Source organism: Pongo abelii, chromosome 12 (genome assembly GCF_028885655.2).
Source record: "Pongo abelii isolate AG06213 chromosome 12, NHGRI_mPonAbe1-v2.0_pri, whole genome shotgun sequence".
NCBI classification, from domain to species: Eukaryota; Metazoa; Chordata; class Mammalia; order Primates; family Hominidae; genus Pongo; species Pongo abelii.
The window spans coordinates 122,799,023-122,902,642 of NC_071997.2; the positions used below are offsets into that span (position 1 = coordinate 122,799,023).

At 51.8% G+C, this 103,620-nt stretch overlaps 2 protein-coding genes, 1 long non-coding RNA gene and 1 other non-coding gene across 10 annotated transcripts; 3 read left to right on the plus strand and 1 right to left on the minus strand.

Annotated features, from left to right (window-relative positions):
• Positions 1 to 16,194: 16,194 nt before the first annotated feature.
• On the plus strand, positions 16,195 to 16,311 carry LOC112132190 (small nucleolar RNA SNORA26). Its single transcript, XR_002913997.1, has one exon. It is a non-coding gene; the product is annotated as a small nucleolar RNA SNORA26 (small nucleolar RNA).
• A 9,812-nt stretch (positions 16,312 to 26,123) lies between these two features.
• On the plus strand, positions 26,124 to 49,135 carry CYS1 (cystin 1). Its single transcript, XM_024242658.3, has 3 exons — positions 26,124 to 26,628; positions 40,365 to 40,417; positions 47,360 to 49,135. Exons 1-3 carry the CDS (start codon positions 26,311 to 26,313, stop codon positions 47,463 to 47,465), a joined length of 477 nt encoding a protein of 158 aa, XP_024098426.1. The 5' UTR covers positions 26,124 to 26,310; the 3' UTR covers positions 47,466 to 49,135.
• A 2,353-nt stretch (positions 49,136 to 51,488) lies between these two features.
• KLF11 (KLF transcription factor 11) lies at positions 51,489 to 75,792 on the minus strand. 3 transcript variants are annotated; one of them, XM_009237545.3, is made up of 4 exons: positions 75,666 to 75,792; positions 59,899 to 60,168; positions 57,713 to 58,658; positions 51,489 to 54,091 (listed from the first exon to the last, which is right to left on the minus strand). In XM_009237545.3, exons 2-4 carry the CDS (start codon positions 60,157 to 60,159, stop codon positions 53,811 to 53,813), a joined length of 1,488 nt encoding a protein of 495 aa, XP_009235820.1. In that variant the 5' UTR covers positions 60,160 to 60,168; positions 75,666 to 75,792; the 3' UTR covers positions 51,489 to 53,810. The 3 variants fall into 3 exon arrangements, with proteins under 3 accessions (XP_009235820.1, XP_002812344.1, XP_002812345.1); XM_002812298.4 differs by lacking the exon at positions 75,666 to 75,792 and adding an exon at positions 62,548 to 62,779; XM_002812299.6 differs by lacking the exon at positions 75,666 to 75,792 and adding an exon at positions 61,854 to 62,085.
• On the plus strand, positions 62,767 to 67,228 carry LOC112132055 (uncharacterized). 5 transcript variants are annotated; one of them, XR_008522212.2, is made up of 5 exons: positions 62,770 to 63,004; positions 63,252 to 63,296; positions 63,479 to 63,622; positions 64,620 to 64,719; positions 65,304 to 67,228. It is a non-coding gene; the product is annotated as an uncharacterized LOC112132055 (long non-coding RNA). The 5 variants fall into 5 exon arrangements; XR_002913893.3 differs by having other exon boundaries at positions 62,767 to 63,004; positions 63,252 to 63,622; XR_008522211.1 differs by lacking the exon at positions 63,252 to 63,296 and having other exon boundaries at positions 62,773 to 63,004.
• Positions 75,793 to 103,620: the final 27,828 nt, after the last annotated feature.

A 103,620-nucleotide genomic window follows, 5' to 3' on the forward strand; every position in this document is an offset into this window, starting at 1 on the left:
AGAGAATCTCCCAAAGTCACACAATAGAAGAACAGGCAGGGGAGCCTCATGGAGTCTAGTATAAAGTTGCCTGGGCTGCCCCTTTGAAGGAACACCTACCCTAGCATTGCATGAGACCCCCAACTGGCACTACAGGGAACACAAAGATCACAGGGGAGGGTGGGCACAGTGGCTTACGCCAGTATCCCAGCACTTTGGGAGACTGAGGTGAGTGGATCACTTGAGGTCAGGAATTCAAGACCAGCCTGACTGACATGGTGAAACCCCATCTCTACTAAAAATACCGAAAAAATTAGTCGAGTGTGGTGGCACATGCTTGTAGTCTCAGCTACTCGGGAGGCTGAGGCAGAAGAATCGCATGAACCTGGGAGGTGGAGGTTGCAGTGAGCCGAGATCACACCATTGCACTCCAGCCTGGGCGACAGAGCAAGACTGTCTCAAAAACAAACAAATTAGCTGGGCGTGGTGGCACACACCTGTAATCTCAGCTACTCGGGTGGCTGAGTCATGAGAATCACTTGAACTTGGGGGGCATAGGTTGCAGTAAGCCGAGATGGTGCCACTGCACTCCAGCCTGGGTGACAGAGCGAGACTTTCTCTCTAAAAAAAAAAGATAACAGGAGGGAACACCTACCTCATCTTCTGGGCCTTTTAATTGCTCTGAATCATCATAAGACAAGAGAAAGGAGATCACTTTTATTCAAATTTTGTGATTTTTATCATTAACTTTTTAAAAATCATTTTTAAAAATGGTAGTAAAATACATATAGCATAAAACTTACCATTTTAGCTCTTTTTAAGTGTGAAGCTCAGTGACATTAAGTATATTCTCATTGTTGTGCAACTATTGCCACCATCTATTCACAGAACTTTTTTATGTTCCCAAACTGAAACTCTGGACCCATTAAATAATAATTCCTCAGGCCAGGCACGGTGGCTGACGCCTGTAATCCCAGCACTTTGGGAGACCAAGGTGGGCAGATTGCTTGAGTCCAGGAGTTGGAGACCAGTGTGGGCAACATGGCAAAAACCTGTCTCTACTAGAAATATAAAAAATTAGCCTGGTGTGGTGGCATGTGCCTGTAGTCCCAGCTACCAGGGAGGTTGAGGTGGTAGGCTCCCCTGAGCCTGGGAGGATCAAGGCTGCAGTGAGTCGTGATCACACCACTGCACTCCAGCCTGGGCTACAGAGATCACCCTGTCTCAAACAAAAAACAAACAAAACAAAACCTCCTCATTCCCCCTCCGTATAGCCCCTGACAACACCATTCTACTTTCTATCTCTATGATTTTGACCACTCTAAGTACCACATATGAATAGAATCATATATTGTTTGTTCTTTTAGTGACTGTCTTATTTCACTTAGCATAACATTCTCAAGGTTAATTTACGTTGTAAGATGGGTCATAATGTCCCTTTTTTAAGGCTGAATAATATTCCATCGTGTGGATAGACCACATTTTGTTTATCCAGTCATCTGTGGATGTTTGGGTTGTTTCCACCATTTGGTTATTATGAAGAATGCTGCTATGAACAAGGGCAAGTGTATATGTACCTGTAAAGAAAAAGACAGGAAGATGGGGGAAAATTTGGAGCTTCCTAGGGACTTGTTAAATTGTTGTGACCAAAATGTTGATAGTGATATGGACAATGAAGCCCAGGCCGAGGTGGTCTCAGGTGGAGATGTGGAACTTACTGGGAATTGGAATAAAGGTCATTCTTGCTATGCTTTAGCAAAAAGACTGGTGGCATTGTGCCCCTGCTCTAGGGATCTGTGGAAATTCAAACTTGAGAATGATGATTTAGGGTATGTGGTGGAAGAAATCTCTAAGCTGCAAAGTGTTCAAGATGTGGTCTGGCTGCTTCTAACAGTGTATGGTTATATGCATGAGGTGTGAGCAAACTGATGATCTGAGGGCTGGGTGTGGTGGCTCATCCCTGTAATCTCAGCACTTTGGGAGGTTAAGGTAGGTGGATTACCTGAAGTCAGGAGTTCAAGACTGGCCTGGTCAACAATGGGAAACCCCATCTCTACTAAAAATACAAAAAAAAATTAGCCGGGCATGGTGATCCACACCTGTAATTCCAGCTACTCCGGATGCAGGAGAATTGCTTGAACCTGGGAGGTGGAGGTTACAGCGAGCCCAAGATCACGCCACTGCACTCCAGCCTGGGCAACAGAGCAAGACTCCGTCTCAAAAAGCAATACAAAACAACAACAACAATTAAAAAAGCAGAGATTATCTGAAACTGGAACTTATATTTAGAAAGGAAGCAGAGTGGCTGGGCGCAGTGGCTCATGCCTATAATTCCAGCACTTTGGGAGGCCGAGGCGGGAGGATCACCAGAGGTCAGGAGTTCGAGACCAGCCTGGCCAACATGGTGAAGCCCCATCTCTACTAAAAATACAAAAATTACTCAGGTGTGGTGGTGGGCGCCTGTAATTCCATATACTTGGGAGGCTGAGGCAGGAGAATCACTTGAAACTTGAATCCAGAAGGCAGAGGTTGCAATGAGCCAAGATCACACCATTGCACTCTAGCCTAGGCAACAAGAGTGAGAGTCCATCTAATAAAAAAAAAAAAAAAAAAAAAGGCAGAGCATAAAAGTTTAGAAAATTTGCAACCTGACCATGTGGTAGAAAAGAAAGCCCATTTTCTGGGGAGGAATTCAAGCTGGCTGCAGAAATTTGCATAAGTAAAGAGGAGTCAAATGTTAACAGCCAAGACAATGGGGAAAATGCCTTGAAGGCAGGCCCTCTCATCACAGGCCCAGAGGCCTAGGAGAGAAGAACGGTTTCATGGGCAGGGCCATGCTGCCCTGCACAACCTCAGTATACTGCTCCCTGCATCCCAGCTACTCCAGCTCAGCCATGGCTAAAAGTGCCCCAGATTAATCTCAGGCAGCTGATCCAAAGGGTGCAAGACATAAGCCTCAGTGGCTTCCATGTGATGTTAAGCCTGCAGGTGCACAGAGGGCAATAGTTGAGGCTTGGCAGCCTCCACTTAGATTTCAGAGGATGTATGGAAACGCCTGGATGTCCAAGCAGAAGTTTGCTGCAGGGGCAGAGCCCTCATAGGGAACCTCGACTAGGGCAGTGTGGAGGGGAAATGTGAGGTTGAAGCCCCCACACAGAGTCCCCACTGGGGCACTGTCTAGTGGAGCTGAGAAAAGGGGCCACCGTCCTCCATACCCCAGAATGGCAGATCCACCAGCAGCTTGCACCATGCACCTGGAAAAGCCACAGCACTCAATGCCAGCCTGTGAAAGCAGCCAAGGGGCATGCATCCTGCAGAGACACAGATGCCCAAGGCCTTGGGAGCCCACCCATTGCATCAGTGTGGCCTAGATGTGAGATACAGAGACAAAGGAGATTATTTTGGAGCTTTAAAATTTAATGACTGCCCTGCTGGGGTTTGGACTTGCATGGGGCATGTAGCCCCTTTGTTTTGGCTAATTTTTCCCTCTTGAAATGGGTGTATTTACCCAACGCCTATACCCCCATTGTATCTTGGAAGTAACTAACTTGCTTTTGATTTTACAAGCTCATAGGAGGAAGGGACTTACTTTGTCTCAGATGAGACTTTGGACTATGGACTTTTGAGTTAATGCTGAATAAGTTAAGATTTGGGAGACTGCTGAGAAGAGAGGATTGTATTTTGCAATGTGAGAAGGATATGAGATTTGGAAAGGGCCAAGGGTGGAATGATGTGGTTTGGATTTGTGTCCCCACCCAAATCTCATGTCAAATTGTAATCCCCAGTGTTGGAGGAGGGGCCTGGTGGGAGGTTATTGGGTCATGGGGGTGGATTTCCCCCTTGCTGTTCTCATGATAGTGAGTGAGTTCTCATGAGATCTGGTTAAAAGAATGTAGCACCTCCCCCTTCTCCCTCTTCCTCCTGCTGCAGCCAGGTAGGATGTGCCAGCTTCTCCTCCACCTTCTGCCATGATTGTAAGTTTCCTGAGGCCTCCCTAGCCATCCTTCCTGTACAGCCCATGGAACTTTGAGCCAATTAAACCTCTATTCTTTATAAATTACCCAGACTCAGATAGTTCTTTATAGCAATATAAGAACAGACTCATACATAAACATAACTCTATGTTTAATTTTTTCAGGAACTTCCACTTCCAACTTCAGCAGCTGGATTATAGGCATGCACCACCATGCCCAGCTAATTTTGTATCTCACATTGAGATAAGCCTCTCGGGCCTGCCTTTCAGGCTCCACCAGGGAAGAACGGCAACACCTCCTGGTGTCATCTTGGGGCTTTGGCAGTGGTGGGTAAAGAGGGAGCCCTGGGCTGGGCGTGGTGGCTCATGCCTGTAATCCCAGCACTTTGGGAAGCTGAGATGGACGGATCACCTGAGGTCAGAAGTTCAAGACCAGCCTGGTCAACATGGCAAAACGCTGTCTCTACTAAAAATACAAAAATTAGCTGGACATAGTGGTGAGCATCTGTAATCCCAGCTACCATGGAGGCTGAGGCTGGAGAATCACTTGAACACAGGAGGCGGAGGTTGCAGTGAGCTGAGATCGCACCATTGCACTCCAGCCTGGGAGACAAGAGTAAAACTCCATCTCAAAAAAGAGGGAGCCCTGGAAAACCCCAGCAGAGCTCAGTCATTGCACCAGCTAGCATTCCCTGAGGATTCGATGTGCAGGCACTGTGCTGTTGCCCACTGCAGGTTCACTCATGCAAGCCTCACGACACACTACTGAAGTATCAATAGCTCATTTTATAGACGGGGGGTAAAGCTTAGTGAGGCCAGGGAGCTTCCAGTTACACATTCCGAGTGCACAGAGGGGGAGTCAGCTGAGGTCTGTCTGACTCCAAAGGCACTAAAATTAAGGTCCCTCTGTCACCATGTCCCACCTCAACAAATCTCTAATCTTTTGTCTAACTTTTTCAGCCTTTTTCACGAGGCAGGGCTAAGTGATATGCAGCAGGGAACAGGATCATTTTTGTTCTAAACTCTACATTGTCAACCTGTTAAAATACCTCTAAAAAAGTTAATGCTGGACGTGGAAATTAAAAAAAATAGTTATTAAAACAAAACAAAGCAGAAAATAAGTATAGGTGAGGATGTGGAGGAATTGGAGCCCTTGTGCACTGCTGGTAGGAATGTAAAATGGTGCAGCTTTATTTTATTTTATTTTATTTTATTTTATTTTATTTTATTTTATTTTATTATTATTTTTTTTTTTAGAGACAGGGCCTTGTTTTGTTACCCAGGCTGGAGTGCAGAGGCTATTCACAGGCGCCATGCACCACTTGGCACATGGGCAACCCTGAGATTCCTTTGTTCCTTTAGCACTGCCCCTGCTATGCCTGAGAGCTTCTTCATTTCTGGAGGCAACAGGATGTTCCAGACTCATCCTTATTTGCTACCCCAAGACATGGAATCAGCTACCCTCCCCAAACTTACTTCCTCTTAGGGGAAACTATATGAAAGGGCAGAACTCTCACTGGTCCTCATGAGAGCCAGTAGGGGGCAAATGTGCTGCTGTTACCAAGCCTTTTTTGTTGTTTTTGGTGTTTTGAGATGGAGTCTCCTTCTGTCGTCTAGGCTGGAGTGCAGTGGCGTGATCTTCGCTCACTACAACTTCCACCTCCCGGGTTCAAGCGATTCTCCTGCCTCAGCCTCCCCAGTAGCTGGGATTACAGGTGCCAGCCACCAGCCACCACACCCGGCTCTTTTTTTTTTTTTTTTTTTTTTTTTCAGTAGAGACGGGGGTTTCACTATGTTGGCCAGGCTGGTCTCAAACTCCTGACCTCAAGTAATCCGCCTTCCTCGGCCTCTCAAAGTGTTGGGATTACAGGCGTGAGCCACCACTCCCGGCCTCTCCGAGCCATTTTTAACAGTGATCAAAGCTGGAAATGACATGTTTTCCTAAGGCAGTGAGTTCCCACTGCGTTTTCCAGTTTTGCATATTGAGGATTTTGTCTTATTTATTTTTGAGACAGGGTTTTGCTCTGTTGCCCAAGCTGGAGTGCAGTGGTGCTATCACAGCTCACTGCAGCCTCGACCTCCTGGGCTCAAGTGATCCTCCTGCCTCAGCCTCCTGAGTAGCTGGGACCACAGGTGCATGCCACCATGAACAGCTTATTTATTTTATTTTTTGTGCAGACAAGGTCTCCCTGTGTTGGCCAGGCTGGTCTCAAACTCCTGGGTTCAAGCGATCCTCACACCTTGGCTTCCCAAAGTGCTGGGATTGCAGGCGTGAGCCACTGCACCTGGCTTGCTATGGGTCTCTCATGGATGTGCCATCTCCTCTCGACCAAGAGATCCTTGGGTCTTACTGGTCTGTGTGTCCTCAGGCCCTCGCCTAGGTGACTGAATTAATCATTCTATGGTCTATGATTACATCATCACAACAACAGCAAGCAAGTGCCCTGTCTCCTGTCTCCTTTCTCGGGAGCTCAGGAAGGACTGCTGACCTTGGCCATTAGTGCAGCTATCTCTTCCCTCGACCCTTTGTCCAAAGAATTCCAGATACAGTGTCATTGACTGGATGCCTCAGATTAGATCATTAACTCCTTAGCAAAGACCAATAACAGTGGCCCTGGCTTCAGTCCTTGGGCTACAGTCAGAGTTTAAGAAGCAAAACCACAAACATACCCAATACATTTGTTCGCTTTCAGGCCCCTTGTTTGGTTGCTTGGTTGCTTTGCCTGCACTTCATGAGTGGCTTGTTTTGAGCTTTTTGTTACCAGAAACAATGGATCTGTCCTTCTCTGATTGCACCACTGTTGCTTTTAGTGGTGACTCAACACCCTGAGATCTCAGCTGCATGTCAGAGACAGCACCGCTGACAGTGAGCCAGAGAAGTCTGTCCTACTTTCAGGGACCTGATCAAGACCCATGAATAGGCCAGGCATGGTAGCTCACGCCTGTAACACTAGCACTTTGGGAGGCTGAGGCAGGCAGATCACCTGAGGTCGGGGCTTTGAGACTAGCCTGGGCAACATGGTGAAACCCCATCTCAACTAAAAATACAAAAATTAACTGGGTGTGGGGGCAGGCACCTGTAATCCCAGCTTCTTGGGAGGCTAAGGTAGAGGTAGGAGAATCACTTGAATCCGGGAGGCAGAGGTTGCAGTGAGCCAAGATCGTGCCATTGCACTCTAGCCTTGGCGACAGAGCAAGACTCTATCTAATAAAAAAATTTTTAAAAAGACCCACGAGACCAGGCGTGGTGGCTCACACCTGTAATCCCAGCACTTTGGGAGGCCGAGGCGGGTGGATCACAAGGTCAGGAGTTCGAGACCAGCCTGGCCAAGATGTTGAAACCTTGTCTCTACTAAAAATAAAAAAATTAGCCAGGCGCAGTGGCAGACACCTGTAGTCCCAGCTACTCGGGAGGCTGAGGCAGGAGAATTCCTTGAACCTGGGAGGTGGAGGTTGCAGTGAGCCGAGATCGTGCCACTGCACTCTAGCCTGGGCGACAGAGAGAGACTCCACCTCAAAAAAAAAAACAAAAAAAAAAACCACGAATAGATTTAGTCTCAGCAAACTTTTGGAGAATCACTCTTTGGAATGCCTTGCATTTGGTCAAGGCCGATTTTCTGACGCACCAAGGAATGCTGCCATACTGATTACAGGTTCAGGGTCCCCAGAAGGCCGTGGGACTCTCTTCCTCCCCCTTTGAACACTCATCCCTCAGATGCTCCTTGACAAAGAGCTCTGGGAAGTGTTAACTACTCACCTCATCTCCCTCCTGGAGCTCTCATTCGCAGAGTGAAGGTCCTGAGAATTCTTGCAGGAAACAAACCTGTGTAACTTCACTGGACTTAGGATACAATTGGAGCAGGCAGCCTGTCCCTTGGCCCTTCTTCTGGGCTCCCAGGCCCACCACCTGGACTTCACCCTCTGGATCTTCCTCTGCAGCTGAGGGTAGAAAAGGCCAAGGAACGCTGCTTTCCCTCCCCAGCCTCCTCCACCAAGACACCCCCCCCCAACTCTTGCGGGCTTTTTAGGGAGGAGAGGGAAACCATTCACGCCATTTTCCCAGTACCATAGATGTTATTAAGAGGGAAGAAATGCATTTGAACCAAAGCAGCAGGTGTGGGGTGGGGGTGGGGGTGTGTGTGTGTGTGTGTGTGTGCGCGCGCGCGCGCACCCTTTATTCTACCAAAAGCCCCATCTCCCACTCAGACCCTCAATGAGTCTATTTTGTGTGTGTGTGTGTGTGTGTGCGCCCTTTATTCTACCAAAAGCCCCATCTCCCACTCAGACCCTCAATGAGTCTATTTTTCCTTTTCCTGAGCACACACTGCGCCAACATTTGCGAAGGAGTATCTTGCCCTTGAAATTGTTAAGGATGATTATCTTTAAACAATTGCAGAGCGCAATCCTCGCACATTAACAGGTGATCCACAAGTGGAATGGAACAACATGCTGTGTTTGGGGCCAGACATAAAGATCTTATTAATCTCCGTATTTCCTCCAGCACTGGGCCCTGCACATGGCAGGACCACATAAATAATAAATTTTGTTAAGAGCCAGTGATGGTGCAGGGTAGCGGGTAGGGTCATCAGTCTCCCAAGCGCTCCCCTCCTCAAATACATGGAGGACGCTAATCCAATAGTGCGCTTTCCCTCTTAGCATCTGTCAAGCCCCTTAGCCACTCTCACCCCCTCCACTGAGGGGCAGATGACTAGGCTGCCCTCAGTCCTCCCGTGTGGAAGTTCCAGGAGCCCCACCCAGCCGAAACCCTGGAGTTAGCCTGGAAATGTGTGCCGCTTGCAGCCGCTGGGGAAGCCCCAGCCTCGCGGTGGCTCAGGGCCTTTTCCTCCAGGCAGAAGCAGTGAAAAGCTCTGGCTCCCATGCTGGGAGGAGCTGGGAGAAACTGACCTGAAACACGACCTGAAGGAACAGAGGCCGGGTTGGGGCTTGTTTGGAGGCGAGGGCAGGATGCAGTTCATTATATAGAAGACACTGGGACATTTTTATTGCAGAAGAGACATTTTATTGCAGAAGATATATTTTTATTCCACATTGCACACAGGTATTGACACAGTCAGCTGAGCATCAAATGGGGCTGGGTGTGGTGGCTCACACCTGTAATCCCAGCACTTTGGGAAGCTGAGGGAGGCAGATCACTTGAGGTCAGGAGTTGGAGACCAACCTGGCCAACATAGTGAAACCCTGTCTCTACTAAAAATAGAAAAATTAGCTGGGTGTGGTGGCATGTGCCTGTAATCCTAGCTACTCAGGAGGCTGAGGAGGGAGAATCACTTGAACCCAGGAAGCAGAGTTTGCAGTGAGCCGAGATTGCACCACTACGCTCTAGGTGGGTGACAGAGCGAGAGTCTGTCTCAAAAAAAAAAAAAAAAAAAGGATGGATTTGGAGGACAGGCTGACCCCTGTGAAGCCCCTCTCTCCTCACTGGCTGCTGGGGCCTGGGCCAGCTCCACACTCCTCTGGGAGCCGCTGCGCTGGGAGGCCTTCATCTGCTACCCTGCGCAGTCCTCCCACCGGTCCTCTGTCCTGTGATCCAGGGGAGCTGCTTCCCCTTCCCCAGGCTTCTGCTTGCCCACCTGGAAGGATGGCGTTTAGACTGCGCCGGCTCTGTCCTTTGAGCTCTGATTTCCAATCCTATTCATATGTCCAGAGCCAAAGGTAAAATAAGGCTGTGATTAAAGCAGCCCCACCCATCACCAGAACAGGGTGGCCGGGGCTAGGGCCTCAAAAACGGTCATTGAGTTGACACCAGCCTTCAGCTGGTGATACATTTTCCACTCAGTTACCAAACTTCTCTCATGAACTCCAGGGAACAGTTTCTTTCCACTGACTTTCTGGGAAAATGTATTTCGAATTTTAAGTAGCTGTCTTTTGCAAAAGTGTTTATAGCTCACTGTTTGAGCCTCGTTATCTTCTACACGCTGTACTGATTGCTCAACATGCATAATCACTTTTAATTGTATTCACTTCTCCCAACAACACAGCAAGGTGGGCATTTATTATTCATCACACTTGAAGGCGCGGTGAGATGAAGTAGTTTATCCACAGCACACAGACAGGAGACTCCCCCTGAATCCAGAGTGCCTCCATTTCCCAAGCGCCGCTGCTCCCTAGAGCTGGCACTTGGCAACAGACCCCACTCCTGCTCCAGACAGACAATGTGCATGTGGCTAGAAATATTCCTGCCCTAGAAGAGCAAAAACCTATGAGGAGCAGTTCTGAGGACCATTTGCCCAGGCTTGTCCCGGAGAAGAGAGAGGCTCTCATACATCCTCCTCTCACACTATTCAGCAAGGTAACAAATAGTTATTGAGGTTCAGACACTGTAAATGCAACCAATAAGTATAATAATTGATAAACATAATCAATAAGTACATTGAATTGTACCTTAGAAGGTAAAGGGCTATGGAAAGAAAATAGAGCAAAATAAAGGGATCTGGACTGGCCGGGCGCAGTGGCACACACCTGTAATCTCAGCACTTTGGGAGGCCGAGGCGGGTGGATCACCTGAGGTCAGGAGTTCAAGACCAGCCTGGCCAACATGGGGAGACCCCGTCTCTACTAAAAATACAAAAAATTAGCGAGGCAGGAAACAACCCTCTTGAGATGCCTGTTCCCCCTGACAGCACGAATGGTGAAGGAAAGGGTTTGGCTCCCGCAAACCCATTCAGGATCAAAGTATCAGCTCCACAGTTTGCTACTGAGATGGAAGAATGCTGCCATTTGGAAGGAGAGACCCCACCTCACCCCAGCTCATCGGGACAACTGTCCCAGCCATCCAGCTGGGCTCTGGGCCTTTTGTTTTGTCCTCTCCATTCCATTTCCTGTGTTGGGCAGCTGAAACTCACTCTATAAACTCCCCACAGCCCTCAGAATGAAAACCAACCTGCTCAGCAGCGGTCAAGCTTCTTCTAATCTGGACCCACCCACCTCCCCTCCCATCCCGCACGCCTTCCCATCCTGACTAGTTCGCTGGGCTGCTGATGCTCTTCTCTCTCGGCTCCATGACTGCACCGCCCTTCTCCATTGTCTCTGCCTGGTGAACGCCTAATTATCTTTTTTTTCTTTTTTTTTTTTTTTTCCTTTGAGACAGAGTCTCACTCTGTTGCCCAGGCTGGAGTGCGGTGGCACGATCTCAGCTTATTTCAACCTCCACTTTCCAGATTCAAGCCATTCTCCTGTCTCAGCTTCCTGAGTAGCTGGGATTATAGGCATGTGCCACCATGCCCAGCTAATTTTTGTATTTTTAGTAGAGATGGTTTCTACTAAAAATAGTTTCACCATGTTGGCCAGGCTGGTCTCAAACTCCTGACCTCAAGTGATCCACCCACCTTGTCCTCCCAAAGTGCTGGAATTACAGGCGTGAGCCAGTGTGCCCAGCAACCTCTATCTTTTAAGCAGCAGTTCAAAAGCTGCCTCTGCTGGGAAGTCTGCCCTGATGCCCCCAGGCAGAGGTACTTGCCCCATGACTTTGTGTGCAAGCTCTATCCGATTTATCCCGCTGGACTGCAGTTATTTGTTCACCCTTTTATCTCCCCAGTCAGGGTACACGCTTTTTGACAGCAGGGTCGGTCTATGTCAAGCTCATCTCCCCACAGTGCTTAGCACAATGCCTGAGACTAGCAGGGCCACAAGTGTTTGCAGAATTACAGCCGAGATGTTCACTAGACTTCAGGTTCCATCTCCGTATGCTAAAGGCACCCCCATACCCACGCTCAGCACGGGGCCTCACATGCAGCTAGTGCGCAGTCAATGCATGTGAACTAGCTGACAGGCTAATCAGGGGAAGATCAGATCAAGGAAAGTACCTTACTTAAGCTCTCCTCTCCCCAGCCGGTGTTCTGAAACATGCAGCTAGAGGTGAGAGACGGGCCTGCTGCGAGCTGAGCTTTGTAGCCAAGACCCGAGTGGTGTTACTTGGACTGCTGGAGTCCAGAAGAGCAGGATGGCCCAGTTACCATGGCAACCCGAGCTTGCTCTAAGGGCAGCTGGTGTTCAGATCTCATTTGGACTTAGAGATGCAATGGAGAGCCTAATGTAATGATGGTTCAGATGCCACAGAAATCCAAATAATCCCCTCACGCATTTGGCCACTAGAGGCAGGCACGTGGGTTCCAGCTTATACGAACTGGAAGACGGACCATGATCATTTTAGGAGTGGAAGATGCTGACCCGGCTCCGGTCTGGGAGAGAGTTCCCTCAAGGACAGGTATACATGCTTTACAGATGCCACTGAAGCCATTTGTGCAACTGTCTGCTGGCTTGCTGGTGATGGTGGGCACGGCCGGGAGCCAGGATCCTGGCCTCAAGTTAAGGAAGGTGTCAGGAGAGCATGGTCCCTGGAGGGAGACCCCGAGCCTCCCCCATGGATTAGCCGTGTGACTGTGGGCAAGTATCTTGGGCTCCCCAAGACTCCATGCCCTGTCCATCAAGTGGACATTCACAGAGTCTACCCCATTATGCTGCTGAGGGAACTTCAGAGCCTCACAGGGTGCCCAGCACACCACAGCCCTCAACAAAGGATTGCTCTGGAGCACGTGCTGAGTGGCTTTGGAGGAGTCACTACCTTCTTCAGGGCTCTGTTCCCAGAGTATTAGCCAGGGTTCCTTCCACTGCAGACTCCAAAACTCCATGTGTTTGCTGTGTGCTCATCCAGAACCCGAGTGGTGCCACACAGGCCATATGCCTAATGCCATCGTGGGGGCAGGAGGAGCCTCTCTTCACTTTTGGATTTCACTTTCTTCAAAATGCAGGATGCTTTTTAGAAATCAGATTGCTCAGCCTCACACCTGTAATCCCAGCACTTTGGGAGGCCAAGGTGCGTGGATCACCTGAGGTCAGGAGTTCAAGACCAGCCTGGCCAACACGGTGAAACCTCGTCTCTACAAAAATACAAAAGTTATCCAGGCATGATGGCGGGTGCCCGTAATCCCAGCTACTCGGAGGCTGAATAGGGAGAATGGCTTGAACCCGGGAGGTGGAGGTTGCCATTGCACTCCAGCCTGGGCAACACAGCAAGACTCTGTCTCAAAAAAAAAAAAAAGACCAGGTGCAGTGGCTCACACCTGTAGTCCCACCACTTTGGGAGGCCGAGGTGGGTGGATCACCTGAGGTCAGAAGTTCAAGACCAGGCTGACCAACATGGCGAAACCTCTGTCTCTACTAAAAATACAAAATTAGCCGGGCGTGGTGGCGAGGACCTGTAATCGCAGCTACTTGGGAGGCTGAGGCAGGAGAATTGCTTGAACCTGGGAGACGGAGGTTGTGGTGAGCCAAGATTGCACCACTGCACTCCAGCATGGGCAACAAGAGTGAAACTCCGTTTCCAAAAAAAAGAAAAAAATTAGATTGCTCTTTTCCTCACTCTAGCAGTGAACTTAGTTCACATGGGAATTAGCACCATCTCTTGCTGTTCTGTCCTTGCCTGGCACACTGACTTCCTTGAAGGTCCTGTGTCCTTAATACCTTAGTAATCCTACCTCAGTACCTTCCCTTCTCATTTCCTTAGTAGTCCTACCTCAGCACCTTCCCTTTTCATTTCCGTAGTAGTCCTACCTCAGCACCTTCCCTTTTCACTTCCTTAGTAGTCCTACTGTGTCCAGAATTGGTGGGTTCTTGATCTCACTGACTTCAAGAATGAAACCGCGGACCCTCGTGGTGAGTGTTAACAGTTCTTAAAGGCGGCGTGTCCGGAGTTTTTCCTTCTGATGTTCGGAGTTTCTTCCTTCTGGTGGGTTCGCGGGCTCGCTGGCTCGCTGGCTCAGGAGTGAAGCTGCAAACCTTCGGGGTGTTACAGCTCTTAAGGTGGCGCCTCTGGAGTTATACGTTCACTCCCAGTGGGTTCGTGGTCTCGCCGGCTTCAGGAGTGAATCTGCAGACCTTCACAGTTGAGTGTTACAGCTCATAAAGGCAGTGTGAACCCAAAGAGCGAGCAGCTACAAAATTTAATTGCAAAGAGCAAAAAAACAAAGCTTTCACAGCCTAGAAGGAGTATGCCACCAGGTTGCCACTGCTAGGTGGGGCAGCCTGCTTTTATTCTCTTATCTGGCCCCACCCACATCCTGCTGATTGGTCCATTTTACAGAGAGCCGATTGGTCTATTTTACAGAGAGCTGATTGGTCCATTTTGACAGGGTGCTGATTGGTGCATTTACAATCCCTGAGCTAGATGCAAAAGTTCTCCAGGACCCCACTAGATTAGCTAGATACAGAGTGTTGATTGGTGTATTTACAAACCCTGAGCTAGACACAGAGTGCTGATTGGTGCATTTACAAACCTTGAGCTAGATACAGAGTGCCCACTGGTGCATTCACAATCCCTTAGCTAGACATAAAGATTCTCCAAGTCCCCACCAGATTAGCTAGACACAGAGCACTGATTGCTGCATTTACAAACCTTGAGCTAGACACAGAGTGCTGATTGGTGCATTTACAAATCTTGAGCTAGATACAGAGTGCTGATTGGTGCATCTACAAACCCTGAGCTAGACACAGGGTGCTGATTGGTGTGTTTACAAACCTTAAGCTAGATACAGAGTGCTGATTGGTGTATTTACAATCCTCTAGCTAGACCTAAAGGTTCTCCAAGTCCCCACTAGACTCAGGAGCCCAGCTGGCTTCACCCAGTGGATCTCGCACCAGGGCGGCAGGTGGAGCTGCCTGCCAGTTCTGCGCGGTGCACTCGCACTCCTCAGCCCTTGGGCGGTCGATGGGACCGGGCACTGTGGAGCAGGGGGTGATGCTCATCTGGGAGGCTCAGTTCACGCAGGAGCCCACGGCAGGTGGGGGAGACTCAGGCATGTCGGGCTGCAGGTCCCGAGCCCTGCCCCGCGGCGAGGCAGCTAGGCGAGAAATCGAGCACAGAGCCGGTAGGCCGGCACTGCTGGGGGACCCGGTGCACCCTCCACACCTGCTGGCCCGGGTGCTAAGCCCCTTACTGCCCGGGGCCAACAGGCCGGCCGGCCGCTCCGAGGGCGGGGCCCGCCAAGCCCACGCCCATCCGGAACTCTAGCTGACCCGGAACTCTAGCTGGCCTGCAAGCGCCATGCACAGCCCCGGTTCCTGCCCGTGCCTCTCCCTCCACACTTCCCCGCAGGCTGAGGGAGCCGGCTTCGGCCTCGACCATCCCAGGAAGGGGCTCCCACAGTGCAGCAGCTGGCCTAAGGGCTCCTCAATCGTGGCCAGAATGAGCGCGGAGGCCAAGGAGGCACCGAGAGTGAGCGAGGGCTGCAAGGGCTGCAAGGGCTGCAAGGGCTGCCAGCACGCTGTCACCTCTCACTACCTCAGTACCGTCCCTTCTTATTTTTCTTCTGCTTGGAAACACTTCTACTTCTTTCTTTTTTTGAGACAGGGTCTCACGCTCTTGCCCAGACTGGAGTGCAGTGGTGTGATCACAGTTCACTGCAGCCTCCACCCTCTGGGCTCAAGGGATCCTCCCACCTCAGCCTCCTGAGTAGCTGGGACTACAGGTGTGTACCACCATGCCTGGCTAATTTTTTTTTAGTTTTTTGTAAAGATAAAGTCTTACTAAGTTGCTTAAGCTGGTCTTGAACTCCTGGGCTCAAGCAGTCAGCCTGCTTTGGCCTCCCGAAGTGCTGGGATTCCAGGCGTGAGCCACTGTGCCCGGCCCTTCCTTTGTATTTTGTACCTGTTATTACATGTTTCTCCAGTTACTTTAACTATTTAACATATCTGTCTCTTCCACTGGCCCCTGAGCATCTTGAGGGTAGGGATTATGGATTATTCATGTCTATATCCCTAAATGTATCACATGGTAGGTGCTCTACAAACATTTGTAGAGTTGAATCAAATGGAACATGTGAGGTGTACACTTGTGCAAACAGATTGAGCTTCTTTTCTGATAATTTCATTTTGGTGTAAGTTTGCTTTCAGTTTAAGTAGTCAAAACATTTGGATAGCTATTCTTTTTTTTTTTGGATAAGTATTCTTGAGTGGACTAAAAATAGCTTTTAATTGATTTCTGGTGCCAATGCTGCAAAACTGGAAATCTAAAAGATTTTATCCTTTTATTAGAGTCCGAAGAAGAAAAAGAACAAGGGAGGGGAAATGCTTTTAACATTTTATCTGCCTCCTTTCCTGTGCCTTTTTTTTTTTTTTTTTTTTTTTTTTGAGATGGAGTCTTTGTCACCCAGGCTGGAGTGCAATGACGTGATCTCGGATCACTGCAACCTCCGCCTCCCAGGTTCAAGCGATTCTCCTGCCTTCCTGTGCCTAAGGTTAACACAGCGCCTTAAGAGGCTAACACAGAAGGGCAAAGTAAGTCTCCATAAAACCCAGAGAAGACTCTCTGAACCCCTCTCTGGATCCTGTCTGGAGTCACAGCTGGAAAACAAAAACACACTTATCTGTTAGGAATAAAGAAATTTAGAAGAAGCAGAAAAGGAAAAATGATTTTTCAGATCTAGTTTTTCGTTCTTCCAAAAGGAGGAATTTAAACATGAGGGAGACTAATTTATTTCCCCTTTTTACTTTGGGTTTCATAACTCAACAATCTTCCCTGAGGCCCCAGGTGAGAACAGTGAGTTAGCTATGAAGGCAGAAATAAGTAACTAAAGCTCTTAGGTGGTTAATATTAACTGCCTTTTCTTTCGTGAATAAACCATATCACCTGGGATTAATGGGTGAAACGCAGAGAACTATTAACTAAACCAGGGATTGGCAAACTTTTTCTGTAAGGGCCAGATGGTGACTATTTCTTAGCCATAGTGATGCAAAATCAGGCAGAGAAACATGCAAACAAACGGGCGTGTAGCTGTGTTGCAATAAAACTTTATTTACAGCAACAGTTGGAAGTCAAATTTGGCTTGGTGGCTACAGATTGCTGACCCCTGAATGCAACACTCCATTTTCAGGTCTAAGTATTCCCATTCTCTTAAACACACCATCTTAGCTCAGGATGCTCTAACAGAATACCACAGACTGGATGGCTGAAAGAATAAACGTTTCTTTCTCACAGTTCTGGTGGCTGGGAAGTCCAAGATCAAGGCGCCAATAGATCCAGTGTCCTGCGAGGGCTGTCTTCCTGGTTTGCAGACAGCCTTCTTCTTGCTGTGTCCTCACATGATACAGAGAGAAGAAAGGGGCAAGCTCTCAGGTCTCTTCTTATATGGACACTAATCCCAGTCACGAGAGCTCCACCTCATGACCTAATTACTTCCCAAGGACCCCACCTCCTAATGCCAACACACTGGGAGTTAGGATTTCAACCTGTGAATTTTGGAGGAACACAAACCTTTGGTCCGTAACACACAGCATGCTTATATAAAAGGAAGAGATGTCCACCAAAATTGTAAGGTCCATATGGCATAGGGACCAAATTATTATTATTTTTTGTTTGTTTGTTTTGAGATAGAGTCTCACTGTGTTGCCCAGGCTGGAGTGCAGTGGTGCAATCTTGGCTCACTGCAATCTCTGCCTCCTGGGTTCAAGCGATTCTCATGCCTCACCCTCCAGAGTAGCTGGGATTACGGGCGTGAGCCACCACGCCCAGCTAACTTTTGTATTTTAGTAGAGATGGGGTTTCGTTATGTTGGCCAGGCTGGTCTCAAACTCCTGGCCTCAAGTGATCTGCCTGCCTCAGCCTCCCAAAGTGCTTGGATTATAGGTGCAAGCCACAGCTCCCAGCCGTGACCAAATTATGAGTGAAAAAAACACACCTCTCAGGACTGGAAAGATGTCAGATGAGGCCGGGAGCACTAGCTCATGCCTGTAATCCCAGCACTTTGGGAGGCCGAGGCGGGCAGGTCACCTGATGTCAGGAGTTCGAGATCAGCCTGGCCAACATGGCAAAACCCCGTCTCTACTAAAAATACAAAATTAGTCAGGCATGGTGGTGCACACCTGCATTCCCAGCTACTCGAGAGGCTGAGGCAGGAGAATCGCTTGAACCCAGGGGGCAGAGGTTGCAGTGAGCCAAGATCACGCCATTGTACTCCAGCCTGGACAACAAGAGGGAAACTCCGTCTCAAAAAAAAAAAAAAATGTCAGATGTGTGTGTCTGGATGGCAGAAAGGATGACTCACCTCCCCCTGGGTAGACATCCCCTCTCTTTATTCCTGGTGCCTTCGATGGTCTATCTGGCTTTCACTGACACCCTGTTTTACCAGCACCCACTGACTTTGAGCTCTGAGGGGCCATGAAGGGAATGGGCTGAGATGTGGGGATTCGCTTTACAGTTGGGAAGGCCACAAAGCTACACAGAAGCATGGGCCAGCTCCGTGACAGAGAAAGCCCAAGACAACCAACTAGAAATGTCCAATTTTAAAAATATGTAGGAATGACAATTTGCTTATTACCCAGAGAGATTTTATTAAAGTAACTTTTACCAAAAAAAGCATAATCACAACGATTAAAATCTTAGTTTCTAAGAATATATTTAAGACTAAGTCCACTATCAAACTTACTCATGTTTAAAACCCCCGAAGAGATACAGAAGGTTGATCTTTGACAAGTGCAAACCTAGACCAGGTACAGGAAACAGGGTCTTAGGACTGTAATCCCAGCACTCTGGGAGGCCAAGGCAAGAAGATCACTTGGGGCTAGGAGTTCAAGATCAGCCTGGGCAACATAGTGAGACCCCCTATCCCTACAAAAAAAGAATAAAAATAGCTGGGTGTGGTGCCACGCACCCATAGTCCCAGCTATTCAGGAGGCTAAGGCAGGAGGATCACTTGAGTCCAGGAGTTCAAAGCTGCAATGAGCTGTGATTGTACCACTGCACTCCAGCCTGCGCAACAGAGTGAGCTTCTGTTTCTTTAAAAGAAGAAGAAAACTGCAAAGCTGACTCCATTACTCTGCAGGGGAGCTGTGCAGTTCATAGAATCAAGTGCACGTTTTCTTACTTTGGAGTCTCAGTGAGGACAGCTAGGCTGTGCCACAGCAAGAAACGGCCCCCAGCAGAAATGGCTTCTGACAGCAAAGATTGGCTGTCAGCCAGGCTACACGTCCATCACCAGCCAGCCAGGGGATCTGCTCCACGACTCCCCTTCCAGGACCCTGGTTGATGGAGCTGCCACCATATCGAGCGGTACCAGTTGCTGCAGCCAAGAGAAGGAGAATTTGGATGGGATCTTTCACTAGGATTGAATGCTCCAGGCCAGAAGTGACACCTGATTACACGGGGAGCGGGGGAGTGCCTTCCTGCTGTGTATCCAGGAGGAGATGTTTGGAGAACAGCATTCAGGGCTATCAGGCATGGCATTTTGGATCTCTCCTATTTCTCCAGCCTCATTTCCCACGACTTGAACAGTTTATAAGAATGTGATTAGGAATGTGTGTGTGTGTTTAGGGGAGAGGGAGAAATTTCCTGGCAAGAGAGAGGTTGGTTTACAATGAGATCATTACCCAAATCACTGAGCTGCTCAAACTTCTGGGTTCATAGTGTCAGAGGGACTAGTAGGGCCTTAGCTAGCCCATATTGTACCTTCCTCTAGGGGGATACAGCCCTGCTCCATGAGGACAGCTTGGTGAATGCAACATGGCTGGCTTGCAGCCTCTATTTGCTTCTTGGTCAGGCACTCTTGTTTAGTGAACAACCTGTACAACCCTACATGTAGGGTGACCAACTAATCTGGTTGACCACCATGACCTGGGAATATTCTCAGTTCTGGGGAAACAGAAATAGGTGGTCACTGTATTAGTCTGTTCTCACATTGCTATAAAGAACTACCTGACTTTGGGAGGTGAAGGAAGGCAGATCATGAGGTCAAGAGATCGAGACCACCCTGGCTAACATGGTGAAACCCCATCTCTACTAAAAATACAAAAAAATTAGCCAGGCATGGTGGTGGGTGCCTGTAGTCCCAGCTACTCGGGAGGCTGAGGCAGGAGAATGGCGTGAATCTGGGGGGCGGAGCTTGCAGTGAGCTGAGATCGCACCACTGCACTCCAGCCCGGGGGACAGAGCGAGACGCCATCTCAAAAAGAAAAAAAAAAAAAAAGAACTACCAGAGACTGGGTAATTTATAAAGAAAAGAGGTTTAATTGGCTCACGGTCCTGCAGGCTGTACAGGAAGCATGGCTGCAGTGGCCTCAGGAAACTTAGAACCATGGCAGAAGGTAAAGCGGAAGCCAGCACATCCTACATGGCTAGAGCAGGAAGCAGTAGGCAGGGGGACACACTTTTAAACAACCAGATCTCACGAGAACTCACTCACTATCACGAGAACACCAAGGGGATGTCCACCTCCATGATCCAATCACCTCCCACCAGGTCTCTCCTCCAACACTGGGGGGAATACACTTCAACAGAGATTTGGGCAGGGACACAAATCCAAACCGTATCAGTCACCTCACCTACATGGTGGCCCTGGGTAACGGTAATAGTTCCATATATTCAGAGCTTGGCTGGTCTATTCTGCTAGATTTGTCATTTATTTGGGTACAGATAGCATAATGAAAGAACCATGGGGTCTGGAGAGACAGTGGCTTGAGTCCCAGCTCTGGCTGTCACTGGCTTCAAGACCTTAGGCCAGCTCCCCACTCTTCGGAGCCTCAGTTTTGCCATCTGTAAAATAGAGGCAGAAAATATCTATCTTACAAGATTGCTGTGAGGCACATTTAACGAGCCACAGTCGGTAAAGGGTCAGGGCAGGGCCTCTCGAAGTGTCAGCTGTCCCCGTTGGGTGGAGGTTGACTGCGCGGTGAAGGAAAGTTGCACTCCAGAGGACAGGCGATCGTGCAGCCAGGGGGACTTGTACAAATGTGCACAGGCATTAATCAGTAATCGCCATGAGCAGGCTGGGACTTCAACTCCACTTACCAAGTTAAACAGCTACAAATTAAAGAGCTAAAAGACGCTTTTAATATTTAACCTGGGCCTTGACTACAGCACTCTAGTCCTTTGAGCTGATTAATTGACTGGTTGGTTCCCAGCTCTCTGATGAGAAGAAAGAACTTAAGCATCTTCCCAGGTGTCTGGGACCATGGGATGCATATGTGCAGAGATGGCCACCCCCACAGGGCCGCTTCCACATTAGAGAAGTTGATATTCACAGTGGGGGGTTTGAGCTTTAAAGTTGGACGTTTTGTGTTTGTTGCACACTCTTTTTAGCCAACAGCATTTAAAGGTTAACCTCTGTAATAAATATTACATGTTAATGGCCAAATTTACACAGACTCAATTCTCTTTCCCAGCACTGCCCTCCCTCTCCCCTCACACCTTGTCCTCAGGATGATAAATGACCCCAACAAAGCCTAGGGTCCGAGTATGTTTTGAGTGGCCTCCAAATCTCACGCTCAAAACTGTGGGTTCATGGACAGGGGAGTCAGCCCACGGATCACTTTGTGTAGCAGATTTGCAAGGAGAAGGAAGCTTACGTTCACTGAGGCCAGCGGCTGTGGACACTGTACTGGACCTTTCTCAGCTGCTGTGTGCACAGCCCCTGGAAACAGGACAGTCCTGCCACACAAACATCATCCTACTCAGTGGGCCAGGGATGGGCACCTGAACCTCGAGTAGCTCCAGTTCAAGGCGGCCAGCTTCCTGTCTGCTCAGCTAATCAAAGCCTGTCCACCCCACCCCACCCCACAAACCCACCACCCCCCGCCTCCCGGTCTAAATTCCTAGTTGGAGTAAAAATCCAATGGGAAAAGAGTCTTACACACACGGCAGCAGAGTGAAACCACATCAGCTACCTGGTCATTTTTTTTTTTCTTAAATATAAGCAGGAGTCAGTGGGGGATGATGCCCTTGTCCCATGTAAAGATCTTAATCGCTCCTTAGGTCCGATGCCCACTTCTCACTCCCACCTCCTTTTATACCCGCTGACCGTGTCCCGGAGTCTCATCTGTCAGTCCGTTGACCCCGTTTCCTCTCCAGCGTCTGTCGTCATGGCATAGACTGCAATTGCTCAGCCTGTGTCATCTGGCAGCTCTCTACTGTCAGCTTTCCATCTTTCAGAAATGCATTGAAACCTCTCCTTTGTGATTTTCCCTCCTTCTTACAACTCCTCCTCTATCCCTTTTTCTTTTATCTTAATTCCAGCAAAGTCGCAAGTACCAAGAGAAGACAACTCTGCACCCAATCTGCTGTTTTGAGCCAGAAGCCATGAGATGCCTCTAAACGAGAACTGCTCTAGTCATGGAAAGTATGCATCATAAATTCCAGTGGAAAAGGTGGAAACCTTTTGTTTAGATGGGGTACAAGTCATTGTCATTTTACTGTCAGAATTTTTTACAGTGTTATAGAACGGGCCAAATCAGCCATGACCTGGACCTGCCAACCCTGAGGACCTCACATATCTTATTTCTGAGTAAATATTGAAAGGAGTTCTGTAACTCATTAATTGTCCTTAATGACTAATGGTGATTCGCCCTTATATTTTGTTTTCCCCTCTTGATGCCGAAACCATGAAACCAAATGCAAAAGCTTGGACACTTTGGTAAAAGACAATAGCAATTATGTGGGCTGCTGCTGTCCAAACATATCAGCATTAGTTAATAGCACTGTGGCTCTCTCAAGTTACCGATTAAGCATTAAAAATAGAAACATGGCTTGCTTATATTTCAAATGCCGTCTCATTTATCACCCAAATGCAAATACTATCTGTCTGCATATTCATAAGAACCAGCAACTGCACAACACATCTTTCTTACGTAACGGCTTGGGAGTGCCATGAACGGTGGGAAACTGCAGGATACCTGAGCAGGGAGAGTAGATCTGCGAGTCCTGAAGCAGGGGCCCTGGAGTGGGGTTTTGAAAGGTGGGTTGGTTTGGCAGGCCATTGTAATGACTGGTCCACAAGTCGTGGTGGGAGGAACTGGCTTCATCTGCAGATAGATGCCTGGCTACTCCTGAAGCCAAGGAAAACATCATTCAGGCGCCCGAGTCCTTCCGAAAAGTATCACCAACTGCAGTCCTCTTCCAATGTTTAATTTGTTTAAGGAAAGGAAGTTCTATTTTCCCAGAGTTAAGCCGATAGTTCTCAAACTGGGCTTTACCTCCCACCCACCATCACCAGCACCCACGAGCACTATCACCGCATAAAAGAGTCCTTCAGCTGCAGGTTCGGCTGCCAGATATTTTCTTAAGAAGGATTACACCCCATTTCAGTTCTCCAATATTCCTGAGACATTGCTAACTCTTTCGGACAAAAATTCTTATTTATTTCTAGAGACGATCTTAGGGGCATTAGTCATGTGGAAAGCTTTTAGGTTGTTTGCTTATTATGGGAAGCTTCTAATAAAATCAATCTGGGTTTTCAGCATATTTGATGGAAGCCAGGTCTACAAATGTAGCAGATTTTAAAATGTTCTCTCAAAGTGGAAAGAATGCTGGCTCTGGCATTCCTCCCGCTGAAGCGGAGCTAATGACAAGTTTTGGGAAACAGTGTTGGAATCAAGAGTGGCCAGAAAAATTGGTTGCCCTGGGAGGTGAACGCAGGGAGCTGTGGATGTATTTAAACGTGAGTCACATGACTAGCTTCTATTTAGGCAGAAGCAAAACATGTTTTCCTTTAAATGATTAAACTGAGTGAACTCAAGAAAAATCTTGTTTGCCTCTAAATGTTGTTGTTCTTTGGGGTTTAAAGAGTTTCAAGATGAGATTTGTTTTCTTAAAAACATATCAATAGCTTCCAAACGAGACACATCTGTGGACTTAGCGCACCCAAATGACATCTGTGTTTGGCCCCACGTCCTACACCTGGATGGTTAAGACGGCACATCAAAAAAAAAAGGGGGGAGAGGCCAGGCACGGTAGCTTACGCCTGTAATCCCAGCACTTAGGGAGGCCAAGGCAGGTGGATTACCTAAGGTCAGGAGTTCAAAACCAGCCTGGCGAACATGGTGAAACCCTGTCTCTACTAAAAATACAAAAATTAGCTGGACGTGGTGACGCACACCTGTAATCCCAGCTTCTCAGGAGCCTGAAGCAGAAGAATCACTTGAACCCGGGAGGCAGAGGTTGCAGTGAGCAGAGATCGGGTCACTGCACTCCAGCCTGTGCAACAGAGCGAGACTCCGTCTCAAAAAAAAGGCGGGAGGGATCATAAATACTTTCTTTTTTAAATTTGTTTTTTCTTTTCTTTTCTTTTCGCTTTTTCTTTGTTTTTTTTTTTGTTGTTGTTGTTTGTTTTGGGTTTTTTTGTTTGTTTGTTTTGAGACGCAGTCTCTTTGGTTGCCAGGCTGGAGTACAGTGGTGCGATCTCGGCTCACTGCAACCTCCGCCTACCAGGTTCAAGTGACTCTCCTGCCTCAGGCTCCCGAGCAGCTAGGACTACAGGTGCCCTTCACCATGCCCGGCTAATTTTTGTATTTGTAGTAGAGACAGGGTTTCATCATATTGGCCAGGCTGGTCTCCAACTCCTGACCTGAAGTGATCCGCTCGTATCAACCTCCCAAAGTGCTGGGATTACAGCTTCATTTTTTTTCTCTTCTTTTTCTTTTCTCTCTCTCTCTTTCCTCTCTTCTCTCTCTCTTTTTCTTTTCTTTTTTTTTTGAGACAGAGTCCAGCTCTGTTGCCCAGGCTGGAGTGCAGTGGCGTGATCTCGGCTCACTGCAGCCTCCACCTCCTGGGTTCAAGTGAGCATGCCCGGCTAATTTTTGTATTTTTAGTAGAGACAGTTTCACCATGTTGGCCAGGCTGGTCTCAAACGCCTCACCTAAAGTGATCTGCTTGCCTCAACCTCTCAAAGTGTTGGGATTACAGGCATGAGCCACCACGTCCAGCTAGATTATAAATACTTTCTTGTTCTTTTTTTTTTTTTTTGGAGACGAGCCTCACTCTGTCACCCAGGCTGGAGTGCAGAGTGGCACGATCTCGGCTCACTGCAACCTCCACCTCCCGGGTTCACGCCATTCTCCTGCCTCCCGAGTAGCTGGGACTACAGGCACCCGCCACCACGCCCGGCTAATTTTTTGTATTTTTAGTAGAGACGGTGTTTCACCATGTTAGCCAGGATGGTCTCGACCTCTTGACGTAGTGATCCACCTGCCTTCGCCTCCCAAAGTGCTGGGATTACGGGTGTGAGCCACCGCGCCCGGCCTCTTGTTCTCTCTTAATAATAAAAATAAATGGATGTGAATTTGAGTCCCATTTTTATTCCATTTTCTTAGGCATATGTTTTTTAATGTCTACTCCTGAAGTGATAAAATAGTAAAATTTCAAGTCTGTGGTTGGGAAAGTTTAGCCGAAATTCCATTTTCACAATTATTCTGGAATCCAATCAATCAGGATAAAAGTTAATGTCAAGTCAAGATAGGTGAGTTAATCCCAGGACTTTTGAATTGCCCTGTCTTGGAAAGGCTGAAATTTAAAGTTGCGGGAGGTTGGCAAGGGAAGGAAGTAATCACATCTAAGTAAAACACAGGACCAACCAACAGGAAGGCTCGCTGGGTTTGAATTCGGCAGCTTTGGAGCGTTTTCTACTCTGGGTTGTGGTTAGTTCACTTAAAAAGAAAAGCGGTTAAGGAAAATAAAATCCAAGACCAAAAGCTAGATTTATGACCATCACCTAGGTTTTTCCTCTTCCTTCTTTCCTGGGGCGGGGGCGGGGGCGGGGTGGGGGTTGCTTTGCCTTTCTCCCTCATTTTTAAAGTTTTTCTTTCCCAAAAGTAGTGACTATTTGGGGGTTTTGATGAGGCTCAACCTTCACACATCCAGTCTCCGCTGGGGCAAAAGAGGGAAGGAGAAGGCCGGAGGAGGCTATTGGTGCCTGGAGGATCGCCCCTTCCCTCCCGGGGCGTCTTGGGCCTGGCGGACACTGAAAGGTCGGGGCGCACTGACGGCCGGACCTCGCGAACGCAGCGCGCGCAGCCCTCAGGGTCTTCCCCCGCCCGCCCGCCCCGCGCATCGCTAGGGGGCTGAGGCGCTGGGAAGTCTCCCCACGCTCCCGCCGCCTCCCACCGGCCCGGCTAGCGTCGTCTGGGGAGCGTTTCCATAAATGAACAAACCCAGCCGGGGCCCCCGCGTGTTCAGCAAGTCCAGGCGGCCGGGACGGGGCTGACCCGACGGCGGAAAGCGAGGGGGCCCGTGGGCGGGAGTGGGGGGACTGTAGGGGGGTACCCGGGAGGGGAGGCCGCGCCCGCACCCGGTGCCCCTCGCCGGGGTCTCGGGCCCGCCCCTCCCTAGGGCCGGTGTGCGCCCCCTCGGGACGCCCATGTAGCCCCTATCTCGCCCGCCTGTCCCCAGGCTCCAGCTCGCACCCCCGCCCTCGGGCCGCGACCCCCGCCCGGGCGCCGTAGCCCCGGGCCGCGGCCGCTTCCCGGGCCTCGCCCCGCGCCTCCCTCTGCAGCCCGCCCCGGCCGCACCCCCGAGTGTCCCCGCCCCCGGCCGCGCCCCTCACGGGGGCCCGCTCGGCGGTCCCGGAGGCGGCGGGCGCGCCATGGGCAGCGGCAGCAGCCGGAGCGGCCGGACTCTGAGGCGGCGGCGCAGCCCCAAGAGCCTCCCCGCGGTGCCCGGAGCGGCAGCCCTGGAGGGCGGGACCGGGCGGCGGGTGCCGGTGGCGACGGCTGAGGCCCCGGGGACAGCCGCGGAGGAGGCGCCCGGCCGCGACCCCAGCCCCGTGGCGCCCCCCGACGGCAGGGACGAGACGCTGCGCCTGCTAGACGAGCTGCTGGCCGAGTCGGCGGCCTGGGGTCCCCCGGAGCCCGCCCCGCGCCGCCCAGCCCGGCCCCGACCCACCGCGGTCGCTGGGAGCGCGGTGAGTGTGGGAGCCGCAGGGCCTCGGGGGACGGCGGGGACCCCACTCACCGGCCGCGCGTCCCCCCCCCCCCCCCGGGCGCCGGTCGCGCTGCGCCACCTTCCAGCCTCCGACCTGCGTGCTCCCCGCTGCCCTGGCCTTCCCGCCCCTGGGCCCCCGGGTTTCCTCCCTCTCTGCCCCGTCTCCGGGTCTGTGTCCAGGCCTGGGGGCGATCGCGCTGGGAGCGGCCGAGGAAGGACACCCCTAGGTGGAGCGCGCCGGGCTCCCGGCTCCCCTCGGGCCCGCGCCCCCGCCTGGCCTTCCCGGGCCGCCCTGGAGCGGGGCGCCGGGGGTGGTGGCACAGCCGCCAGACGGTGGCTCAGAAGCGCCCTGCTGCGCCCACGGGTCGGGATCCTTGCTTTGCTGGGCAGGCAATTCTCATGTTACTGCTATTTTTAAGATGCTGCGGAATCTCTTTTGCGCTTCCTATTCTCTGTCCCTGAATACTCATAATAACAGTCCTGCTTTTCTAAAAAAACAATAAAACGAGCACTCTGGTTTGGCAACCGTCTTCGCTCCAGCAGAGCTGAATGAACAAGATCTTTAACATCCGCTCCCGGGCTCGGGGAGGATGCCTCTGGCCCTGGTTCCCTGCTACTCTCCCTTACGGTCTTTAAAAAGGAAAAGCGAGCTGCAGTGAGTAGGGCTGAATTATATAACAAGATTCCTTTAATACCACATCAGCCTGCAGTTATATAACACTGACTGGACAAATAGCTGAGAAATTTGGGAGGAATTCACACATAGCAAGGAGGCAGTTAATTTTAGTGTTCATTTTCAAGTGCTTTGGAAACTCGGAGGTGAAAATGAGAGGCAAATAGCAAGAGTGAATGTTGTGCCCTCTGATTTGCTGATTTTATTCATCATGGTGACTGCTCGCTCTTTAAGTCATTTTCCAGCTATCCTTTGAGCACCGGTCCCGCTGTGAGTGCTAGGGATGAGGCCACACGGCATAGCCCTTGCCCTAAAGAAGTCTGCAGCTCGATGGGGGAAAGTAGAAAGCAGGGCGATGAGAGATCCGTATCAAAAGGCCACAGGAGAAAGCGGCTAATCCCAAGGGTGGCAGGTAGACATTCCCGAAGAGATGAATTTGGAAGTTGTCCTGAATCTGGAAGGGTCTGTGGACGTGATCCAGGCAGCAAGTTCTGTGCAGAGAGAACCTCATGCCTAATGTCACTGGTGGCTGGGGCAGCTGGTGCCCAGGGCATGGGTCAGAGAGGTCTTAAGAGAGTATGCCAGGCTGCAGTGCGCCATGCCAAGGGTATTCCACGTTAGTGAGTTTGGATTACTATGAAAGCTCTGGGTATCTGAAAGGTAAGGATTGTGACAATTTGTATTTTAGGAAGGTCACACCGATAACTGTGGGGAGGATGAACTGGACAGAGTCAGACTAGGAATAACATGACCACCTGTGTGAGTGGGTGGGGGAGTCTGCAGTGGTCCAGGTGGCCGAGTCCTGAACCGAGGCAGTGGCGGTGAGAGGCTTGCAGAGGAGATGGTTTCAGGAATTGAGGAGGTCAGCCAGCTGCAGTTGCCCTTTGGGTGTGAATTGCGTGTATCTTTTTTGTTTCTTTTTTTTTTTTGAAATGGAGTTTCACTCTGTTGCCCAGGCTAGAGTCCAGTGGTGTGATCCCGGCTCACGGCAACCTGTGCCTCCCAGGTTCAAGCAATTCTCTTGCCTCAGCCTCCTGAGTATCTGGGATTACAGGTGCCCACCACCACGCCCAATTTTTGTATTTTTAGAAGAGACGGGGTTTTGCCATGATGGCCAGGCTGGTTTCAAACTCCTGACCGCAGGTGACCCGCCCACCTTGGTCTCCGAAAGTGCTGAGATTATAGGCGTGAGCCACCTCACCCAGCCAACTGTATGTATTTTCTGCACCATAAATGTTTCTTGAATAAATGAATGAATCCTAGAATCACAGATTATTCGAGGTGTAAAGGAGCTCTTGGGTCCAATTCATTATTTTCAGATAATGCCTACATACTACAGATGTGCGCCACCATGCCCAGCTAATTTTTATATTTTTAGCAGAAACGGGGTTTTGTCATGTTGGCCAGGCTGGTCTTGAACTCCTGACCTCAGGTGATTCACCCGCCTTGGCCTCCCAAAGTGCTGGGATTACAGGTGTGAGCCACTGCACCCGGCCAATAACACTACTTTTAGTTTCTTTAGGAAGAAAGGAGGAAAGGAAACCTTTTATAGCTTCATAACTATCTAGCATTTTGGAGGAGAGACATATTCTTCATAAGAGAACATCAAACTTGAGTGAAAGTTATTCTTTTAAACACTCACATTTAAAAATTTTAACCACTGTTGACTGGGAATGTCTTAGAGACTGTCTGTTTATCCCTGAATCATCATTCTGAATATTATATTTTGTTTTTGTTTTTGTTTTTGTTTTGTGAGACAGAGTCTCACTGGAGTGAAGAAAGGGGCAGTGAGGTGGCAGGCACAGAAGCTGGGGTTGTGCTGGGGGAGGGGAGCTTCTGCAGTCATCCAAGTGAGATGTGGGGTCGTTTGGACCAGGTTGGCGGGCGGTGGTGAGGGGCGGTTGGCTTATGGACTCACTAGTGGGGTGACTGGGATGTGTGAGGAAGAAAGGAATCAAAGGTGAACCAGGAGTTCTTGGCTGGAGCAGCTGGAGGGATGCAGCTGCCATGAACAGACACAGAAAATGTGGAAGGGGCAGGTTTGGGGTGTCATTAACCAGGAAGTTGGTTTTCAGTATGTTAAATTTGAGATGCCTGTCAGACATCCAAACAGAACGTCAAGTGAGTAGATCTTTGTAAGAGTTTGGCATTCAGGCGAGAGGTCAGGTTTGGAGTTCGTTTAGGAACCATTAGAACATGGGAAGATTTAAACCCATGAGATTAGATGAAATCACCAGTGACGATGCTGCCAGCGTGTGCTTAGGAAGCATGGATGGGCACCGGGCTCTGTGCTGGGAGCTTCATGTATGTGAACTAACGTGGGACGAGGCCAGGGGTTGAGCACGCTGTTCAAAGGTGGAGGAGATAGGGGCATCCTAAAGAACAGCCAGGAAAAGGGAGAAAACCAAGAGAACATCTGGAAGCCAAGGGAGGAAGGTGCCTAGGAAGGAGGGCGTGCTCAGCTGCGGAAGTGCTGCTTGGTGGGATATATGCGGGAAGCCTGAGAGCTGGTGGTCGAATTGAGCCACTCGGAGGTCTCAAGGTCCTTGATGAGAGATGGGTCAGAGGGTGGTGGGAGGCGCCTTGGGCTGGAGTTCATGGAGAATAGGACACGAGGAATGCGGTGCAGTCAGCTCTTGTAGGAAGGCTCTTTTTACAGCGCAGCGGTAGTGGATGGCGGTAGGGATGGTGCTGCTGGACATGGAATTCACCAGAAAATCTTAGTCCCAGAATGGGCTGGATAATAGGAGGTTTTGAGCATTAGATGCCCTTGTAAAATTTGAAGGAACCCTTGGAGAATAAATTTTGGTTTAATCAAGTAGACATAGATTCAGTATTTTAATTTTAATTTAATTTAATTTAATTTTTGAAATGGAGTCTTGCTCTGTCACCCAGGCTGGAGTGCAGTGGCACAATCTCAGCTCACTGCAACCTCTGCCTCCCGGGTTCAAGCAAGTCTCCTGTCTCAGCATCCGGAGTAGCTGGGACTACAGGAGCATGCCACCACGCCCGGCTAATTTTTTTGGTATTTTTAGTAGAGACGGGGTTTCACTATATTGGTCAGGCTGTTCTCGAACTCCTGACCTCAGGTGGTCCCCCTGCCTTGGCCTCCCAAAGTGCTGGGATTACAAGCGTGAGTCACTGTGCCTGGCCAGATTCAGTATTTTTACTAGCAGGTAGTAATTCAGACTGTTTTCCTCCCTCTGCCTATAAATCTGGGTCACTCAAGGTCAAGGGAAGTACGTTATCTGAGAATTTTTCTGTTTTGCAAGAAAGTCTCAGGCAATAGTGTCCTCTCCTTAGGCTGAGGGACTCTGTCATCCACCATTTTTGGAAAGGTTCCATTTGCTGTAGCCATGGAGCATCCGGATAATTCTTTCTTGCCTGTTACCCCAGCCAGGACTTTCCAGTAATCCTGGCATGCAGCTGCTATGGAGCTCACAGTGTAAAGAGAGCAGTCACAGTGAGTGCCTGGCGGGACAGCAGCTCCACAGAAGGACGTCAAGGTGACGGGTAACTTAATGGACTTGCAACAAAACAAAGTCACTGTCCTGAAGACGGTGACTCTCTGCCTGCATCCAAGTCTGTAGCAAAGAACACAGATTTAAATGGCAATGAGTGATATTTCGATTGATCCAGGGGACAAGAAGAAAGGATGGTGCGGACCCCCAAAAAGCTCATAACCGTGTTGGGAAGGGGTGTGTAAATGAGTGTTTGCAAGTTCCCGTGGAAGCATGTTGTAAAGGCATGCTCCAGTGCGTCTGCACACGCGGAGGCGTGGGAATCCCACCCGAGGCAGAAGACTTCCAGTGGATCTGGTGTCTGAGTTGGTTCTAAAGGATCACTAATGTGTTCCAGCAGTTGACAAAGGGTGGAGGTTTCCATAAAGATTAAACAATGTGTAGAAAACTCCAGAGGTCCAGAAGCGATTTTTTTTTTTTTTTTGAGATGGAGTCTCACTCTGTCTTGCCCAGGCTGGAGTGCAGTGGCGCAGTCTCAGCTCACTGCGGCCTCCGCCTCCTGGGTTCAAGCAATTCTCCTGTCTCAGCCTCCTGAGTAACTGGGACTACAGGCGTGTGCCATCACGCCCGGGTAATTTTTGTATTTTTAGTAGAGACAGGGTTTCGCCATGTTGGCCAGGCTGGTCTTGAACTTCTGACCTCAAGTGATCCACCCGCCTCAGCCTCCCAAAGTGCTGGGATTACAGGCATGAGCGACCGCACCCGGCCCAGAAGCGCTTTTGAACAGCCTGGAGTTTATGTGCCATTCAGCCAGGCGATGTCAGAGAGCAGAAACCAATGAGACGGGTTTGGGTCACATTTTCACAGGATTCCAGGCTAAGAGGTTGAACTGTCCTGTAGGCAGTGGGGAGCTAGGTGAAGTTTTCTGTGTTTCATTATTTTTAAATGTTTATTTTAAAAATTAGAAGAGGTAATACACAGGCACACGAGTGGACATTGAAAACGTGCATTGCAAAGAAAATTTCCCTTCCTCCCAACTCTTTCCCCAGCTCCCCTCTCCAGAGATAAGCAGCTTCTCAGTTTCTTGTGTGTCTTCCCAGCCTGTGCAATGGAAGGATCCACAGTGGCTGGGGAGGTTGTATTGCGGGAGACTGCATGGGGGCAGGAGCCCAGGTAAGGGAGGAATCCAGGTAAGAGGTGGAGGAGGAGGTGAGGTGAGCCACTGAGTGTGACAAGCAAGGGAGAGCAAGTTTCTAGAAAGACTCCAAGATTCCCTGCTTGTGTAGTTGAGAAGATCAGAATGTCATTAATGAGATGGGCCTAGTTTTATACAAGTTGAGTTTTGAGTCCTAGGTGGACAATTTCCGTGGGCTGTCCAAAATTCCTGTCAACTGCAAAAAGTGGTTGGAGCTGGAGCTGTCATTTCGCGGACATCAGCATTTGGAGAGTGGCTGATGCCATACCAGAGCACAGTTGCTGAAGGAGAGGGTGTGGATGGGTGGGGGAGGATGCCAAGCCTGGAACATGACCGTCAAAAACTGAGGGAAGAATTGTCCTCTCTGGAGTTCTATAAAAAGAGTAGGACTAAAAGATGTTAGAAGCCCAGTGCCTCGACCCGGGGGAGGAGCAGGCAGCCTCAGAGGCTGTCTCCCTTCATAGTCCCTGGCTGCTGGCTGCTGGCTGCTGTAGGTGATTAGAAGCCTGGCTGCATCACGGTCAGGGGTACAGCCTCACGTTTCCTGCCCTGCTGAGAGGCCGTGGTGGCTGCTGCTGAGTACTGGGCACGGCAGGGTGTAGAAATGCCGTGGAAAGGACGATGCCGGCTCATGCACTCTTTGAGAGATGCTGACCAAGAGCTCTTAGCCTTGGAGCTTTGAGTCCCATAGGGCTGGGGCAGACCCTAACTAGACTCTGGGGAGGAGGGTCAGAGCAGTGATTTGTGCACAACAGAGGCCCTTCTGCCCCTAAATGTCGTGAGCCCATTACCCAGCAGGGGAAGCAGCCCCCTGCCCAAGGCCACCATTCCGATTCCCACCAAGCTCTGTTTCTTGATAGTAAACGGCCAGACCGCTGTCATTTCTTTATATTGCTGAAATCCGAGATGACTTGAGCTTAAGGGATCTCACAGATGGTTTAGTCCCACCTTCTTATTTACATCGGAGGACTTTGGGGCCCAGCAAGGAGTGGGAGGGTGCCTGTTTGGAGGTCAGGCCAACCGCAATCCACACCCTGCTAGCACGGACAAGTCTCTCAGACCCTGAGTCCAGTGACAGCCTCTCTGGGTCTCCCTTGCCTTTTTCCCTGTGGCTTTGGAAACACCTCCTTCAAGGCAAGGCCTTCCCAGTGGAGACGGGCCCAGGACTGGCAGCCCACAGCCAGGGGGTTTCCCAGAGCCCCTTGTCACGTCCTTGTCATGTTAGCCATGCAAGACAGGTGTCATCGCAGAGCCCACCTGCACCGCTGACCCCCAGAGCCCACCTGCACCACTCCCACACAGCCAGCCTGCACCGCCCCCCCATGCAGAGCCCACCTGCACTGCTCGCACACATCTGCACCGCTCCCACACATCTGCACTGCTCCCCCGCGCAGACCCCACCTGCGCCATCCCCCCCTACGCAGAGCCCACCCGCACCACTCTCCCACTCACAGCCTGCCTGCACCGCTCCCCCACCTCTCCCCGACCGCTCCTCCACCGCTCCCCCACCGCTCCCCCACCGCTCCCCCACCGCTCTCCCACCGCTCCTCCACCTGCACTGCTCAGCTTCTGCTGCCTGCAAAGCCCTGCAGTGGAGCCTCCCTAGGGCACTGGGATCTTGGCCTCTGTGTGGGGAGAACAGTGCCCTCTGGTGGTGAGCAACGGAACGAGACTAGCAAAATAGTGAAAGCTGGGTCAGGTCCAGGAGAGCCGTTGTAGGAGTTTCTCTACTGTACATTTTCAAGTTTCCTTAAAAAAACAGAAAAGCCAAACAAACCAAACCTGGGCTTCAAAGAAGGATAATTCTTAAAGAGGAAGGGGGAAGTGTATCCATACGATGGAATAAAAGGAATGGAATTGTTCTGTCAATTACACATGTAACTGGTATGTGTACATACATACATAGTCAGCTGCTAAAAATTAAGAGTTAATGGAAGAACTCTTTCAGGAGAAGAAATACACTGCATATTTTATTTTTGGTAAATATGCAGTGGATTTTCTAAAAAGTAACCTTTGGGCCAGGTGCGGTGGCTTATGCCTGTAATCCCAGCACTTTGGGAGACGAGGCAGGCGGATCACCTGAGGTCAGGAGTTCAAGACGAACCTGGCCAACATGGTGAAACCCCAGCTCTACTAAAAATACAAAAATTCGCCAGGTGTGGTGGCGGATGCCTGTAATCCCAGCTACTCGGGAGGCTGAGGCAGGAGAATCACTTGAACCCAGGAGCAGAGGTTGCAGTGAGCTGAGATCGCACCATTGCACTCCAGCCTGGGCGACAAGAGCGAAACTCCGTCTCAAAAAAAAAAGTAACCTTTGAAACTTTAATTTTCACAAAATCTTTGGTTTTAAGAGTCAAAAACTTTAAGAGATGATCTTATTCGGTTCATTCTCATATGTTTTCTGCTTCTTGTTTAGCTGTGGTTTGGTCTTTCCAAAGCCCCCCTAGAATCTCAAGGGATGACACACACCCCTCACATGCACACAAACGTACACATACAAACAGGTGCACACACACACTGGTCCTGAACTCAGCCCAGTTCCCAGGGCCCCAGCCCAGGCTCCGCCAGCTCCCCACATCCACGTGTCTCAGTGATCTGCAGGTGGAGGCAGCCCCCTAGAGGAGCCCCTGTCCGCAGGAGGCTGGAGCCACCACCTGGGGCTGCTGTGTCTTTGCTTTTCATACCAGCTCCCCCTCACTGCTTCAGCAAGCTTCTGTGTTCTGGGAGTCTCATGCTTTTTCCATCTGAGAAAGTAAGTTCAAGGCTTAAACAAATTGGCCAGATAAAGGGCCACACAATAAAATCTCAGGCACAGAGAAAAACACAGGTGAAAACAACAGAAACAGCAAGGCCGAGCCATCAGGGAAATTGCTTCCTCCTGCATCCGCTCTGGGGGGCCGTTCACGCACTGGATGGCATTCCATCCTTAAGGCTGCCCTGAGGCTGCAGTGTCTTCTTGTTAGCGAGCAGTGCAAAGTCAGGTCCCTACGCCAGGCATTCCAAGCCCCCTGCTGCAAGGGTCCCGCTGCCCTTTCAGAAGGGCAGCAGCAGGCAGCTCAGTGTCCACCCTGACAGGCCCTGGGCTTGGCTGGATGTCCTGCCTTAGCTTTAAGAGGTTCTCAGAGCCGGGCACGGCGGCTCAGGCCTGTAATCCCAGCACTTTGGGAGGCCGAGGCAGGTGGATGGCCTGAGGTCAGGAGTTCGAGACTAGCCTGGCCAACATAGTGAAACCCCGTATCTACTAAAAATACAAAAAATTAGCTGGGCGTGGTGGTGGGCACCTGTAATCCCAGCTACTTGGGAGGCTGAGGCAGGAGAATCACTTGAACCCGGGAGGCAGAAGTTGCAGTGAGCCGAATCACGCCACTGCACTCCAGCCTGGATGATAGAGCGAGACTCCGTCTCAAAACAAAACAAACAAACAAACAAAAAAGGTTCTCAGGCTGGGCGTGGTGGCTCACCATGCCTGTAATCCCAGCACTTTTTAGGAGGCTGAGGTTGGGGGATCGCTTGAGCTCAGGAGTACAAGACCAGCCTGGGCAACATAGGGAGACTTGGTCTCTACAAGAAGTACAAGAATTAGCCTTGTGTGGTGGCATGTGCCTGTGGTTCCAGTTACTCAGGAGGCTGAGATGGGAGGATTGCTTGAGCCCAGGAGTTGAGGCTGCAGCGAGCTATGATCAGGCCACTGCACTCCAGCCTGGGCAACAGAACAAGACCCTGTCTCGAATAAATAAATAAATAGGCCAGGCGCAGTGGCTCACACCTGTAATCCCAACACTTTGGGAGGCTGAAGCGAGTGGATCACTTGAGGTCAGGAGTTCAAGACCGGCCTGGCCAACATGGCAAAACCCCACCTCTACTAAAAATACAAAAATTAGCCAGGCGTGGTGGCACACGCCTGTAATCCCAGGTACTCTGGAGGCTGAGACGAGATTGTGCCACTGCACTCGAGCCTGGATGACAGAGCAAGACTCCATCTCAAAAAAAGTAAAAAATAAAAATAAAACAGGTTCTCCATCTCAGCACGGGGACTGCGGCGATAAAGGTCAAGGCAAAGCCACACCCATCAGAGGGTACTGGGCGGGGCTGGGAGAGGAGGGAACCCTGGGGAGCTCCTTGGCATTGAACCAAGTACACCAAGGTCTGGAAGGTGAAGAGATGGGAGCGTGAAGACACTGTTGCCGCGATCCCTTCTCACCCTTGTCCTCCCCCTCCTCACCTGCTGAGCATTCATAGTGACCCTAGAAATAGAAGTGCGTGACTTCAGGGTGTGTGTTTGGCCTTGATTTTGAATTCTAATGGGAGCATGAGCTGTTGGATCACCCAGCCTCTGTCTGGCTTCAGTGACAGGCATCTCACTGCCTCCTGGGGCAGCCTCTCCCTCACAGGCAGCTCTGACTTAGTCCTCTGTGTTGAACACAACCCACCTCCCTTTAGTGTGGACACACTGAGCCCCTGGGACAGGCAGAAGAAGTGTGGCCTATTTACACATGAGCTCTTCAGATATTTGGAGCAGCTACTCTGATCGCTCAATTTATGTCATGGGAACTGGACATTGACAGGTTGCTTTCTGGCCTTATTACACATTATCCGGAAGTTTCCACTGCCTTACATTCCTGGGTTAATTCCATTAGGCTCATGAAACCTCTATCTTCTGTGACTTAAAAAACATTTTTTTTTTAAATATTTTTTTCGGCCAGGCACAGTGGCTCACACCTGTTATCCCAGCACTTCGGGAGGCTGAGGCGGGTGGATCATGAGGTCAAGAGATCGAGTCCATCCTGGCCAACGTGGTGAAACCCTGTCTCTACTAAAAATACAACAATTTGCTGGGCGTGGTGGCACGCGCCTGTAGTCCCAGCTACTCAGGAGGCTGAGGCAGGAGAATTGCTTGAACTCTGGAGGCTGAGGTTGCAGTCAGCTGGTGACAGAGCAAGACTCCATCTCAAAAAACAAAAACAACAACAACAAAATAAAAATAAAAATTTTTTTTCTCCAGAAAGGGTAATAGGAGATTAAGTCTTTGTATGTCTGAAAATATCTTCATTTTCTTAATACCTGATTAATAGTTTATTTGGAATTAAAATTCCGAGTTCAAAACAGCTTTCCCTTATACCTTTGCAGCCATTATAACAGTGGCTTCCAGTGTCACTGATGAGCAGGTGAGGCCACCTGACTCTTGGTTTCTTGTAGGTGGCCTGTCTCCGCCTGCTCATCCCTTCCTGGAAACTTTAATTTTTTTAAATTTAATTTTTTTTTTTTGAGACAGAGCCTCGCTCTGTCACCCAGGCTGGAGTGCAGTGGTGCAGTCTCAGCTCACTGCAACCTCTGCTTCCTGGGTTCAAGCAATTCTCCTGCCTCAGCCTCCCCAGTCGCTGGGATTAGAGGTGCCCACCACCACGCCCTGCTAATTTTTGTGTTTTTAGTGGAGACGGGGTTTCACCACATTGGCCAGGCTGGTCTAGAACTCCTGACCTCAGGTGATCCACCCGCCTCGGCCTCCCAAAGGGCTGGGATTACAGGTGTGAGCCACCACGCCTAGCTGGTTCATCTTGATTATTCTTTCATGCGCTCTCCCCCTTTAAATGTTTGTGAGTCCTTTTATGACCATTTATATTTATGAACCAAAAACTGGTTGACTAGCACATGCAGCTGGAGTGGGTTTCTTTGTAGTCGTGTATACCTATTTATCCAAAAGTTTTTTCCTTTGAACAGAAAGATCTTGCAAGCTCTAGGAAGTTGTAAGCTCAACCCAGGCACCTCTTATGTTTGCAGCCTAAATTCTCATCACCTGGGTGGTCCAAAATACTTCAAAGTATAGATTTAACTTAAAGTGGTTTCAGACCAGGGATGCCTGCTATGTGCCTGGCAAAAGCAAATGCATCCCCTCTCTGGAGGAAGCCCTCTTAGGCCTCAAAGAATACCCAGAAGGAATTTTTCAAGGATGACAAGCTGCCAATGACAAAAAATAACCAACTCCCCAAAGAACCAAGTGAAGACTTAGAAGAAACAATAAACAAAAATATACCAATGAAGATGTCAGTTACTAAGATCACCAGACACAGATTGTAATCAACTACGTTTATTATGTTTAAAGAAAACACCTGCAAAGGACAAGAACTATAGAAAGTGACCTAGAAGATTTGAAAAAGAACCAAATAGGACATCTGGAAATGGAAAATATAATAAGCAAAATGAAAGATATCAATGGTATAGGTTTAACAGATTAGACAGAGATGAAGAGAGGATCGGTGAGTTGGAGAGAGGGAGATAGAAATGACCCAGAACACAACATAGAGAGACAAGGACCTGATAAAAGATAGCCAGAGAAGAAACTACAGCAAATGTCATATTCAGTCATGATGTGATGGAAACTTTTTCTTTCAATAAAGGATTAAGATGGAGATGACTGTCATCATCACTTCCTTTGACTGTACTACTGGAGGTCCCAGCCAGTGCAGAAAGGTTAGGGAAAAAATGTATAAGGACCAGAAAGGGAAAAATCAAACGGTCATTTTTCCTAGATCATGTGAATGGGAAATAAGAAAATCCAAAGGAATCCATAAATTACTAGAACTAATAAGAGAATTCAGTAAGACTGCTAAGCACAAGATAAATTCATACATCTCTGACCAGGCCCAGTGGCTCACGCCTGTAATCCCTACACTTTGGGAGGCTGAGATGGGAGGATTGTTTGAGTCCAGGAGTTTAAGACCAGCCAGGGAAACATAGTGAGACCCCATCTCTAAAAAAAATGAAAAAGTAGCTCTTCATGGTGGCATGAGCCTGTAGTCCCAGCTACACGAGAGGCTGACATGGGAGGGTTGCTTGAGCCTGGGAGGTGGAGGCTGCAGTGAACTATGATCAGGCCACTGCACTCCAGTCTCGGCGATAGAGCTAGACCCTGTCTCAAAAAAAAAAAAAAAAAAGAAAAGAAAAGAATTTTTTTAACATGTATATATCTCAGTCATTTCTGAAGCATCAAGCAAGTAGAAAATTTTATTTTAAAAAGATAACATTTTTAGCTGGGCACGGTGGCTCACGCCTGTAATCCCAGCACTTTGGGATGCCGAGGTGGGCAGATCACCTGAGAGGTAAGGAGTTCAAGACCAGCCTGGCCAACCTGGGAAAACCCCATCTCTACTAAAAATACAAAAATTAGCTAGGCGTGGTGGCAGGCACCTGTAATCCCAGCTACTCGGGAGGCTGAGGCAGGAGAATGATGTGAACCTGGGAGGCAGAGGTTGCAGTGAGCTGAGATCGCACCATTGCACTCCAGCCTGGGCAACAAGAGCAAAACTCTGTCTCAAAAATAAGTAAATAAAATAAAAAGAGATATCCATGGTATCTCTATAGGGAAAATGATAATTTCTTAGAAGACACTAAAGGAGTCCTAAATGAATAGATATTCCCTATTAATAAATTTGAATACTCCTTATTGTAAAGCTATAAGTCTCCCTAAAATGATCTATAGTTTAATACAACCCTAGAAAAATCCCCAAGGTTTTTTTCCCCCAAATATGACAAGCTGATTATAATACATGTATAGATGGTCCCTGATTTTGATGATTCAACATAGGATTTTTCCACTTTGCAATGTTTTCTTCGGGCCGTAACCCCATTGTAAGCCAAGGAGCACCTGTACATGGAAGTGCCAACAGCCAAGAATCACCAAGACCCTCCTGGAAAAAGAAAGAAGCTGGGAAGACATGCTTTAGTGGACAGCCAGTCTTGCCTGATGCCAGGAACGAGACAGGGTGGTTCTGGCACTGCACGGGTAGGCGAGTGGACTGTCGGACCACAGAACCCACAGCAGCCACATGCTGTGTAGACACGGCCTTGCCTTATGAAGAGAAAGCACTTCAGTGGCGGAGGGAAAGGGTTCTGGGCAATGTTTAGAGTGGGGTCGGGGTCGCGTGGTTCCTGGAGGTGACACACGGGGTGTCCTCTTGCTAGGTGGCAGTGGGTCCCAAGACCCCTGGGGGTGACACACGGGGTGTCCTCGTGCTAGGTGGCAGTGGGTCCCAAGATCCCTGGAGGTGGCACACAGAGTGTGTCCTTGCTAGGTGGCAGTGGGTCACATGACCCCTGGGGGTGAGAGACAACCCTCACATGGGTGGCCGTCTGGGAGGCAGCGAGTCTGGCCCTGTCTCTGCCACTTGCTCTGTGCGTGAGCTTTCCAAGTCGCTCTCTTTTTGCAGCCTCCGTTTTCTTGCCTATGCAATGAGTGGATGGAACTTGACAGCTCGAGAGCCTTTCCGCTCCGAGGCTTATGGATCCTGGGTTGAAAGTGGTGGCCATCGTCTGTCCACACAAAGCCAAAGCCTTAGGCAGACTGCACTGTTGACGATCTTTGAATGTCTCTTCATTTCATCTTTCTCAAGGTGTGCGCAGAGCAGAGCACAGAGGGCCACCCGGGGAGCGGCAGTGTCTCTGAGTAAGTACCGGGGAGGCACATCTCTCCTAGAAGCCACGGGTTCTTTTTGTTGACTCCAGCCAGCCTCAGAGCCCTCCTGTCCCCCACTTTCCTCCAGGTCCTCATGAGGTTTCCAGAGGCAGCTCCCTCTAAATACAAAGCCCTAGCCCTCAAGGGAAAGTCCTGCCAAGGAGATTGCAGAAGGCTCACCATCTCACCGCAGCTTTGCTCTTCCTCCTAAAAGAGGCCATGACCTGGATCAGACCAGGGCATACCCAAGCCATTTCCTATTTGCACCGTAACTCATTCAAAAATATTCAGGTGCCATGCTGTGCGCTGTGGCCAGATCTAGGAACAAGACACAGCCCTTAAGGAACTCGCAGCCCAGGGCCAGCAGCAGGCCCACCTGCAGCTCCACGGCATGTTACCAGGGAACCACGCTGAACACCCTTGAAGGTAGCAGGCGAGGAGCCTGGTCTCATTTCCTCCTTTAAAATCCCCCAACCCCAGAACCCAGGCCTTGTCTGTCTGCTCCAGGGATGACTTTCCACCCCAGGCCGGTCACCCCCTTGGCTTGCTGACCTCCAGCTAATGTGGTAACGGGTCACTGGGAGTGGGTGATTGTCAGGTAAGATTGTGGGAGTGAAAAAGGTTGGAAATGTTAGCCATTGTCCTTAATTACAAATGATTTCAGGACAGGAACCCTGCTGGACTCGCTTATTTAACAGACACTGGGAGGTCTTACCCTGAGCCCCACAGCAGTGCTGAGGGCTGCAGTGCAGGGGCTGGGTCTGAGGCCCTGCCCAGGAGGGGCATGGTCTCAGAAATGCAGGCAGTGAGCTCCAGGGGAGGTCAGAACTGGTGTTTAAGATGGCTGGAAGGGGCCGGGCCCAGTGGCTCACACCTATAATCCCAGCAATTTGGGAGGCCTAGGCAGGCAGATCACTTGAGGTCAAGAGTTCAAGAGCAGCCTGGCCAACACGGTGAAGCCCTGTCTGTACTAAAAAAATACCAAAAAAAAAAAGTAGCCGGTCGTGGTGGTGTGCACCTGTAATCCCAGCTACTCCGAGGGCTAAGGCAGGAGAATTGCTTGAACCCGGGAGGTGGAGGTTGCAGTTAGCCAAGATCGTGCCACTTCATTCCAGCCTGGGTGACAGAGGGAGACTCTGTCTCAGAAAAAAAAAATAAAAAAAAATATAAAAATAATATGGCTTGAAGGACGTACAGGAGTTCGCCGAGGAGAGAGGAAGGAAAGAGCCTCCTGGGATACTGTGTGGACAGGTGTGGGTAGTAGGAGGGAACGGGGGAGGGAGGATTAAAGTGTTGGGAGGGCCTTGAATGCTGAGCGGAAACAGCTGGCCATTGCTTCCCAGTAGAATGCTGTGGCTGGCTCTGGGCAATGTTAGAAGCTGCTGCAGAGGGGGAGGTAGGGAGGAGTGAGGATGCCCACGCAGGTCTGCCCCTGCACTGTAAGCAGGAACTTTAGAGTTTCCATTGGCCCAAGGAATTTAGGATTAAATCCTACCATGAACTAATTAGCTATTATTTCTTCTGACTTTTACACATGCACATTCCGGGACACCCCTGACATTTCTGTTATTACCACTCAGCAGCAGTACTTCACTCATTCAGTATACTTTATTTATTTATTTATTTATTTTTATTTTGTTTTTTATTTTTTTGAGGTAGAGTTTTGCTCTTGTCATCCAGGCTGGAGTGCACTGGTACGATCTCGGCTCACCGCAGTCTCCACAACCCGGGTTCAAGCGATTCTCCTGCCTCAGCCTCCCAAGTAGCTGGGATTACAGGCACGAGCCACCCCGCCCGGCTAATTTTTGTATTTGTTGTAGAGACAGGGTTTCGCCAAGTTGGCCAGGCTGGTCTCAAACTCCTGGCCTCAGGTGATCCACCCCACCTTGGCCTCCCAAAGTGCTGGGATTATGGGCGTGAGCCACTGCACCCAGGCTTTTCATTCAGTACACTTTAATGGGAGCCTCCCTGAGTGCTGTGCTGGGCGTACGAGTGCCCAGGGCTCTGTCAGCCCCTCCAGCACCGTGCTACCACCAGGAAGGAAGCCCCAGGTCCCAGCAGTCCTGCCCCAGGGTCAGGGCTGGCAGCATCTGCCCCGTACCCACTGTGCTACGCGCTGCCCACGGCACACACCCGGCTCCTGTGGCAGCCGTGGACCCTGCAGGCCAGTCTCAGCCCCGCTGCGTGCAGCTCTTGGGTACCAGTGCCTCACCCTATGGCTGCATCAGTGTCCCGCCCTTCAATCTCCTCCCTCCAGTGTCACCCTCGCCCTCCCAGGCAGGGTCCTTTCAACGGTGTTTCAGGGTGGAGGTGCTAATGTCTGCAGCTGACTCTGGGATGCATCAGATGAAGAAGTAAATAAGTATGTGATAAAGTAAATATAGCAAAGTTGAACTTAATTGTTGAATCTACAAATTTTAACTTTTCAGTATGTTTGAAATTTTTCATAACAAAATATCGAAGAAGAAACCCTTCAAAGCACAGTTTAAACATCTCCCCCTCATACTCTGTCCCCTTCCTGGTCAAACTAGTGTCCCTCGTCCCGCATGGTGCAACTTCCCAGCCCCTCCACATGTGGCCTCTCCTGTAGTAGGTCCACGTGATGTGGTCCTGCCCTGTCCCCTCTCTTCTCTCCAGACTTCATCACAGAAGGAATCAGATTCGCCTCTGGTCCGTCATAGCTCCAGGCACATGGTAGCATTTCATAGATGCTTGTTAACAGGATTGTTTTATGTCAGCCTGGGGCATGTGGGCCTTGACCCCAGTCCTGACCATCCTGACAATGCCAGGTCCTTCCCCTGGGAGGGCCCTGCGGAAACAGCAGAGGGGAGCAGCCGTGCTGGAGGAAGTCGCTGCTTCCCTGAGCTTTTGGCTGGGCCATCCTGACCTGAAGTCTGTAAGGAAGGGCTAGTGGAAGCCCAGGGGCCCATGGAGGGGAACGTAGGGGTTCTAGAAACTTCTGTCTGCAGCTGCTGCTGAAATTCACTTATTGTTCATTCTGCAAATGCTTGTTGAGTACCCACTGTAAGCCAGGCCTTGGGCCAGACACATTACGGTATTGGTGAGAGAGGTTACTCCTTCCCATTTTCCTAGTGAGTAAACTGAGATCCAAGGTAGGATTTCCCCACGTTGGGGAGGCAGCAGATTCTAGAAAATTCTAGACCTAGCCAGGCACGGTGGCTCACACCTGTAATCCCAGCACTTTGGGAGGCGGAGGTGGGCGCATCACCTGAGGTCAGGAGTTCAACAGCAGCCTGGCCAACATGGTGAAACCCCGTCTCTACTAAAAATATATAAAAATTAGTCGGGAGTGGTGGCACGTGCCTGTATTCCCAGGTACTTGGGAGGCTGAGATAGGAGAATCCCTTGAACCTGTGATGGGGAGGTTGCAGCGAGCCGAGATCGTGGCGCGCACCACTGCACTCCAGCCTGGGTGACAGAGCAAAATTCCATCTCAAAAAAAAAAAAAAAAAAGAAAAAGAAAATTCTAGACCCAATAGAATAACACAAATGTTCTTGCCTCATTTAACATGTGGGTTTCTGAGGCCCGATTACAATGGATTTGTTCTCTCTGGAGAAGCGTATTGGTTTCTTTTCTTGGAGTGATTCTCCTTGGAAAGGTCTTTTTCTTTTTAAGAAATTTGTGACTTTCAGCCTGGGTAACATAGGGAGACCTCATCTCCACAAAAATACCAAAATTAGCCAGGCGTGGTGGCACATGCCTGGGGTCCCAGCTGCTCAGGAGACCGGGGTGGGAGGATGGCTTGAGCCTGAGAAGTGGAGGCTATGGTGAGCCGTGATCCCACCACTGCATTTCAGCCTTGGTGACAAAGCAAGATCCTGCCTAAAAAAAAAGCATGGCTTTAGGAATCCCTGCTGATGGAAAACCTGACAGTGAATGAGGACTTAAATGAAGATTCATTTCTTGACTCCCTCAAGAGTGGGGAGACTTCCCAAGAATCCCTTTAGGATCAGTTTTTCCCTTTTATCTGTGTGCCCCCACCCAAGCAGGGGGAAGAAAGAGCTTATGGCCCCACCTGGCTCTCTAAGCCCCACCAGTTGCCTCACGGTGTTGGTGGAGTGTTGCCAGGCAGACAGGGCAGGGGTGGCTGTGGAGCCCAGTGGAGCCTGACCTCTCACAGACCCAGGACTGCCTACCGTCCTACCCACCCCAGCCCCAGGGCTGCCCGTCAGCTTCCCATGCGCCAGTCCCTGCTCTCCTTTCTCCCCAAGATTCCACCTACAGGGTATGTCGGATGCTGAGTGAGACAGGATGAGTGAGGAGAATGGCTGTGTGACCCTGGACGGCCATCTCCCCCAGGGCTCAGCTTCACATCCACAGGCAAGCGGGCAGCTGCCTGATGAGCCCAGAAGGGCTTTTATTCCTGTGGGGGTCCCCAGGTCCAGAAGTGCTGCTTGGGATTCCTGCTGGCCAGGAGACCCTGTTGCCCTTGAGGGTGTCTGGGCGTCCCATGCCCATTTCTCTTCTTCCCAACAATCCTCAGGGGAGGTGAGTCCAGGAGGATGGTGGGGAACAGGAAGGGCAGTGGCCAGGTCTCTCCTCTGTACTGGGTGCTTTGCTGGGCCCTTACTCTGTTTTTTTTGTTTGTTTGTTTTGTTTGTTTTTTCTTTTTTGAGATAGGGTCTTGCTCTGTCGCCCAGGCTGGAGTGCAGTGGCGCAATTTCAGCTCATTGCAAACTCCACTTCCCAGGCTCAAGTGATCCTCCAGCCTCAGCCTCCTAAGTAGCTGGGACTACAGGCGCGTGCCACCATGTCTGGCTAATTTTTGTACTGTTTGTAGACACGGGGTTTCACCATGTTGGTCAGGCTGGTCTCGAACTCCTGAGCGCAAAGCAATCCACCTGCCTCGGCCTCCCAAAGTGCTGGGGATTATAGGCATGAGCCACTGCGCCGGGCCAGGCATGAGCCACTGCGAAACTAACAGCATCGCAGCGACTTCTGTTGAGTGCTTCCTTAGTGCCCAGCTCTGTGGTAGACACACCGCAGATGGCGCCTGGTCCAGCCCTCAGGTTGGCCTCGTGGAGTAGCTGCTGGGTTTTATCCACAGGGGCGTGAGGCCTGGTACATGCCTTGCCCACAGCCACACAACGACTGCATGGCAGAGCCAGGTGAGATCTGCCTGGCTCCAGAACGTCTGCGTTTCCACTGTGTCTCAGGGCTGCAAGGAACACGTATTGCCTTCAGTGCTTTCACGGACAGGCAGTGTGCCAGGAACCCTGCAGACGTCAACAGTGACCACGCAGCTGTTTCTGCGCACTGGCCACGGGCGGTGCTAATAAGTACGGTCCCTGGAGCCAGCTTGTCAATAGGGGCATGACGTCTCCGGGACATGGGAGGAGTGTGTGCCCTGGACGCCTGGAGGCCCTCTGCTAGATGCTGATCCTTCCTGGGGGATGAAGTCAAGTGGCTGTGCCAGGGGCCCAGCTCTTGCCCTGAGTTCCCAGAGAGCCAGACGGGGACCCGGAGGCTGTGCTCTGAGCATTAGTGGGAGTGCAACTGCAGTAGTCAGAGGGACATTTAAGTCCATCCAGCCCAGTCCCCCAAGCTCGTGGAGGGGGAACCAGGCCAGGAAATGGGGGGCGGCTCGCCCCAATGTCTGGCAAGTGGCAGAGCAGTTGGCAGTGTTCCCATTGCCCAGAGTCCCTGGCTGGCCACTGGGAGGGCAGCGTCCAACACCTGGCCGTGGGCAGCTGGCCTGCCTCTCCTGGACCCTGTCAGCTGCAGACCTGCATATCCCCTTCCGAGGCAGCATCTCCAGGAGGCAGCACCTAGCCTGACTGAGGCTTCACGCCCTGCCCTGGGCTCCTGGGACTCCCTCCTGCAAAGGTCCGCACATTTCAACACAACCGTGGCAGGTCCGGGGGCAGTCAGCACCACCCAGGTGTCCACACAAAGTCCAGAAGGTCTGGGAGAGCAGGATGAGCCAGCAGGGTCCAGGCTGGCGCAGCCGCTTTCTGGAACCCAGGCAGCAGGAGCCCAGGCAGCAGGAGCAGGAGCTCTGGTCTTGGTCCCTCTCAGCTGGGCTGCCAGGTGGGCTGAGGGACTGGCGGGATCCTGAACATGTGGTTCCCCAAAATGAGCAGCTCCTGTGAGACCCCAGAGGGTACAAGTACGGACCGATGTCGGCAAGCAGCCAACATGACAGTAATTCCCTTTTATTTTTTATTTATTTTTTTGAGACAGAGTCTTACTTTGTCACTCAGGCTGGAGTGCAGAGGCTCATTCTCGGCTCACTGCAACCTCCACTTCCTGGGTTCAAGCCATTCTGCCTCAGCCTCCTGAGTAGCTGGGATTATAGGCACCCATCACCCCACCCGGATAATTTTTGTATCTTTAGTAAAGATGAGATTTCACCACGTCGGCCAGGCTGGTCTCGAATTCCTGACCTCAAGTGATCTGCCCACCTCGGCCTCCCAAAGTGCTAGGATTACAGGCATGAGCCACTGCGCCCGGCCTTGATTCCCACTGGTTAAGGCTGTGGTGTGCTCGATTCCACATCACATGCTGCCCGTGCATTATCTTATGCCTCAGAACGACTCATGAATAAAGTTGTGTGCTTGAGAAAAAACACGGAGGCTCGGAGACGCACTGGCCTTGCCTGAGGCGCACGGGTGAGCCGCAGAGCTGGGATTCAAGCTCGGTCTTCCCAGCCCAGAGCCCGTCCTCCCTCAAACAGGGCAGGTGCTGGCTTCCACTCTGCGAGGGCTCAGCGTTGTGGGAGATGAAGCGGACGCAGTAGAAGCCTGCTGGTGGATGTGTGCTGGGCGAGAGAGCCACAGGGTGTCCCAGGGCAAAGGCTTCAGTTTGGGTTTCAGGATGGGCCCACTAGGAGTCATTGTGGTGGCCCGGGGAAATGAGTGTGAAGGCACCGTCCTGCCTCCTGACAGCCCTGTCCCATTTCTGACCCACAGAGCCCCAGGCAGCAGTCGCAAGAAGCCCGAGAGGCCGGCAGTCATCTCCTACGACCACTCGGAAGAGGGGCTGATGGCGAGCATCGAGCGGGAGTACTGCCTCTGAGGACAGCATGCCCCGCCCCCGCCAGGCCTCGGAGGCACCTGCTGGCTGGGGCACCCCCTGCTCGCCCAGAGCTCTAGCAGGAGCTGAACCACCTCCAAAACGCAGTCATTCCCGGATATTCAACGCTGACCTTTCAAATCCACTTTCAGACCGTGCTGACCTGGGCCAGCCACTGGCGGTCATGGTTGCTGGTGGGGGCGATTAGCTGTGTAGACCCACAGGTGCGTGGGCCTGGGCCCCCGGCGCCTCCTCCCCAACGCAGGGAGCCTGCCCAGTTCTTCTGGAGCCTGAAATGCGTGCCCCTCTTGGTTGCCCGCTCTCCACAGTGGGGTGGGCTCACGAGGACTAGGTGACACAAGCGAGCCCCTCCTGGCATCCGCGCCACAACACTTCTGGAAGGTTCCGCTGTGGAAGGTACACCCGCGCTGCTCCCTCAGTCTGAGGCCCATCTCTCCAGGGGTGGCCAGGTCAGCTTAGCGCTTCTCAACTTTAACTCCCTAATGAGCAGCCTGGGGGTGCTGTTGACATGCAGGGCCTGAGGTTATGTACGTCTAACCAGCTCCCAGCCCAGGCCCAAGCTCCGAAGCCCCGACTGCACTTTGAGGAGCGAGAACCCCAGCTCTGATCTGCCTTGCAGTGGGAGGTAGAGCTCGTCACTGCCTCTCTGGGTCTCAGTTTCCCTCTCTGAAAAATCAGCTCTGGCAGCTCTTGGAGGCCCTCCCCAGCTCTGACAATCTGGAACTGCTACCACTGCTCTTCCCCTGCCCCAGGCACAGCACTGCCTTCCCTGTGGGGAGCCAGCGCCCAGGTCCAACCTGGAGAGGGTCTGCCTGACACTGGCTTTCCAGTTCTCCCTCTCACAGGCAGCCTGGCCAGTGCCTGCGGGGTTTTTAAATTCTCTTCCCGCCTGGATGGAAGGTGGGAAACCACAGCAGTCAGGCAGGAAGAGCCTTGGAATGTTCCTGGTTGACAGATGGGAAAACTGACCTGCCCAGGATGCCCTGGGAACAGGGGGCGGAGCTCCAGCTAGAGGGGACTCCTGTGTGGGCGGGCAGATCTGGAGCCTGGGCCCAGGTGTGTGTGGCCTGCTGGGGGACAGCTCCGGGAGAGAACTGTGGGGAGAACAGTGGTCTAGGGAGGCGGGAGGCAGGCAGCAGGCTCCTCCCAGCAGCCTGGAGGGCATCAGGACAGAGGGGAAAGGAGGAGACAGAAGGGAAAGGAGACAGAGGGGGAAGGAGGAAACAGCGCGGCTTCTGCTGAAGCCAGTACAAGCTTGGTTATCTGGCTTGACCCGCCAACACGGAGGCCTCCCCAGCGTTTTCTTTTTCCGGAGAAGAGCTCCAGCTTGCACGTCCTTAGAACACGGCAGAGCAGGAGCATCTCAGGAACCAATGGCCAGCTCCTTGGTGCTGTCCCCAGACCCACAGGCCTGCTGCGGCCATCCGCAAACGGGCATTTCCTTGAACTTTTGAGAGTGCCTTTGACCAGCTGTTCGCAGCTGGGAAACTCCAACTTTTGAAGTCGGAGCTTGGAGCAGCCCCCGCAAGGGCATGGCTCAAACCCTCCCCAGAGCTGGGAACCATTGCTCATGCAAGCCCAACCGTTTCTTTTGATGTAAAGATGGAAGTCGTTACTATATTTTAATAATGCAAATACATCTTTTAAAATAAGTTAACATTTTATTTCTTACCACCAGATGGATCAGGCTTTGAATTTAATCATGTAAATGTTTGTAATTTTATGTCATTTTGTTAAAATGGGACGCTTTCAATTGGTTTCCAAGCAAAAGATGATACCTCTGCATTTTCTGGTGGAAAAGGCATAATATCCTTAATGAGATCAAAGTGTTAGGGGAAAAAAATTCCAAAAGTAGTTACAAGCTATATCAATGTCAAAGTAAATGTACTTCATCAAAGCTAAGAAGTCACAGGAATTTTTCTCAGGTCTTTTAAAAAATTTTTCCTGAATTCAGGAAAAGTGTTTTCTGAATAGCAGCTAGCCAGATAAAGCAGTGTGTGTGTACTGCAGCTGTAGGTGAACTTAAAAATAATAACAAAAAGAACAAATAAAGCAGTGTGTAGCAGCCGCTGAGCCGGCCCTGTCTGTCCTGTGAGACGGAGGGGCTGTGCCTGCAAGTGGAGGGGTGGGCGCTGCTGCAGCCTGCAGCCTGGCCCGAGTCTGTCCCAGTTCCTCCTGTGTGCCTGGCACCTCCTCAGGCATCTTCCTGGCTGCCCCCTGTTGCAGCTGAGCCTCAGCGTCCTGCTCAGAACTGCGTGTGGAATTTGCTCACTGCCAGGATAGGACTGTGCCTGGAATGGAGGCAGAAAGAAACACACCTCAAAGGCAAAAACGACGCATGTTGTTGTCTGGAAAAATCTTAAGTGACCACAAACGTGTCTCCCGGTTTTTTTGTTTTCTTGAGACAGAGTCTCACTCTATTGCCCAGGCTGGAGTACAGTGGCGCGATCTCGGCTCACTGCACCCTCCGCCTCCCAGGTTCAAGCAATTCTCCTGTCTCAGCCTCCCGAGTAGCTGGGATTACAGGCATGCACCACCACACCTGGCTAATTTTTTTGTATTTTTAGTGGAGACGGGGGTTTCACCATATTGGCCAGGCTGGTCTCGAACTCATAACCTTGTGATCCGCCCGCCTCTGCCTCCCAAAGTGCTGGGAATACAGGAGTGAGCCACGGCGCCCAGCCGTGTGTCTCTGGTTTCTGTAGTATGAGAGTTCCTCGAAGATGCTACAAAGCCGCAGGAACTGAGAAAACACTGTCCACCCCTGGATCTGAGAAATGCTGGGTGTTTTCTTAGGGAAGGAGCAGAGTCCTGCTGTTGCCCTCCTCCTGACATGTGTATTCCCAAGTCTCTCCTCGCGAGCCCGTGGGCTCCTAGCCTCACCCAGGCAGGGACCTCCTCCCTCGGCTGCTGTTGGCTCAGGCTCCCTGCGCCTCCCTGAGACAGCCCTTTCTAAGACACTTTCCTCTGCTGTTCCAAAGACCTAGGGCCAGTTGTCCCCAGTCACACACGTTGCCTGGACACCTGCTGCTGACATCGATTGGTGGATCCGTGAGAGCATTCTCTGTTCCCAGGAGTGGGGCACGCTCGTGCACGTGTGAGCGCATGGGAGAGCATAAGGCTGTCAAAGAAGTGTAGCCAAGCGCCTCACAGAAGAGAGAATCCGTGTGTTTTTTGTTTTTTTTTTTTCCTTTTTCCTTTCTGGCAATGAGGCAGGAGAAAAGTCTTGTCAGTTGCCACGAGAGGGATAATCACAATTGCGGCTCTAATACTCCACTCTAGAAGGAGGCTCCGTAATCAGGCCTTTTGTGTGGTGAGGGTCTGGACCCCCTGGGGACAAATCAGACTTTCTGAGGTGGGCAGGGGCTGTGTTTTCTGAGGATATATGGCAGCGTTTAGTTTCAAGAGTTAGGAAGGAAAAGAAGGAAGAAGAGTGAAGCCTGTGGCTCCATGATGTACTTTGTAATCCTGGGCCGGGGGTTGAAGGAAATAATGGAAGAGACTTCCAAGCACTTCCTCCAGAGTAGCTGGAAAACCACTTTCAATTCTGCCTCTTTGCAGCCACCCCCTGGCACAGGAAGGGCACGAGCACTGACGGCCACAGGGTCACCCGGCACACGACTGGGTCTGTCTGGACCAGACCCACTGCCAGAGTGGCCACTTCACATTGGCTTTTTGAGACACGGTCTTGCTCTGTTGCCCAGGCTAGGGTGCAGTGGTGTGATCGTAGCTCACAGCCGCCTCGAATTCCTGGGCTCAAGGGATCATCCTGCCTCAACTCCCCAAAGTGCTGGGATTACAGGTGTGAGCCACCATACCCGGCTCGCTTCACATTTTTTTCAGAAAGAACCCTCCAAAGAACCTAAAGAAACAGAATAAAACTCCAGAAAACAAAGAGGAGAGTTTAGTTTGAGCCAATACACAATGAATTTTATAGACTCTTCCAAAAAGTCTCTAGGTATACTTAGGCCGCCAGGCACAGTTAAATGACACAGGACACACATCCAGTTTAAAATCAAGTTTTATATGATTCAGAGAAAAGTTACATTATACATACTCATTTAAATAATATCAAAGTCTGTTACATAAAACATAATTATGAAACATTTTAAGTCTTATCATTCAAACTACTTAAAAGGCTCAAAGTCACAAAAGATCAAGCAAAACTGCCCAGGCAATAAAGTGCACGAGGGGAGCCCACCTCTCCAGCGGCCATCAGCACCCAGAGCCGCCAGCTGAGGGCTCCATGCCGAATCCATACACAAGGTTTGTGGTTCTCAGAAGAGTTTTCAGACAGGAACTGTTTCCAACTTAAAATCTTTCAACAGACAAATGGAGGTGGAAGGGGAATGGTTTACACAAAGTATTTCCAAATGTAATCAAGAAATGGAAGTGTAAATTAAAACCATTTCCAACATGTATCTCTTCTTTAGAAATATCACTACTTGGAGAATGTTGTGACAAGCAACCAAATACTCAAAAGACCTTACCCACCAGAATACTGGCAGGACTAACATTACTCTGCATGTCATAATTAAGAAAAATATCCAAATTTGATGCCATTTATAGTGTGTACAGTCAAAAATGTGTATGCTGATTTTGATGAGCGGGAGAAAGGACTGGGTGGTGAGGAAACATGAACTATGCACAACATGAGACAACAACTGTGCTGTCTCACGACGACAGGGCACTCACCTATGGAGTGTCCACACTGAAAACCTCCGAAACACACACACATTTGTGTCAAGTAACAGCTGATACTAAGGGGCAAGTTAATGGGTATCAAGTCACACACAATGAATGACCAGGTGGAGATTTTATCAGACTACAAAGAACAAAACACAAAACCTAATTTTATTCAATATTCCACCTTACCATCATTTAAATAAAGGTAAATGCCGGTAATTAACACAGACAAAATTTAAATACATACTGCACAATAAAAAAAATTCCCAGGCTACCAAATTAGTGCAACATTCTGTATGTTCCTACATTTATTCCATTGCCTGAACTTCCAATGTTTAACAAAAACCAGTGTCAGTGGCTTCTTGAACACAGGCGGCCACTCTCGTTTATCTATGTGCTCATACAGTTGAAAAATATTGTCCATCTATTTTCTAGGCAGACTGTAAAACACACCATACCAAGTAATTTTCTGTTTGGTCAAAACAATTTCCTTCAAACAAAACCAACAGAAAGGCAGCTGGGTAGTATTACTGCCATTTAGCGTAACTTGCATCTCCTCGCGTTTCTAGTATTTGGCAAACAAAGGAAGCAGAATCTTGGCACTGCCTGCCTTCACATGCATCTCACCCCAGCTAAGCTGTGCTCTGGTGGAGTTTCATCCAACCAATACAGACATTTCCTTTTTTTCTGAGAAGTTACTCTACCCACAATATAGTACGGATAAGGCCACAGCAAAAGGAGTCAGAACTGACAACTGACAAAGCGGCTGGATTTGAGTGTTTATCTTTTTTGGTGTTTTAGGTACAAACAAGAACTGAATGGCTTGCTTTCAGCAGAGCCATGGCCAAGACTATTACAGACTAGATCCTGCAGCAAGTACTGGTCCCTGGGATCTGCCCAGTGGCTCATGTTCCTCTCTGCGGTACATCCTTCATGACACACCATGGACACAGCTCACTAGTTCCAGTCAACCAAAATTCTAGTTCTTGGGTGACGGGAATGATTGCCTAGAATTTCCTTGAAAACGTTATGAAGAAGCTGACTGCAAAATTTATTTTTCCCTTTTAAGAGGTCCTTATTCAACCAGGTCCGATTTCAAAAAGATCTAAAAGGCCAGATAACTTGTGATTTTTGTGGTGGAATAACATGTCGAGTTTACTAAAAGAAGGGCCATTAGAAAAAACTTTGTTATTAAACACTGAAAAGAAGGCTGCAAAATGATCTAGCTAGAAATTGGTGATCTGAGCACCAACAATATAAATATTTTTATAAAAACCAGTATAAAAATTAGTACCCTGTCTTATTTCTACAAAACATCAATAGAAAGGTTGTAAAAATCCAGATTTTGTAAACTTTATTGCCGAAATATTTGTTTGAATGCTGGTGATTCAGATTATCAAATTTTCTACCATTTCTTTAAAAAAACCCAAACAAAAAAACTTCTGAAACTACAAAAGATACTGAACAGGGTCCCAAGTGGAAAAGAAAAGTTAACATACTTTCATCAAAACCAGCTCCCCGATCTTCCCCTAGCCCCCAAGACCGTTTTTTTTGGGTGAGGCAGTGGGAGAGGAATCCATCAGTTCCATTCCTTAAAAGAGGCTTTTTAAAAACCCCATGAGGGATGTCCTAGTGGACCTTTCAGGCAGAGGCTGGCATGCTCACCAGTGGGCTCCCCGGGCTCTCTGCAGAGGCGATTCTGTTCAGCTTGCCAACCTCTGCCTGCCAGCCTGGGATCTTTTTGGTCGTCATGTGGCGCCGGGCATGCTTTGTCAGGTGGTCACTGCGCATGAAACGTCGGTCACACACCGGGCACACAAACTTCTTCTCCCCTGTGTGAGTTCTGCGGTGGCGAGACAGCTCATCGGAACGAGCAAACTTTTTATCACAGCCATCCCAGCTGCAGGTGAAAGGCTTCTCCCCTGTGAGGTGAGAAAATACACATTAAAGAGAAAAGAAATGCTAAGCACCTTATTCAAGGGGTTAATTCATGTCGTTTTAAAATCGTGTTCATCAAACTCAGAAGAAAGTGATATCTTATTATTCTGGATTTGGATGATTTGGGTCAAGAAATCCTCCAAAAGGCATTTATTCCTCCCACACTTAAGATGCAATATGTTAGTACCCAAAGATTTCAAGCTAATCTTTCAAAATATATTTAAAAATAAATCAGGTGAAGTATAAGTACAGGGGCTCAAACCTATAATCACAGCACTTTCGGAGGCTGGGGAGGATCAGTTGAGCACAGGAGGAGTTCCAGACTAGCCTGGGCAACAAAGTACAAAACCCAATCTTTACCAAAAAACAAAAATAAATTAATTAAAAATGTAGCATCCGGCCAGGTGCAGTGGCTCACGCCTGTAATCCCAGCACTCTGGGAGGCCGAGGCGGGCGGATCACAAGGTCAGAAGACCGAGACCATCCTGGCTAACACGGTGAAACCCCGTCTCTACTAAAAATACAAAAAAATTAGCCGGGTGTGGTGGTGGGCACCTGTAGTCCCAGCTACTTGGGAGGCTGAGGCAGGAGAATGGCGTGAACCCGGGAGGCAGAGCTTGCAGCGAGCCGAGATTGCGCCACTGCACTCCAGCCTGGGCGACACAGGGAGACTGTCTCAAAAAAATAAAAATAAAAAATGTAGCATGCAGCTGGGCACGGTGGCTCACACCTGTAATCCCAGCGTTTTGGGAAGCCAAGGTGGGCGGACCACCTGAGGTCAGAAGTTCGAGACCAGCCTGACCAACATGGCAAAACCCCGTCTCTACTAAAAATACAAAAATTAGCTGGGTGTGGTGATGGGTGCCTGTAATCTCAATTATTCTGGAGGCTAAGGCCAGGAGAATCGCTTGAACCTGGGAGGCGGAGGTTGCAATGAGCGGAGGTCACACCATTGCACTCCAGCCTGGGCGAGAGTAAGACTCCGCCTAAACAAGAAAAAAAAAGTAGCACCAGCTGGGCGCGGTGGCTCACACCTGTAATCTCAGCACTTTGGGAGGCTGAGGCAGGCGGATCATGAGGTCAGGAGATGGAGACCATCCTGACTAACATAGTGAAACCCCGCCTCTACTAAAAATACCAAAAAAATTAGCCAGGCATGGTGGCTGGCGCCTGTAATCCCAGCTACTCGGGAGGCTGAGGCAGGAGAGGAGAATGGCGTGAACCCGGGAGGCAGAGCTTGCAGTGAGCCGAGATCGCGCCACTGCACTCCAGCCTGGGCAACAGAGCAAGACTCCATCTCAAAAAAAAAAAAGGTAGCATCCATTCACTCTACCTTACTCCAATTTAAATATTTTTCAGGTTGGTAAATATATATAAAAAGCAATCTTATCCAAGGTAAACTTGCCCAGTCTCTACTTCTCATGAAAACTCGAAGTTTACAAAATGGTACAAGGAGATTCTTCAGAACTCTTACAGTTATTTATTTTTATTTTTATTTTTTGAGACGGAGTCTCACTCTGTCATCAGGCTGGAGTGCAGTGGCGTAATCTCGGCTCACTGCAACCTCCGTCTCCCAGGCTCAAGCGATTCTCCTGCCTCAGCCTCCCAAGTAGCTGGGACTACAGGAGCATGCCACCAAGCCCAACTAATTTTTGTATTTTTAGTAGAGATGGGGTTTCACCATGTTGGCCAGGATGGTCTGAATTTCTTGACCTCGTGATCTGCCTGCCTTGGCCTCCGAAAGTGCTGGGAATACAGGTGTGAGCCAGAGTGCCTGGCCAATTTTTTTTTTTTTTTTGAGATACAGTCTCGCTCTGTCGCCCAGGTTGGAGTGTAATGGCGCAATCTCCATTCACTGCAACCTCCATCTCCCAGGTTCAAGTGATTCTCCTGCTGCAGCCTCCGAAGCAGCTAGGATTATAGGCATGCGCCAGCAGGCCCAGCTAATTTTTGTATTTTTAGTAGAGACAGGGTTTCACCATGTTGGCCAGGCTGGTCTCAAACTCCTGACCTCGTGATCCACCCACCTCGGCCTCCCAAAATGCTGGGATGACAGGCGTGAGCCCCTGTGCAAGGCCTGTTATTGAATTGGAAGTACTTTAGGGAACACGGAAGCAACTTGTTTCAATCACTGCAGGTCATTCTGTCAGTATTTCCACAAGGTAAACTGAATAAACAGTAAAACCTCATTCAGTCACCTCCAGAATGTGGAAGCTGTGCTCTGGTGTAATGCAAAGTTCCCCTGGAGAGTCCCAGTGAAATGCAGAGCTCACCAAGTCAACAAGCCCATTAAAAGAGGCAGGCAGGTCAGTTCCCCTCAGAAACACCGTTCCCTGACACAGCCCCACGTCCATCTGCCATGCAAACAACCAACCCTCATTTACTGACTAGTGTCAGGCCCTTGTATCAAGTACCAGGAATATATCCAGGTGAGATAAATATATAACTAACTAAAAAACAAAGGGAGAATATGGTAAGACCTACAATAAACCACTAGGGTCAAAGAAGGAAGGAAGATAAAGAAACAATCTAATAACTAATCCTAGGAAGGCCCTCGGAGGGTTTCAGTAAGTAGAGATGGGCAGAGGGCCAAGGGGGAAGGGTGGAAATACGGAACCAGACACAGAACATTGGGGAGGCTGTTTCTGAATGGGCAGAGGCGAGTACTTCACGGGCCAAGTTTGGCCTTATCCTCAAGGCAAGCAGCCACTCAGTAGAATGGAGTAGTAGAGTTCCTCTTATAATATCTGAACACCAGACTGTACTTTATTCTACATGCGGAGGCTACCATGATCAGAGCAACAGAACACAAACTCACAGAACACCTGAGAAATGGTGCCCTCACCTACTGAAGCGATTGTCTATCCAGCAACACTCAGACCACTGCTGGGCAGCAGGGCAGCCACAGGTCCCATGGAGCTATTTAAACTTCAAGTATTAAAAAACGTAAAATTCAGTTCCTCAGGCACACTAGCCACACACTTGAGGTGTGAGCAGCCAGTGGCTACCCTAATGGACAGACAGCAAACATTTCCACTGTCGCAGAAAATTATGTTGGACAGAGCTGGTTAGACAAAAGACAGATCATTAGGTCAGCACAGTTTCTTGTGTGACTTACTTTAAATTAAAAACTACTCTCAGAAATAAGAAAACTATACTCTTTTAAAAAATATTTTAGAATTTGAACTTTTCTATAGTTTGGCCAGACCTTTTGCCACATAAACGTAAGTCACACTGGTAAGATACATTTACTAAATGTGAATGAATGCATGTTTTGTTCAAAAAAAAAAAAAAGCATGAAACGTCTACTGCAATGTGAACAGAAGGGGGCACTGTGAGTCACTCTAAAAGCTATCAAAAGACAATCACAGAACTATACTATATTTTATCTTCCAGGGCCAGCGCTCTGTATGCAAACTGCTGATGGCTGTGCTAACAACCCCCCCCTTACAAGGTTGTGCGGGCTTTTCAGAACCAAAGAAAAAGCCACACTTCCACCTTCACCAGGGGTTCTCATGATCCCCTCCCAGCCAAAGGCGGCTCAAGGTGTGCTTCCTAACCACAGGGTCTGGTGTGCCTGATGCCCTACCTGCCCCGGCGCTTACCTGTGTGAGTGCGAAGATGGGCCTTAAGGTGGGAACTTTTGAAGTAGGTCTTCCGGCAACCTGGGAAGCTGCAAACATAGTTCCTCCTTCGGGAAAAGTCTACCTGAGGGACACAGTTTTGGCTAGAGGCGATGAACACTGGAGCAGGGGCAAGGGGCAACAACTTGGTATTCCCAGCAGCCATGACATTGGCTGCACAGGGGGCAGGCGGAGGGAGGGCTCCCTGGGGCAGGACCAACATCACAGCTCCCTGAGGCACAGGAGGTCCCACGAACACAGGTTGAGGTGCTGGAGCAGCCTGAGCTAGGATGGGTCTCACAGTCCCCACAGACAACTGGGGAGGGGGCTTCAAAAAAGCTGGTAACATGCTACTTTGTCCAGTCACAGGGATCATCTGGCAAAGGACAGGGGGAGCAGGGACAGAGACAGAAATCAGAGAGGTGGTTTTCCTGGGCAGGTCATTTTCATAATTCTTTGGTGAGCAAGTCTGAACTGCAACAGGCCACCCTGCCTGCTGGCCTTTGTCAGTGAGCAGCAGGCCACTAGACTTGTGCAAGCAGGGCTGACAGGACACCAAGTTAGTGTTGAGTAAACTGTCTGTGAGGTGTGTGTCCTGCAAAGTTCCAAAGTGTCCCAGAAGCTGCTCTTCTCCTTCTTGGCTGTCAGAAAGCTGGCAATCTGGAGTCTGGGTGGTGGGAAAGCAGGCAGCAGGGCTCTCCCCAGTGTGTCGGATCACGCTGGTCCCCTTGGCCCTGCAGGGAGAGCTGGGCACTGGCTCCAAACTCAGCAAGCCCCTCTCCGTGCCCCTGCTCAGAGCTCTGGCCACTACGGCAGAGGACTGGAGGACATCCGTGGCTGTGCATGCTTTGGAATCTGTTACTTGGGGAGAAACAGGTGTCCTTGTTGATGGCTCCACGAGATCAGGGCTCTGAGGAGGAGTTATGCACTTGAAAAAAAAAAAGTACCATGTGAAAAGGTTGCTTTAAAATTTAAAAGGGATTTAATTCATCACAATGCTCCCAATACCTTTACACAGAATCATCTAGACACTCAGCTAACCCTGTTTTCAACATCCCAGTGGGTTTCAAGGCTGCATGGGGCACTTTGCTTTCTCAGCTTATTCCCACAGTGTTTACCTCTCCCAAACCTACACAAGAGCCCAATGCAGGGAACTCTGAGAGGAGCTCCTGGTCACCAGGCCCACCACTTCTGCAACCCTCCCGACAACCCACAGGCCCTTCCCATTCCTCTCCAAATCTACTTTCTACACTCTTCTTTCAGAGCAAGCTTCCAGCCCAGGACAATCACAATTTCCACTTCTGTTAGCAACCTACAGTTCTCAACTTCTCCAAGCTGAGATGCAATTTTTCCAAGTACTTTCACAGATGTAGCAAATTAAAAAACCAAAAAACAGGAGTGACTTACTGCACCCAACTCACAGAACTCACATTAAGGAGTCGGCTGCCACAGGAGGGCAGAGATGCCACCCAACGAAGGCAATCTGATGTCAAAGTACATGCTTTCTCCAGCTACTACCGATATATCCTGATACTAGGCTGGGTCACCAGGAGAACCTAAGCTCCACCCCGAGATTCCCCTGGGGAAGTAAATTTCACTTTCTCACATTAATCTGTAGGTTTCATCCCACGGACATTAACCATGTAGCTAGCAAGGTATCATCCATCCACAGAAAGAGCACATTTTTCAGATATGAAGGAAGAATTTCTTTTTTTGTTCTTTTATTTTTTTTTGAGATGGGGGTCTTGCTCTGTCGCCCAGGCTGGAGTGCAGTGGCGCGATCTCAGCTTACCGCAACCTCCACCTCCCAGGTTCAAGAGATTCTCCTACCTCAGACTCCTGAATAGCTGGGACTACAGGCGCCCGCCACCACACCCAGATAAATTTTGTATTTTAATAGAGACGAGGTTTCACCATGTTGGTCAGGCTGGTCTCGAACTCCTGACCTCGTGATCCGCCTGCCTGGCCCTCCCAAAGTGCTGGGATTACAGGCTTGAGCCACCATGCCCAGCTGAAGGAAGAGTTTCTACTCCTTCAGACCCACACAGAGAGGGTATGCAACTTATTTGCCAGCGTCCCAGGGAATCTTCTCACAAGTTCTTCAAACCACTGAGTTCAGCTACCCTAGTCATTTCACAAAAATGCTCCTCCCTCCCACCTCCTCTTACCAGAGTCGATAAAGAATGGAAGTCTTTTGGTAGTTCAGGTGTGGCTGCATCCATATGCACAGTGGTGGTGACATCCCCAGAGTCAGAGACAGGCGTGAGGGGTCGCATCCGCAACAGGTCACCTTTCTGGGATCTCTGACCCCAGGAGCTCATACAAACAAGAGCCTCGACAGCTTCCATGTCTGTTTGCTCCAAGATGCTGCAAGTAGACCTTTCGCTGTCATGCCGCTTCCTCTCCAGGATGGACTCACATATGTCCATGATGTCAACCTAAAGGCGACACAACACAACGGCTTCTCAGTGCAGGGGAAATACAGAGGCCACCCATGATGGGCATGTGGATATGCATACCAGAAGCCTACAGTAAGCATGTAATGCACATGCAATACTCTATAGCAACAAACACCGAGCTGTAGTAAAAGACATTCAAGGAATGCTCATGACAATTCGGCTTTTAAGCCAACATTTCAAAGACAGAACTAAGCTGGCAAGCGTTGCCACCAAAAATCCTGACTCTTAAAAAAGGCTACTAAGTTCACATTTTTCTTGGGTAAATGATTAATAAAATTAACTCCTGAGGTTCAAGCCAAACAGTGGCTGGGGTAAAGCAGCTGCCCAACACTGAGGCCATCAAGTCGGTCTGCCAGTGGCCGTGGTGCCCAGATGGCTCTCTGGGGCGGCAAAGCCGCCAAAGCAGTGTCCCTACAGATGCTCTCAGGGAGTCTGGGGCCTTTCCCCTAGGCCTCCAGCACTCCAAGCAGGTAGGGCCCATGGCAATTCCATCAGTTCCCTCCACAGATTCGGGAGTGGAAGTCATCTGTTACTGTCCCAAGGCTAGCAGGTGGTGACAGGAAGCCAACCTGCCGCAATCCTGGAAAGGATCTCTTGGCAGTTTTTTTTTTTTGAGATGGGAGTCTCAGTTGCCCAGGCTGGTGTGCAGTGGCACAATCTCGGCTCACTGCAGTGCCCACCACCACACTTGGGTAATTTTTGTATTTTTAGTAGAAAGAGAGTTTTGCTATGTTGGTCAAGCTGGTCTCGAACTCCTGACCTCCCGAGTTCAAGCAATTCTCCTGCCTCAGCCTCCAGAGTAGCTGGGAGGCATCCGCCACCACGCCCAGAAAATTTTGTATTTTTAGTAGAGACGAGGTTTCACCATGTTGGCCAGGCTAGTCTCCAACCCCTGACCTCAGGCGATCCACCCGCCTTGACCTCCCAAAGTGCTGGGATTACAGGCGCCCGGCCTTGTTTTTTTGAGACAGCGTCTTGCTCTGTTGCCCAGGCTGGAGTGCAGTGGCACCATCTCGGCTCACCACAACCTCTGCCTCTCAGGTTCAAGCGACTCTCCTGCCTCAGCCTCCCCAGTAGCTGGGATTACAGGCGCCCACCACCATGCTCAGCTGATTTTTGTATTTTTAGTAAAGAGCGGTTTTCGCCATGTTTGTCAAGCTGGTCTCGAACCCCCGACCTCAGGTGATCCGCCCACCTCGGTCTCCCAAAGTGCTGGGATTACAGACGTGAGCCACCGCACCCGACCCTCACCATCTCTTTAATCTGGAGGGGAGGAGGAGGGAACAGGCTGGAAAGAGCTGATCTCTTCCAAAAGAAAACTAATCCGGGGGTGAGAGAGTGATATTACTCTGAGAAGAGTAATATACCTCCCTCCCAGGGAGGTTACAGTGGGCTGAGATCGCGGGCCCACTGCACTCCGGCCTGGGCGATAGAGTGAGACTCCGTATTAAAAAAAAACAAAAACGGAAAAGAAACTTTAAATGTACGAAGATACACGTTTCCTCTCAATCTGCCATGCACCAAAGCATCAAAGCTTTCCGTCTGCCCCGGTTCCCCGAGATCAAACAAGACGAGGCCACCTCAAATCCCCCGCCTCTGTCTCGCAGGCTGCGCCACGAAACCCCCCTGTGAAGTCACAGAACCGGACGCCGAGGCCCGCTCACCACACGGGCGGGAAGGGGCTCGCCCAGCCCATAGTGCCCGCAAACCACGAGGCCCGCGCTCGGCCTACGTCCACGGCTACCTCCCCGAAGCCCCCGGGTCGCGACGCTTAGGGCCCCCAACGCTCGCGTGCCGCGTTCCCGCCTCCAGGCGTTGCCCCGCCCCCAGGGCCGGGCGGCGCTCCCGACTCCCGTCGTTGCCCCGGCCCCCAAACCTTGCCCCGCCCCCAGGGCCGAGCGGCACTACCGCCAGCCGCTCTTACCCCGCCCCACGGCCACGTGCCCCGCCCCCAGAACCGTGCCGCGTTCCCGCCAGCAGCTCTTGCCCCGCCCCCACGGCCGCGTGCCGCGTTCCCGCCAGCCGCTCCCCCGCCCAACGGCCGTCCAGCTCAAAGGACCGGGGTGACGTCATGGCTGGAAATAGCCGCAAGGCCAGCGGGGCGGGGCCGCCCCGGAAGCCCAAGACAAAGCTGCGCGGGGCACACGCCCCCTCCTCGCCCCCGCCGACCCGGGCGCGCCCCGCGCGGCCACCGCCCCGCCCGACTCCGGAGCCCGCCCAGGCCCCTACCGGCGCGGCCGCAGCGAAGCGCCGCACGCCCCATCTCCCGCATTCACAGGCGCGCAAGCCCCACACCGCGTCCCCCGCCTCGCCCCTGGCTCAGACGAGTAGTGCCGCCGCGGCAGCCCCACCACTCACTGCGCGCGCGTCGTCTGGGCCCGCGAAGTCCGGCGTGTGCATCGTGCCGGCCGGCCGGGAGCAACAAAGCGGCCACGGGGCGTGAGCTCGGGCGCAGCAGCGGCCGCACGTGGGCTGCGGGCGGCGGCGGCGGCTACCTGGAGCTCCTGCGGCCGGCACGCGCCTCGCCCGCCCGCGCGGCACTGCCCCGGCGCGGCCCTCGCGGCGCGGGAGGGGCGGGGTTGCCGCGGAGGGAGCGGCCGGCGGGGCGGGGCGCAGAGGCGAACCAAAATACACCGCGCCCCTAACGGGGCGGGGCCGGCCGCCACCCGCCAATTCGTGCCCGGCCCGTACCCGGCCGGCCAATGAGCGCCGCGGGGGGCCGCGTGATCGGAGCCTGGCCGAGGCGTGATCGGGCTGGGCGGGACGCGGCACGTGTTTTGGTCGGAGCGAGGGGCGGGGCCTGAGGCCCTGGAAAGTAAGGGAAAGGTCGCAGAGGCGCCGGGGGCGCGCGGGGCGGAGGGGGCGGCGCGGGGGCGGTGGCGGCGGCTGGGGAAATCCCAGGGCCGGAGCCGGACTCGGTGCGGGGAGAGGGGACCGCGCTTATAGGAAGCTCCTGCAGCCCCACCGGCTGAATCCATCGGTAGCGGAGACCCACCTAGAGGCCTCAACCCGGCTTTTGTTTGCTTGTTTTTAACTTCTGTCAGTCTCCCTTCGTCTCTTAGGAATGCGTCCTTGACCGGAGAGGTCGGAAAGCTGGCCAGTTCTAGGTGACATTCCTGCATCCGGTCATTTTTGCAGACACCGGGAGTCAGAGCTTCTCGGCCTGAGTGTCCGCTGACGCCCCTCCTCTGGCGTCTCTGGGCCTCTTCCGCTCTGTTACGGGGTCAGGGGAAGCCGAAACGGGCAGTCACCCAGAAGGCGCCCGCTGAAACCCGCCCATTCTTCCCAGGCCCCGAGAAAACGCCGCCCCCTCCGGGAAGTCCTCGAGCCTGCAGGAGACATCTGGCCCGCTGTCCAGGGCACTTTTTTTTTTCTCCCTATATTTCGGTTGCTCGCGTCTCTTGGTGTGGTTTGCCCACGTCTGCAGCGCCAGGTTCGTGGAGAGCAGGAACCATGCTGTTTGTTTGCGTCGCCGCAGCCTTCAGCTCAGCGAGGAGCCACCCCTCCGTCCGTCCACTGCGCGCGCCTTTGCTGAGCTGTGATGCGGGTTGGCGCTCAGTGCAAAGGGCAGAGGCCGCAGTGAGGAATCCTCCTTTTTTAAAAGCTCACATCCAGGGAGCGGGAGCAGAGAGAGAATCCCGGCACCCCGGGGCTTTGCTCTGAGCGAGAGAAGCCTGGTCTCAGGGGAACAGGCCGGGCCCCACCACTCACATGAGCAGGACTCTGGTCCCCACTTGCTCCTTCGGGGCCCACTCGGGTTGGGCAGAGGAGTTGACCAGGCTGAGGAGAGGGTGTTTGCTGAAATAGTAAGAGGGTTTAAGACGAATGAACCGTGATAAACTGCTTGCATGAAGACCCCGGAGGCTCTGAGAGGGGCGCAGGGTGTTCTGTGTATAGAAAGTTAAGTCTTAGATACACACTGGAATATTCTCTTGCCTGGACTCCTGCATTCGCCTTATAACTGGTCTCCCTGTGTCCACTCCAGCTCCCAGAGCCCTTTCCCACTCAGCACCCCCAGGGGTCTTTAACCCTTTGAGTGGCTCCCACTGTACTCAGTGTAATGCTTCTCCTCCCCACTGTGGCTTGTGAGGGACCCAGCAGGGACCCAGCCCCTCCCTCTCCAGCCCCATGCCTCTCCTCACGCCCCCGAGTGACAGCCTGGGCCTCCTCTTGGACACCTGTCCCACCAGCCCCTCTGCCGGCTCCAGGTCCTTGCACTTGCTGTTCCCTAGAATGCTTTTCCCCCAGATGCCGCCTTTACTGTCACCCGCAGTCCGCCTAGACAGGCCTCCTCTAGGGGACACACCCTCGGGGCCGACCTCCAGTCCCCTTCTGGCGGGCATTCTCGTTTTCTTCCTCCACAACACTTTTCTTGAACTGTCCCTTTTCCATTACTTCAGTTATTTTTTTATTATCTGTCTCCCCACCAGAAGGACTCTCCCAAGGCCAGGGAGCCTGGCTGTCTGATTAGTCCACGTAGGTGAATGAGCGAATCGAAGGTATCTACCAGCCTCCCTGCTTGAACATCCGGTGAGCACCTCTAATTGTGTCCTTAAAAAAACTCAACTCAGGGCCGGGCGCGGTGGCTCACGCCTGTAATCCCAGCACTTTGGGAGGCCGAGGCGGGCGGATCACTGAGGTCAGGGGTTCAAGACCAGCCTGGCCAACATGATGAAACCCCGTCTCTTCTAAAAATACAAAAATTAGCCTGGCACGGTGGCAGGTGCCTGTAATCCCAGCTACTCAGGAGGCTAAGGCAGGAGAATCGCTTGAACCCAGGAGGCAGAGATTGCAGTGAGCCGAGATCGCACCACTGCACTCCAGCCTGGGCATCAGAGACTCAGTCTCAAAAAACAAACAAAAAACTGAAGTCGGATTCCAGCCAAATCTGGATTTCTCACCTCCGTGAAGGGTACAGCTGGAGACCCTGTTCCTTGATCTAGAAACCTGAGCGTCACCTTTACCTCCTCCCTTTCCCACAGTTGCTTTCTTCTGCCCATTACGCCATGCCCTTCTTCCTTCTCAGTTCCTCTCAAACTCTTAATGTCACCCACGCCAGCCCTTGTCCTGGCCACCACCTGCTTGCCTGAATTGTTGCCACTGCCTCCCAACAGGTTTCCGTCTCTCCAGCCAGACGCCCTACAATCTGCCCTCACCTCACTGCCAGAATGATCTTCTGGAAGCAGAGATGGAGCTGAACCTGTATTCAAGCCGTCAGTTGGAATCCAAACAGTTATAGGACTGACTTCAGGCTCCATGGCCAGGAACCCATGAGTCTTTGTAGCTAGGCTCCAGCCAGCACTTCCTGCATCATTTCTGACCAGTTTCCCAAACTGCTTTCCCAGCTGTCTTCCTGCCCCCACTGACCCAATACAGAACCCTGTACTCTCAAGGTCACGCCACTCTCTTCTGTTTCTAGACAGCATTCCTTCTGCGTGGAACATGCCAACCCTTGTCTGCTTTGACTTTGTAAAACTGCATGAGACGGCCGGGCGCGGTGGCTCACACCTGTAATCCCAGCACTTTGGGAGGCCGAGGCAGACAGATCACCTGAGGTCAGGAGTTTGAGGCCAGCCTGGCCAGCATGGTGAAACCCTGTCTCTACTAAAAATACAAAAAATTAGCCAGGTGTGGTGGCGGGCGCCTGTAATCCTAGCTATTCGGGAGGCTGAGGTAGGAGAATCGCCTGAACCCAGGAAGCAGAGGTTGCAGTGAGCTGAGGTCATGCCATTGCACTCCAACCTGGGCTACAAGAGTGAAACTCCGTCTCAAAAAGAAAAAGAAAAGAAAATGACTGCATATGACTCCCCAGCGAAGCCCTCCCTGATTGGCGTCTGCTGAGGCCAATGCCTCAGCAGAAGGCAGCATGCCTGGGCTTTGGAGTCGGACCTGGATACAAATCCTTGTTTTGCCGGTATGACCTTGCCAAGTCTTCTTTCCTGCAGGGCAGAAGGCGGCAGCAGCTCTCCCTGAACTGGCAGTCTGGCTTCTCTTGCCCCAGGGTCTGTTTCTGCTCCTTGGACGGCAGGCACATGTGGGAACTGTACCCTCTTCAGCCATGAGCCCCTGTTCTGCCCACATCTAGCCCATCTTCCAGATGGACAGACAGGCTGTGGTCGTTGCCAAACCCCTGATTCTGGCCCTGTCCGCAGTCAGAGGGATGGCAATTTGTAAGCTACAGACTATTGCGAATCATTCACTTGGAGACTTCGCCAAGACCACTGGCACCAGGCTCCGTAGACCCTCGGGAAGAGCATGGTCTGGCAGGCAGACTGGATGTGGCCACAGATAACATCCCCTAAGGGGAGAGCGTGAGCCTGTAGGCCAGGATGCCACCACTTTCTCCTTTGTCCTTCCAGAGAGAGCCTGTGGCTATGCACGCTTGCTGCTACAGAGGGTAGTGCTCTATACCTCCTGGGCTCACTTACTGACTTCAGTCTTAGGGCTTATTGCAACTGGTACATAACGATCAACCTCATACTTTGTAATGGTTAAGTAATATTCCATCATATGGATGTGTCATTTATTTACCATTCTGGTTAAATAACCAAGATGTTTAGTTTCCAGTTTTTCCAGGAACATCGTGCCCCTCCATCATTTGCCCACCTGGAAGGATAACTACAGGATAAGCAGCTCTTAGAACTGGAATTGCTGAGTTAACTGCTCTGTGCATTTCCTTGCTTTTTCTTGCTTTTCTTTTCTTTCTTCTTCTTTTATTTATTTATTTTTTTGGGTAAATTTTTATTGAAGTATAGCATAGCGTAGATATAGGAAAGTGGAAAAACTTAAATGTACAATTCAATGAATTTTCACTAGGCAAACACACTGTGTCACCAGCACCCAGATTTAGAAACAGAATATTACCAGAATCCCAAAAGCCCCTGGGCTGCCTTGCAGTCACTATTTACCCTTTCCCTGATCCCCTGCATAGGATAATACTTACCATGGCCTCTGACACCGTCGGTTGGTTTTGGATGTATTGACACTATTTTTGTGTGTGACACTTTTATAATACAAAGAAAATCATACAGTATGTTCAGTTTGGGGTCTGGCTTCTTTTACTCAATGTGTTGTTGTGGGCAGTTGGAGTTTGTTTATTCTCATTCTTCTGTTCTCTTTCTCTTTGGTTGAGCTTACTGGGCTGGAAGCAGTACAAGGACCAGAACATGCTGTGAGCTGACCAGCCGCTGGGCTGGCTGTCTGGTTGACAAATGACCTAACAAATGGTTGACAAAATGAATGGATGAATGAATCACAGATCCACTAATCCACTGACCTGTTCAATGCCTGACTCGAAATTGAGTGTCCATTCCTCCCAACACCCCAGGGCCCCCGTCTCCCTTTGCTAGGAGCACTCACGATGGTGAGCAGAGAGGTCTGTAGGGGTAGCTGAGGCACAGATCATCCAGGTCAACCTGCGTATTTTACTGATGGGGAAACTCAGGCCTAGCAACTTCACACAAAGCCACTTTGCTCAGGGGAGAAATCATCATGACACTGTGTCTGATGTGGTTGAGGTACGAAGGAGGACCAGGTCAGAAGACGTTTATTAAATACCAAAAGTAGGCCAAGTATCGTGCTAGGGGCTAGCTCTTCATGCCTTTGGATCCCCTGATTTCAGCCCCATCTATAGATGAAGCCACTGAGGGACGAGAGGTAAAGCCACTTGCCTGTCATTGCTGGCCAGTGAGCGGAGGGCCCAGGATCCATCCCTCCAGCTCGGGTGCAGTGCTGCTTTCTCCCAACTGCCTGCCCCTGGAAAAGGGGCTGCTAAGAGCACGTGCTGAGTCCTTATAAGCTGGCCCAGAGTCAGGGGCTGTGGGCAGCTCCCACCAGGCACAAAAGGGGGTGCTCAGTCCCATCACTCCAGGGAGGGTGAGGAAGCTGGTGTGCTTTGTTCCTGCTGTGGCTGCCATACCCCTCCCCGCACTGGACACACCTCCTGCTGCGTGGCTCTGGCTGCCTCAGTGGCTGCACTCGGCCTTCTTTCTGTGTCTCCAGGCTGGGCTATGACCTCACTGTGTGATAAGTCTTCAAACCTCCCAAGAGGGAGGACCAGCTTGGCTTAGGCTTTTAGGCTCAGAGTAGAGGGGCCACATGGCCCAAGGAAACTTTTCCCAAAGGAATTTTTGCCAAAGGAAAGCCCCAGAATGGGGCTATGGGTGTAGTGGGCCCTGAAAGCTTCTTTGAGGACATGGGCACTTGGCAGGGGCCTTGCAGAGGCTGGGCTAGTACAGCCTATGGTGGGGAACGGGACCCCTTGGTGCTCAGGGCTGTGGGACTGTGGAGGAACAGGAACCACCCTCGGCCCTTCCCATCCCTACTGTTCAGCAGGAAACTGACTCAAACAATGGTACATCCTATATACCAAGAGCCGTGCTGGCACAGGCGTTGGGGGAAGAGGTGGGACCCAACTACTCGTGTCTGAGGAACTGGTGGGAGGGCTGGTCTGGGACAGTGCCCAAAGAAGACATCATTTGAGCTGGGAGTTAAGGACAGATAGGAGGTAGCCACCCAGGAAACAGAGGTGCCCTTTTGGTACTAGCTTCATACCTCGTCCACCTTTGCATTCTCCAGCTCTTAGCACAAGACCCTCCTATGCGGTGGGTGCCCAGTGAATTGAAATAAGCCTAGGAAGAAACTTAGGCCATTGTCCAGGCCAGTGGTTTTCCAGCATGAGCCCAGAAGGCGTGTTAAAACACAGATTGCTGGGCCTCCCCGCTGGCCGGTGACTGAGCAGGTCTCCGTGGGGTCTGTGAATCTGCACGTCTTTTTTTTTTTTTTGAGACGGAGTCTTGCTCTGTTACCCAAGCTGGAATGCAATGGCATCATCTCAGTTCACTGCAACCTCAACCTCCTGGACTCAAGCAATTTTCTCGCCTCAGCCTCCCGAGTAGCTGAGATTACAAATGCCCACCACCATGCCTGGCTAATTTTTGTATTTTTAGTAGAGATGGGATTTCGCCATGTTGGCCAGGCTGGTCTCAAACTCCTGACCTCAGGTGATCTGCTGGCCTCGGCTTCCCTAAGTGCTGAGATTACAGGCGTGAGCCACTGTGCCCGGCCAAATATGCATGTCTAATAAGTTCCCAGATGTTGTTGACACCACTGGTCCAGGAATCGCGACAGTGAGAACCACTGATTTAGTCCAATCTCTGCATCTTACAGAAAGGGAAATGGAGACACAGAGAACAGAAGCAGCCTGTCCCAGTTACTCAAAGTGTGGACAGAGGAATGACTAGACGCCCTGCCTCCAGACTCACGCTGAGTCCCGCCCCGAACTACACTGCAGTGCCACCCTGCCACCTCTTGGACAGAGTGCCCCAGGAGCAGCCCCAGAGGAAAGCCTCAGGAGCCCAGCATGTCGCTGGGCAACAGCACAAACCGCCGAGTGGCCTGGGAGGGCAGCCTTCCAGGGGTCCTCGTGGCTACCCAGCCCATCTGCTCAGCCAACTGCTTGCATCTGGGTGTGTTGCCAGCCTGACTTCCCCAGTGACCCAGCGTAGTGCTGGCACCAGCACAGACAGGGCAGCAGGGCCAGCCAGGCCAGGAGCTCAAGGCACTGGCAGAGTGACCAGTGGAGAAACATCTCACAGGGTGACTTGGTGTGGATCCCTGCGGGGCCTGAGCAGGAATCTGTTGGGATGCTGCTGTCATTCCTGTCCCCTGGGCAGAGCCAGGGGGCACTTACCCAGGTCTCTGCTCAGGCTGATGACTGGTACTGTGTGCCACTCAGCGTTGGGGGTGGGGAGGCCCAAGCCGGCTAGCTTCCTGACTCAGCACAAAAACGAATTTTAACCACTTGAAGGAAATGCCCCGTCTGAGGCAGGCCAGCCTCTGGCTCAGAGCTGAACACATTGGAACCAGGAGTCACCAGCCTCCCCCAGACAGGCCAGGCCCTCTGCCAGGGGCTTTCCTGGCACCAGGGCACTCATCACCACTGGCTCCTCCTGCTGGCCTGTTCCGTAGCCACAGCAGCTCCCCCTCTGCCCAGGAGCCGCCACCCAGGCTGCAGTCAGTGCCCCTCCCAGGAGTCCTCATGTGGGCATCTCTTCTATTGCTTGGTCAGTTTATACTTGTCTCTGCCCTAAACTGGGGGCTCCAAATCCAAAGACCATGGAAACCTTTACTGAGTAGGCCCAGTGCAGGCTGAGGCTGATCCTCACCGAGAAACTGGCAAAGCACTTAACCAGGGTGGGCTTATAAAGAGGCCTCATGCCCAGGTTGGTCTGCAGCCCCTCCCTGGACACCTTCCTGGCTCAGTGTCACTCATAGATCCATGCTGGGTCTCCTTGGGTCACTCTGGGCCACTCTGCATGGCATGGGGAGCTGAGAGAAGCACAGTCTGCCTGTCTGCAATCATCTGGCACTCACAGTTTGGACGGAATCGTCATTCCTTTCACTAACCCTAGCTGCCCTCTCCCCAGTTTACCACTGCTGTATGGGAACTTGAAAAAGTGGGTAAAATTAGCCAAGCGTGGTAGTGTGCACTTGTAATCCTAGCTACTTGGGAGGCTGAGGTGGGAGAATCACTTGAACCCAGGAGGTGGAGGCTGCAGTGAGCCGAGATCATGCCACCGCACTCCAGCCTGGACAACAGAGTGAGACTCCATCTTTAAAAAAAAAAAAAAAAAGAAAAGAAAAAGTGGGAGCCGTCACTCTACTACAAGAAGGACCCCTCTTACTGTTTGATGGTGTTGGGCCTTGGCAGGAGGGGGCGAGACCCTAGACTGAACTCACTGAACTCCCTGACTATAGGCTCAACTCCCAGAGGCAGTGATGGACAACCACCTGGGAGTTTGCTGTTTTGCTTTTTTATGCCCATTCACGTGTGGGCTGCTCTTCAGTAAGCAAGTTCCTGTTGAAGCTGGATATGCTGCCAGCCACTGGGCTGGGCACTGGGGAGAGAGGGGTGTAACAGTTCCTGTGTGACCTTGGGCCAGTAGCTTAACCTCTCTGAGCCTGTTTTCTCATCTGTAAAATGGGGATGGAAACTATAAGCACAGGATGTCATGGGAGTAAAATGAGATCATGCTCAGAAAAATACTTGACAAACGTGCCTGCCAATGACTACTTAATAAATGACTTTTTAAAAACTGTCCCTTGGTAAGGAAGCTCACAAGGAAAGTAATGATTATGGTATAGTTCACGAAATGCAAGGAGAAAGCACAGGGATGGAGCTCTCCCTTAGCACATGCCCCAGGGGAGGGGCTCACCTAGCTTAGAGGGAGGGGACAGGAGATAACGAAAATGCATTGTAAATAAGCAAATGGAAGCAAAGGTACAGTTCTGTACAGAAGAATTGCAAATAATATATGGAGAGAACTCCCCTCCAGGAAATGGAGCTTAATTTTCCTCCCCTTGAGTGTGGGCTGGACTTAGTGACACATTTCTAACAAATAAAGTATGGAAAGGGAGATAGCAGCTTTGCAGTGAGAAACCTTGCAGTCATCATTTCAATCAAGAAACAAAGGTTAATGTCACCAGTGATAAATTGTGTTGAAATTACCTACTCCTGATATGACGTGATGGGAAGGGCCCTTCATCGCCATTGTTATTCTTTCCAAAAATGCAGAACTCCAGTTTAATCATGAAAAAAACATCTGACAAACCCAAATGGAGGAACACCCACAAAATGCCTCGTCACTGCTTTTCAAAAGGGTCGAGGTCGTGAAAACCGAGAAAGAACTGAGAAACCATTTCACATCGGAGGAGGCACGATGGCTAAATGCACCCTGGTCGCCCTGGACTGGATCTGGAAATAGTAAAAGTGCATTAGTGGAAAACTGGTGAAATCCAACGAAAGTCTGCAGTTGGTGATAGTATTGAATCAATGTTAATTTCATAGTTTTGACAAATGTACCATGGTTACGAGAGATGTTAACATTAGGGGGAACTGGGTGGAGGGTACATGGTACTGTGTACTATTTTTGCAATTTTTGTTTGTTTGTTTTTGAGACAGAGTTTTGCTTTTGTTGCCCAGGCTGGAGTGCAATGGCGCGATCTTGGCTCACCACAACCTCCACCTCCCGGGTTCAAGCGATTCTCCTGCCTCAGCCTCCCGAGTAGCTGGGATTACAGGCATGTGCCACCACGCCCAGCTAATTTTGTATTTTTAGTAGAGACGGGGTTTCACCCTGTTGGTCAGGCTGGTCTTGAACTTCCAACCTCAGGTGATCCGCCCACCTCAGCCTCCCAAAGTGCTGGGATTACAGGCATGAGCCGCCGAGTCCCGCCTGTTTGTTTTTTGAGACGCGGTCTCACTCTGTCGCCCAGACTAGAGTGCAATGGTGCAGTATCAGCTCACTGCAGCCTCCACCTCCTGGGTTCAAGCAATTCTCCTTGAGAATCAGTGCCACCCGACTGGAACACATCACCTGGCAGCCCATTCTAGTACAGAGCAACAGCCCCCATGTCCAGGAAGTCCCTCTTTACTTCTTGCCAAAGTTGCCTGTGTTATCTGCCCCAAGCCATGCCACAGAAGTCCTCAAGCTAGGGCTCAGGCCCGGCTTGCTATCTCCCTTTCAGCACATAGATCAGCTCATTGAGCATGTGGCGCCTGCCAGGGAGTCGTGCTGAAGCTCATGCCCCCACACCAAGGGTCTGTGAGATGGCAGCCCCAGAGACTGGCCCAGGGTCCGGGGAGAGGGCCTCTAAGCCCCTTCTTCCTCAGGAAGTGCCCCTCACCTTGTCCTGCCCACAGGCAGCAGCAGTGTTGGCCCTGATGAGCGCTGGCATTGGGAAGGGGCAGCAGGAAACAGCTCCTCTGTGCAGCCTCCCTAGGGGCTGCCCCACAGCCCCACTCCCCGCCTGTGTGCTGCACACTGGCCACCTTGTTTGCTCTGGGAGCTCCTTTACCAGGGGCTTCCTGAGGCCTCCGGCCCTGCTGGTACCTGGAGGCCCCAGCCTCTTGGCTCAGGAGGAGGCCTGGGGCTGGGCGTGGTGACTTGCGCTTGTAATCCCAGCACTTTGGGAGGCCAAGGCTGAAGGATCACTTGAGCCCAGGAGTTCAAGAGCAGCCTGGACAATATAGCAAGACCCTGTCTCTACGAAAAATTTAAAAATCATACAATTTTTTAAAAAAGTAAAAAGGAGGAGGCCTGAGGGGCTACAGTGGCTGCAGAGTAGCATGACCACTGGGGCTGCGGAAGCATTTGCCCTGCGGGAGAAAGCGCTTTCGAGGGGGAAGGTGGGGTGTCTCTGACCCGGGCAGTGAACATGGGGCACCAGAGGGCAGCTTGACCCTGCTCCCAGGTGGAATCTCTGAACCCTTGTTTCATCTGCTCTCAGAGCCTGGCCTCCCCTGTCTAAGGCTGCCTGGGTTAGGAGCCTGGCACACACTGGGCTGCTATGCCAGTCTTTTACACACACATTTACCAGGCACTTTCTCTTTCGCCATCCCCTCATGATCAGCCGGCAGGGATCATTATCTGTAGGTGAGTGCAGGCTTAAGAGAGGCTGAGCGGCTTGGCCAGTCCCACAGGCAATGGTGGCTGAGGCCTCCCCAGGACCCAGGTATTCTGAGAGAGCCTCACACTGTGGGGCTGGGGGCCAGCATCTGTCCCAGCCATGCTATCCACGCACATGCAGGGGGTGGGAAGAGCTCTGGGGCTGCACACATCTGGGCTGCCAGTGTGTCTTCACCACTGTCTGGCTCTGCACCCCAGGATTTTGGGGTCGGCACATGGCGTAGGGGGTAGAAGGGTGCATCCTGAAGGGTGGACCTCTAATGCACCTGGCCAGACACAAAAAGGCAGCTGGGGGTGAGTCTGTGAGGAGTGGGCAGCAGGACCAGCACAGTGTGGAGAGGGCGGAGAGAGTGGGGAGGGCAGTGTGGGGCCAAGGGCAGGAGGTTCTGGGCGCATGTCAGGCTGCTCCTGTCTCACTGAGTATAAACAGCTCCTTAAAAGTGAGCTCCAAAACCCAGCTTACTGGGCCATTGATGGCAGGCTAACCTTCGGGGCGTGCCCAGTGTGTCCCAGAGGGGCCCAGGATGGGAGAGCCCTGTGGCCAGTCTGCAGCTGGTGCCTGCACAAACCTAGGCCCTGTGCTCCCTCTGGCACCTGGGTGAGGCCCCCTCAGGTGGAACAACTGCTAACTGCTCGTTAAAATACAAGAGTGGTGGGTCTGGGCATGGTGGCTCATGGCTGTAATCCCAGCACTTTGGGAGGCCAAGGCAGGCCAGATCACTTGAGATCAGGAGTTTGAGACCAGCCTGGCCAACATGGTGAAACCCCGTCTCTACCAAAAATACAAAAATTAGCTTGGCATGGTGGCGGGCACCTGTAATCCTAGCCGAGGCAGGAGAATTGCTTGAACCTGGGAGGTGGAGGTTTCAGTGAGCCGAGATCGTGCCACTGCACTCCACCCTGGATGATAGAGCGAGACTCCGTCTCAAAAAACAAAAACAAAAACAAGAGCTGGGGCGAGGGGCAGCAAGGCGATAAACATCACTTGGAAATTTGGGGCTTAAAAAACTGTGTAAAGGATCAATCTGCTTGTGAAGGCTAACAAAGCTTGGGGCTTGATTAACAAAATGCTCCTAATTTATCATTCTTAGTATTAGGACCAGGAGCAATATTAAGAATATTCACATAATGTGAACACACAGTTAATCATGTTAGCCACTATTTATCAAACACGGTGTGCCAGACACTGTTGCATACACACATACCCAGTCTCTCATTTAATTTTCACACAGACTTGTAGGTATCCTCAGCCTATTTTACAGAGGGAGTTGAGTGTGGGGGGGGGGTGGGGCTAAAGGGCTTGCCCAAGTCTCGCTCACACAGCTGGCCCAGATGAAGCCCTCTCTGCCCGCTGCCCCTGCCGCCCCTGCCCCAAGCCTTGCCCTCCCAGTGAGTGTGTGGCCTGCATCGTCATGTGTTTGTGGACTGTGGTGGGGGGAGGAGGGAATCCCCTATTTAGACGTTTTTTTTTTTTTTTGAGACAGAGTCTCACTCTGTCACCCAGGCTGGAGTACAATGGCACCATCTCAGCTTACTGCAACCTCTGCCTCTCATATTCAAGCGATTCTCCTGCCTCAGCCTCCTGAGCAGCTGGGATTACAGGTGCGTGCCACCATGCCTGGGTAATTTTTGTATTTTTAGTAGAGATGGGGTTTCACCATGTTGGCCGGCTTGTCTCAAACTCCTGACCTCTGGTGATCCACACAACTTGGCCTCCCAAAGTGCTGGGATTACAGGCGTGAGCCACTGCGCCTGGCGTCCCTATTTAGATCTTTAACTAATGCTTTTGTGACTGGCAGAGTGGAAAGATTTGTTTAATATTTTTATGTGGTGCTTTACATAAATTGTAGTATTATTATTGCAAAAGCAGCTCATCCTTATTACAGAAAGCAGAAATACAGAAAAGTACATAAAAAGAAAGTCCATTTTTCTCCTCTCCTTTGCCCTGTCCGTCTCCACCTCCCCCTTTTCCCTCCTTCCCCTTCTTCTTTCCATCCACCTGCTCACCTCTTTAATCCTGTGAAGAAGCAAGTGAGTCCTCCCCTCTTTCCTTCTGCCTTAGTCCAGTCGGCTGTCTCAAAACACCATAAACTGGGTGCTTCTCAACAACCGACGTTGATTTCTCACAGTTCCGGAGGCTGGAAATCCAAGATCAGGCGCCAGCATGTTTGGATTCAGGCAGGGGCTGTCTTCCGGCTTGCAGATGGCTGCCTCCTCATCACGTGCTCACGTGACAGCGGGGAGGCACCGGCCCTCTGGCCTCTGGTAAGGGCACTGATTCCATCATGAGGGCTCTCCCCGCATAACCTAATTACCTCCCAAAGGCCCCACCTCCTAATACCATAACGCTGGGATGAGGGTTTCAACATATGCATCTAGGGGGACACGGAAACTCAGTCTCTCGCATCCTCCTACCTCTTAAGGCAGGCGATCAGGGCTGGGCTTTCTTGGGTGTGGAAAGTACACACACATGCACACACACTCTCTCTGGTTTGGGTTTGGAATGTTTTCTGCTCACGAGTGTATTCCGTGGCAAACCTATTCCACTGCGCCTGGCTTTTTGCATCCTGGGAGTCAACACCCAGCCCACACTTGAAGCCCTAGCCCATTGGCTTTATGAGCTCTCCAGGAGCCACGCAACATTGTGAAGCCTCAGTTTCTTTAACTATAAAATGGGAGTAATAATTACAAGGCTAGGAGAAATGGAAAAAAAAAAAGATAAAATGGGAATAATAATAATAAAACACTCCAGGCTGAGTTGTTTCAAGAATTAGAGATTATGCTCCACAAACGTGGCACTTAAAGTCAGTCAACAATCCCCACCCAGAGCAGGGGAGTTTTTGGCTTGACGGGGCCAAAAGCAGAAACAGCTTGTGTGTGTGTGTGTGTGTGTGGCGGGGGTGGGGGTTGTTTTATGCCTATAGGAGAACGGGACAGCTGGGGTACTTCATTCTTGGGGGACTGCCTCTGTCACCCCAGCATGGGGGGACCCTGGAAAGCTTGGCAGGGACAGGGGCTGGGGTCTCCGGGGGCAGGTGAGGCACCGCAGGAACCCTGGGGTGGGCAGCCTCTGCCAGGACAGCAAACTGTCCACCGTCCTACAACAAGGCCTTGGGGCTGCTTGTGGACACACGCGGTTTCCTGCTCAGCGGTGTCACAGCAGGGGCTACAGACCTTTCAAGTTCCCCACACTCCGGCTTCCTGGCTCCAGCTTACAAAGCTCCAGCGGCGGGGCAGGAAGGGAGGGGATGAGGGTGTCTCAGTCCCTGTGTTTTCCTCTGGGTGGAGACAGGTGGAAAGGGACTGCCAGGCGCCCCTTGTTTCACGGGGGCTCACGGAGGGCTTTGTCTAGTATCCAGGGAGCAAGAAGCTCCCGCCCTGGGGAAAACCCCTCCCTGGCCCTCAGGGTGGGCCGGGCCACCACTTCCCCTGCAGAGGGACACACCCAGGCCGATTGTCTCGGCAGCCAGTGTGTGTGTGGGGGCAGGCCCCAGCCTTGGTTCCCTCTCTGGAATGACAGGATGTTGTCAGTATGCTGGCAAGGGGGTGGCAAGCAGAGATAAAACAGCCCATGTGGGTGTCAACGCACCTCCCTGGGTTCCAGCAAATGGCAGCTGGGTTCCAGGTGCCCAGGTGGTCCAGACCAGGGGGCTGGGGAGCATCTGTTCCCAAGACTGCCCTGCGTATGTTCCACGCTCGCTCCTCATTCAGAGGACAGGAAAGGGTGAAATGACCCCTACCCCCTACGCTTTTCATGATTTCATTTCAACAGACCCTCACTGAGGGCCCAGGCCGAGCTGGTCCTGGGAGATGCTGAGGTTTTGCTGCCACCCCCAGTATACCTTCCGAGGGTGGGCAGTCATGTGACCAGGCAATGGGGCCAGGCCAGAGGAACTGCATGGCGAGGGGAGCCTGAGGCAGACGGACACCTCCTCTAGCCCCTAGGGCCGGAACCCTGCCTCCTGGCCACATTTGAGCTGAGCATTAAAGAGGAAGGGGAAAGGGAGGGGAGAAGGGGTGTGTTTGCACATGTGTTGGAGGGGAGGAGGGAACAGAGATCCAGAGGAAAAATGCATGGATCAGGAGGGCCTGGAGCATGAGGGGCCTGGGGGGAGATGACCTCTCCCACCCCAGCCCTACACAGACAGCGAGTAGGGCAAAGGCCCATTCCTATGGCCTTGCTAAAGAGCTTGCATTTTATTCAGAGAACCAAGAGGAGGCACTCGTGGGCTTTAGCTAGAGAACCGAGGCAATCCCTTTGCATTTTAGGACACTACTTCTGAAGTGGACCGTGGCGAGGGGCTGAGCAGGCGCCACACTGGGGCTGGGGGCCAGTTTGGGGCTATGGCAGCTATTCCACAAGGAAAAATGGAGGTACACTGGTTTTCTATGCTGTGTAACAAATTGTCATAAACTCAGTGGCTTAAAACAACACCCATTTCTGATCTCACAGCTTCTGTGGGGCAGGAGCCTGTGCCTGGCCTAGAGCCTGCTGCTGGAAGCCTCATAGCCGGCTGTGGATCCATTCGCTGCCTGTGTTCTCATCTGGAAGCTCCCCTGGGAGGAATCTGTCCTTTCCCTGTGGCTGTGGGCTGGAGGCCACCCCTAGGTCTGCCACATTTCCCTCTCCGTGGGCAGTGCAACCTCAGCTCACTTCTTCCAGGCTACAGGAGACACGCTCCAGCTAAGCAGTGTGGCCACCGAGTGACATCCCTGTGGCATATCTTGTTGGCTAGAAGCAAGGCACAAGTCCCACCCACCCATGCTCAAGTGGAGGGGCTTACACAGGGTCCAAGATCATGAGATTATCTTGGAATTCTGCCTACGACAGGGGCCTCCTCCTGTTTATTTGTGTACACAGCCCTTCATATCCACGGAGACCTGAGAAGACGTTATACACAGACCCACACACAAGGCTGGCTCTCTTGGCTGGGAAGGGTCTGGAGCTCTCCTCCCTTCCCCATGGGTCCTCGGGGTTTGGAGGCTGCAGGGAAGTTGCACGGAGCTCTTCCGCTCACGTATCTGTTTCTATCCACGAATTCATCTGAGGGCTGAAAGGCCTCATGGGAAAAATGGAACTGAGCTCTGACCACTCCTGTCTCCCACCAGTGGCCCAAGTGGGTCAGTCCTAATTCTGCATTCCTCAGGACACAGTGTGGCTGAAGGGTGGGTATGGGATATAGCCAGACCCACAGGGACTCTCCCAGGACTGCTGCTAGGGCTGCCAGGAGTCACAGCCTCTTCCTTCCCAGGCTGCAAGATGTCCCTGGGCCTGCCAGGGCTGTAGGTCTAGCAGACGTGGTGAGCGTCTCTCAGCAGCAGGAGAGATTGAAGCCAAAACCACGGGAGAAGCACAGACAGAGACCTAAGGGCTCGCCTGAGCCCCTGGATACGGCCAGGTCTGGAATCCGCAGCGGACCCCCTCACTGGGCTTCCCCAAAGGCAGCATCAGGCAGGTGACAATGAGGGTGGCTCATGGGCCCATGGGGGGGTTAGAGGAACCCCTGCTTACCAGGCCCCTGGTTTAATAAAACATGACTATAGTGACTCCATCTTGAAATGAGTAGCCAGGCACTCACAAGAATATTCAAGGTCTAAAAATAGCCACATTCTAAGCCGACCACCAATTAAAACAACAAAATATCATCTCCCACCACGCCTGCAGACTGCCCACATGTCTGGAGAATACAGTTCTCTTTACTTCGAGATAACATCGATGAGCAAGCTTAGGTTGAAGGATTAATGGTCATCAACAACACCAATAGCCCCGCCTTTAGTGAGCACATCTGCACATTTCAAGTTTCATTACCAGTCCTTAGAGTTTCTTTTTCTTCTTCTTTTTTTTTTTTTTTTGAGACAGAATTTCGCTCTTGTCGCCCAGGCTGGAGTACAGTGGTACAATCTTGGCTCACCGCAACCTCCACCTCAGGGGTTCAAGCGGTTCTCCCGCCTCAGCCTCACGAGTAGCTGGGATTACAGGCACATGCCACAATGCCCGGCTAATTTTTTTTTTTTTTTTTTTTTTGTATTTTTAGTAGAGAGGGGGTTTCACCATGTTGGTCAGGCTGGTCTGGAACTCCTGACCTCAGGTTATCCGCCCGCCTCGGCCTCCCAAAGTGTTGGGATTACAGGTGTGAGCCACCACGCCCAGCCTCCTTAGAGTTTCTTATAAGCAGTGACACTAACACAGGACAGTGCATTCCTCCTCCTTCTTCCCGAGGATGCCCCACTCTGTTAACAGAGTCGTTTCCAGTAAACTCGCTTCTTTCACTGTGCTCTGTGATTTGCCTTGAATTCTTTCCTATACAAGATCCAAGAATCCTCTCTTGGGGTCTGTATCGGGAACCTCTTTTCCGGCAACAGGAGCACCCCCCTGGGAAACAATAAGCACATCTTGGGAAAGGCTATGGTTCCCACTGGGAAAGGGAGTGGAGGCTGGCACCATCCTTTCAGCTATCATGCTTAGAAAACCAGCTTTACGAAGATATAACTTATGCTCAAGAGGCTACATTCAATTAGAGTGAACAATTCGATGAGTGTTGACAGCTATCCACACCTGTGACACTGCCACCATATTCATGGCCCAGAACATTTTCCTTTTTCTTTTTTTTTTTTTTTCGAGACGGGATCTGGCTCTGTCGCCCAGGCTGGAGTGCAGTGGCGCAATCTCGGCTCACTGCAAGCTCCGCCTCCCAGGTTCACGCCATTCTCCTGCCTTAGCCTCCCGGGTAGCTGGGACTACAGGCGCCTGCCACCATGCCTGGCTAATTTTGTTTTTGTATTTTTAGTAGAGACGGGGTTTCACCATGTTAGCCAGGATGGATTCGATCTCCCGACCTTGTGATCCACCCGCTCGGCCTCCCAAAGTGCTGGGATTACAGGCGTGAGCCACCGCGCCCAACGTGGCCCAGAACATTTTCATCCTGTTTCTTGTGCCCCTTTGCAGTGAATTCTCCCCTGGAATTACTGGCAACCACAAATCTGCTCTTTTGTCATTGTAGAAGGTCATAGAAATGGAATTATACAATTTGTACTCTTCTGTGTCTGTTTATTTTTTTTGGGGGGGCAGCGTTGCTCAGCATCATGTTTTTGAGATGAATCCATGTTGATGGATGTACCAGTAATTCTGTCTTTCTTGTTTTATGTTTATGTTGTTTTGCTGAATAGTACTGCAGGGATGTACCACAATTGTTTTTTTGTTTTTTGGGTTTTTTTTGAATCGGGGTCTTGCTCTGTTGCCCAGGCTTGATTGCAGTGGCAGACAGCGTCCAGGCTCAAGTGATCCTCCCACCTCAGCCTCTCAAGTAGCTGGGACTACAGGTGCACGCCACCATGCCCGGCTAATTTTTGTGTGTGCATAGAGATGGGGTCTCACTATGTTTTCAGGGCTGGTCTCAAACTCCTGGGCTCAAGCAATCCTCCTGCCTCGGCCTCCCAATGTGCTGGGGTTACAGGCATCACCCACTGCGCCCAGTGCATTCACTCTAGTGCTGTTTTGTTAAACCAGGGGCCTGGTAAGCAGGGTCTCCACTAACACTCCCATGGACCCATGAGCCACCCTCATTGTCACCTGCCTGATGCTGCCTTTGTTTATCCATTCATCTGTTTGTGCACACTTGGGTTGCTTCCAGTTTTTTATGTTTAGGAATAAAGCTGCCATGAAGATTCATGTTCAAGTCTTTGTGTGGACATGTGCTTTCATTTCTCTTGGGTAAAACATAGGTGCGGAATTGCTGGGCTATTCTTAATTTTAGAAGAAGCCACCACACTGTTGTTTCAGAGCAGCTGCACCATCTTGCACTCCCGATGGCGGCGTGCAAGAACCTCGGCTGCCCCACTCCTCTCCAGCACGTGACGTTGCTGCACCAGGGTGTCATTTTCACTGTCCTAGGGGGGCTGAAGTGGCTTATGATTGCGGGTTTCATTTGTATTTCCCTGACGACTAATGAAGTGGAACGCTTTTCGCATGCTGATTTGGCCTTCTGTATACAATATCTTCCTCTGTGAAGTGTCTGATGGATTCTTTCGCCAATTTGTTTTTGTTGGGTTGTTCATCAGGATCATGTTTTTAACGGCAAATGTCAAAGCCAGCCCATATGTGTTCCCATGACACACCTGTCATGTTTATGCGTGCACTCAAGCGCACGTGTGTGCACACACATACCAATTCTTTTTTTTTGTTTATTATTTTTTTTGAAGACAGAGTCTTGCTCTGTCACCCAATCTAGAGTGCAGTGGCTCATTCTCAGCTCACTGCAACCTCCGCCTCCCGGGTTCAAGGGATTCTCCTGCCTCAGCCTCTGAATACTGAGATTACAGGCATGCACCATCACATCCGACTAATTTTTTATTTGTAGTAGAGACAGGGTTTCACCACATTGGCCAGACTGTTCTCGAACTCCTGACCTCAAGTGATCTGCCCACCTCGGCCTCCCAAAGTGCTAGGATTATAGCTGTGAGCCACCGCGTCTAGCCCAATTCTCTTTAATAATGTAAGGTTGGAGGACAACAGGACGCTGACTTTCATTTCACCTGTGTTTGAACTGTCCCATGAAAGCTCCGTGCCTGGGTGGCATTTACAGTGCTTTCACCTGCCTCATCCCATTAATCTAAACATCAGTGCTGTGAAGGGTGAGATGGCAAATGAGGAAACTGAGGCCCAAGGGGAAGAAGTGACTTGCTAAAGGCCACACAGCTTGAGAGGCAGATTGGACTTGAACCCAGGTTTGCCCGACTCTGAATCCAATGCCATTTGTTCACTGCCCAACAGCAGCCTGGGATCAGAACTACAATAAAATAAATGTTTAAGAATAGAGCAACAGCAGCAGAATCCCCACACTGTGACTACACTGAGTGCCTGGCTCTGAGGTCCTCGCCCAGACCCTGTCTTGATACCCAGGGACAGAGCCAGGCCCGGAAGAGTCCTCTCTTTCACGGTGGGGGACCCTGGAACCAGGCAACCAAGGTCACAAAGTCTGTAGAAGCCTGAGTGTCTAAGCCTTAGAACCCCAATCCCAATGAGAACTTTGCTGGGGTCTCACCATCAGGGCTCTTGAAATTCAAAGCCACATCCTCTCAGCATCCGCCGAGATGTCAGGGCGGAAAGAGGTACCCCTTGCTGCCACTTCACCCCTATGTCCCGTCTACTGCCCCCAAACCAGCCAGTTGGTGTCCCCATAACTCTGCTTCAGGACCGCTCCAGCCCTCACGAGCCCTCTGCCCTTCCTCCCGGGCCACAGCCCACAAGCCCCAAAAGCTGGTTTTGGGGGCACACGCTCTCCCAGCTCCCAGCATCTCCCCTCTCCTCCCCAAGTCTCAAGCCTCCCTGCCCCAACTCAGGATGGAGGTCCTGGACCCACAGCCAGGGAGAACCAGGTGGGGCAGCCTGCACAGGAGGTCCAGGCACTTTCCGACTCTGGGTTCCAGAAGCCAAGGCCTCCCTCAAGGAAACAGAAAGGACTGGGGGCACAGGTCATATGTTTGTGAAGATAAGGGTTCCCGCAGCACACCCCATAGGAACCATGGCGCTGGCCTTTACACCCCCGAGGTCCTACTTCACCCCTGGAGCCACGGCCGAGGGCAGGGCGCTGAGGGGCTGTGCCTGGGGACTTGTGCTGCTGAGACCTCCACTGGTGACACAGGGGCTCAGCAGCCCTGGTGGAGCAAGCAGGGTTGCTTGCTCCCAGCAGAGAAAGGAACCTGCAGGATAGAGGTGTGGTGTGTGTGCGTGTGTGTGGTGTGTGTCTATGTGTGTGTGTGCACGTTTACACGTGGATATGCATGTACGTGTGTTGTATAGCCAATTCCTTGCAATAAATCTCTCTCTCTTTGAGACACATAAGAGATATTACATATACATGGAGGGGATGAGACAGAAAAAGGAACGGACGGAGGGAGAGATTTATTGTTAAAAATTGGCTCAGACAAGGTGGGGGCTGGCTGAGCAAGGTGGAAATCCACAGGGCAGGCGGCACCTGGGCCTCTCGGGCAGTAGGCGATGCTATAGTCCACAGGTAAAATCTCTTTGTCCTCAGGGAAACCCCAGCTCTGCTCGTAAGGCATTTCACTGGTTGCACAAGGCTTCCCACCCCCACCCCCACCACGATTGCGAGTAACGGGCTTTCACTCAGGTCAGCTGCCTGCAGATGTGACACACCACACAACACCTCCACAGCAACCCCTACATGACCATTTGGTTGACCCAATAAACTAACTATCATGCCTAGGGGCTGAGAGCTGCTGAAGTCCTGGCAGGGAGGGGTGAGGACCGGTGCTGCTGTCCTGGTGACCGGCGTTTCCAGGAGCCACCAGCCTCACCCACCATTTCCCGAGTTGGTCCTTCATCCCCTTGGCTTCCCGGGGCGGCCGAGGTGGGGTCCGGGGCTGCTGAGGTAGGCTCCAGGGCTGCTGAGCAGGGCTACCTGGTCCCCAGGGCTTCACCTGGAAGGCCTGCCCCTAAGGCCCAGGACTGAGGCATCCTCAGGGCCTGTTCCACCGCCTCTGATGGAGCCTGGGGCTGAGCTGATGGGTGCTCAGACTCCCTCTACCTGACACCGCTCTTGTGCAGTGGCCGTCAGGGCTACCTGGACACAGCCTGGCTGCTGCCTCCACAGACCGCTCATGCCCAGACATGAGAGAGAGCCGCCTGCAGCTCTTCAGCCGCGAGCTCTGCCTCCACCACTTCAAGGGAAGGGAATAGGCCCAGGGAATAGCATGTGGGCTTGGCGCATGACTTGAAGTCCTTTCCACCCTACCAGATGCCCTGAAGATAAGAGCCAGCCCAGAACTCTGTGTCTCTGTGACAAAATGCTTCTGATAACCTAATCTGAGCTGCTGATCTCAAATCTCTGCAGGGTTGTCACGTGTCAGGAGAGGAGAACCCAGATGTGCTGGATCCAGCTTGCCCGCTCCTGGACGGATGGTGCACATTTCTTCTCAATCTCGTGTTCAGCCATGTCATGTTGGTAGCTTGAAATCAGCCATGATGAGAATATTTACACCACAGATGTTGACAAACACTTCACATGAGCTCCCCTCAATCCCCTGCAGAGAGCTGCTTGTTAAACATTTACCAGCACACCACAGGAGAAGACCCGGAGGATAAAGCTGGGATGGGGAGGAGGGAGGTTCAGGTATCTTTTTTTTTTTGAGACAGAGTCTTGCTCTGTCCCCAGGCTGGAGTGCAGTGGCACGATCTCGGCTCACTACAAGCTCTGCCTCCTGGGTTCACACCATTCTCCTGCCTCAGCCTCACAAGTAGCTGGGACTACAGGCATCCGCCACCACGCCCAGCTAATTTTCTGTATTTTTAGTAGAGACGGGGTTTCACCATGTTAGCCAGGATGGTCTTGATCTCCTGACCTCGTGATCCGCCTGCCTCGGCCTCCCAAAGTGCTGGGATTACAGGTGTGAACCACCACACCCAGCCATGTTCAGGTATCCATTACTAAGTAACAGCCCACCTCAAAACTTAGTGGCTTAGCCGGGTGCAGTGGCTCACACCTATAATCCCAGAACTTTGGGAAGCTGATGCGGGCGGATGGCCTGAGGTCAGGAGTTTGAGACTAGCCTGGCCAACATGGTGAAACCCCATCTCTACCAAAAATACAAAAATTACCCAGGCGTGTGGTGGTGGGTGCCTGTAATCCCAGCTGCCTGGGAGTCTGAGGCAGAAGAATGGTTTGAACCCAGGAGGCCGAGGTTGCAGTGAGCCGAGATCGCACCACTGCACTCCAGCCTGGGTGACAGAGCGAGACTCCGTCTCGACAAAAAAAAAAAACTTAGTGGCTTAAGATGACGGTGATTGATTCCTCCTCACGAGTGTGCGTGTCACTGGGGTGGTTCTTCTGCTTCATGTGGTACAGAGGAAGGTCACTCTTGCAGCTATGTGCATGGCTTTTCCCTCCAGTAGGATGGCCTGACCTCCCCACAGCGTGGCAGCTTCCCAGAGACCAGGATGCTGCCAGGCCTCCCCCACATTCTATCCGCCAAATGGGTCTCAAGGCCTGTCCAGATCTGGTGTGGGAGGGAACTACAGAAGATCATCAATAGTGGGAGATTCACTGGGGCCCATCAAAGCAGCAGTCTTCCAGCTGGGTGGGGTGGCTCATCCCTGGAATCCCAGGATTTAAGGAGGCCAAGGTTGGAGGACCACTTGAGGCCAGGAGTTTGAGACCAGCCTGGGCAACATAGCGATGACAGCCTGTCTCTACCAAAAAATTAAAAAATTAGCCAAGCATGGTGGTGCATGCCTGCAGTCCCAGCTACTCGGGAGGTGGGAGGATTGCTTGAGCCCAGGAGGTTGGGGCTGTAGTGAGCTATGATTGCACCGCTGCACTCCAGCTTGAGTGACAGAGTGAGAACCTGTCCCCCAACGCCCCCGCGCCCCCCAAAAATAGGCCTCACAGTGTGGCCTGGTGAACTTGGCCTCCTTGAATGTGTCCTATATAAAGGTGTATGTTGAGCTCCCCCCTGGGGCAAGGCACAAGCCCCTCGCCCACCCACGTGGTCTAACTGGATGGTAACAGCAGCCTCGAGAGGCCGTCCTGCCAGTCCCAGTTTCCAGGTGGAGCAGCTGAGGAAAGCCCGAGACGCTTGCCCCATGTCTCCCGGCTTCTCAGCGGCCACCTGTTGTCCTGGGAGGCTGAGAATTCCTGTTCTAAGTGCCCCTTTGCTGGGAGAGACAGCCATCTTGAGGTCCTCCCTGTATTATGAGAAGAGGAAACTCTCACTGAAGAAAGGGAAGGCAAATCCTTCCTCCCCCAAGTCCACATCGTTTTCCTTCCTCTTAGGAGGACTGGCCTCCAGCTCTTATCTCCCACTCCCCACGTGCACAGAGTCGCAGGGTGAGGGCTGAGCTGTGACGCCAGTGAAGCCAAGATGTCAACCTAGGGTTGAGGACCCTGGCTGGGTGGGTCCTGCTGGGAGCTGAGGCTGCAAGACCCTGGCTTGGCCGTACCCCGAGAAGCAGGCACTGCACTGACATGGACGAACTGTGCCGTGTGGAACCCACTTGCCCCACCTAGATCTCAGCTTCCCTGCCGCCAAGCGAGAAAACAGAACTGACAGGTCTCTGACGGCCATCTCATCTGCATGCCAGGTGTTCTAGAAAGAGTCCAGAGACCCATGTGTCCATCCACACTTGTCCACATCTTGGTTCCTGGAGTGTCTGTCAGGGATGTTCCCCCTGACCCTGGATATTCCTTCTCCTCTGTGAAAGTACAGTCATGCATGGTGCAAGTATGGGCATGTGTGATGCAAGGGACGCCGCTGGGCAGCTGCCTGTGCAGGCACCGGGGACAGGAAGGTGGATAGGGCATAATTTGTGGGGAAAAAGGCATGTAAACATGTATTACAACATAAGAGAGTACGTGTAGTGGGAGTGTAAATTTGTACGACCTTCTAGAAAAGTCATTTGGCAATACAGATCAGGAACTTCCCAGATGTTCCCAATTATCTTTGGAAACAATTATCCCATTTCTGGGAATCTAACTTAAGAGAGTCACCAGAACAAGGGAGAACAAGATGCTTATTGCAGGATTAGTTAGAACTTGAAAATAACCTAAATGCCCAACAACATAGAATCAGTTAATTGGGTTATGTCACAGACAGTTAATATTTCACAGCTGTTAAAAATAGCTGCCACAAAGAATTTTCAGAAAATGCTTTTTGAAATAACATTAACTGAAAAATGCAAAACAGAATTGAGGAGATGGAACTCCACTTGGGAAAAAATAAGATAATTCAGAGAGAAGGAATTTACCAGAATACCAACAGCGATCACATTTGGGTAATAAATGACTTTAGAGGTGATTTTAAAATTATTTTCTTTGTTTCTCAATCATCTTTAAAAGCCCAGTGCAAAAGAAATTTGCTGGCCAGGCGCAGTGGCTCATGCCTGTAATCCCAGCACTTTGGGAGGTTGAGGTGGGCAGATCATCTGAGGTCAGGAGTTTGAGACCAGCCTGGCCAACATGGTAAAACCCTGTCTCTACCAAAAATACAAAAATTAGTCAGGTGTGATGGCACATGCCTTTAGTCCCAACTACTTGGGAGGCTAAGGCAGGAGAATTGCTTGAACCTGGGAGGTGGAGGTTGCAGTGAGCCAAGATCACACCACTGCACTCCAGCCTGAGTGACAGAGTGAGACTGTCTCAAAAAAATTTTTCCTTCATGAAGTCTTTTACAGTTCCTCTAGGCAGAAGTGATCTGTCACTCTTTGATGCCTGGGACATTTGTTCCTCTCTTGTGGCATCTACCCTCTGTGCTGTGCTCATATGTCTGTGTCTTCACCCAGCTGAACCCCTTTGTGATATGGCTGTGCATATGTCTGGGTCCTAGTGTTTAATTCCAGGCCTGCCCACATTGTGCATCTATTGGCCATCTAGTTGTGCACTTGGGTTCTGGCTGACTCCTATACCCGTGGTTCTCTTTTGCTTTTGAAGACTCCTTTTAATGTATACCATCTATCAGTGGAAAATACTCAATGACAAAAGACACCTTGTCCTTGTCCCATGAATTCAACAGGGCTTCTTTTTTTGAGGAGAGTCAGTCTGTCACCCAGGCTGGAGGGCAGTGGCACAATCTCAGCTCACTGCAACCTCCGCCTCCCTGGTTCAAGCGATTCTCGTGCCTCAGCCTCCCGAGTACCTGGGATTATAGGCACACACCACCATGCCCGGGTAATTTTTGTATTTTTAGTAGAGATGGGGTTTTACCATGTTGGCCAGGCTGTTCTTGAACTCCTAACATCAGGTGATCCATCCACCTTGGTCTCCCAAAGTGCTGGGATTACAAGGGTGAGCCACCATGCCCGGCTTCAACAGGGTTTCTTATGGGCTAGTTTTTCTCCAGTTATGACTCAAATTTTCTTGCTTTATTACATGTCTAATAATTTTTGATTGGATGCTGGACATTATGATACGACATTGTTGGGAATCTGAATTTTGTTGTTTTCTTTCAAAGATTAGTGAATTTTGTTTTGGCAACTAGTTAAATTATTGGTAGATGTTTTGCTCCTCAAGGCTTGTTTGTGGGCTTGTTAGGACAGATCTAGAGCAGCCGTTACCCCAGGGTTAGTGTAGTACACCTAAGGCATGTGCTTTTCAAAAGGACGGAGATCAGGGCAGTGGTTACCAGGGGCTGGAGTGGAGGGAGGAAAGGATGACCAAAGGGCACAGGGAACATTGGGCAGTAGAAATGTTTTCTATCTTGATTGCGGTGGTGATTACGTGACTGTATGCATGTGTCATAGAGTTGTACAACTAAAAATGGAGAATTTCACTGTATGTAAATGATACCTGAATAAACCTAACTTTTTTAAAAAGGGTGGTTTTTCTGAGGTCTCGGCTGAATGCCTGGCATATTCGGTGTGGTCTCTTCACTCTGGCTGCCCAGAACTCCAAGGTCTCTGTGCCCATGCATCCTCTGCCACCCCCTTCTGCTCCCAGCTCCCAGCAGCTCTCCTCTGCCAGACTTTGCCGTCTCATCCTGTGCGTGTGCAGTTTAGTATTCACTCAAAGACTCAAGAGAGCTCCTCTGCAAATGTCTGAAGCTCCTTCCCTGCTCAACCCTCTCCTCTCTGGAACCCCACAAGTTCCAGTCCCCTCGGTGGTCCTGAACTCCAGTCTGTGCCTGCTCCAGCCCAAGCCATCACACTCTCTGAGCTCTACTTCCCTGTGCTGTGTTCAGAAAATGCCCCAACCACCTCCGGGCAGAGAGCCAGGGTGAAGCTGGAACTCCCTCATGTGTGTCCTTCTCTAGGGTCACAGTCCTGCCATGGCACCTATGCTTAAAAACGGTTGCTTCATATAATTTGTCTAGTTTTCTAGTTGTTTATGGGGGAAAGGTAAGTCTGCTTTCTGTCACCGTCTTATGGCTGGACCCAGCAGTCCCAGCAGAGCTGTGGGAATTTAAAGTTGGTTTCACTCCTTCCACCTCATCTACATAAGCTCTATGCTCAGGCAGCTCGAGCGATCCCCAGAGTATCCATCCCATGCTCGGAGTGCCTGCTCTGGACTCTGTGCGCCCCTGACTCCTAGAACATTGACACCCACTCTCCCTCCTCCTACTCACCCTGCAGCTTCCACTTGGACTCCCAGGAAGTCTTCACTGGCCCTTATGCTGGGCCCAGGAGGGTCTGTGTGTGCCCGTAGCTCCCAGGCATCCCCGTAACCACTTATCCGTTGTGTCTCCCCAGAGCCCAAGGACTCTGAGTGTGGGGCGGAGACGCTGCCCCTGCTACATCCTACTCGTTCGCCTTGGGCCTGGAGCACTTCCACGAACACGTGTTGAACACAGAAAGAAATAAAGTAGCACCTGTGCACACACGTACACCCATATACACGCCTGTCCACTTGACCCGCCCATACACACGCCTGCCCACCTGACTCGCCCACATGCACACCTGACCACCTGACTCTCCCACACACACGCCTGTCCACCCAACTCGCCCATACGCACGCCTGCCCACCTGACTCGCCCATACACAACCCATACGCACGCCTGTCCACCTGACTCGTTCATACGCACGCCTGCCCACCTGATCCGCCCATACGCAATCCTGTCCACCTGACTGGCCCATACACAACCCATATGCACGCCTGCCCACCTGACTGACCCATACGCACGCCTGCCCACCTAACTCACCCATAAGCACGCCTGCCCACCTGACTCACCCACAACGCACGCCTGTCCACCTGACCCGCCCACACGCACGCCTGCCCACCTGACCCGCCCACACGCACGCCTGTCCACCTGACCCGCCCACACGCACGCCTATCCACCTGACCCGCCCATATGCACGTCTGCCCACCTGACTCGCCCATATGCACACCCATACGCACGCCGGTCCACCTGACTCACCCATACGCACGCCTGTCCACTTGACCCGCCCACACGCACGCCTGCCCACCTGACCCGCGCATACGCACGCATGTCCACCTGACCCGCCCATATGCACATCTGCCCACCTGACTCGCCCATACGCACACCCATATGCACGCCGGTCCACCTGACCCGCGCATAAGCACGCCTGCCCACCTGACCCGCGCATACGCACGCCTGTCCACCTGACCCGCACGTACGCACGCATATCCACCTGACCCGCCCACACGCACGCCTGTCCACCTGACCCGCCTGTACGCACGCATATCCACCTGACCCGCGCGTACGCACGCATGTCCACCTGACCCGCCCATATGCACGTCTGCCCACCTGACTCTCCCATACGCACACCCATACGCACGCCAGTCCACCTGACTCGCCCATACGCACGCCTGTCCACCAGACCCGCGCACACTGTTCACCTGACCCGCACATACGCACGCATGTCCACCTGACCTGCCCACACGCACGCCTGTCCACCTGACCCGCCTGTACGCACGCATATCCACCTGACCCGCGCGTACGCACGCATGTCCACCTGACCCGCCCATATGCACGTGTGCCCACCTGACTCTCCCATACGCACACCCATACGCACGCCTGTCCACCTCACCCGCGCACACTGTCCACCTGACCCGCGCATACGCACGCATGTCCACCTGACCTGCCCACACGCACGCCTGCCCACCTGACCAGCCCACACGCACGCCTGCCCACCTGACCTGCCCACACACATGCCTGCCCACCTGACTCACCCATATGCACGTCTGCCCACCTGACTCACCCATACGCACACCCATACGCACGCAGGTCCACCTGACCCGCGCATACGCACGCCTGCCCACCTGACCTGCGCGTACGCATGCCTGTCCACCTGACCCGCGCACACTGTCCACCTGACCCACGCATACGCACGCATGTCCACCTGACCTGCCCACACGCACGCCTGTCCACCTGACCCGTGCATATGCACGTCTGCCCACCTGACTCGCCCATACGCACGCCGGTCCACCTGACTCGCCCATATGCACGCCTGCCCACCTGACTCGCCCATACGCACACCCATATGCACGCCTGCCCACCTGACTCGCCCATACGCACGCCTGCCCACCTGACCTGACCATACGAACGCCTGCCACCTGACCCGCCCGTACAAATGCCTGCCCACCTGACCTGCCCGTACGCACGCCTGCCCACCTGACTCGCCCACACGCACGCCTGCCCACCTGACTCGCCACACGCACGCCTGCCCTCCTGACTCATGCAGTTTGAGACGGTGCCCCGCATGCACATAGATTCCCAGGTACTTGGCAGAGCTTCACAGCCTGGTGTACTCAGGCCTCTAGCTGGGACCCCTGTCTCAGATGCAGCCCTGTGAGGAGGGCACCATATCTCCTGGTCCTTTGTGCCCTCAGACTCCTTCCCTGTCCCTCCCCTCATCTCCCACCAGCTTCCAGGGAGCCAAGGTGAGCCCTCTGCATGTGATCGCTGTGTACACGGCCTTATCTCCCCAAGTCAAGGCCCTGGCATGGTCACAAGTGCAGAGATGCGCTGTGTGTTTGTTGCCTGGGTCTTCCAGGAAATCAGGCCTTTCCAGAAAACCCTGTGGCTCTGAGCCTACCGCCCAGGGCCCTGCTGTGGGGAGGAGATGTCTCCACAGGCGGGGCCAGGACAGGTCAGAGGGGCCACAGGCTCAGGGGGCCTGAAAACCACAGTGCCTTCCCTTAGACAAGAAGGCTTATTCTGGTAAAGCCACTTCCCTTTCACCCTCCACATCCAATCAGTCACCAAGCTGGACCAATTCCTCCTCTTTCCACACTCTTGCTGAGCCCATGCTTGCCCTGTGTCCTGGCCATCATTTCTTCTGTGCCCGGAGTTCTGCCTCCTGCCTCACTGTCTCTCCTGTCCATTGTCCAGCCGTAGCCAAATCAGCTCTCCACAGCCAACTGCTCTGGAACTCTCCTGCTCAAACCCCTCTCTGCTCCCCCCTTCCCTCTGGACCAATTCCAAACACAATTCCGGCAGCAGAGTGAGGAATGCAGAGTCCCAGGCCTGGACGTGGACCCCGGCCCTGCTGTTTCTTGCTGGAGATGATGCGGGTGTTCCAGGGAGTGACAGGGAGGGGACTGCATCAGCTGAGAGAGGTCGGAGGAAGAGAGTCCAGCCTGAGGAGCTGCACAGGTGCCCACCCCCTTTCCCGTGACAGGAGACCCTTGAAGAGGGAAGAGGCAAACAGTTTCATCGTATTCCTCTCCCGAGCTCTCCAGCCCGGGCTGGAGCCCTCACATCACAGCTGTGCCACTCTGAGGCAGGCCAGGCTCCCACCCCACCTGCCCCAGCCCCAGAACGCCCTCCTCCACGCGCTCCTCCCAGCTCCGGCCCAGCCTTTGCCGCCACGTCACCACTTCTGTGAAGGTCCCCAAGACTACCTTGGGATTCCCTGCCCAGTTCCTGCCATTCCAGGTGCTGTACTGCCACCGTCCCCCTTTTCCAGGTGCTGTACTGCCACTGTCCCCCTTCAGAGAGACCCGGGGCAGCCTAGGGACTTGTGTCACTCATGGGTGCCTTCACCGTGCCCTTCTTGTCTCCAGGAAGCCCTTGTCCTGCAGTCTCACCTCTCCTAGTACAGCAGGCTGTGTCCTGGGTAGTTCCTGGGCCGAGACCTCAGCTGTGTTCCCGTTTTTCCAGCCTTCCTATGGATTTTTAGAGCTGCCTTTCTGCCCTAGTTAGCTGGAGAGTTTTCTGTTGCTTGTGACCAAGAGCGCTGACTGACATCAGTGTGAATTAGCTGAATCCCCAGCACCCAGTGCAAGGCCCAGAACCAGGTGAGAGCCCAGGAAGCTGAGCTCCTTCCTCGTCCTCTTTTCCTTTGGAAGGTATCCCTCTTTCTCCAAGCTGACAGGCCCCACCTGATGGCAAATTGCCCTGGGGAAGAAACAGAACAGCAAAAAATGTCCCGTGACACAGGGATTCTTGAGAAGCCTCGGGCCCACCCTTCCACATGGCCTCCCTTTGCAAAGTTAGCAGTCAAGCTACCAGCACCAGCCAAGGGAACCCACCCCCCAACACACACACACACACACATGCATGCAATTATACACACACACACGCAATTATACACACACGCATGCAATTATACACACACATGCAATTATACACACACACAATTATACACACACGCAATTATACACACATGCAATTATACACACATGCAATTATACACACACATGCAATTATACACACACGCAATTATACACACGCATGCAATTATACACACACACATGCAATTATACACACACGCAATTATACACACACGCAATTATACACACACACGCAATTATACACACACGCAATTATACACACACAATTATACACACACGCAATTATACACACACGCAATTATACACACACATGCAATTATACACACACATGCAATTATACACACACATGCAATTATACACACACGAAATTATACACACACATGCAATTATACATGCACACACATGCAGTTATACACACACGCATGAGTTATACACATGCAATTATACACACACATGCAATTATACACACACGCATGCAATTATACACACACAATTATACACACATGCAATTATACACACGCATGCAATTATACACACATGCAATTATACACACATGCAATTTTACACACACAATTATACACACACATGCAATTATACACACACATGCAATTATACACGCACACACATGCAATTATACACACATGCAATTATACACACATGCATGCAATTATACACACACGCAACTATACACACGCATGCAATTATACAAACATGCAATTATACACACACACGCAATTATACACACATATGCAATTATACACACACATGCATGCAATTATACACACACACATACGCATGCATGCAATTATACACACATGCTTGTGTGCAGAGGGGCACACACACACACATGCACCTTTCACTGCCGCTCCTTGCCCGCATAAGTCCTTGGCTGTCACATGAGACTCTGCCCCTCCCAGGGCAGCCCCCATCAGCACACAACAGCAGGGGTGCTGTGGGGCTGCTTTGCTGGGGCTCCGCCAATGATGGGCCACTTTCAGTTGGGTTCCCTGACTACACTGAGCCCGATCTCTCTCCTCGTCTTTCCTCAGTTCCCCTTTACTCCTCGGGGTCCAACCCCTCCCCTCTTTCTCATGAAACCCTTCAGGCACGACATCCATAAGAGATACCCTGTGCACGGGCCCCCCTCTGCAGCCACCTGGCCCTGTCTGCACCGGCAAGGTGAAGCAGAGGTGGCTGTGCCCTGGGAACAGACAGCAGCGGACTGTGCTTTAGGATGCTCTCAGGCTGGAGGGTTCTCTGTGGTGTCTGGCGAGGGAAAATGCCCACAGCTGATCTGCATTTGGGTTTGTGCAATGTTTCCTTATGACTGGGTTCAGGGTTTGCATCTTTGGCAGGAAATCTCCCAAACAATGCTGTGTTCTTCTCACTGGAGCTCATGGTGCCTAATACGATTGATTTCTCCTGTTACCAACAAGGTTCACTGTGGTCTTTTGATCAGGTGCTGTCTGCCAGGCGTCTCCATGTAAAGTTACTCATTTTTATTTTATAATTACTAAGTGTTTTGAGGGGAGATACATTGAAATTATGTAAATATCCATTTCTCATTAACATTTCAATGTATTTATGTATTAGTTTGTATCCGTGTGGAGGGGTGATATTCTGTTTTGTTCAGTGAGTTATGTGTTATAATCATTTATTTACGTAGATGCTCGAAACTCTCCTAGGTTTGGCTGGTGGAAACCCTTATGGTCTGAACATCTGTACCCTCCCCACATTCTGGTGTCCAAATCCTCATTCCCCAGGGTGATGGCATTAGGAGGCTGGGCCTTCGGGAGGTGATTAGGTCATGGGGGCAGAAAGCTAGCTCCTTTATTTCCATCACAGGAGGACACCGTGATAAGTCAGCCATTTGCAACCCTGAAGAGAGCCCACACCAGAGCCAGCCATGCTGGCCCCGATCTCAGAATCCCCAGCCTCCAGACTGCGCGAGATATGTTCCTATTGTGCAGAGGCCAGCAAGTTATGGAATTTTGTCATAGAGGCCCGCACAGACTAAGACAGATCCCCTTCGCCCTGGCTCTTGTGGCCTTTTGACATGTCCCATCATTCTTCCAGCAAGTCCTTGCTTTCTGGCTCAACAAGATACTCCAGGCCCACCTACTCCTTTCCCTGCCCTGTCCCTGGAGTCAGCCATTTTTCCAAGGAGGTTTGGTTTCTTTTAGTGAAGAATGACACTTAGAAGCCAAGATTTGGGCACCAGGGTGATTGTTCTTATTAGAGTGTCTCCCTGCACCTGAGACAGCAGCCACACACACTCACAACAGTAACATGGGTGCACACATGTGCATACACACACGCATGCCCACTGTTTTATTTTTGAGACAGTGTCTTGCTCTGTCGCCCAGGCTGGAGTGCAGTGATGCAATCACAACTCACTGCAAACTCAAACTCCTTGGCTCAAGCGATCCTCCCACCTCAGCCTACTGAGTAGCTGAGACTACAGACATACACCACCATGCCCAGCTAATTTTTAAAAAATCTTTAGTAGAGAAGAGGACTCACTGTGTTGCCCAGGCTGGTCTCGAACTCCTGGCCTCAAGTGATCCTCCCATCTTGGCCTCCCAAAAAGCTGGGATTTCAGGCATGAGTCACTGTGTGCAGCCAATGTTATTTCTGGATAGAAGCTGGAGGCCTGTGCTTCGCGCTCAGAAGTGCTGCCATAGCAACCCTCGTTCAGCTGCACGGGGCACCCATGCACTCTGCATGGTCTGTGCGCCATTTCCATCTCCACGCTAGCCCATGAGTCAGTTTCATCATGGCTCCCATTTTCAAACTGCAGAAATGGAAGCTCAGAAGGGGTGCAGCGAGTCACCTGTCACACAGCCTAAGTGCAGCAGGCAGACAGGCCACCTCCCTGCCTCTTTCTGCAGGCTTGGGATACCTCTGGAAATATGTTTAGATTCCCTTTCTTACTTGTCCCAGGCCCTTGAGCTCTGGGGGTCTCCTCACACAGGTGTGGTGGTCCTTGCGAGTTTTAGATAAGAAAGGATCCTCTTGGGGACTGCAGTGACCTCTTGCAACCTGTGTGCCCATGGGGGATCTCCCGGGGGATCGCTACGGGAAAGTAGCGAGAGCCCATTCCAGGACCTGGGCAGGTGCAGGTGGACCCGCTGCTTGCTGGGAGGCCGAGGAGCCTCAGCCTGGGAAGGGCACAGACCCAAGGGACCTGGCGGCAGACGGGAGGCTCTTTGGGGTGGCCTGATGGATGCCACTTCCCAAGTTTGCTTACTGAGTCCTGCCCCAGACCTGAAGAACAAGAATCGCCAGAAGGGAGGGGAGAGTGGGAAGAAGCCGAGAGCCGACTTTGGTGCCATTTACCGGGCAATCAACATGCAATCGGGGGATCCCCTGCCCAAGGTCTACAAAGCACCAGGCTGGAGACAGGGAGGGTCTCAGAACGCAGAAGCCAGGCAGAGGCGGGTGGTGTCTGGAGGCTTCCATGGCAGGCAGTGGTTTCTGCCCAGGACCCTGCTTTCCTCCCCTAACGCCAGGGAAGGGTCAAGATGACCTCCCCACATTCGTGCCCCACACCCTCAAGCAGGTGTGAGAAGTGTGGAGCCATCAGCTCCCCCTACACCTCCCACCCTCAGCTCTGTGCCCCTGGGTCCGCAAGTCCTGATCCAGACCAAGGGCTGGGGGTCACCAGGGCCTCATGTATCTGGCCCTGCTTTCAGGAAGCCTTCCCCCTCTGGGCCTCAGTTTCTCCATCTGGCCCATGTGGTGCAGTGCGACCGGCCCCTGCTCTGAAGGCGGGCAGCCCTGTGCCCCTGCTGTGGGTCTCTGGGAAGATTGCTCGGGCCTCAAGCTTCCTCAGGGCAGACACGAGGGGCCCACCTGTCACTGTTGTGTTGGGGACAGGTGTGCAGGAGGGGATGTCTGGGAGGCCGTGCCACGCTGCAGGGAGCAGAGAAGTGGCTGAGGTGGTGGTTGTGGGCAGTAATCAGGGGGCAGAGGTCAGAGTCTCTTGTGGGAGGGGTGTGGCCCACGGACACCATCCTGTTGGCCACCAGAGTAAGTGGGTCACTGAACCTCAGCCCTCATGATGAATGACATTCAGGGAAAGCTGGGAGCACTGGCATGGTGTGGGGCTGGGGCTTCTGAGGCCTGCAGGCCTCGGGCACACCGAAGGCTCTGGTCCCACACCTGGCCCTGCTCAGGGGCGCAAGGCCCCGTGCCTGCCCTCCAGTGTGGCCCTTTAAACCCAGAGCAAGGAGAGGGAATGGGGTGGGAGCCTGCCAGCGACATGTGACTCATGTAAACTTCAGGGGCCTGGAATCATCTGGAGGCCAGAGCTGGAAGTAGGGGAAAGGTCGCAGCATCGCACCAGCTGTGCGGCTGTGGCCAAGGCCAGTGGGAGAAAGGTGGCTGGTGGCCAGCTGGGCCAGACACCCATAGGCCAGCCCTGGCCTGGCCGCCAGCCACCTGGGCCGGCTACACAGACCTGCGGACAGGCCTGGCCGGCTTCTGGTCTCCATGGCAGGTGCAGGCCAGCGTGGGGAGGGAGGGCCGTGGAAAGAGGAGGCCCCATGGTGGTGCCTCCCTCTTCCTGCTTGGAAAGGCTCCTCCAGGTCCCAGCCCTTGCTGTCTCAACAGGAGGGCATTCTGGGGCCATGCCAGGGTGCAATGGCTGGGGGGGAGGAGTTGGCTCGACAGGGGTCTGGTGGCTGTGGGGCCTCCCCATGGGGGCCCTGCTAACCATCCAGCCCTCCTCACCCATGGGCAGGGGCTCATAGAGGAGAGAGGCAGAGGCAGGAAGGAGAGCAGCGGACTGTGCTCGTCCCTCAGCTAGGCCTGTCCCCTCTAGGCTGCGGCTGGGACCGCACAGCCCCCACCGAGCGCAGGTGCCGGGCGCTCCGCCAGGCTTCTAGGTTGTTTCCAGATTGCTGCTGAGTTTGTTTCAACAGCAGATGCGGAAGCCCGGCTCCTGCCACCGCATCCCAGTGCCCTTCCAAAGCCGCCTGCTGCGGACAGAAGCAGTTTCATACACAGAGGATTCCAGAACAACCAGAGGCGAGCCCTGGACAGGGAGAGCAGGAGGGGCTGTGGGCGTGGGCTTGGCTGGCAGTCCGTAGGTGTTCACCAGGGCAAGGGTGAGGGGGGCACTCTTGCCGGGGAGCTGTGCAGGCAGAGGTGGGCAAGGGCAGAGCTGTGTCCACAGGGACCCACTGGGAGCTGCCGTCTCACACAGAGACAGGGTCCTGCCAACTCTGGATACAGGCAGACTGGAACTGAGGAAGCCAGGAGAAGCAGACAGAGACAGCCGTTTTCAGGTAGAGAGAGATCCAGGTCATCTTTTCATGAAAAAACCCAGCTTCATTGAGATATAATTCATATACAATGAACTGCACCTACTTAAAGTATACCATTTGGTAGGTTTTCACGTCTACACTCCTGAAACTCCTCACATCAGATACTGAACATCTCCATCATCACCCTCAAAGGGTTCTTCGAGCCCCATTTTTTACTCCCTCTCTCCCGCCCCGCCCCCATCCCAGGCAGCCTCCCATCTTTCTGTCGCCATAGATCAGTTTGCATTTTCTGGAGTTGTAGATGAATGGGTCACGTGGAATGTGTTCTTTTGGTCCGGCTTCTTGAGTTCCGCAGTTATTTTGAGATTCGTGTCTCTGTGTGGTCGTGGTTTGTTCCTCTCTTGCTGAGTGGTATCCATTGTATTCTTCAGCTCCTGAGGGAGGCTTGAAAACCAAAAGCCACAATCACATCAACACCCAGCAGCCTGGAAGCCCCGGGAGTGGCAGATCGGGGTTGGAGCTCCTTCGAAGGCTTAATCCCGAGAACTGTTGTTTTTTCGCCGTCTGGTGGTTTCCTGGAGAACCCTACTTGCAAGCCCACCCTCATTTGACCTGCCTGGGAGCTCCTCCAGTAAGAAAAGCCTTTTTCTCAAGGGGATTTGTCAAAAATGATGTGGAAGACATTGCCTAATTTCATGGCTGAGGAGGCACATGGCCGTTGGAGCAGACACTGGGCTCACCAAAAGGCTTAGGAGGAAAAACGGCGGTGAAAAGTGCAGAGGTGCGTTCAGAGGCTCCAATGTGTTCCCGGGCTCCTAAGAGGCCATACATGTTCCCAGGCACCCGGGAGGCTGTGCCCATTCCTGGGCTGCGGAAGTGCTCAGGAAGGACCTGGGGCAGCTGAGATCTCACCTCTGGGTGACCTTGAGGCTCTGAGCAGCAGGAAGTGCAGGCTAGGGCAGAGAGGCCACTGGTCTGGCTGAGTGTTGAAGGTACCCCCATCACCCCACAGAGCCCTTGGCAAGGACTGGGAAGCTTTGGCGTCGAAGGCCATCTCTGTCTAGTCATTAACCACCCACCGCACTGCCAAGTGGAGTTTGTAGGGTCCACACACAACACAGAAAGCAGACTCCAGAATTAGTCCAGAGAAGTCACTAACCAAACAAAACTGCAGCCACAAAACCTGGGTAAAGGGAGAATCTGATTTCCACAGTAGCCACATTATGTTACCTAAAATGTCCAGTTATTAACAAAAACTTACCAGACATGCAAATAAACAAAAAATTATGGCCCATGTACAGGGGAGAAATCAACAGAAACTTCCTGAAATATCCCAGACTGGATTTATTAGACAGAGACGTTAAATCTGTTGTTTAAAATATGCTAAATAAACTAAAGGAAAGAATGTCTAAAGAATTAAAATATGAGGACGATGATCTCACTGCATAGCACCTCTGCTTCTGCAGGCCAGAGCCACCCCACCCTCCAAAAGTTGCCTGTAAACAGCTACCAGATTAGAAATCGGGCTGAGGAGGCACTAGGAGCCTCCTCACGTCCAAGGGAACTGGAATGAAAGTAGCAGTCAGCCTGGCCTCCGAGGAGGCGGTGGCTTCAGGCAGAGGGGCAGTCCTCGGGCACTGTTGAGCTGGGCACACTCTGCTTTGAGGATGGATCCAAAAGAACAAAAATGACAAAAAGCCGGGCGCAGTGGCTCACATTTGTAATCCCAGCCACTCAGAAGGCCGAGGCAGGAGGATTGCTTGAGGCTGAGTTTGAGAACAGCCTGAACAACGTAGTGAGAACCTGTCTCTCCAAAATAATAATAATAAGAAGAAGAAGAAGAAGAAGCTAGGCTTGACCCTGTAGTCCTAGCTACTTGGGAGGTAGAGGCGGGAGATCTCCTGAGCTCAGGAGTTCATCAAGGCTGCTGTGAGCTATGGCCACGCCACTGTACTCCAGCCTGGGTGACAGAGCGAAAAAAAAAAAGTGCGGGGAGTTGGGTATTGGGTATGGGATGGAAACTGGAAAGGGCACAGCCTTTGTACACCGTGCAGGGCTCTGGGGACAGTCGAGAGATTGCCACTCTGTCTGCTGCTGTGACGAGTCACTGCCCACAGCCCTGGGGATGATGATCCTGCCTGGTCAGCCCTGCCCTGTCTGCCTGAAGGTGCCGGAGCAGCCTGAGGGCGGGGTTCTCCTCTTCTTTGGTCTCTCCCTCAGGGGATGCTTCCAGAGGGGCTACTGGTCTCAGGAGCAGCCTGGCAGCCTGGCAGCCTCACCCTCAGCCTGCATGGCCCGCAGGACATTTGCTTTCTCTTATCAAGACCAGCCCTGTGAACAGAGCCAAGTGCTTCGTGTGGGCGCCTGGCAACTGAGCCACCCTGCTGGCTGCCACGCTCTCCCTGTGCTCCGTCTGCAGTGACAGGGGAGGGACTCCACCAACCCACACAGGCCCGACGGTGAGAGGTGACAACCTGCTAACAGCCCTCGCTCGCTCGGCGCCCACTCTGGCCGCTCGAGCAGCCCTTCAGCCCGCCGCTGAGCTATGAGGGCCCCTCTCTGGGGCTGGCCGAGGCCGGAGCCGGCTCCCTCTGCTCGCGGGGAAGTGTGAAAAGAGAGGCGCGGGCGGGATCCAGGGGTGCGCGCAGCGCTCGTGGGCCGGCGAGGGTTCCGGGTGGACGCGGGCCCCGGCACTCGGCGTGGCCAGCCGGCGCCTGTTGGGCTTGATTGGAGGCTGGGTCCAGTGCGTGGACTGCCGTTCCCTCTTCACGCGGTCGTTGGCCACGATGGCGGGTCTCTGTCTTTCTCGCTTCCCCTCTTTTCCTCTTGGTTGTCGGGGACGAGCTCCCTCTGGGCTGCCGGAGTGCCTGGGCTAGGTGCCGCAAAGTCCCCGGCGAGTGCCAGTGAGAGGTGAAGCGGGCTGGGCTGCTGGGACCGGTGGGGACTTGGAGAACTTTTCTGTCTAGCTAAAGGATTGTAAACACACCAATCAGCGCTCTGTGTCTAGCTAAAGGTTTGTAAATGCACCAATCAGCACTCTGTCAAAACGGACCAATCAGCTCTCTGTAAAATGGACGGATCAGCTCTCCGTAAAATGGACCAATCAGCTCTCCGTAAAATGGACCAATCAGCTCTCTGTAAAATGGACCAATCAGCAAGATGCGGGTGGAGCCAAATAAGGGAATAAAAGCAGGCCATCAGCAGCCCACAGGGGCAACCCGCTGGGGTCCTCTTCCCCACTGGGGTCCTCTTCCACACTGGGGCAGCTTTGTTCTTTTGCTCTTTGCAATAAGTCTTGCTGCTGCTCACTCTTTGGGTCTGCATTGCCTTTATGAACTGTAACACTGACCATGGAGGTCTGCAGCTTCACTCCTGAAGCCAGCAAGACCAGGAACCCACCGGGAGGAATGAACAACTCCAGACACGCCATCCTTAAGAGCTGTAACACTCACTGCGACGATCTGCAGCTTCACTCCTGAAGTCAGTGAGACCACGAACCCACCAGAAGGAAGAAACTCCAGACACGTCTGAACATCTGAAGGAACAAACTCCGGACACACCATCTTTAAGAACTGTAACATTCACTGCGAGAGCCCGTGGCTTCATTCTTGAAGTCAGCGAGACCAAGAACCCACCAATTCTGGACACAACAGGACACAGACATGGGAGGGGAAGGCCAGAGGGAAACCTAGCTGGCTTGGGGTGGGAATTTGAATCCCTGAGCTCATCTTCTTCTTTCACCACTTTGTCCGGTGACATCAGGATCAACCAACCAACCAATGCCATTATATTTCTTAGTTTTCAAAAAAAGTTTGAAGTTCTCATCCACAGAATCACTTAGCTTCTTGCTTTTTACAAGTGGTTGATTAGGAGTATTCAATACAGATATTTTGTGTATCACTATGAACAGTTCACACCATGGACTAGTGGTGTTCTCTTTACTAATTGAAATGGTGTCATTAGCACCTTTAAATCTAATCTATTTAGAGAGCCAGTTCCGGAAACCTCAGAACCAGTTTGGAAAACTTCTGTTCTTCTGAAGCCATTTTTGGAGCCACATCTGTACTAGGTTCTCCAGGGAAACAGAACCAATATGTTTTATTTATTTACTATGGGGACTGGCTCATATGATTCTGGAGGCCTAGAAGTCCCTCTCAAGATCTGCTGTCAGCAAGCTGGAGAACCGGGAAAGCTGGTGGTGTCAGTCAGAGTCTGAAGGTCTGAGAACTGGGTGGGGAGTGGGATAGACTAAGGGGCCTTTAGTCTCTGGGTTGGTGTGGTCCCCACAGGTGAGCCTTTCGGGGAGAAGGGTGGAGAGGGGATCTGGAAGGGCCAATAGAAGATACTCAGCACTAGGAGACCTTTGGACTCAGACCAGAACTTACACCATTCATTCATTCAGTCGGTGAAAATGTATTGACCACTGTATCAACCAGGATTGCGACACGAAAACAGATGGCACACTCAAAAGAGGATAATTCAAGAAGGGCTTCTTTAAGGGACTATTTCCCAAGATGGGAATGGAGGGGAACCTACAGGGCTAGTGTCCTACCCTCCAGCAGGCAGCAGCTAATTCCTGAGGGGATAAGGACGTGGTTGCGAGGACATGGAGGGAAAGTTCTACAGAGGATGCACAGTGGGCTTTGGGAACACCCTGCTTGAGAGGCCTGTGAGAGGTGGGGAATCAATACCTGACCTCACTCTCCT

What these genes read in the sequence shown, in the direction of transcription:
- CYS1 (XM_024242658.3), top strand. Translation starts at nt 26,311, where the DNA reads ATGGGCAGCGGCAGCAGCCGGAGCGGCCGGACTCTGAGGCGGCGGCGC. An exon ending in CCGCGGTCGCTGGGAGCGCG is followed by an intron (nt 26,629 to 40,364) that starts GTGAGTGTGGGA and finishes ATCTTTCTCAAG; the next exon opens with GTGTGCGCAGAGCAGAGCAC. An exon ending in GGGAGCGGCAGTGTCTCTGA is followed by an intron (nt 40,418 to 47,359) that starts GTAAGTACCGGG and finishes TCTGACCCACAG; the next exon opens with AGCCCCAGGCAGCAGTCGCA.
- KLF11 (XM_002812298.4), bottom strand. Translation starts at nt 62,589, where the DNA reads ATGCACACGCCGGACTTCGCGGGCCCAGACGACGCGCGCGCA. An exon ending in TCCATTCTTTATCGACTCTG is followed by an intron (nt 58,659 to 59,898) that starts GTAAGAGGAGGT and finishes TTTTTTTTCAAG; the next exon opens with TGCATAACTCCTCCTCAGAG. An exon ending in CCATCTTCGCACTCACACAG is followed by an intron (nt 54,092 to 57,712) that starts GTAAGCGCCGGG and finishes CTCACCTCACAG; the next exon opens with GGGAGAAGCCTTTCACCTGC.